At 41.0% G+C, this 144,179-nt stretch overlaps 1 protein-coding gene and 1 pseudogene across 4 annotated transcripts; one reads left to right on the top strand and one right to left on the bottom strand.

Annotated features, from left to right (window-relative positions):
* The first annotated feature begins 38,640 nt into the window (after positions 1-38,640).
* On the top strand, positions 38,641-52,443 carry LOC114900475 (annotated as a pseudogene).
* A 3,962-nt stretch (positions 52,444-56,405) lies between these two features.
* Positions 56,406-119,266, bottom strand: ATL2 (atlastin GTPase 2). Of its 4 annotated transcripts, XM_029232066.1 has the most exons (14): positions 119,125-119,252; positions 89,063-89,307; positions 72,892-73,026; positions 72,494-72,598; positions 69,112-69,162; positions 68,756-68,812; positions 67,193-67,285; positions 64,964-65,102; positions 64,047-64,174; positions 62,709-62,765; positions 61,712-61,783; positions 60,599-61,030; positions 58,998-59,012; positions 56,406-58,900 (listed from the first exon to the last, which is right to left on the bottom strand). In XM_029232066.1, the coding sequence occupies exons 1-14, from the start codon at positions 119,240-119,242 to the stop codon at positions 58,793-58,795; spliced, it is 1,755 nt and encodes a 584-aa protein (XP_029087899.1). In that variant the 5' UTR covers positions 119,243-119,252; the 3' UTR covers positions 56,406-58,792. The 4 variants fall into 4 exon arrangements, with proteins under 4 accessions (XP_029087899.1, XP_029087896.1, XP_029087897.1 ...); XM_029232063.1 differs by lacking the exon at positions 58,998-59,012 and having other exon boundaries at positions 57,178-58,411; positions 119,125-119,266; XM_029232064.1 differs by lacking the exons at positions 58,998-59,012; positions 89,063-89,307 and having other exon boundaries at positions 57,178-58,411; positions 119,125-119,255.
* Between the last annotated feature and the right edge of the window lie 24,913 nt (positions 119,267-144,179).

The raw sequence follows: 144,179 nt of genomic DNA, 5'->3' as shown, positions 1-144,179 counted from the left end.
TCAGTTATTATTGGTCATACATTTTGAACTCTTCACCTCACAACTGCCATACGTTTATACTGTGGACCAATCCAACTGAAACAAACTTACATTTTAAATGTGTCATTTTTCAGAGCAAAGAATAAATCAGCAAGGGGCTCTCAGACCATACTGCTGCATCACCAAGAGTGGTTATTTCAGCAGCAGGCCCTAGGGTCTCTGACATTGCATGTCCTTAATTTATTGGAGGGGCTTTCCCAAATGTTATTTTCGTAAACAGTCAGATTAATATAGGGGCTTTTTCTTGCATTCATTTGGAAAAATCTTATCCTGATGTAAAACATTCAAGCTCCACTGCCTACAAAGAAGCTAAAATCTTTCTTCTGAGTTGTTGCCGCTGAGACTTCAGTCTCATCTTGTCTGAAGCATAAAATGCGGGCTTAATTTTGTTTTGTTTTCCTTAAAATGTAGAAAGCACTTCAGGTCAAAGAACTGGAGAGAATGTGAATGCTGACTCTATATTATGCTTTTAGTTATTTTTGGTTTCCTTCTGTCCCTACTCTACTGTGGACTTTTTCCCCATTCATCCCCTTACCCCCTGGGTATCGTTCTGACCTTGAAGGAACAGCTTCTTAACCTACCTACAGCCATGAGAGGCCCACCAGATTCTCACTACCGTGGAATTCCATCAGGAGTCAAGATTTCCCAGTCACAAGTCCGAGGGGCCTTCCTGGGTAACTTGGGCTCCATGCTGCCTCCTCAGAGGCCCCATGAACCACCCAAGATGGCTGGTTGTCAGTGTCACCCTTTTCCTTTTCCAGACAACTATCTTTGAAAGAAAGGAAAAAAAAAAAAGGCCTCTTTGAACGCACCCATTTCTTTCCCAAATAATTCTGTTTAATGAATTCCCTATTAGGCCAAATCCAATGTGCTGAAATTTCTGCCACACGTGTCATTCTGCACAAAAGGGGTTTGAAAATAGCCAGAAGCTAGTTCGAGGAGAGAACATGTGAAGGGACTCGACGAGGAGTTTCCCATCCACGGTCGGAGGTCCACCACTGCCTCGCTGTGTGCAGATTTGGGCTGAGCTAAGCATCACATTGTTCACGTAAAGAAAAAGCAACTGTTCTCCCCTAGCACCCCTTCCCTGCTCCGAATGGCTGCGATCAACAGCCCCAAGACCCTAATTGCCACAGCCTATTAGAAATAATGAGACTTACATGGCAGAAGCCAAAGGTAAAAGCGACATCTCACAACACAAAAGGTTAATATCAACATATACTGCTAGTGAGTGCAAAGGGCACATCAACTGGTGACTCATTACTGGGGGTTGACCCATGGGGAACGTGTCATTCAGCAGAGAGGCTTTCTCAGGATGTGGCAGCAAAAGTTACAAAAGATAAGGACTTGCCTGTGCAACACGCTCAACTAATGAGAGCTGAAAATTGTTTGAAATATCCCGATGACCTCACAGATGGGGGATGCTGATTAAGGTGGCTACATGAGGCTCCTTTCTTGTCTGACAGCCCATTGAGAAGCTTTGGTGAGATGTGACTAACAGGCCGTGAAGGTGTCTCCATCTTCTCCGACATGGTCCAGGCTTTGGGCAAAACAAACACGAAAAATAAGTCCAAATTGACACACATGTTTGAGTTTAGTTTCCAGAGACGTGTTTTGGGAAAAGAGCACTGGTGGGGCCGCCAGCTAGGATTTCTTTATGGCCAAGGGGTTTTGTGACTCCTTGCGTGACTAATCGCATGACTGCGCTGGGGGTGAGCCAACGGCAAATTTAGGTCTTGAACACTCGACAAAACAACCCCACTGTTATGTGGGTGAAATTCTATGGAGCTTCATGTGTAATTAAATGAAAGTCTCACAAGGGTCTACACCTTAATCATTCTCAATGCTGATATGTGGCACAAAGGAAGGATTTTTTTTGCCACATCAGAACGCTCCCATGGAACAATGGAGAAATGGAATCAGATTTTTGTTTGCTTTGTCCAACATTTTCTGAGACAGAGACATGAAACCCTGAAGTTCTCTGGGTCTTCATTTAGTGCCTGGGACTTTGAAAAGAGACCACTTTTATGGATGCCCTGGCCCTATCTCCTAATAGAGATGAGGATGAGGGCGCATCTCAGACTGTTCATCTCAACTCTTTCTCCAGCAAAACTAGAAGTAATACCTGCTCATTTGCCACCTCATTTAAAATGACAAGAATCACTCATGTCTTGCAAAAATAGTCACATCATCTCATAAAAAGAACTTACCACTGGGTTAAATAAGATTATACAAGGGTTTTTTTGTTTTTTGGGGTTTTTTTTGGCTGTACACGGGCCTCTCACTGTTGTGGCCTCTCCCGTTGTGGAGCACAGGCTCCGGACGCACAGGCTCAGTGGCCATGGCTCACGGGCCCAGCCGCTCCACAGCATGTGGGATCCTCCCAGACTGGGGCACGAACCCGTGTCCCCTGCATCGGCAGGCAGACTCTCAACCACTGCGCCACCAGGGAAGCCCTATACAAGGGTTTTTATAATAACATTTAGGAAAAAATTTCTCAAGCTTTCCTAACTAGTTGTACTAGTTATCAATTGCCTCATAACAAATTATCACAAAGCACAGTGGCTCAAACAACAATTAACTTTTATTATACCACATAGTCTCTGTGGGCAACCTCATGAGGTTGCAGTCAAGATGACGACCAAGGCTGTGATATCATGTGGAGGCTTGTCTGGGGCTGGAGGATTCACTTTCAAGCTGGCTCACTCACATGTCTGGCAAATTAGTGCCTGCTGTATTACAGAGGCCACAGTTCCTTGCCGCTCAGCCTCTCCGTAGAGCTGAGTGAGTGTCTTCAGGACATGGCAGCTGGCTTCCCCCAGAGCAATAATCCAAGAGAGAGAAAGATGGAACTTTCATGTCGTAGCCTCAGAAGTCATGTACCATCATATCCACAATATCCTAGTGATTACACAGGTCAGCCCAATTCGATGTGGGAGGGGACTACCTATGGGTATGACTCTCAGGAGGCAAGAATCTTTGGGTACTATCTTGCCTCGATATTTAAAATATTAAAAGTATACCAGCCTGGGGCCTCCCTGGTGGGGCAGTGGTTGAGAATCTGCCTGCCAATGCAGGGAACAAGGGTTCGAGCCCTGGTCCGGGAAGATCCCACATGCCACGGAGCAACTAAGCCCGTGCACCACAACTACTGAGCCTGAGCTCTAGATCCCGTGAGCCACAACTACTGAGCCTGCGCGCCTAGAGCCCACGCTCCACAACAAGAGAAGCCACCGCAGTGAGAAGCCCGGGCACCGCAACGAAGAGTAGCCCCCGCTCGCCACAACTAGAGAAAGACTGCTCGCAGCAACGAAGACCCAAAACAGCCAAAAATAAATAAATTTATTTTTTAAAAAATGATATGAACTGACTCCTCACCAAAGAGTAGATGTAAATAGCCAATAAATACATGAAAAGATGTTCAACATTGTTAGTCATCAGTTGTGATATATGTATAACAATGCAGATTAAAACCACAATGTGATACCACTACACACCCATTAGTTTGGCTAAGATTAAAAAGATTGAATGTATCACCAAATGAATGAATATGAAATGAGTGAATATGTTAAGGGATTGAAACTCTTATACCCTGATGATAGGAATATAAAATGATATGAGCACTGCCAAAACAATTTGGCATCTTCTTAAAAGTTGAATATACACCTATCATGTGACAAAGCCATTTCACTCCTAGGTATTTAACCAAAAGAAATAAAAACATATATTTACACAAAGATTATGCATGAATGTGCTTAGCAGGTTTATTTGTAAAAGCGAAAAATTGGAAACAATCCAAATATCTATCAACAGGTTAACGGGTTAGTAAATTATAGTCTCTCCATAGAGTGGAGTGCTACTCATCAGTTAAAGGGATGAATTATCAATACATACGACAACATGGCTGCATCTCAAAATCAGTATGCTGAATAAAAGAAACTAGGCAAAAGTAGACAGCTGGGCTCAAGTCCCAACTCCACTTGGCTATGCAGCATTGAGCAAGTGACTTAATACCTACCTGCTTAATTTTCTCACCCATTAAATAGGAATAAGAATAATAATAATTGCTACCACTTACTGAGTTCTTACTATGTTTCAAGGTCTTTACTTTCAATATCTCATTTAATCCTCTAAACTCCATCATATTTGAGATAATGCATGTTTAGTACTTACCATTATATGCAATAAATTGTAGTCATTATTATTACTTTCTTACTAATTTCTTATTAATAATAAATAAATGAATCAATATATGTTGATATATGTTTAACACAATAGATTAGTTTTTTCTGTTTTTGAACGTAAATGGAATCATATTTATGTATTTTGTGACTGCCTTTTTTCATTCATTATGTGAAAGACCCAGTGGAATGCCCTGTAGAGAGATAAGAAGATGAATAAGACAGAGTCCCTATCCTCCAGAATCTTATACTCTAGAATTGGAAACAAAACATACACAGATAACTATAGCACAAGATAGCAATAACTAGAAGCAAATATGGTATTATAAGAGAGGGTCGTGGAAAAATCTCATAGAGAAAATAGTGCTTAAGCTGAGCCTAGAAGGATGGTGGCATCTCACCAGGAAAAGCTGCTGGGGATAAAGAAACTCTGGATATAATAGCACAGAGAAAGAAAGCAGGAGCACTGAGAACAACAGCAAATAGTGCATCATTAGTGGAGCACAGGTTGTGTGAAAGCACGTGTGAGCAAGGAAGGTCAGATCCTGGAAGGTCTTGGATAGCAGGCAAGGAGTTTGGACTTCATTCTGGATACATTAGGGTACTTTGGTGTGTCTTGAGCCAAGGAGTGATATCGTGTTGTGTGTAAGCAGGATTACTATGGCAGCGATATGGCCAAAGGAGAGCTGAGAGGTGGGAAGAATGACTTAGAAGCTTTTGTGATGAGCTAAGTGGGGCCTGAACAGAGATGGTGGCTGAAAGAATGACAGGTCTGTAAGAATTGATTTTAAGGTAGCATCAAATTAATATAGTGACTAATTAAATTGGACCAGAGGAGAGAAACAAATCAAAGGGACTCCAAAATGGCAAACTTGCTTGACTGTAGAAATGGAAAGACCATTATTAGAAATACAGAAGTCAAGAATAAAAGGACATTTGAACAGGATAAAAGGAGTGATAACAAGAAACGGGGAAAATGAATATTTGGATTACATTAAAATTAACAGTTCTGTTCATCCAAAAAACACCATTAAGAGAATGGAAAGCAAACCACAGAGTGGCTGAAGTATCTAACAAAGGAATCATCTCCAGGATATATAAAGGACTGGTACAAATCAATATGAAAAAAACAAACAACCCAATAGAAAAATGGACAGAAAGACATGAATAGGTACTTCACAGGATGCTTTGCAAATGGGCAATAAACATATGAAAAGTTGCTTAACTTCATTAGTCACTGGGGAGATATAAATTAAAGCCTTAATGAGATAACATTGCACACCTACCAGAAATAACTAAAATTAAAAAGAAAAAAAACAGCCAATACCAAATGTTGGCAAAAGTGTGGACCAATTGGATTTTCATACATTGCCGGTAGAAAGGTCAGTTGGTATTGGTATAGCCACTTTGGAAAACTGTTCAGCAATATCTACTAAAAATGAACACGTATCCAGAGACCCAGCAATTCCATTCCTAAGCAGAACAGAAGAGAAAAGCATATGTCCACCAAAAAAACTTACAAGAATGTTTAAAGCAGCATTATTCATATAACAGCCTGAAACTGGAAACTACCCAAATGCCTTTTAACAACAGAATGGATTTTAAGAAATACGGTATATTTGCATAATGGAATATTATTTATTAATGAGAATGTAACATGTAACAACTTGGAATGATATTAAAAAGATGATGCTGAATGAAAAAAGACAGTCACAAAATACATAAATATGATTCCATTTAAGTTCAAAAACAGAAAAAACTAATCTATTGTGTTAAAAATCAGGATAGTGGTTATTTGGGGGTGTTTATTTGGGGTAGTGACTAGAAGGGGGCAGGAGGGGCATATCTGGGGGTGCTGGTAATGTTCTGTTTCCTGATCTTGGTGCTGGTTACAATGGTGTGTTCCCTCTGTGAAAATTCCTTGAATGTGAATAAACTTCTGTTATACATTAATAAAAAATGTATTCCTACAGAAAGCAAGTTTGGGGGTTAGATGATGCAGTCAGAATTAGAAATGATAATTTTTGTGGAAATACAGATATTAAGCAAGGAGGAAATGTGGATCTATGTTAGGAGTTGACAGGATGTTACTGGAGATAAATGCATTTGTCACTCATTACAATAGTCATAGATAATGATAAAGAGGAAGGAGAGAGAAAACTAAAGAAAGAATCTTGGGGAATGTTTACCCATAGGTGTTGGAAAAAGAAAAATAGAGAAGAAAACAGATAGAAAAGGATCAAGAAATGAATGCACATAAGCCAACCCAGAAGAATGCTTCATAGAGAGAAGAGGGGCAGCTGATCAGCAACTGCAGGTGCAGGACAGGGAATTCCCTGGCGGTCCAGGGGTTAGGACTTGGTGCTTTCACTGCTGTGGGCCCAGGTTCGATCCCTGGTCAGGGAACTAAGATCCCACAAGCCACGTGGTACGGCCAAAAAAATTTTTTTAATAAAATAAAATTTTTAAAAAAACGCAGCACAGTGGTTAAGAGCATGGGCTTTGGAGTCAGAGTTTCTGGGTTCGAATCCTCCATTTCCTTGTCTGTAAAATGGGGCTACAAATGGACATTACCTCATTGGGTTAATGCATCTGAACAGTGGCTAATGGCTAGTGATCCGGAGAGCTCCAGGAGAATGAGAAAAGTGTGAGAAAAGGCTGTTTGATTTAGTAGTTAGGACTTAAGATGTTAGCAGAGTAATGGCAGGGGGAGGGCAGAAGCAAGATTCCAAAGTATGGTGAGAAAATAGATTTCAGAAAGAGTGAACCAGTGATGAGCTACCAGTGCCCAAAAGGCCACAAGTGGATCCTCCAGCTTTCTAGCACAACATTACTGTCAACCTCTCCAGTTCCCAAGTGTTCATTCACTCACATTCCAGCCAGGAGGGTGGAGGCCAGAGGTTGGCCAGGTTTCCCATTAGGCAGAGACCTCCAGGCATGTGGCCCAGAGAGAATCATTGGTTTTCTCAGTTGCCTAGAAGTTTGAAAGCAGCCATAACTATCCTACAGAAATGATGCTTGGGAAGAGTTCCTGTTTCTCAGATTAAGAAGCCTCCCCAACAAAACCCACCCAGGAAGGAGAGAAGAGCCCTAGACGATTGTCCACAAAACACCAACTCAACGGTTCCATCTCAAGTTTCTTTTCCAGTGGGCCACTGAGTGGCTGCCCAAGGGATAAAATGCATATGATTTGGCAAAAGACACAAACCCACTTCTGACAAAAAAAACAACCTTAAAAGCAGCCAGAGAAAACTGACATTTTATCTATAGGGAGGAAATAATGAGGATGACAGCACACATTTCTCTCTTCAAAAATCATGGAGGCCAAAAGAAAGTGTTACAATATACTTCAAGTGTAGAAAGAAAAGAATTGTCGACACAGAATCCTATATCCAATGAAGATGTCTTTCAGGAATGAAGGGAAAAATAAGACACTCTCAGATGGAGGAAAACAGAATTTGTTGCTCAAAGACCTATACTAATGGATAGATAAAGGAAGTCTTCTAAACAAAAGGGAAATGGGGAAAAAAAGGAAACTTGGAACATCAGGAAGGCAGGAAGAACTCAGTAAGTAAAAATGTGGGTAAATATAATAGATTTTCCTTCTTTTGAGTTTTCTAAATTGTTTGATATTTGGAGAAAAATTATAACACTGTCTGATGAAGTTCTAGATGTACATACAGAAAATATTTAAGGCAATTATATTATAAGAAGGTAAAGGGACATAAATGGAAGTAAAGTTTCATTACTTCACTCAAACTGGTAAGATGACACTAGTAGCCTGTGATGCGTTATATATACATAATGGAACACCTAGAACAAGCCACTTTAAAAGACAGATACTTTAAAATACTACATATAGGGCTTCCCTGGTGGCGCAGTGGTTGAGGGTCCGCCTGCCGATGCAGGGGACGCGGGTTCGTGCCCCGGTCCGGGAAGATCCCACATGCCGTGGAGCGGCTGGGCCCGTGAGCCACGGCCGCTGAGCCTGCGCGTCCGGAGCCTGTGCTCTGCAACGGGAGAGGCCACAACGGTGAGAGGCCCGCGTACCACAAGAAACAAAAACAAAAACAACAACAACAAAAAAAAAATACTACATATAAATCAATATAGAATTCTTTAGAATATTCAAGCATTTCATAATGCAAGAAAATGAAAACAAAGACATGAAAAACAGAGAATAAGCAGAAAACAAAATGGCACATTTAAGCCCTAAAACATCAATAATCCCATGAAATGTAAATGGTTTAAATACACCGATTAAAAGAGATTGGCAGAGTAGATTAAAAAACATGACCCAACTCTAATCTGTCTACAAGAAACTCACTTCAAACATCCTATAGACGGGTTGAAAGTAAGTCACACATGGGGTGTCACTACACGCCTATCAGAATGGCTAACATAAAAAACAGCAGTGATGCCAAACGCTGGCAAGCACGTGGAGAAACTAGATGACTCAGACACTCGTGGTGGGAACGTAAAATGGTACAGCCACTCTGGAAGACAACTGGACGGTTTCTAAGAAGCTAAACACTTAGTTTTCTTGTAAAACTAATCTATCATAAACCTCAGCAATCGCACTCTTGGGCGTTTATCCCAAAGAAATGAAGGCTTATGTTCACACAAAGGCCTGTATACAAGTGTTTATAGTAGCTTTATTCATAATAGCTCCAAACTGGAAACAACTCAGATATCCTTCAATGGATGACTGCTTTAAAAAACAACAACAACTGTGGTACATCCATATGATGGAATACTACTCAGAAATAAAAAAAAGAATACACTACTGATAGCCACAACAACCTGGACGAATCTCCAGAGAATCATGTTGAGTGGAAAAAGCCAATCCCTAAAAGTTACATACTGTGTGATTCCATTTATATACCATTCTGAAACTACAAAATTATAGAAATGGTGAACAAATTAGTGGTGGCCTGGGACTAAGGAGGGGGTGAGGGTGAGAGGGAAGTGTGTGTGGCTATAAAGGGGCAACATGAGGGATCCTCGTGGTGATGGAAATGTTCTGCATCTTGACTGTATCACTGTCAGTGTCCTGGTAATAGGATTGCATTATAGTTTTCAAGATGTTACCTTTGGGAGAAACTGAGGAAAGGGCACATGGGATCTCTCAGTATAATTTCTTACAAGTGCATGTGAATCAATAATTGTCTTAAAAAGCATGTCTTATGTCACACTCTTTTTTGTAACAAACACTTGATACTAAGAATAACATATCCAAAGCTTCAAGAATCCCCAAATATCAGAAAATGGATGTGCACCTACAGGCCTGCTCCCATATCACACTTCCTCTGGAATCACAGGTCCGCTGGAACATCTTCAGTTCACCTCACTACATTTTCAACTTTTGCTGGAGTTTTACCCTTCTCTTTATGTTTATTTCCACAGAGCCATCCTTATTTCCCAGAGTCGCTGCACGCAAGGACGAATCAAGAGCCATGGATCTGCTTCAGGGGGCAGCAGATGCCAGGTCTTGGGATGCTCAAATCTTGGCAGAAAAATTCCAAATTGCTGCACACATTAGTGAGGACCATAGTGCCAAATCTGGAGATGTCTAGGGCATGCCACGCCACTTCCTTTTTTCTGCATGAAAAAGAGGGGTCGTTAATATCTATTCAGAAGTGCCAAAAACATATATGATGGCAGAGAGCAATTATTCAAAAGTGAAGATAATGAAGGCCTTCTGTTTATGGCATGATTCTCTCAACCTGAAGTTTGAATATTTCAAGGTAGTGCTACATCCTAGACCTTCATCTCACACCATTCAACCTGCAAGTTAAACGTTAATCACACCCCGCTGAAAACATTTATGTAAGGTGTTGTCTTAGTCAGCTCGGGCTGCTGTAGAACAAAAATACCACAGACTTGCCATCTTATCCACAAGAGAAATTTATTTCTCACAGTTCTAGAGACTGGAATTCCAAGATCACGGTGCCAGCATGGTTTGGTTCCAGTGAGAGCCCATTTCCTGGGTTATAAACAGCTGTCTTCTCACTGTAGCTTCACATGGTAGAAGAGGCTAGAGAACTCTCTGGGGTCTCTTTTATAAGGGCACTAATCTCAGCCGCTTTCTAGATATTTATTTTTATACGAGAAAAACCAGGATCTGTGCCTTGCTGCTGTCAGAACCTCACCATAGCATCCAGAGGGGTGATACTTGCTGGTGGCAATAGGGAAAAAATGAATGGTTCTCCCCCCTGACTCACACTGACTGGGGGTGGGGTTCTCAGCAGGAGCAGGCTCAGAAAGACTGCTTAGCGGGCACCCGGGGCAGCTGTTCATGGGGCCCCATGGCTGTTTCTGAAGGCCCTCTGAGCACCTCCCCAGCTGAAGTCCCAGCTGGACGCCAGAGCTGTTTTTTTAACCCTAACAAGATCTGTCATTAAACGTTACCGGAGCCTGACTTTGCCTCTTTCCCTCCGGGCCTTGCTAGTGGAGGTCAAAGATCACATCATCCTTCCACACAGGCTCCTGGGAATCCGGCTTTTGTTTGCCAGACCTCATAGTGATGATGAGCAAGCATCTTGGTCCTTGGAAGACACACAAGAAACCAGCGAACCATGGTCTTTAACGAACGGGGCCCCTCGGAAGCCAGCCGGTAACAACCACTTATGATATTTACAGCTTTCTGTCCGTGCAGATTAAACATAGGGAACGAAAAATGGAACTCTTTTGTCTGGTAAACTTACGTCATTCCTTGTTAAGACAAATTGCGAACAAACCTAGATTTTGTTGGGAAACAACTTTTGCTTCCAAAGGCAGTCTTGGATGATGATGGGAGTGTTTCTGGGGACAAGGACATCCTGTACAATATTATTCTTAAGTGACAGTGTTTTTTGATAATTTCATAAACGCTTTAGCTGTATTGTTTTCTAGCAACAGACTATATTTTGGCCAAGAGCAATATTTCTCACTCGTTCATTGGCAATTATTGTTGAAACAGATACCTTGTGGGTGCATTCCTCAGCAGAGAAACACCACCAAAGCAACAAGAGCTTGGCAGCCTGAGTTATCACTTTTTGTTTGAATTATGGACATTTTTCTAAAGATAAATGAGCACTTTGGGCGCTGAGGTCGAGGAAAGTGTTCGGTTTACTGTCTTTGCAATCTGAGAACCACGGAGTTAAGGGCAATGGATTTTGGCAGAGAAACTTCTTTTTTTTCAAAGAAGGCATATGTGCAAGCCCAATATGTCAATTTAAACCCAGAAGTGCTTTGATTCAAAGCAGGTAGGAGACGAGAGCTCACCTGATCAGCAGCCCTACTCCTCATGTCCACCCTAACCCACTGCCCCCACCAATGGGGTCCCCTAAAGAGGCTCTGTAGAGTATGGCTTGAAAACCACAGGTCTGTCAAATGTGCCTGCACTGGTCGCTTAAAGACCTTGATGCCTAATAGACCTTCTGCAAAGCTGTTGTGAGCTTGGGGAAGCTCCATGGTCTCACTGTGTCTGGCTTTCTCACCTGGTAAATATGGATCCCTTATTCCACCTGCCCAATGGGGCTGGAATGGATTTGGAATAGAGAGGAAAATCTGCCCATAAGCCCATGGCACCCCACCACTGCCCATAAGGGTTGTTTCTTTTTTTTCTTTTTTTGGCCACAGCGCTCGAACCCATGCCCCCTGCAGTGAAAGCACGGAGTCCCAACCACTGGACCGCCAGGGAAGTCCCTTAATGGTTGTTTCTTAAAATAACTTTATATAAGTCACCCGTTGAAAGAATACAACTCAATGGTTTTAATATATTCACAGAGGTTTACAACTATCACCACAGTCAATATTAAAACATTTTCATCTTTGCTGTGCAAAAGCTTTTAAGTTTCATTAGGTCCCATTTGTTTATTTTTGGTTTTATTTCCATTTCTCTAGGAGGTGGGTCAAAAAGGATCTTGCTGTGATTTATGTCATAGAGTGTTCTGCCTGTGTTCTCCCCTAAGAGATTTATAGTGTCTGGCCTTACATTTAGATCTTTAATCCATTTTGAGTTTATTTTTGTGTATGGTGTTAGGGAGTGTTCTAATTTCATTCTTTTACGTGTAGCTGTCCAGTTTTCCCAGCACCACTTATTGAAGAGGCTGTCTTTTCTCCATTGTATATTCTTGCCTCCTTGGAATCTAAAAAAATAAACGGCTCTGAAGAATCTAGGGGCAGGACAGGAATAAAGACGCAGACATAGAGAATGGACTTGAGGACACGGGGAGGGGGAAGGGTAAGCTGGGACGAAGTGAGAGAGTAGCAGTGACATATATACACTGGCAAATGTAAAATAGATAGCTAGTGGGAAGCAGCCGCATAGCACAGGGAGATCAGCTCGGTGCTTTGTGACCACCTAGAGGGGTGGGATAGGGAGGGTGTGAGGGAGACACAAGAGGCAGGGGATATGGGGATATATGTATACGTATAGCTGATTCACTGTGTCATACAGCAGAAACTAACACAACATTGTAAACCAATTATACTCCAATAAAGATGTTTAAAAAAAGAAAATATTTTTAAAGGAAAAACTAAATACATTTAAAAAAATAAAACATTTTCATCGTCCCCAAAAGAAACCCTGTTCTCATTAGCAGCCACTCCCCACTTCTCCCCACCTCACATGCAGCCTCAGGCAACCTCCAATCTAATTTCTGTCTGCACAGACTTACCTGTTCTGGACATTTCATATGAATGGAATCACATAATATAGAATCCTTTGCGACTAGCTTTTTCCACTTAGCATGCTTTCAGGGTTCATCATTAGTTCATTTGTTTTTATTGAAGAACAATATTCCATTGTATAGATACACCATGTTTTGTTTAGCCATTCATCAGTTGAAGGACACTTAGATTGTGCCCATGTTTCAGCTATTTTGAATAATGCTGCTCCGAACATAATTGAACACTAAAAACATGTACAAGTTTTTTGTTTTTTGTTTTTTTTTTGTGGACATGTATTTTCATTTCTTCTGGATATGTACCTGGGAGTAGTTCTATGTTTAACCTATGGTAACTCTATATATAACCTTTTGAGGAGCTGCCAGACTTTTTCAAAACAGCTACACCATTTCACATTCCCACCAGCAGTATATGAAGGTTCCAATCTCTCCACATTTTTACCAACACTTGTTATTATTTGTCTTTTTGATCATAGCAGTCCTAGTGGATACAAAGTAGTACCTCATTGTGATTTTGATTTGCCTTTCCCTGACGGCTAGTAATGTTCAACATCTTTTCATGTGATCACAATGAGTCTTTATTTTTTAAGATAGTGGCAGGAAATTTAATAGTGTAAGATGTCAAGATAGATGAAACTCTGTAAGCATCAATTGTTTTCTATGTCTGTCAAGTGTACTTCTCATTTGAAGACTGAAAATGTTTTTACTTAAGTTATGGGAACTATCTCCCCCAGCGCTCCCCGCAATTCACCTAACTTCATTACTATGCCCTGAACCGAGCCAAACTCTATTGCAAAACACGTATTTCTACAAAACTCTGAAAAACAGATGAACTCCAAAATCGTGCCAATAATTCACTTTCTCAATAAATCCTAGCATGCCAGGTGACTTGAATTTCACAAGGCTGACACTCTGCAAAGCCCTAGAGTGCCATTCACAATGTCAGCTATGTGCCTGGAGCCCCCTGGAGCTGGGCAGTGCCCACTTTGTGAGGCAGCCTTTCCCAACACACCTCTAACAGGAAATGTCCTTGAGAGTTGCTCTTTAGTCAAACACGGGAGTGATTTGCACTGACCTAAGGGGCATCTGCAAAATGGCCAAGTCGGGTGAAAGGCGGAGTGAGATCTGTTTTGTTCATCTAACTGTTGATTTCACAGCCTTGCTTGGAGCAATGGCCACCCCAGCATCCTCAGAAAGCTCTTTCTCAGCCACAGCCAGTTTCTAAAGGCAGCTCTGTACAGAGGTTAGGAGAGAGCACTGGCTCTGGTACCCAACGAGTCTTGATGAAAGCCTCTACCACCACCCGTCAGCTCTGCGATCTTACAACGATTCCTTCATCATTCTGAATCTCAGTTTCTTTATCTGTACGCCTAATAATACATTGCTTAAAGAGCTGTGAGAATTAATAACACAGTGTATATACAGAATTTTGCAGCATGCTTAGGACACAGTAGGTCCACAACAAATGTTGCTATTATTGTTATTTTTATTACCAACAGTCCATTAATGCATAAGGATTTCTCACTTCCAGGTACTTACACTTATGGTTTCTTCTGTCCAATATACTGTCCCATACACTTGGCCCAAGTAATTCGTGTTAATCCTCTGACCTAGGTTTATAGGTACCTTCCCTGTACCACCAAGAGTAGGTGCCCCTTCCATGACCTCACAAGCACCCAATCTTACTCATAGTATGGTCACTATTACCCTGTCTCTAATTGCCTGTGTGCTCGTCTGCATCCTCCACCAGACCCTGGGCTCCTGTACTTGCTGGGAATTTCATAAATATTTGTCCAGTTTCTGCCTGTGCCCGACTCTGAGTTACGGTCTCTTTGCCATCCTCAGTACCTCCATGAAAGGAAAAGAAAATAACAGTGATTGAGTTCACCACGTGCCAGTACTGTCCATATAATCCTAACAGAAGGCTAGGTGAGGCAGGTGTTCCCTCCTCTAAGGATAAGGAACGGTTGGCATGGGAGTTTAATTAACTTGATTCACTCACCTTAACTTGCCTAAGGTCCCACAGGCACTGGGCTGGGGTTGGCATCCAGAGTAGGTGCTTCCTGCCCTATCCCCACAAAGATTCTCCCTGTCTTCTTTAAGATCTAGTTCCCAGTACTCCACAGGGCTCAACTCAGCTACTGCTGGTTTGGTGCTGAGGAACCAGGAACCATGTTGTGGGGTGGGTGGAAGAACACATTTTTTCCCTTTATCCTTTATTACAAAAACACTCAGTTATTTACTAGTATCTGTTCCATTTGTTTAACTGATTTTGAACATTTAGAAGGAGGTGGAGCAAACCCTCTCTGGGGCCCTTTCTCAGGGAGGAGAGATCGGGTAGGTTTAGAAAGGGGGCTGAGGTCCGGAGATCAGGGATGGCTGCCTGGGGGCCAAAGATGGGGTGGACTGGCCAGAGGAAGGCAAAGGTTTGGTAGGAGACTGAAGACAAAAGCTCTGGTTGTGCATCTGACCAAGCCTGCAAACCCCACACCCATTTTCTGAGAGGCTTCGTGGTTTGAGACGATCGCACATCTGTGGGTCTGCATGCCACAGCATCCTGGGACCTTCTCTGTGCTGTCCCAGCCCTGCTCAGCAGACAGGACTGTGCATGCAAAACTGCATGGAATTGTAAAAGCCTGGGGTTCAGGGGCAACCTCCCCTCCTTATCTGGAGACGCTTGTAGAGGTGGCTCGTCCCAGGGAAAAACTGTGGATATAAACAAGGACCCTTTTTTTTTTTTTTTTTTTGGTCAAAATGAAGGACTCCAGAAGCAGCACATCAACGCATCTGTATTGGAAGCACATCTGCTACGAGCCAGCATCTGCTTTGTGCGATGTGGTTGTTAACGAACTGAAAAGGATCCTGCTGCTCTTAGTTCCAGGGCACAGGAAGCAAAGTGAGGAATTTATTCGTTCCTTAGTTATTTTTTCAACAAATCCATATTGAGCACCTCCTCTGTGCAAAGTAGAGAAGAAAACTGGAATTAAGTTATGGTCTGTACTCTCTAGACCACGTGGGAGGAAAGGCCATGTGGTTGAGGAATTATACCGTTGATGTGTCTCATGTATGTTGAGCACTCAGCAGGGGAACTTATATTCTGCAAACTATAAGGCATTGCTGAGAGAATTTATAAGATCTAAATCAATGAGAAAACATCCATGTTTATGGACTGGAAGGCTTAATATGGTTTAGTCCCCAAAGTGATCTACAGATTCAATGCAACCTCTATCAGAAACCCAGCTGAATGCTAAAAATTCACATGCAAACAAAGGAAACCAGAACAGCCAAGACAAACTTAACAGAGAACAAATTTGGAGGACTTACACATCCTGATTTTTAAATTCATGATCAACAGTAATCAATACAGTGTGTTACTGGCAGAAGGACAGCTATATAGACGAATGAAATACAATTGAGAATCCAGAATTAAACCCATGTATCTACACAAAAACTTGTCCATAAATGTTTATAGTGGCATTATTTACAATAGCCAAAAGGTGGAAACAACCCAAATGTCCACCAAGTGATGAATGGATAAACAAAATGAGTTATATCCATACAATGGAATTTTATTTGGCCATACAGAAGAATGAAGTACTGATACATATTATAACATAGATGAACCTTGAAAACAATACGCTAAGTGAAAGGGAGCAGTCACGCATAACAAAACACATATTATAATATTCCATTTATATGAATTGTCCAGAATAAGTAAATATAGAGGGACAAAAGTAAATTAGCTTAGTGTCACATTTAGCTTAGCAAGAGGAATGGAGAAACTGAAGTATGACAGCTAGCGGATATGGAATTTAGTTTTGAGTTGATGAAATGCTCAAAAATTGATTGTGGTGATGCACAACTCTGAATATACTAAAACCATTGAACTGTACACTTTAATCGAGTCTGTGAATTATATCTCAATAAAGCTGTAACAAAAAAAGCCAGAAATGAACATTGCCTTAGAGCGCTTTATGCCCTTTTTAAAAAATGTCTTCAAATCGCATCTAGCTAAATTGTACATTAGGACCCTTACATCCCACAGAAGGACAGAAGCGCACAACTGACTTCTCCTGGCTTCTGTACCTGTAAAAGGGGTGAGAAGAACGTCTGCACTACACTGACTTCACTACCCAGAGTCTTCCTCACGGTTTATCCATCACACACAGTGGACTTCTGAGAGTCCCTGTTGTCTTGGGTGAAAAATGTAACAGGGTATTTTTGTGGCATCACAAGGACTGCTGTTCCCAAAGCACACTGCTTGGTACAGAGCTCTGGGGGAAGGAGATGGGAAATGTTAACGGGCCCAAGATACTTCTAAGGAGGAAACTGACCAAGACTTAACACCTGTTCCCTCGAGAAGATCAATGATATTAGACCTGTGTAACACAATGGGTTTTAACAGAGGTTCTCAGGCAAGAAAGGACACCAAAAAGAATCTCAACAAGAAGAAAAGAGAGTCTAGAACAGAGACTGCCTCAAGAGCAGGCTCTTGGTTAGGGTAGGGGTAGGGGTGCTTGTAGAGCCCATCCAGGTATCCCTCACGGCCCCAAGACAGGAGCAGGCAGAATGATAAAGAACACCCAGGGTCATGGGCCTATAAGGTAGAGGGAGAGTCTGAAATTCCTTGAGAGGGAGAGTCTGGAATTCCTGCCCAGAATACACATAAGTATATTGTACAAAATGGTATAACTGGATTAGGATATGGTATTGCTGGTTTAGGATATTGAGATCTCACACTTAAGGAAAACTCTGTCAGCAGGCAACTCTCCAATGCTGATTTTAATAAGGTGTTACCTGCTAATTATGTAAGGATGATTGTCTTCCATTGAAGACAAATTAGCATTGTGATATTACTGGAAGCAGCATGAAATGGATATCAACTTCATTATTTCTGGGACAGAAATTAGAAATGGAATTAAAAGGGTTTTTTAATGTGGTCATTGCCATGACCACTACAGTTGTCGTTATTGAGCTGCAGCAAGTCAGCACATACACAGACACACACATGGGCCCCCAACATGAATCCGGTTCTGTCTACTTCAGGGCAGGTTCTTTTGCACGTTGCATGATTTGTTCTCAAATTTCTCATGTGCTTATCCAATTCACTCTCCAATTTTTTACTTTCGAATTCCAAAAAAACCTAATTTGAAATCTTCATTTGACCTCATGAGCATAGACACAAGCACTGATGCTGATATCATGTGATCATAATCAACTAAAGATCTTCTAGAGCAAAGGTAGTGAACTCTTTCTGCAAAGTACCAGATGGTAAATATTTTAGGCATCGTGGGCCATACACTTTCTCCACTATTTTCAGCTCCACCATTGTAGCATGAAAACAGCCAGAAACATTACATAAACAAATGAGCATAGCTGTGCTTCAATAAAACTTGCTATACAGGGACTTCCCTGGTGGCGCAGTGGATAAGACTCCGCGCTCCCAATGCAGGGGGCCTGGGTTCGATCCCTGGTCAGGAAACTAGATCCCACATGTGTGCCTCAACTAATAGTTCGCATGCCACAACTAAGAAACCCACATGCCACAACTAAGGAACCCGCCTGCTGCAACTAAGGAGCCCACATGTTGCAACTAAGACCTGGTGCAACCAAATAAGTAAATATTTTTTTAAATAAATAAAAATAAAACTTGTTATACAAATAAACAGGTAGAGGGCCAGATTTAGTCCATAGGCCATAATTTGCCAACCCCTGTTCTAGAATATCCTTAAACTATCCTAAATTTTATGTTATAATTAAAATGGTAACATGAAATTTTAAAGTGTTCTTGGAGAACTGTTGAGCTCTTGAGAATGTAGATCTATGGACTTGTTTGAGAAAAACTTGCCTGAGGAAGCCAGAATATAAACACACAGACCAGGAATGGGGAACCTTGGCCCAGTTTGAGAGACAAAGTATACACCATGAAAATAACCTCAGGGACTTCTCTGGTGGCGCAGTGATTAAGAATCTGTCTGCCAGTGCAGGGGACACAGGTTCGACCCCTGGTCTGGGAAGATCCCACGTGCCGAGGAGCAGCTAAGCCCCTGCACCACAACTACTGAGCCTGCGCTCTAGAGCCCACGAGCCACAACTACTGAAGCCCACGTGCCTAGAGCCCGTGCTCCGCAACAAGAGGAGCCACTGCAATGAGAAGCCCACGCACCGCAACGAAGAGTAGCCCCCGCTCACCGCAACTAGAGAAAGCACACGCGTGGCAATGAAGACCCAATGCAGCCAATAAAATAAAATAATAAATAAATAAATTTATTAAAAAAGAAAGAAAATAACCTCAGATGGTCCCTGAGGCTAGAGGCTCGGACTGGCTATGCCTGTGTCCCACACTAGATTAAGTATAATGTCCTAGCAACAGATAGTGCTCAATAAATGACCATTAAGTGAATCAAGTGAAAATCTAGAGGACCTTCTGGTTCAAACTCTGACATTTAAAGAGCTTGAAAGTCATCAGTCCTGTACTCACAACAAGAAAAAAAAAACTAAGCAAATTGAAAACCAACAACTTTTCTTAGGAACATCAGAGAATTTAAATCACAGGACAAACTACCATCTTGAAATCTGGAGAGACAGGTGCATATGGAAAATGAAAGCTGAGATCAGCTTACCTGAAGCAGAAGCCACTAGAAGCAGTGACCAGTAGGAACACTTTAATGGTAATTTTGAGGAATTAATGGAGGCTGAGTGTGGACAATTTTAGATTTAGAAACCCTGGTGTGGGTTGGGGGCAGATTTTGGGGGAAGGAGGTTAGGCTACCTTTTCATGGTTTTTACCTCAAAGATTCCTACCAGGTTCTCACAGTGAAGATTGGAGGACAATTCCCTCCTGTTTCCAGCAGAGGGAGGAGGGAAGTAACAATTTTTAATTATACCAGGGGAAAAGTAACCCTTGTGACGTAAGTCCAGAGCATTCTCCATAAGTAAGACCTGTACTCTAACAGAAATTGACCTAAGAGGGCTTCCCTCGTGACGCAGTAGTTAAGAATCTGCCTGCCAATGCGGGGGACACGGGTTCAAGCCCTAGTCCGTGAAGATCCCACATGCCGTGGAGCAACTAAGCCCGTGCGCCACAACTACTGAGCCTGCACTCTAGAGCCCGTGAGCCACAACTACTGAGCCCACATGCCACAACTACTGAAGCCCACGTGCCTAGAGCCCTTGCTCCGCAACAAGAGAAGCCACCGCAATGAGAAGCCCACACACTGCAACAAAGAGTAGCCCCAGTCACCACAACTAGAGAAAGCCCACACGCAGTAACGAAGACCCAATGCAGCCAAAAATAAATAAAAATAAATTAATAATAATAAAAAAAGAAATCAACCTAAGAAAAGGGAAATTAGCCACCTCTAACCCCCTCTAGTCTTCTTGTCTCAAATAAGGGGAGGGAGAAGGCTAAGGAACATTTCTGAAGGCCACAGCCCAGGGACTCAGGCCCACTAAAAACCTGACATTTAATCATAAAATTATAAAACACCTCCCCCCACCCACATCCAATCACTACACCAGCAGGGCTCCACTACAATTACAGTGGCATACAACCGAGAGCTGCAAGACACAGATTCTATTTAAGAAGTGCTTAGGGAGACATAAAGACAACACGAGAAGGAAAAACAACAAGGAAACCAGAAGAAAATAGAGCCTCTGGCACCTACAGCGGCAGAAGACATTAAACATAGCACAGCTCATGCTAAAAGCCTAATTATCTCAGTTTCTTTACCCAATATATCATGTCCAGCTTTCAGCAAAAAAAGGAGATGACATTCTAGAAAACAAGGAAAACCACAGTCTGAAGAGACAAAAGAAGCATAAGAGACTCAGGCATAACACAGTTTTTGGAATTATCAGACAGGGAGTTTAAAACAACTATGATTAATATGTTAAGGGCTCTCAAGGAAAATGAGACAACATGCAAGAACAGATGGGTAATGTAAACAGAGCAATGGAAACTCTAAAAGGAATCAGTGAGCTTGAAGATATGTCATCTCTAAAAAGAAAGGCAAAGAGAAAGAATGATTTTTTTAAATGGAACAGAATATCAAGGAACTGTGGAACAAGTACAAAAGGTAGAACAAATGTGAAGTGGAAATACTAGAAGAAGAAGAAAGAGAGAAAGGAACAGAAGATACATTTGAAGTAGTAATGGCTGAAAAAGTCTCAAAATTAATGACAGAGACCAAACCACAGATCCAGAGAAGCTCAGAGAATACCAAGGAGAATAAATAGCCAAAAAAATCTATATCAAACTACAGAAAGCCAAAGAGAAAAAATTTTTTTAAGAAAAAAAGAAACCTGATCTGTAGAAGATCAAAGATAAAAATTACATTGGGGGCTTCCCTGGTGGCGCAGTGGTTGAGAGTCCGCCTGCCGATACAGGGGACACGGGTTCGTGCCCCGGTCCGGGAGGATCCCACATGCGGCGGAGCGGCTGGGCCCGTGAGCCATGGCCGCTGAGCCTGCGCGTCCGGAGCCTGTGCTCCGCAACGGGAGGGGCCACAACAGTGAGAGGCCCACGTACCGCAAAAAAAAAAAAAAAAAAAATTACATTGGACTTCTCTTCAGAATACATGCAGGCAAGAAAAGAATGGAGTGAAATATTTAAAGTATTGAAGGAAAAGCCACCAACCTAGAGTTCTGTATCCAGTGAAATTATCACTGGATATACAAAGAACACATAAAACTCAACAATAAGAAATGAACAACCCGATTAAAAAATAGGCAAAATATCTGAACACACCCCTCACTGAATAAAAATACAGACTTTAAATAATACATGAAAAGATGACGTCATATATCATTAGGGAATTGCAACAGTGAGCTACTAATACACATCTATTAGAGTGGTTCAAAACAAAACAAAACAAAACAAAACTGACAGTACCAAATGTTCCACACTAATGCGAGATGTTAATAATAGGGAAACGGTTTTGGTGGGGAGGGACTGCATATGGGGACTCTCTGTATTATCTGCCCAATTTTTGTGTAAATTGAAAACTGTTCTAAAAACTGAAGTCTCCTAATTTTTAAAAAACCAGTACAGGGTAAATTGAGGATGCATGGAAGATTCACAGAGTAAAAGAATGACAAAGATCAAACGGGTTCAGAGCTAGAAGAGACCTTAGGATTGGTCATTCGTTCATCACATATTTATGGGACGCTTGCAGAGTGTCACTTTCTGTGTGAGGCATGGCAAGTTCAATGAGAAGAAGACGGCCCCATCGCAGTAGAGTACTAAGTGAACAAGGTCAAATTATCCCATTTTGATACGTGTGTGTGTGTGTGTGTGTGTGTGTGTGTGTGTGTGTGTATGTGTCAGGGGTGGAGGAGAGCTTTGAGAGGATGGTCACTAAGACAGTAACAGTAGTTATTTCTGGATGGGCTTTATTTCCTTTTACTGGTTCATCTCATTTCGTAGTGTTTCTATGATATGCATGCTTTGCCGTTGTAATAAGAAAATAAAATAATAAAAGTAATTTTTCTTTTATTCTAAAGATGCCACTTTAGAGAATACTCCCAGGCAAAGGTGAATTTGGAGCCAGGATTGTGAAAACATACGAATTGGAGTGGGGTGAGTGGGTGGGTGGAGAAAGGTCATTTCTTGCAGGGAAAGTACACAGCGAGAGCCCTGGTACTGCACAGAACTGTCTTTGGTGGCCCCAGAGGACAAGCCCAGTGGCTTCTGCAGTGGATTTCACTCAGTGGCAGCAACCCTTGACCACCACTAACCACAGCCAGCTTTGTGATCCTGAGAGTTTTTAACACTTGCTAATTTCCACTGAGTTTCCTCTACCCGTGTTTTCCAAAGGGTGTTTCACAGAAAACTAGTCCCCCAGGTATCAGTAGGTGGATTTCCATGGTTAGAGGCTTTTGATAAATGCTAGATCAAACAAAGAAGAGCACAGTTATTGAGAGCAGAACCTATCAAAGCCCTTTTTATTCTATGATACAATATGTAACTCCAAAACAGAGTATACAGTATTTCCCAAATTTATTTGAGAAAAAAATCACCCTCTCTACTTTGTTTGTTTGGGTGGGGGCAAGAGAATTTTACGGAATGGGCATCATCATTTGTTACACGCTTTGAGAAGTGTTACCCTGCCATACGTCACATCAGTGATTCATGCGCCATGATTTATCTTCTTTGTCTCTATATCCCCTAGTACCTTCAGCACCAAGCACAGCAGCTAGTACACAGAAGACTCTCAAATATTTGTTAAGTAAGTGAATGAATGAACTTCATTAAGAAAAATTGACTTAACAAAACTCTACACCTTCTGTTTCCCTTCCAGATTTTACTTACACTTCCCTACAGAGACCATCCCAACTGGAGCAATCCACATAGGCGTGGAAGAATTAAAAATCTAGACCCTTTCATCAGGACTGTCTTTCCCAAGGGTTTCTGTCCCTGACAAAAGAAATTCTCTTCCCAGCTGAGAGTTACGGACAAATCAAGGAAGATGGGTCTGTCGTTCATCTTACTGCTCCCCCTTCAACAAATTCAACTTGCTTCACAAGAGTCAGCTGGGAATGGCCTCCAAAGAAAACAACCAGTTGGATTATATGAATTCATGACTGTCAGAGCAATAAAGCCTTGCTCTTTCCCCTTCTCCTTCAAAAGTTTAGCAAGGACACGCTTTCCCCACATAGCCTGCATAGCCTCATAACAGCTGTCCCAGAGGATGGATTGCACATGGATTACAACTAATTGGGGTCAAGAAGAGATTGCCTACAGTTTTGCCCAGAGCTCTTCTTGGGCTGAGAAAGTGTGTGCTCCCTCAGATATTTTCCTATCCCCTATGGTACTAGTTCCTACCTTCTATGGATTTCTGTCATTGAACAACTAAGAAGCTATTAATTTTATTTCTTCTAAGGACTGAAGGAGCTCCTTAGTCCCTCAAAATACAACAGAGGAAAAATCTGTTCAGCCAAAATTCAAGCCTAAGTTTAAAATCCAAATATTTGAAGTGATCATGATGTCCACATGCTACAAAATACAACTTTATTTTGAAAAGAAAATCCTGGTGATTGTACTATTTTATGTAGAATGCTGTTCAGTCTAGAGCCATTTCAAACTCTCAAAACTTTATACATGCAAGGAAAGCAAACTGAAAGTGAAAGTCACTCAGTTTACTCTTATTTCTCAGATTAGTTTCAACCTCCCTGGTTTTCAACACTCATGACAGTGTCCAGACTACTAGATGCAGCCACAGCAAGGGATTTCCTCAGTCACAAGAGAACCTGGAATAAATTACTCTGGAGGAATGGGTGCCATTTCTAAGTTTGCGGTCGGCTTCACTGTATTTAAAGTAAAGGTTATTAGACACTAATGCTGCACAGATTTCCTAAATACTTTGTATTGCCAGTGGCAGAGCCAGATGTGAACCATATCAGGAGAGACATGCATGACAGCGTTTTCCTAAATGCCCGTGATGAATTATAATTTGCAAAGGGGAAAATTGCAGCTGTGTGGTGCCAGGGTAATTTCCTCCAAATACCACTCCCATCAGGTCATTTTCTCATCAGGGAGAGCTAGGGCTCTCTTTTGTGTGAAATCTAAAGGCTGGTATTAAAGACCTCAGTCGTCTGCCTGCCCTACCTTGAGACCAACCAAAAGGATCCCTACACCCCAGGACGACCTCTTTATTCTCCTCCTATATACTTTGCTTGGGTGGCTCCCTCTGGAATCCATAGCTCCAACGTCCATCAAAACCTGGCTCAAACCTCATTAATGTCAAGGCGCCTTCCCTATCCAGCCCATCTCCGTGCTGATCCTTCTCCTGTACTTGGCATTCCCTGTAGTTATCTGTAAGTTGTCACTATGACTATTGGTGGGGCCACTGGAAAGCTTAGCATGGAATATGTGCCCCCTTAAGGCAAGCGTGTGGAATGGACTCTCTGGTGTGCATTTTTCTGCACTTCCTCCTTACCACCTTCACTGTAAGCCTCACCCTTGATCTTGCTTTGCTTTTTCATCACTTCTAAGTTGTTACTTTGCTTTCATTTATCTATTTTATGTGGCATCTCCAATCTTTTCTGGATCAAAGCAGAGTGTCAACGTGATTTTTTGGACCTTATTAGCATGTGCTTTTCCCTTAGTACATGTCCTCTTGGAGGGTCTTACCTCCCACTACTTCATATGCTCCTCTGAAGAAAAAATGATCTCAGAAGCAATTTATCATCTTTTGTTCTAGTTTTTTGTTTGCATGTTAAACACGAGGTTTATTTTAAGTACGAGTGCACTATGTGCTATACTGACAGTAGATACAGGGCCAGAATAAGTTTGTAAATATTCATACACGTGTAAAAAAGACTACAACTTACACATACTTTATTTACTTGATTGAAAGCCTTATTGGTACGTAAAATGCTTTCTATAGTTGATCTCAGCTTTGTTCCCACGGAAGTGAGTTGCGTCTGGGTGTTCCGTGCTCAAGGCTGCTCAATTGCTGCTGCTGCCGCTGTTGTTTTCTTTCAGGATCAAGGTGGGTACTTTCATATAAAATCTTGTTTTTAATTCCTTCTCTGGCAAGTCTTTCCTGGATTCTTAGCTTTGCATAATTATACCTACAATGGAACCAGCGTCCTAAAGTCACCAAGATAAATCCTCCTACTCCAATGTCACATGACGTAACTCTACCTTCCCCGTCCGGGGCTCCCCGGGCTCCAGCGCAGCCGCCATGGGGATAGTTGGCGCCTCCGCCCCACCCTGGCACCGCAGCTCTGTTCTAGTTTTTTGAAACTAACATTTTTTTTTTGTTCTTCCTTTGATTAAAATATTATATGTACATGGTCTTCCCTGGTGGCGCAGTGGTTGAGAGTCCACCTGCCGATGCAGGGGACGCGGGTTCGTGCCCCAGTCCGGGAAGATCCCACATGCCGCGGAGCGGCTGGGCCCGTGAGCCATGGCCGCTGAGCCTGCGCGTCCAGAGCCTGTGCTCCGCAACGGGAGAGGCCACAGCAGTGAGAGGCCCGCGTACCGCAAAAAAAAAAAAAAAAAAAAAAAAAATTATATGTACAAGATCCTTTAAATATATTATCTGAACCCAGAATTATCATCTTTTGTTATACCCGAAGAACCACGTAATCAGGAAAATTAAATGGTTGGCCCAAGTCACCCAGCTAATAAAGACCCAAGACTCAAACCCAGGTCTGCCTGACCCCATATCCCTTGGCTCTGCATGCCCTGAAACTGCCTAGCCCCACAATAGGCACTCAGGGCTCTGTACTAATTGATTTTTGACGTACCACCAGGAAAACATGGTCTAGAAGGCAAAGCTATGGAAAGTTGAACTTGTAAAACTGAGTTGTAAAACAAATCGGCTTCATAAAAAGACTGAAGAGACCCTAAGCAGGTCTCTCTGGGAAAGACAAGTCAGACCTATGAAGGTAACCAACACGTAGGCTGTGGGGTGAACATAATACTGAAAGAGATACCATGTGCTGATGTCCAGGTTTGGATACAGAGAAAAGAAGGGATGGGGCATACTCGTTTGGGTTTAAGTCCAGGGCAAACTGATCCCACCGTGCAACCATCACAAAATTTCTAGGGTTTCAATGAGGGTAACCTTGGTGGTTATCTCCTGAGGGGGTCTGACAAAATGGGATAGACAGACTTTTTACATCTGAAGCCAGAATACAGAATCTTTGTTCACTGAGAGCCTTCACATATGTTATCTTCTCTATAACACTTTCCCTAGCTCCTCCTCTGGTTCATGCTTATATAATATTTACCACATGGTATTATACCAATGTGTCTATGTCTGTCTTCCCCACTAGACCATCAGCTATTCAAGGACCATAATATAATCTTTTGGAAACCTCATACATATGCACTTCTCCCCAAACTGCTCTAATGATTGGATACAATGCCTGTAAAAAAATTCAAATAGAATTGTTGAGGAATTTGACCAGTAATTCTCAAATTTATGTGGAGAAGCCAAGATCTAAGCGTAAACAAGGCACTCCTGAAGAGAAATATCGAGACTTATTACAAAGCTGAAGTAATGAAGACAGTGTTTGCTGGCACAGATATAGACAAACTGCTCACTGGAATAGACTAGAGAACCCAGAAACAGTGACAGAAAGAGGAGATGGGGGTGGGTGCTTGAGATATGATGGAGAAGGCACTGCAGATCACTAAGGAAACAACAAATTCTTCAGTAAATGGTACAGGATCCACTGGTTACTATATGGAAAAAAAAAACCTGTAATCAGATCCTGCTTCACACCATACAGAAAAATCAAATCCTGGTGGGTCTTCAGACTCAGATGTAAAAGGCAAAACTCTAAAATATTTGAAGAAAATGTAGGAGAGTATCTTTAGGACCTCACGGTGGCAAAGATTTCTTAAAACATGAAGGTACAAACTACAAAAGAAAAAAAATTATAAATTTGGCCTCTTTCAAGTTAAGAATTTCTGTTTCACAATGGATTCGTGATGAAAGTGATCAGAAAAGCCACAAACCAGGAAAAGATATTTGCAATATGTATGACCAATAAAACATATGTAAAGAGGATTTCTTTTAATCTTCAAAGTCCAATAATTAAATGAATAAATACAAAGCCAACAGCCCAGTAGAAAAATGGGCAAAAGACAGAAACAGGTAGTTCACAGAGTAGTAAACTTGAGTCATCCATAAATACATCAAAGAACACTCAATCTCATTAGTAGTCAGGGAGACAAATTAAGACACCAGTGAGATACCACTTTTCGCCCACTGGGTTGGCAAAAATTAAGAAGTCGGACACTGTCAAAATCTTGGAGAGGGTGTGAGTCAATCGGAATTTTAATACGCTGTTGACAGGAGTCTAAACTAGACCAACTCCTTTGGAAAACATAAATTGAACGTTCACATACTTTATAGCCTAGTAATTCTACCCTAGAGAAACTCTTGCACACGTGCCTAAGGTTCGTTTGATTCTACTTCTTTCTCAGTATAAACTCTGGAGAAGCTTTTGCACAGCATTTATGTATAGGAACATTCACAGCAATATTGTAATAACAACCAGACAACCCTTGTCCAAAGTAGCTGGAGAATGAGAACAATTATTTATTCATACTTGTGCAATAAAATGTTACATACCATAGCGAAAATAATGAACTCCTTGCCACATGGATGAACCTTAGAAACATTAATACTGAGTGAAAAAAAGCAAGTGAAAAGAAGCCTGGGTATGGTATAGTATAATATCATTTTTATAAAGCAAGCAAAATTAAATAGTATATTATTTGATGTTGTATATGTATGGGCTTATTTTTTAAAACCAGGAGTTTATAGAAATAAAATTCAGAATGCTGGTCACTTCTTGGGGTAGGCAGGGCGTGGTACAGGAAAGGAGCCCACAAGCTGAAGCAATGGTATTGGCTGTGATCTCTAAGGCCCACAGATCTTCCTGTTGCTATTCTTGTTCATCATTACCTGTGTGACAGTTACGTTCTTTTGCCAATATCAACTATGACATAATAATTATAAAAGGAAAAATCAGGTGGCCAGGCTTTTCTGAGAACACGGAAACAAGATTCTTCCAGTAGGGCTCCCCTGGTGGTGCAGTGGTTGAAAGTCCGCCTGCCGATGCAGGGGACACGGGTTCGTGCCCCGGTCCGGGAAGATCCCACATGCCGCGGAGCGGCTGGGCCCGTGAGCCATGGCTGCTGAACCGGCGCGTCCGGAGCCTGTGCTCCGCAACGGGAGAGGCCACAACAGTGAGAGGCCCGCGTGCCGCAAAAAAAAAAAAGATTCTTCCAGTAACTGATGATTTTGCCGGTGCCCACAGGCTTGCCAACATATAATGTTAGAGGTGGACAGGGCAGCAAGGTCATCTAGGCCCATCACTAACTTTACAGATGAGGAAACTGAGGCTCAACAACCATAAGTGACTGTTCCGTGATCACCTGGCAGAGGCAGGAGCCACATCCAGCTGTTCTGACACTTCCTGCCTTGCACCAAGTCCCCAGGCCATTCCTTTGGTCTGGTGGATAATAAAAAGAAAAGGAAGCTCTAATCTTCTTTATCTTTGCCTCTCTAAGACCTGAAACAAGGCCTGACAATTTGTTGGCTCTCAAAATATCTGTTCACTGGATATTACGGAATTCTTGATGGATTGTCCACAAGGTGTCTCTCAAGTGGTAAAAGGTAATTCTCTCTCCTGGTTCAAGAGCTTCAAACCAAAAAAAAATTCCTGGAAGCAAAACAGAAGAAACTCTCAGTCCCGTCATTAGCAGGCATTCCCGGAACTCACATGTGTGGGCACACGGGAGGAGGCATCTGAGGGAAGGGAGGCCAGAGATCTCAGCAGTAGCCATGGATGGATTTCCCAGCTGGTCCCAGCAGGCTAGCCTCGCGTGACTGACTTCTGTAGCTTGAGGTGTAGATTTCAGAAGAAAGAAGCCAAGCCCTGTGAATGTGTCTTTGTTGCCTCAGAGGCAAGGAGTTGCCAGGATCTGTGGTTTGGCTGCGGAATGAGCAGTGGAAGCACTTTCTCTTCCATTAGATCTGCAATAACAGCCTGGCTGATCGCAGTCCTGTTAAGTTCCTGGCAAGGCAAGCGTTTTCCATCTTACTTCACTGATGGCTTCCCTGAACCTCGGGTTTCCCCAGTCCCAGAAGTCTGTGTGGTGAAAGTCCCCTCAGGTATCATCATCATTATACTTTTTTTTTGGAAAAGGTTTATTGAATACTCACCTTTTATTCATTCACTTAAAATATTGTTGGAGCCCTACTATGTTCTATATGTTTTAAACGTTCATTTATTAACATGATTACAACCTCAAGTTGATTTTACCCACACATTACAGATGAAAAGGCTGAAACCATGTGAGTTTTGATAAGAAGTCCGCAGTTGCAGAATTGAATCAGTTACTCTTGCTGTGGAATAAACTGCCCCGAAATACAGAGTGTTAAGATAATAGAAACACGTTAAGCTTAAAATTCTGTGCATCAACAACTTAGGATGGTTTCACAGTGTTGGCTAAGTTATGTTGTACATTGGTGGTCAGCTCTGGGTTGGTTAGGCAAGAAGCTGAATGGTTGGCTGGTAACTGGAGTCCCTCGGGTCTCCTCCACAGGATCACCTATCTTCCAGGAGACTGACGTGGCCTTGTTTTCACTGTGGATGCAAGAATCCAAAAGCAAATCAGCCTAATTCAAGTATCATTATTCTTCCTCCCCTGGTTTTCCCAGACCTTTCCTATCACCAGAAGGCTGAGACAGGATCCTCGTTTGTGGGGACTTGGCAGCCTCCTGCTCTAACTCAGCAAAGGCTCTTAAAGGCTCTAACTTCCCGTGAATTTTATTTGGTCACTTACACCTGTTTACATTTCAGCAACTTTTGTCATTGCAGCATATTTCCCCCGATCTTTTGTATCTCTACCTTGGGCTCTCGATTACTCTTGAAATTAATTCCAAAATGTTTTGTCATAATTGTTTAAAATAGACTCTATTTTTTAGAGAAGTTTTAGGTCCACAGCAAAATCGAGTGGAAAGTACAGAGAGTTCCCTTATACCCACTGCGCTCACACATGCGTGGCCTCCCCACTGTCAACATCCACAACCAGAGTGGCACATTTGTTACAGTTGATGAACCCACCCTGACACATCATTATCACTCAACGTCCTTAGTTTACATTAGGGGTCACTGTTGGTGTTGTATATCCTATGTGTTTTGACAGATGAATGATGGCATGTATCCACCATAATAGTATCATACAGAATAGTTCCACCACCCTAGAAATCCACTGTGTTCCATCTATTCATCCCTCCCTCCTCACTAGCCCCTGGCAACCACAGATCTATTTTTTACTCTCACCACAGTTCTGCATTTTCCAGAATGTCATAGTTGGAATCATACAATATGTAGCCTTTTCAGATTGACTTCTTTCACTAAGTAATAATATGCATTTAAGGTTCCTCTAAATCTCTTCATAGCTTAATTGTCCATTTCCTTTTAGCACTGAATAACATTCCATTGTTGGGATGTACCACATCCATTCACCTACTGAAGGATGTCTTCATTGCTCCCAAGTTTTGGCAATTATGAAAAAATCTTCTATAAACATCAGTGTGCAGGTTTTTGTGTAGACATGCGTTTTCAACTCATTTGGGTAAATACCAAGGAGCACAATTGCTGAATCGTGTGAAACTGACAAACTGTCTTCCAAAGTGGCTGTAGCTAACTGAGTCACCTTGCTGTAGAGCAGAAATTAGCACAACATTGTAAATCAACTATACTTCAATTAAAAAAAAAAAAATGGCTGTACCACTTTGCATTCCCATCAGCAATGAATGAGAGTTCCTGTTGCTCCACACCCTGTTCAGCATTCTGTACTGTCAGTGTTTCGAATTTGGGCCATTCTAATGAGTGTGTAATGTTGTTTTAATGTCATGATTTTATCAGCTAGACTGTAACATTTTTCTGGAGCTTGTACTTTCCTTGATATTTGTTTTTCCTGTTCCTTTCTTTCTTTCCTCTTATAATATCTTTGTACATTACAAGATGTTATGGTGGTTCCTTTTTAATTTCTTTTTATAGAAGCAGGTGATATTTTCCTGTATTAGATTTTTGCTTTCTTATGTTACTTGCCTGTGTTAGTCCACCATTTACGCTGAAAATGGTGACGCAGAAGGAAGGGGAGAGATAAGGAACTTCCATAGTTCTTTTCCTTTCAGTCCTTCCTTACTCATCAGGAAGTTGAGAGTGTAGGTAGAATGTGTGCATATCAGAAGTAAAGTGGGGTACTTCCCTGGTGGCGCAATGGTTAAGAATCCACCTGCCAGTGCAGGGGACACGGGTTCGAGCCCTGGTCCGGGAAGATCCCACATGCCACAGAGCAACTAAGCCCGTGTGCCACAACTACTGAGCCTGCGCTCTAGGGCCCGTGAGCCACAACTACTTAAGTCCACGTGCCTAGAGCCCGTGTTCCACAACAAGAGAAGCCACCGCAATGAGAAGCCCGCGCACCGCAACAAAGAGTAGCCCCTGCTCACCACAACTAGAGAATGCCCGCGTGCAGCAACTAAGACCCAATGCAGCCAAAAATAAATAAATAGATAAATAAATTTATTTTAAAAAAAAGAAGAAGTAAAGTGAAAAGAGCTGAGCTCATTGTGTGCAGTGTTTCTACTGTTCTGGTAAAAACCAAATATATCTGCATGTGTGAGCTACAAAATATGAATTGTGTAATTTCAGTGATTGTGCATATAAGTTAAATGCTCTTATATTTAATAACTTAAAAACAGGCATTGCACAATATAAGGATGAATGGTAAAATTCACGCTAATAATCTTAAATTTTAACTTTACTTACAAAAACATTAACTAGTAAATAAAAAAATCATAAGTCGAAAGAGAACACAGGAGAAAGGAAAAGCTTTATATTTTAGGACCTTTAATGGCACTTTTCCCCTCATTTTTGAACAAGGGTCTTGCATTTTCACTGTGCACTTGGCCCAACAAATTAGGTAGCCAGCCCTGCATAGGAGGTTAGTGCTGAAAAGACCCTACAGATTATCTAGCTCAATCCCTTCACTGGACAAGGAAGATGAGGCCCAGAGAAGTGAAGTGACATCTTGCTCAGGAAATGAAAAGAGAAGGGTAGGTTGGGAGGAACTTCATCCATCTTCAGACCTTGAGGAGTGAGCTAGGGGTTTACTGAAACGCGCTAAATCCAGAGGGACCCACATCTCCCGATCTGTCCTTGTCCAGGTTTCCTGGCGCCCACCGGCTCCCACATGATCCGAGGGTTCCCAGAGCCAGCCTTGTCTCCAGGGTTCAAGGGCAGTGGAGCCAAGCTCCCAGCATTCTTTGCAGCTCTGCGTATTTTGGCCACATTCTGACCATCCTTGATTCCCCCGCTAGGCATCACTCCCACACATCTAATGGCCAGACAATATCTTACACCACCAATTATGTCCCGCCAGCCCTGGGCGCCTGGGGACTTTCAACAGACACGTGTTCTGTTCTTGGGAATGTTAGGCTTCTAGTAAGTCCATAAGGCTTTTAAAAGTTTGGGAAATGCTGTATAGCACAAGGAACTCTTCTCGATACTCTGTAATGACCTATGTGGGAAAAGAAGCTTTAAAAAGAGTGGATGTATGTATATGTATAACTGCTTCACTTTGCTGTACAGCAGAAACCAACACAACGTTGTAAATCAACTATATTCCAATAAATATTTTTTAACATCTTTATTGGAGTAAAATTGCTTTACAATAGTGTGTTGGTTTCTGCTGTAGAACAAAGTGAATCAGCTATACATATACATATATCCGCATATCTCCTTGCTCTTGTGTCTCCTTCCCACCCTCCCTATCCCACCCCTCTAGATGGTCACAAAGCACCGAGCTGATCTACCTGTGCTATGTGGCTGCTTCCCACTAGCTATCAATAAATTTAAAACAATAAAATAAAATGGATACTTAAGAAATGAATTGTTCAAGGTGGGGTTTAGGGGAGAACAGGAAGTCCTGATGCAGTGTCCTGAATCCTCCTCCCTTGGACAAATGTCTTCTTTTCTATGAAGAAAAAACGGTAGGGGAATGAAGAGAGTGCTAGGAGGACTGAATTGGGAAAGATGTGAAGTCTTTTCCTGTTTTTCTGGTAAAATCCTTGCTGTGAGGCTCGGAAATGCTGATTTTGAAAGATTTAACAATTACTTTGCTGGCAACTGATTGAATAACACATGTAACAGGAGTCTTTTATCAGATGTCATGTCATATGATATTCCAGCCGGCACCACACACACACACACACACACACACACACACACACATTTTGTTTTCACTTCTACAGGGAATAAGAAGAAAATGGACACTTTCCCTCAAATTACAGTGAGATATTTTTACCCTCCCCTACATCCCTAGAGCCCACGTCATTCCCAAAACACAGCAATGTTTGAAAGGACACCATGTACCATTTCATTCCTTTGGGGGGAAACATGGTTTTGAACTCCACCCGGTCTTCCCTCCACCTTCATTAAAACTCCAGAAGTACATTTTCTTCGAATGATATGTTTTCTGGGCTTTCTTGATGTTGCCTGAAAACTACCTCTTTCAAAACGTTTTGGCCCAGGCCACGGCTAGCATGCAGTGACAAAGCCAGTTGGGACCGGGGTTGCGCAGAAGGGAAAAGGGCCTCCTCAGGGGCCATCACACGCTCTCTCAGCTTTCAGGCTGCTCACACTTTCTTGGGGAACGTCCTTTCCAGCCACCACCAGCCACAGGGTTTACAAACAAGCTCACAGCCTCTGGCTTCCATGCTGAGGGGATAGCTTCAGGCTCCACCCCTGACCCTCTGGCCCTGCCCGGATTGCACCTCTGCCACGCAGCCCTCCCACCAGACCCCTCGCTCTGGTCGGGCTCTTTCTGTCCACCGGCTCCTGTGTGCTGGACTTCAGGATTCTCACTCACTTCCTGAGCTTCCTCACCAGGACTCAGAATTCAGTCCTCCGCCCAGTTCTCCTCATGCTCTTGCAAGAACCAGTTCAAGGGAATTCCCTGGCTGTCCAGTAATTAGGACTCGGCGCTTTCACTGAAGGGGGCCCAGGTTCGATCCTGGTTGGGGAACTAACATCCCGAAAGCTGCCCAGCATGGCCAAAAAAACCCACAAAGGAACCAGTTCAAATGCAATGGCCCCTCCAGGCCTCCCTCATTGCTCCCAGAACCATCCTAGAGCATCTAAGCAAGGCCAGGATTCTAGCAATTATCTTCGCCTCATCTTTGCTTCTCCCACTCAGGCGCAAGGACGTATTTTTCTCTGCCTCCCCGTCCACCCCAATGCCTAGCTCAGAATATGTATGTAGGTGCTCAATAAAGACTAGCTGTACACTACCAAATGTAAAATAGCTAGTGGGAAGCAGCTGCATCGCACGGGGAGATCAGCTTGGTGCTCTGTGACCACCTAGAGGGGTGGGATAGGGAGGGTGGGAGACGCAAGAGGGAAGAGGTATGGGGATATATGTATACGTATAGCTGATTCACTTTGTTATACAGCAGAAAGTAACACACCATTGTAAAGCAATTATACTCCAATAAAGATGTTAAAAAAATATATTAAAAAGATAAAATAAAATTAAAAGATTAGCTGTACAAATTAAAAGTTCTCCACTGCAAGCGCAGAGTTCTTTAACATACCTGCACAAAAACTCAGTAAACATGCGTGGTGGGAACTTCGATTTCAGTTCGATAAATGTCTCTCAGTTGTGTTCTCAAACGCGCCCACCCACTCTCCCCAGCATCACTGCAAAGGCCATCAGGGAGGTTGTCACACCTCTGAGATCTGAAAAGTCACATGGGCCGCTCTGCCCAGCTGTCGGGCGCTCAGGGCTGCTGGTGAGCTTTGAACAAATCCTGGGATTATTTATAATTGAACATCAGTCTCGGCGAGCCTCCAGAGCTCCACCCCACAGGCTTCCCTCTGTCCTCTGGCCTCCCCCTCCGGCCTGACATCCTGCCACACTCACAGCAGGCTCTCTGGCTTGCGGGGGCCTCAGGGCACCTGGGCTGGCCAGCGGCCACCTTCCCACCGGATTGTTCCAGGAGTCCGGAATCGCAGACCAGCCGGGACGCCCACACATACCTTTCCGACTGGGATGGGGCATCCAAGGATGAGAATGGCCAGCTGAGGCGGAAACTCCACAAGACTGACTTACTCCAGGTTTATCTCGGCGGGGCCTGCAGAGTCGGGACAGAAACGGACGCCGCTGGGAGGGCCTGGGTGGGAGCTCGCATCCCCTGGGCCTGGGCCTACCCCGCCCGTGAACATAGCAAGCTCTTAGGCCTGTAACGTGAATCATGCCCAGGCCAGGAGACTAGGAAAGTGAAACCATAAAGAACATTAGCCCTGGAGAGGCAGGTAAAGATCCTCTAAGAGGGTGAACGTAAAACTATTCTAGCTGCAGAGCCCTTTCTTCAAAAGAATCTTACCAGAAAACCCAATGAGCAAAACGGATGAAACCCCAGGAAGAAAAGCCCTCCGCTTTCGCATCTATGGAGCCCAGGTGTTTTGATTTTATCTCCCTTCCATCTTGACCAGCTGGGGCCCCTGACATCTTGGAGCCCACCTACGGTGTGCCCTCAGAGACTCTAAAGCCAGGCCGGCAGGCAGCCTTCTCTTGCCCGTGCAGGAATGGTGTTTATGGAAAGCCGTGGAAGATGGGCACATTGATGAAAGCGTTAGAATGTTCTCTCTTGAGAGTGGTAGAAGCCCAGTACAAACAAGCTTAATTAAGACGCAGCTTCGTTGTAAAGATCCTGGAGCGTCCAGACACATGTCTGGGCTCTCAGGGCCTAGAACTGGGCCTCGACGCCATGAAGACCCCTCTGTCTCCGCCTCCCCTCTCTCCCCGCCTCCCCTCTCTCTCCGCCTCCCCGCTCTCCTTACCTCTACTCAGCTTTATTACTCCAGTGAAGATGGATTTTCTCTACGTGACTGAAAACATAGCCTGGGGGGCTCTAGATTCCCAAACATCCCTCCAACCTCCCTGAGTTAGGATGACTTCACCGCTAGCTCTTAGAACAGGGCCTCCGATTGGCCCAGATTCTGCCATCCCTGAACCAATCACTGTGGCCCAAGGGATGGGTACATGCCTAAGCCCTGGCCAAGAGCGTGGAGTTCTGGGATTGGCAGCCCCTCAGAACCACAGGCAAGGGGGACTGGGAGAAATAGTTCCCCAAAGAAAGTGGGGGCCCCTGTTAGATTAATGATCGTGAACAGCCCAGATTCTCAACATTTGTGGCAAAGACTCTCTTGGAAACAGGGCCCTAACCCCAAGGAATGATCCCCATGAGTTGAACCTCAAGCATTAGAGACCGGGGCAAAGAGAGCCTTGCAGAGCCCCCGGGGCCACCCACAGAGGGAGCCCTCTACCCTCTCTGCCCACACCACCAGAGCTAAACCCAAGCATTAGCTGGGAGCATGTGTGTTACTTTTCCATTTAAACTTAATTCAACTTGAAAGGACTCTCCATCATATCTTGTGCAAGTGAGCAAGGGAGAGTGTTGGTTCAGTGGTGCAGTTAGTAACCTCTCGTTATGAGAAACATGATGCCTCAGTCCCTAAGCCATTTGGTAACCATAATCTGATATTACAGAAGCTTTTCTTGTGAGACCAGAGATATCTGAGCCACTTCCCTTTTCAAACAACTTCAGCTAATGGCTTTCCATGCTATTAGTGGAATGAGTCCAAGCTCTCTTTGATTTGTGGTCACTTGTTTGGATCCTGAAAGGGGAGGCTCAGATCTGCGAGCAGGAATAATTGCCTGGGAACACTGCAGAGTTATACAATTCCTGTGGAGTTGGAGGAACCACTCGTTTGGAGAAACTTGACTCCTCTACAGAGATGAAAATATTTGTCAAGGTTTCTCACTCCCATGCTGGCCCCTTCCTCTCTCTGACAGCTCACTTCAGCCCTCTCTCTCTCCCCAATGCTCCTGATGCTGAGAATGTTTTCTTAGAAAGGAGGGGGCTCTTCTTGGATCCTACTACGCAACGCCAGAAGCCATTTAGAAAGTGATGCAGCGGTACAGCCTGGCTGGCAGGTCCAACCACCGTACCCTTAGGCAAATGTCAGTCCTGGGAGTGCACCTAGAACTCTGCCTCTGAATTTCAAACTCCAGTCACTGTAGGGCAGGTAGAGTGGGAGCACAGCAGTGTGTGTGGCCATTAAACAGTTTCTCTTTCTAGTGGAAAGAGAGACGCCATTTTGTAAAGTTGCCTGACCACCTGCATGCTTCTGGGCTAACTCATTTTAGGAGTCCTTGTTCCCATTTGATCTGAAAGAAAATGATAGGAGAACTTGACACTGTACTAAGTACACTTCACAGGGTGGGAGGGAGAACACCAGTGGGACAGCATTTGTTTTGACATTAGAAACCTGGCTTCATTTTCTGAACCATAACAACCGGAGGTTATCTCAGGCCTGGAAGGGACTTTTTCTTTTTAATAAGCTTTTGATTTTGGAATAAATTTAGATTTACAGAAAAGTTGCAAATGTAGTGCCAACATTTCCCATATACCCTAAGCCCAGTGTCCACTAATGATAAAATCTTTCCTGACCGCGCTGCATTTGTCCAAGTTAAGAAATTAACATTGGTACCCTGACATCAGCTACACTCCAGACATTAGTCAGATTTCACCCATTTCTCCATTAACGTTCCAGAATCCCACATGGCATGCAGTCATCATGTCTTCTTCGTCTCTTCCAATCTGTGACCGTTTTTCTGTGTTTCCTTGTTTATCATGACCTTGACCATTGTGAAAATTACTGGTCAGGTATGTCATACACTGTCCCTCGATTCAGGTTGTCTGATATTGTCTCAGAATAGACTAAAATTATGGGTTTTGAGGAAGAGACCCAGAGGTGAAATACCTGGGAGGAATTCTTTTAAAGAACAGGTAGCTCAGAAGTTACAAACGAACCCGCCTTCAAATCAAATCATGTTTTGCTCGTTCTATCTGTATCTTTGAGAAATGTTCTGCCAATTTTGTGCCGAAGTTTTTCAATTTAGATTTTCAGCTCCTCTTAAAAAAATAGAAAGAGCTGGTGACTGCAGGCTTCCATGACGGTTAGAGGTGGGTGCCAGGAAGCTACGGCCCGCCGTGGGATGCGTCCTCTTCAGGAGCCATCGGTCCCGTGGCCTCCCCAGCTCTGAGCCTCGGCATCAGCTGCCTTTGGTCGTCATGTCCACGGGGTTGATCTTCTTACGGTAAAGAGGAGGCGCCTGTGTTTCCACCACAACAGAAATGAACCCCGATGGCCCCATGCTTCAAGAGAAAGAAGGCAAGGGCAAGAAACGTGGTGAGTCGAATCTCAAAGAAACTGCATGCTTCCTAATGACAGGAAAGGGTGTGAATGCACACCCCGAAAACTGCCTGTGATCCTCTGTGACTATCGTCACAGCCCTCACCACTCGTTTGGCAGCAAAAAGCAAGGGTGTGGGTCAAGAGGGAAGCCAGGGCTTCCCTGGTGGCGCAGTGGTTGAGAGTCCGCCTGCCGATGCAGGGGACACGGGTTCGTGCCCCGGTCCGGGAGGATCCCACATGCCGCGGAGCGGCTGGGCCCGTGAGCCATGGCCGCTGAGCCTGCGCGTCCGGAGCCTGTGCTACGCAACGGGAGAGGCCACAACAGTGAGAGGCCCACGTACCGCAAAAAAAAAAGAGGGAGGCCAGTCAAAAGGGAAGTAGATGTATGAAGGGAAAGGATGCTGCCCTGGGTTCCCTTCCCCAAGGTCAAATTCATGTCACTGCCCAGGGATGGCCCTGTTACCTACTGGACACGGCCATGCAGTAGGGTCTACGCAGCTGGGCCTACCCTGGGCAGGAATTTCCAGCACTGCCAATTCCACCTCAGAAGAGGTCCTGCTAGCAGAGAGAGGATCTTCCACATCTTTTGTACCCTCCCTAAACTATGGGCCTGCTGGAAGCACAGTGAGGGCCTGTCTGGTTATCCTCTACACCCCACCCTGCTGTCTGTGAGTCAGACATCCTCTGGCACATCATCTAGAGTTCTGAGCCCCAGCCTTTCCTGCCCCCTGACAGGTCCCCCAATCCCTCCTGCTTCTCCTCCTCCCCTTTCCTGTCCCACCCCGTCACCCCAGCCTTGAAAGGCTTTAGGATCTGAAGAGTGTGACCACACCAGGTGTTGAGGTGGTGACCAAACCAAGTCTCCAAGCGCTCCACTAATGTGCTGAGTCCTACCTGCTGCATCACCAAAGCAAACCTGGGGGGAGCAGGACCTTGAGTGAAAGGAGTGAGCACTGGACCAGGAGTCAGAGGATCTGGATCCAGTCTTGATTCCAGTGCTGTGCAGTGTTGGGCAAATCACCTAACCCCTCTGAGCCTGAGCTATCAAGTCCAGTGACATTTCTGTGATGTATAAATATGATCCAGGAACTTCCCTGGTAGTCCAGTGGTTAAGACTCTGTGCTCCCAATGCAGGGGGCCCGGGTTCGATCCCTGGCCAGGGACCTAGATCCTGCATGCCACAACTAAGAGCCCTCATGCCACAGCTAAAGATTCCACATGCCACAACTAAAAAAGATCTTGTATGCTGCAACTAAGACCCAGCGCAGCCAAATACATAAATAAACAAATAAATAAAGATGATCGAGCCACAGAGTCAGTTTCATGACTTGTTTCCTTTGCTCTCAAGCCCAAGTTATACCTTTCTCTACATGTCCAGAGCAGCCCAACTTTCTCCACCAGTGCCCCAACCTCACATTCCCTGCACCCCTACTCCTAATAGAACTGCCTGAGGACAACATACTCAGATTGGAACATGGGGCCCAGCTCATACATGAGGACTTGCCTGAGGCAGGGGTAGGTCTGAGGGCTCTTTTGTGGCCCAGGACAGACCCTAAATCCCAGAGTTGACAGTGGGAGTGGTGTCTCCCTAAGCTGACTCAAAGATACTTCTCTCAGATGAGCACAGAAGGCTGAGCCATAGGCTTTAAAAATGTTCCAGAGAAATAAACCTTCATTGTTATCGCTAGAGCTGAGGCCCAATAGTTAGTGGCCAGATCAGGAGGCCTCCCAGGACTCTCCGTGGACATGGGCTGCCTCTGAAGTGCTGGGAACTTACCAAACCAGGAGATGGCCAAGCTCACAATAGGCAAAAGGGCAAACAAATCATATGAGCAAAGTGACAAAACCAAGAGAGGGAGACAAAGCCCACTTTGGGACTGGCCAGTGGGATCCTGGTAAGAAAAGATTCCTCATCCAGGAACTCGGATGGTGTTTGTCATAAGATTATGAAACACTGTGGAACTTGTTGTTCCTGTAATTTGTCTGCTTCAGAGGAGCTAATGTTTATTGATTTTCTTCTGTAAGAGGCAGAATCATCAATTTGGGTTGCCACTGTTGAAAGTTCTCAGGTTTCTGGAAGAAGCTTGAACAAAAAGAATTAGGCATCTCTATACTGGTTTTATTCTTAATCACAGAGGTTGCTATCGTGACAGGCTTCGCAGACATCCAAATCCTTATTCTTTTTCAAATTCTCAGAGGTTGAAAGTGTCAGAAGGAATGAACATTTGTGGAACACCGAACATGTGTCAGGCACTGAGCTGGGCCCTTTAACAATACCGCAGGAGGACTTCCCTGGTGGTCCAGTGGGTAAGAATCCGCACTCCCAATGCAGGGGGCCTGGGTTCGATCCCTGGTCAGGGGCCTAGATCCTGAGTGCCGCAACTAAGACTGGCACAGCCTAAATAAATAAATATTTAGGCACTCGGGATCTTCGCTGAGACATGTTTAGTTGCGGCATGCGGACTCTTAGATGCAGCATGCATGTGGGATCTAGTTCCCCAAACAGGGATCGAACCCAGGCCCCCTGCATTGGGAGTGCAGAGTCTTACCCACTGGACCACCAGGGAAGTCCCAGTAAATAAATATTTTTAAAAAAGCAAGACAGCAGGGAATTTAATCCGTGCAGGATCTCCAAAAATTATTATTATGCCTATTTCACTGAAGAGAAAATTGAACTGTAAAAAATTAAATAGCTTGCCCAAAGTTCCACAGATAAAATGGAGCCAAAGTGAGATTCTGATCCACGTCTGTGCGTCTCAAGTTCCTATCTTTCCTTGGCTCATACCGCCTCTTTGTGACTGGTTTTTCTCTGACGTTTTACATATTTTATTGTCCTACTGCATTATTTGAAACTTCCAAAACAATACTAAATAACGATACAAGTGGTCAATGCTATTTGTTCCAGATTTTAAAATGGCTTCTCTATTTCATAGTTTGATACAGTCATCAGCATGTCTAAAAAGTTGTATTCTATCCCTAACTTACATGGAATTTTTATTAGTAATTGTTGCTAGATTTTATCAAATGCTTTTACTTTCTACTGCTATAATAATACAGGTTTCTTCTCTTTCAATCTAACACAGTAAATTTTTTTGATGAATTTCCAAATTTCAAACTATCTTTATAAACCTGAAATAAACATGGGCTTAATTTCCTTTCATTCTTTTTGTAACTTTCACTGGATTGTGCCTACTAATTTTTGTTTAGTATCTTAGCTTCTACATTCATACGTGAAATTTTCTAGTTTTCTTTTTCTATCCTCATCAAGTTTTAATATTGATATTACTTGGGAGCCATTTCCACCTGTTTCTCTGGCCTATGATGGTTTAAATAGTGACCTACAACAGTTTCATGGATGCTGGCACGAAACTCCTGGATCAGAGACAAAAGGCATCTTGTTACTCACAGCAATAGCAGTAGTGACAGATCAGCATTTTGGTGCCAATTTCCTAAGGGCAATGTGAAGAGGACCAGATGACACCTGCACATGCAGTGGTTGGACTACAGGAGAGAAGAACCCTGGGTTTAAGGAACCTGATAATTTCACAATGGGTACTAAGCATACCTGCCATTTGCTCCATTGCGAGACACACTCTGTCTTCCAAGGTCATAAGTAACCTGCCCTTTATTCTGAAGGGAGCCACCATCTCTACCTTCCACAGTCGTTCACCATCCAAACACCCTGGAAAAGATGGCCCAGTAGTTCACTCGCAAATGCACAAAAAGGTGAGAGACCCATGGAGAACTATATCCCAACAGTGGACAGCTGAGACCAAAAGGACAAAACATTAGTACTTGTTTATTCTTAGACAGTGGGCATGTGAAAGTCATTACATTCTTTTCTATATTTTTTAAACACCCCTTGCCAAAAAAAAAAATAAATAAGGAAAGAAAGAAAGAAAGAAAAAGAAAAAGGAAGAAGAGCTTTCTCGTAATGGAATCACTACTTCAAGATTTGGTGAGTGTTCCAGCAGAATAAGGTGACTTCCCTTTAGGGACATTGCAGAGTTCCTGAACTGGATGGGTGGGGCAGGGTAAGGCCCTTCTAATTCAAGGAACCTACAATATTAGGTCAACTTCGAAGGCATTTCAGAACTCCTTAGCTATTCTTACTCAGTACCTCTGCATTTCATCATACTCACAGGTGAACAGGGACAGGTGATTGGAAATCTCACACACACACAATTTCCAAATAACTCATGGCTGGGATTATCCACGCTTCTTAATCTCTTTAGTCTTTTCTTAATGAGGTCAGTGGGAGGGCTGTTATTTTTGCTCCTAAGGCACTGGTGTATGAAAAATGTCATGGTCACAGGAAAGTCAGTGGTGAACAAGATAAACATGACCCTGTTCCACAGAACTTACTATGTACAGGAGAAGAGAAATAATTCAACAGAATAATAAGATTTGACTGGCTCTCAGATTCACTAGAAATTGATTTAGCCCTCTCCCCTCCCACCTCTACCCACCCACTGGCTCTCTAAGGAGCCTTTGCCAGAGGGAGTTGGTGTAGTTTTCCTGTGTTTGTCCCGTAGAAAGTAATAGAACAGGAGGCCCAGGGAAACCATAGATTAATAAAAGATCCAGTAAGGTGCTGGTTGATTAAAGGTATCTGCTCAGGTAACTCTCTTCTCTTTAGCTCAGATTTTCCTTTTCATAGGAAATTCCAATGTCTAGCTCCACAGCTCAGTTGAATACTTATTGCTTTAAAGGACCCAGCAAACCTAACATACCATTAAAAAGTCCAAAATTAGGATATTCTCTCGACATCTTTGCCCAAAATGCAACACCCCACATCCTTGGTCCTCTCCTTTCTTCTGCCCCTCTGATGCCATTCTTGTGGCCATAACAGTATGTCAAACACACACACACACGCGCGCGCGCGTGTGCATCTGCTTTCTCTACATTTCTAACATTTCCTCTTAATTCACTCCAAAAGGATGTAGGAGTGGCTACTATTTCTGAAATAGGAATAAGATTAGCTAATGAGTATGGTCTTTTTACCCATCCTCTCAGCAAAAATCAAAACACAGCTACAGTTCAACTTAAGCAAATACTTAAATGAAAATTCAGATTTATAGAAAATATTAAATTGAATTAATGTTAAATCCATTGAATAGTCTTTATTTTTGAAAGCATTCAGAGTAGAATTCCTTTACTTAGCAAGCGTCCCTCACAGCTATTTCCCAAAAATATTTACTCTGAAAGAGAAAATGTACCTGCAGTTTGGCTTTTTCCCAGATTTGATACCAGAGATACCGAAAGTCGGATAAGCAATGAGCAAAATGCAAAACCAGATTCTAGTTTCCTTCAAAAACTGAAGTGACAATTCTAATGGGCTGCCATCTAAAATGCTGGGCTGCCGCAAATGATTTTGAAAGATGGACTTTATCTGCCCCCTGCTGTATTCTGGGTAAATGACAGGACATCCTAATTTAGCAGCAGGAGACAGAGCCAGACATGGTGTGTACTAGCACCCCTTACTAGAATAGAAAGGCTATGGCAAAAAGACCGTGCCTGGGCTTCACCACTGTGTCTCCAGAACGGAGTGTAGCTGGAATGTAGCAGGCATGACATTAATATGTGCCAAATGCCTGCACATACAAGAAAGGAAGCTGTGCTTACATACTCTGTTTGCATAAGCATAATACCAAGCGCGTATAGGCCCAAGGGGAAAAAAAGATATTTTGCAATTCTCTGTTCATAAGTGTTTGAAATAAACTGGTGGCAACTGGGCATGACTGACGTCCTCTAATAATTCCACTGGGCTAAACAAAATAATAAATTGGAATATTCAGACTTAACAACAAAGATAGATTTTCTAAATGTTGCTTACTGCCAAGAAATAAGTCTTTGAGAGCTTAGGATCTAAAAGCCACAAGGTTAAAAGACCATATTATTGGGCTTCCCTGGTGGCTCAGTGGTTGAGAGTCCGCCTGCCGATGCAGGTGACACAGGTTCGTGCCCTGGTCCGGGAATATCCCACGTGCCGCGGAGCAGCTAGGCCCGTGAGCCATGGCCGCTGAGCCTGCGCGTCCGGAGCCTGTGCTCCGCAATGGGAGAGGCCACAACAGTGAGAGGCCCGCGTACCACACACACACAAAAAAAAAGACCATATGATTATTTCCAAGATGGAGGACTGGTTGAGATATCATAAAATTCTCTGTGTTATCTCTTTCATCCCTTTCTCCAGAGACGCCTGCTGCTACCAGCCCTCTAGTCATTATCCGTATATCTCTCAAACACTAGTGAAGGCAAGGACAAAAATAATAGGCATCTTCCTTAGTTGGGGGTGGATTTATTGAATACGAAAGAAGTCACGTTAGGGCTAAGATTTAGACATTTGATATACCTCCATACCTACCCTGAAGGTTAGGCTTCTCTGATGACTCAAAAAATCAGTGTATGCAGAACAGTTCTAAAGGGAAGATAATTAAGTGTCAATGGATGTGATATAGAAAATGTCGAAAGAGAAATGTTTCCACCAGGGGAATCTTACTACCAGTTGAGACTGGCACTTGGCCATTTCAGGTTCCTTGCACCACACCACTAAACCAGCAAATAAGATGGGGTGCAGTGGGGAGTGCCGACCATTTCAGCTGAGGCCGTTGATCTTGGGTGTTAGGGAAAATAGGAGTGCTTCCTTAGACAGGACGGAGCAATGTTCACAAACTGAGGGGTCCTCCTTGTACCTCCCCACAGAATGCTGCAAGTTAGCAGGACTAGAGCAACCTTAGAGAAGTAGAGGGCCACCAAGAACTCAGATGCTCAGGAATAAAGGTTAGGGTCACTCCGCCAGGTAAAGGCAGACCAAGTTGTGGCTGAGGGCAAAGGTAACATGGAGTGGGTAAATATCAACCCTAGCCTTATATTTCCCCTTGCAGGTGAGTTACGTTATATAAGAATATATGTTAAATTTTTCCCCTCTCCCTTCCCCAGATATATAGTGTATATAGCCTCTGTGGATTTATTCTACAATTTATCCATGGCTAACAGGGCATTAAGAAAAGAGTGTGTTTAAATTAGAAGAATGAACATCAAAATTCTGAATATGGAGCTGAATGCAATCAACTGAAATTTGGGGCTTCCCCTTTTGAGGAAAGAGTAGCATATTTTGTATAAGGGATTGTTGCATTGTGTTCTGTAGGCTAGAGATTTAAGGATGGAGGGAGGGTGTACATTGATGTTGGGCCTCCAGAGGGTGACTGCGGTGGACATCTGTCCCTACCCCGAATCTTTCAAACAGCTTCTTCTCGCTTGGATAATTCTCCAAGTATAAATCCTACCTCCCTCATCTGGAATAACTTTAAAAATACATTGAAATTTTGAAATTAACACAACAGGTGTGTTAGAGTCTACCAATCAGATATACATGTGTAAGACTTTGTTTTGAAAGTGAATTTTCTGAGAAAACAGAGAAGGTCCAGGCCAGCAAAGGCAGCCAGTTCTGAAGTCAAGTGGTGACGGGACTGTCTCCAGCGTCCACAGCAGAGTCCATGTGTTTTGGCTGGGCTCCGTTACATGGTCAAATCTGAGGTGTGGTTCTGAGAGTTGCTCTGAGAAGCTCAACCTAGCTTCTCCAGAAATTCCACAAATTTCTAATAGCCTTTGTGAATCCCTTCCCACGTAGACTAGCTAGAGAGGATTCTATCTTAGAACTAAGACGTCTGATATAGAATAGAAAAAAGTTAGTAGCTATGTGCCCAAGGCAGTTTGCTTTGCCTCTCTCAGCCTCAGCTTTGTCATCCTTGAAAACTTTCAAGCACTGTTGTAAAGACCAGAAATAATACAAAATGTCTTATATGTAAAAAAACTCTATGGAGAACAGTATGGAGGTTCCTTAAAAAACTAAAAATAGAACTACCATGTGACCCAGCAATCCCACTCCCGTGCTTAATTCAAAAAGACACATGCACTCCAAAGTTCCTTGCAGCAGTATTTACAATAGCCAGGACATGGAAGCAACCTAAATGCCCATGAACAGAGGAATGGATAAAGAAGATGTGGCACATATATACAATGGAATATTACTCAGCCATAAAAAGAAATGGAGTTATTTGTAGTGAGGTGGATGGACCTAGAGTCTGTCACACAGAGTGAAGTAAGTCAGAAAGAGAAAAACGAATACCGTATGCTAACACATATATATGGAATCTAAAAAAAAAAAAAAAGTTCTGAAGAACGTAGGGGCAGGACAGGAATAAAGACGCAGACGTAGAGAATGGACTTGAGGACACGGGGAGGGGGAAGAGTAAGCTGGGATGAAGTGAGAGAGTAGCAGCTGCATAGCACAGGGAGATAAGCTTGGTGCTCTGTGACCACCTAGAGGGGTGGGATACGGAGGGTGGGAGGGAGAGGCAAGAGGGAGGGGATATGGGGATATATGTATACGTATAGCTGACTCACTGTGTTATACAGCAGAAACTAACACAACATTGTAAAGCAATTATACTGCAATAAAGATGTTAAAAAAAGAGAAAAAGAAAATGGGGTTAGACTAGGTAGCGGTTCTCAGTCCTAAGTGCACAATAGAATCACCTGGGGAACTTTTAGAAAATGAATAACCGGGCTTCCCTGGTGGCGCAGTGGTTGAGAGTCCGCCTGCCGATGCAGGGGACACGGGTTCGTGCCCCGGTCCTGGAAGATCCCACATGCCGCGGAGCGGCTGGGCCCGTGAGCCATGGCCGCTGGGCCTGCGCGTCCGGAGCCTGTGCTCTGCAACGGGAGAGGCCACAACAGTGAGAGGCCTGCGTACAAAAACAAACAAACAAACAAACAAAAAAAAAAAAAAGAAAATGAATAACCAACAAGGACCTACTGTATAGCACAGGGAACTCTTCTCAATGTTATGTGGCAGCCTGGATGGGAGGGGAGTTTGGGGGTGAACGGATACATGTGTATGTATGGCTGAGTCCCTTTGCTGTGCACCTGAAACTATCACAACGTTGTTAATTGGCGATACTCCAATATAAAATAAAAAGTTAAAAAAAGGAAGAAGGTATCAGTGTTTATCTCCAAGAAGTTCAAAGTATTCAAGATAATTGGTTTTTATATCTTCTAAATTTCTTGCATTTTATAATGAAAGGAAAAAAAGATGTTTTTATTTAGGGGGATTGTTTAAAGAAATGAGTTTACAATATAGTCCCAATTCCCACTGTTTACAAGTGGAATTTGGTCTGTCTGACCCAGTCTGTTTCTGGTGACAGGAGCATGACATAGGCCTTGAAGTATTAAGAAAAATCATCCAAAACTTGGAAATAACCAAAAGACAGTTACAGCATGTCCTTTCAAGGTCATACTGGTGCTTTGTTTAACATGCCTGCCAGGGTATTTCTTAATCCAGGGCAGTGGTTCTCAAAGTGTAATCTAAGGACTGCTGAGGGTTCCCAAGACACTTTAGGGATTTTGTAAGGTCCTCCCTTTCCAACTACATAACTCTGTGAGGCCAAATTTTCCTCATATACTTCAACCAAAAACAACATATTGCAACATATGAACGCAGAAATTGATATAAGGATTCAGCTGTCTTCTGATAAGCCAATTAAGTGTTCTATTTGCAAAAGTGTAAAACAATGCCTTTTTTCTCAAAATATATCTGAAGTTATTTTTCATTAAAAAATGTTAGCATATAATGGGCTTGTTATTTTTATTTTTAAAATACAGTTGACCCTTGAACACACGGGTTTGAACTGCGCAGGTCAACTTATAAACGGGTATTTTCCCTTAGATACCAACTGCTGTGCTACATGATCCATGGTTGGTTGGACCCAGAGATGTAGAACCCAAGACAAAGGGTGGACTGTAAAGCTATTCCTGGATTTTTGACTGTGGGAAGGATGGGTAACCCTAACCCTCACCTTGTTCAAGGGTCCACTATAACTAATACTTAAACATTTGTGTTTTAGTTTCTAATAAGGTTAATATTGATAGATCATTGGGATCCTCAGCTTTTAAGAGTATTAAGGGATACTGAGAACAAAACTTTGAGTCTCGCTGAGCTACATGCTTGACTTTGCTATTCACTTTGGAGGGCTCAGATCACTCAGCACACTCATTTCAAAACACCCTTCCTGGTAGACCGCACAATTCCTGTTCCTCCGATTCTGCTTCAAACCAGCTTTGCCATCTTATCAGTTTCCTCATTAAGGAGGTGAATAAATTTGACTAATACTCATTATGTATGTATAACAGTCAAGTTTGATCTTTTGAAGATTATACTTCGATAGGAGGTGTAATCTCTGCTGATTCATAAAGACATTTACGATTTAGCCCTGGGGTTCTTTTCTTTGCATTCAAAGGTGGATGAAGCAAGGAACACTATGAAAATCTTACTCTTAAACATTTCCCTAATGAAATGAAATAAGACAACTGTGATGATCAGCTGTGCCTAAAACTACTTTGTTCCTCGAGGAAAGTGTTGAAGAGAGAACCAGTCCAAAGCTTGGGAAGCAGAGCAGCAGGGTTTTTTTGTTTTTGTTTTTAATTTTATTTATTTATTTATGGCTGTGTTGGGTCTTCGTCTCTGTGCGAGGGCTTTCTCTAGTTGCGGCAAGTTGGGGCCACTCTTCATCGCGGTGCGCGGGCCTCTCACTGTCGCGGCCTCTCTTGTTGCAGAGCACGGGCTCCAGACGCGCAGGCTCAGTAGTTGTGGCTCACGGGCCCAGTTGCTCCGCGGCATGTGGGATCCTCCCAGACCAGGGCTCGAACCTGTGTCCCCTGCATTGGCAGGCAGATTCTCAACCACTGCGCCACCAGGGAAGTCCAGAGCAGCAGTTTTAAAAGAATGTCTAAAGTTAAAAATGGGTCTGTAATTTGGGAGAGACAATATTCACTTTAATATGGAAGAATATACTTTTTTAAAAATTTATTTTATTTTTGGCTGTGTTGGGTCTTTGTTGCTGCGTGTGGGCTTTCTCTAGTCGTGGTGAGCGGGGGCTACTCTTCATTGCTGTGCATGGACTTCTCATTGCGGTGGCTTCTCTTGTTGTGGAGCACAGGCTCTTGGTGCGCGGGCTTCAGTAGTTGTGGCTCATGGGCTCTAGAGCGCAGGCTCCATAGTTGTGGCGCACGGGCTTAGTTGCTCCGCGGCATGTGGGATCTTCGCGGACCAGGGCTCGAACCCGTGTCCCCTGCATTGGCAGGCAGATTCTTAACCACTGCGCCACCAGGGAAGCCCTGGAAGAATATACTTTTAATCTACTGTTAATAGCTGTCCTTTCCAACACAGGCTCCACCTCCCTCTTAGGTAAACAACATAAGAACATAATTTCAGCTGTCTGCAGAACTTTCCTAGTCAGTATAAAATCAGCAGAAATTGATCACCCTACTACCCATTAGGAAACACTTCTCAAATCCTTCAGCTCCAGTGTGCGTCAGGATGATCTGAGAGGCCTATTAGACATACAGATTTGAGTTCATCGTACAGTGCGGGGCGGGGCAATACTGTGCATTTAAAACAAGCACGCCGGGTGATTGATTTAAAAATACATAAAACCACACTTTGAGAAATTATCTAGACAATTAAAACCTGCTGAACTTCCATTTTTCTAAGAATCACCGTGTATGCTTAACATCTACATGCCAAGTCCGTCTACAGGGTCCGTAAGGCACTTCACAATCTGACTGGTGTCTCACAACTTCCTCTCCCACCACCCCATCCATCTCTGCCCTACAACCCCCTCCCATCCTGGAGCCCAACTGGCCCACTGCTGCAGTCCTCCTTGCTGTTGACCTCTTTCCCTCTCCCTTCCCCTGCCTGTGCAGGACTGTTTATTTTTCACAGCAGTGCAATAGCGTGGACAGTTCCTGGCTATTTGGACTCTGAAGCCAGTAGACTTGGCTTCCAATCCCAGAACCCTTTGGTAAAAGTGGCCGACCCTGGGGGCGCCTGCCCCTACATAGCCATCGAGTCCCTGTACAGGAAGCACTGTCTTGAACAGGGGAAGCAGCAGCTGGAGCCGCAGGAGGCAGACCTGGCTGAGGAGTTCCTGCTCACTGACAGCAGCGCCATGTGGCAGACGGTGGGAGAAATGGGCCGCTTAGAAGTGGAGGCCGAGGCCAGGATGGAGAACTTGCGAGTGGCAGTTCCAGGTCAGTCCCTAGCTCTGACTGCTGCTGGTGGCCCAAAAGCCAGCCAGCCAGCTTATCACCATGACAACGGACCCTACAATGATGTGGATATCCCTGGCTGCTGGTTCTTCAAGCTGCCTCACAAGGATGGTAACAGCTGCAATGCTGGCAGCCCCTTTGCCAAAGACTTCCTGCCCAAGATGGCGGACGGCACCCTGCAGGCTGGCCCAGGAGGTGCCAGTGGGCCCCGTGCCTTGGAAATCAACAAAATGATTTCTTTTTGTAGGAATGCCCATAAATGTATCAGGTCCCAGATGGTGGTGTGGCTGCCCAGGTCAGCTCTGACCCGTGCTGTGACCAGGCACCCAAATTATGATGAGGAAGGCCGCTATGGGGCCATCCTGCCCCAGGGGGTGACCGCTGGCACCATCACCATCTACAGCCCATCACGTGGTCTGTAGAGCCCACCTGGCTCATTGCCAGCAACGCCCGAACTGACCGAGTAGGCAGTGAGTTGAAGGCCATGGTGCAGGCCCCACCCGGCTACGCCCTCGTGGGTGCTGACGTGGGCTCACAGGCGCTGTGGATTGCAGCTGTGCTTGGAGACGCCCACTTTGCTGGCGTGCATGGCTGCACGGCCTTTGGGTGGATGACACTGCAGGGCAGGAAGAGCAGGGGCACCAATCTACACAGCAAGAGAGCTGCCACAGTGGGCAACACCCATGAGCACACCAAGGTCTTCAACTATGGCTGCATCTATGGGGGGGGCAGCCCTTCGCTGAGCGCCTCCTAATGCAGTTCAACCACTGGCTCACGCGGCAGGAGGCAGCTGAGAAGGCCCGACAGATGTATGCAGTCACCAAGGGCCACAGCAGGTATCGGCTGTTAGATGAGGGCGAGTGGCTGGTGAGGGAGTTGGACCTCCCTGTGGACAGGATGGAGGACGGCTTGGTTTCCCTGCTGGATCTACGCAAGATCCAGAGAAGCTTCTAGGAAATCACAATGGAAGAAGTGGGAGGAGGTTGCTGAATAAGCCTGGATGGGGGACACAGAGTCAGAAATGTTCAATAAGCTGGAGAGCATTGCGATGTCTGACACACCAGTACCCCGGTGCTGGGCCGCTGCAGCAGCCGAGCCCTGGAGCCCTCTGCTGTCCAGGGGGAGTTTATGACCAGCTGTGTGAATCGAGCGGTGCAAAGCTCCGCTGCGGACTACTTACACCTCGTGCTTGTGGCCATGAAGTGGCTGTTTGAGGTGTTTGCCATCGACGGGTGCTTCTGCATCAGCATCCATGATGAGGTTCGCTACCTGGTGTGGGAGGAGGACCGCTACTGTGCTGCCCTCGCCCTGCAGATCGCCAGCCTCTTGACCAGGTGCACGTTCGCCTACAAGCTGGGTCTGAATGACTTGCCCCCAGTCAGTCGCCTTCTTCAGTACAGCCGATATTGACCAGTGCCTCAGGAAGGAAGTGACCATGGATTGTAAAACCCCTTCCAACCCAACTGGGGTGGAAAGCAGATACGGGATTCCCGAGGGGGAAGCACTGGATATTTACCAGATAATTGAACTCACCAAAGGCTCCCTGGAAAAATGAAGCCAGCCTGGATGGTAGCTCTGCCTGGAGGCTCTGTATTTGCTCCCGTGGAGTTTCATCGGGGCGGTGCAGGCTCCTAAACTCAGGCTTTCAGCCGTGCTTTTTACAAAAGGGCTTGCCTAAGGCCAGCCATTTTTCAGTAGCAGGACCTGCCAAGAATGATTGCCTCTAATTGACGGTGCAATTGAGTTCAGAACCAAGATGCCAACGTTGGTGCAGGCTGTAGGACAAGGGGGCATTGTTGCTTGTTGGGTAAAAAGAAAGCAGAAGCCCCAAAGTTCACATTAACTCAGGCATTTCACTTCTTTTTCCTTTTCTTCTTGGCTGGTTCTTTGTTCTGTCCCTCATGCTCTGATGCAGTGCCCTAGAAGGGGAGAGAAGTAATGCTCTAAATGGAATAAGCCTGCTCGGAGGCAGTGGAAATAAAAACAAAGATCCTTTATCTTCTCACCAAAAAAAAAAAAAAAAAAAAAAAAAAAAAGTGGCTAACCTCTGTGAGCCTCAGATGACTCCTCTATCAAAACGGAGATTAAAATACCCACCCCAAGGTTATTATTACACCAGCATTGGCGGTATTTCGTTTAGATGCTAAATGTGTTAGTTTGGGGGTTTTGCCTCCTGTGAAACCTTCAATCCTCCCTGGAAGAACTGCTCTCTCCTCTGTTCTAAGCAGTGCTAGCATTTCTAGAGATACTCGATGTATATAAAAACCCTTATCTCCTTACTGCACAGGTCTATAAACCCAATTCTGTTAAGGACTTAAGAGCAGATACTTAAGCTGTATTAGATCAAATCAGTATACTAAAGTTCTAAAGATAATCCAAATCCTTAAGGGTAACCTAACCTCACTCTACCCCGAAGTTATTATACCAGATACTTTTTACTTAATGATCATGTTCCTTCGCATCTTGAGGCCAAGGGGAAATAATGCAAAACATTGACACTTTCGGGCCCATAGCTGCCACGTAACCACCTCGCTCATGTATAGCGGACGGTATATGTTTAAATACAGAAGGTGTGTGAAGGGGATGAAGTTGAACAGTCCAGCCCATGTTAAAATACTCTGAGGGCTTCCCTTGTGGTGCAGTGGTTGGGAATCTGCCTGCCAACGCAGGGGACACGGGTTCGAGCCCTGGTCAGGGAAGATCCCACGTGCCATGGAGCAACTGGGCCCGTGAGCCACAACTACTGAGCCTGCGCATCTGGAGCTTGTGTTCCGCAACGGGAGAGGCCGCGACAGTGAGAGGCCCAGGCACCGCGATGAAGAGTGGTCCCCGCTCACCACAGCTAGAGAAAGCCCCTGCACAGAAACTAAGACCCAACACAGCCATAAAGAAAGAAAGAAGCTTTCATTAAAAAAAAAAAAAAAAAAATACTGAGCATTTACCATATACAAAAATACTAGATAATATGAAAGATTAAAAGATGCATGAAGTATGGTTTCTTCTTTCCAAGGAGCTTAATCCAGTTGAGGAAAAAAGAACTTACTGATACTGCTTTTCTCCATAGACAAAATAACAATGACCACCACCCTCCAAGATTCATCATGTTTTTTTCTCTTCAAGAAGCAAAGGGTGTAAAATTAAGTACGTATGGTTTGGAAGGATAGATGCACGTTTCACAAATATCATCCCCATAAAAGGGATTCAGAAGAATGTCTACCAGGATTTTGATATATGTTTTCATCTCATCCTCCTCACAACCCTGAAAGGTAGGTATTATCTCCATTTTATAGATGAAGAAGGTGAGGCTCAGCTGTTACCTAAGTGTTTGCCCAAGTTCACAAAGCTTGGAAGTGGTGGTGCTGGGAACAAAGTTCCGTTTTAACTCCAAGGTCCATCTCCTTTTCCTGGAGTTGAAATTCAAGTATTCTTCCAGTTCTAGGTTACATAAGTGTTTACGGAGCCTTCACGTTTTGTGTTTGGGAAATCTAAACTATGCCATTTTAGATGACCTTTCTTGCTTGCTCTGTCAGTAGCTATAGACCCATTTTCCTCCACAATGACCGTGTTGTTTGCCATATAAGCGTATTTGTCAGAAAGCTTAAAAATAACTGTTATTTAAATAACAGCCCAAATTACTCCCATGCCCCACCAAAAAAAAAAAAAAAAAATCGTTACGGACAAGCTTCAGGAAGTAGTTATCAGACAGACTATTGGCCAAATAGAGCCAGCAGATGGAGACTTAAGACAAGCAAAACTGAGTACAAATTTTCTATGCTACCTGCTTTTCATATTCGATTCTCTCACCAATCCTGTGAGAGGGCAGGAATTGTCATAAAAAGTAAGGAAACTGTTAGCAGAGATCCAAGGTCTAGTGCTCTCTCCTCAAAACCCCTCTTACCCTCAGAAGGGTCAAAGCAACCATGTGAGCATTAAAGAATTACTTAATGGCCTAGAATGTCAGTTATATGAAAAAAATATATCACGTACAGGGTAATTCTATTTTTGTGTAAAATAAAAATTGAGTATGTTTTATGCAGTATAGTGACGTGTCAATAAGCACAGGGAAAGATTTCCACAGCACACACACCAAATATACGGTTACCTCTGGGGTGTATCAAAAGGACCGGAAGATTTTCACTTCTTGCCTCATGTGACTTGTGTTTTTAATGTAGTATTATGGGTAATTTTCACCTTGTTTCAGTATTAACAGAATCTTTTTTCTCCACATTTAGTACTTTTCAGAATGCAGCTAAGACACAGCTTTGAGTTAGGAATGTTACTCATCTGTGTCTGAAACCTTCCACTGACTCAAACCCTTGGAGGTGTGGAGTTGCAGAATCCTGGTTTGCAAGCCTGAGATACCCGAGACACCTTTTTCGATAAAGTGGTTTCCTACCACACGACTGTTGTACAAAAAGTGCTAATGTATATTTAAGTGCTTGATTGAGCTATGCAAAGGCTATGATCCCCTCTTCTCCTAAGCTTTTTTACAATCTTTAGGCACTTCTGACCTGGTCAACTGCTAGCTTTGGCACTGAAGAATCGAAAACGTCACAAACCTAAAGAGAACATAATAGGAGCTGTATCACACTCAAGTATGTCAAGGGTAGATCAATTCTTCAGCCTAAATTCCAGCAAACTGCAAATCTGGAGAGAAAAATTCCTAGGATCTGATAGAAGACTTAGGTAGAGAAGGTGGCATTTCTCTGTCCTGCTTGGGAAAGCTCTGATGTAGCTTTGTTTGCCCAAAAGCCAAGTGGAAGGATTCTCTCTGACAGAGGCTCCAGACTGAATCCAAGTAAGACAGTCATTTGATTAGTAAACTCTGGCCAAGTAAGATGGCTGCCTGGAACAGCTGCCAGCTCTCCAAGCTGGTTCTCACCATCACCCCACAACCAGGACACAAATGGAAAAACATTTAGGTGCACAGATCAATTATGGTCAAAGTACGGGAAAATTCAAGCCAGGAATGGAGCTGCTGAAACCTAAAAGTGTGTGCAGCAGACCCAAGCAACCCCCACTAGCAGAGAAGCAGCTCATCAGAAAGCTTTCCATAAGGCCGTTTGACCTCAGTGGACCACTAACAGCAACGTCAGTGTTTTCTGAAATTTCATGGTATATTTTAATAGGTTCTTAACCAAGTTAAGACCAAAAAACAATTTTTTAAATCCCACAAAAATGAAACAATGTAACTAACACCAGCAGCACTCACGCCTACGGCAAGGTCAAGTCCCTAGTAGCTAGCCCAATTGTGGGAGTAAAATAACTAAAGGAAGTCCTGCTCAAAGTTCACCGAAAATATAAACCCTCAAAAATTAAATACTGCTCTTCAGCTTCACAAGTAGAATATGTTCAGTGAAGCAAGGATGACTAGCTATCTTCATGAGAGACATACAAGGCATACTCAATAGTAGGGTCACAAATGACTGTCCCTTCCACAAAAGTAAATTATTTATGTCTTAATTAGGAAGATAGACTGTTTGTTATTGGGTTTCTTTTTTAAAAACCTACCTTATAATATAAATTACTAAAAAATTATACCACAGAAAATATACTAACACAAAACTTATTTCAGCAAACAGTTTTGAGTTTGTCTTTATTCCCTTTTATTGCTTCTTGTGTAGCAATATTCAGAGTCTTCCAGCTGAAACCAAAGTACTTTCTTAGAATCCTTTATAGAATTGTATCTTTGGGGAAAACACTCCTTCCAACAAGAAATACTAAGAAATCCAATGGTTTAGATTTCACAGCACTTTTGCTTAAAAATAAATAAATAAATAACCAACCTGTCTTTAATTTCAGAAGAATTGCTATTATACAACAAACTTTTTATTTTTTCCATTCATAAAACAGGGTGGTAAAAGAAATAAAAAGAGACACATTTCAGGTGGATTCTGTTTAAGAACAGATGAGTTGGTAGCAGTTTAATACAGATGGAAACAAATACAATCCATATAAAAACAGGATTTGAAGCAGGAGGCAGATATATCAACCAAAGTAAATTTAGAGCTTTCGGCCATGCAACTCAACATCTGAGTTCTCTTCACTTAAAAACCAAACTAGACGCTTTAATAGGTGTTCATAGAGAAGGCTACAAAAGTATTACAGAATGTTAGCCTTACGTACACCACAAAAAAGAGAGAAACAAAATTAATAAATCCCCTAGGCTAATCACAACAAGTTTTCCCTAACAGAGACAGACACAGAAAAATAACTTTTTACAAGCTTAGATTCGAGGTATGAGGTACGATACCTTACAGCTCTCACTTGGGTGTTTCCCACTCATGCTCTTTTCAGTATAAACAAATAGGTTTATGTAATGGAATACATATTTGAAGAATTCCTTAAAAAAAAAAATCACAAGTTCCATTTTATATATACAAATTTTTAATTATGTACTGAAAATAAATTACAGGAAGGAACTTTAAAATGCAACAGAGGACAAAGTCACGATAAACATTCCCATTGAATTCCCCTGGGGGGAGGGGGTGGGGGGAGGGTGGTGAGACTGCAGTGCTCAAGAAGATAAATATCACAAATATATCAAAAACTTCAAATTGTCTATGCATTCACACACTGACATGAGCCACAAACATTCCTTCACAGGGACTGTGCTCCTTAGCCTACCACAGAACCAGGTTTTGTCATAAACTACAAAACTTTTAATACAAAATCGTATTTATATATTTATAATCCATATACATGCCCTACCTGTGATTTTAGAAAATAAAAGCTACACACTGTATAGACACTCTTAACTCATAGCTGTAGGCAACATTTTTGGATGGAATTTCTCCCCCAATAAATTAACGGCATGTTTTATGTACATGAAGGCTAAACTGCATAAAGACAGTTCAGTTTCCCAGATATGCATCTCCTTTTAGGGCAGGTTTATAAATTTAAAAAGGCAAGACAAATGTACACCTCAGAATCACTTTCTTAGCTACAAGAGTTGTCATGTAATTTCTGTGAAGTTTCTGATACATGCATTTATGTAATACTGGTATTGAAGGCAGTAAAGCAATATATACTTTTAATGTCGTGGCTCAATAAAGGCTTCTTTGTCATTCCAATCTGATTCTTGATACAGTGATTCAAAACTTCTCTAAAAATTAAAATTTCAATGGGACACTGTGTTAAAGAGACTCTAAATAGATTTCTTAAAATATTTCCCTGAAATATCCTTTACATAAGACAAATTTCACTAACATTAGATTATGTAAAAAGGGGGAAAAAAGAATTAAACATGGTACAAGTGTGCATGAAAACTAATGCTCCTCAGCCAGTCTTCATACCTTAGGAGCCATGAACAGAATGCTTAAAACCAACAAACAATTTCACACTCTGTGGCAGCCATCTGTGAAGCCAGTTATCTAAACTACTTCTACAGTTGATTGTAAACTTTGGTTTATTTTTATTTGAGTTCTCATTGTACAGCAAGCATGAAAAAAAGAAAGAGTGGAGTCCATGAGCAGATGAACTGTCAGTCTGTCTTTAATCTGGCATGATGAGACACCTGGTCAGTCAGGCCTGCTTTGATAGAGTTTGTTACAGACTGCCTTATGTTTTCCTCCATCAAATTATCACCCAGGGGCTTCAATACCTGTGGTATGAGAAATGTGCAAAACAAATAAAAACATGAGGTAAAAAAAGAGTTACATATAAAAATAGATATAAAAATTCAATTCAAAGCAATGAAGAAAATAACCAGGAATGTGGGAAATAAAAAGGTGCTTCTCCCAAAAAAAGTTATGATGCTACAAATAATGCAGTTAGACATTTTATAATGCAACAAAAATTACTTTCCTCCTATTCAAACCATTTACAATTCCTATGAGATGGATGTGCAATTCCATACCCTATATGCAGCATCAAATCTGGTATGTATACAGCATTTATGCAGACCGGCCCAGACGGTCCTGCTTATTGTCCTACATGTGTAAGTGTGAACACTTCGGATAGAGAAAAAAGTTAAAAATACTGTCTAATTTTTCTTCTTGTTATTGTTGGATGACAGTCTCTGTCGCTGTGCTGATGAAAGAGCACGATGAACCATTCGACGTCTAGTAACTTCAAACAGTTTGGAAAACACCTAAAACATGGAGTGATTCGTTAGGAGAATGACTCAGAGTGCCTTGAAGTTAAAGAACTTAAGACTACAAGAATTTGAGACTTTGTAGGTTTCTCACCTTCCTGGGACTCCTCTGAAGCAAAAGAAAAGAGAAATGCAAAAAAATTTAGACAAGTGTTGACACAGCACAGATCTTCTGACTAGTGATCATCTTACCTCAACTATACTGAAAATAATTTTACACACTTTAGATTCTTCCATTTACTTGTTTTGTAATAATGGCACTTCTAAACTCCTAAAATCAATGCTGCATGGGAGATGAGTGGTTTTCAAAAGAAGACAATGTACAACTATCGAAATTCATGCTGCACAAAATTAGTAATGGTCCAACATTTTTAAAGTAGGTAATATTTTAAGTGACATTGTGATAGCTTTTTTTTTTTGAGGTTGTGATAGCTTTTAATCCATCTTCGGTCAGAAGATATCAAAGGAATATATGAATATTGAAATATATGAAATATATGAAAATATATTTATGTGAATATAAAGAATGAGATTATTTTTGATATAAAAATTTAAATTTTACAAATATCCAGACACAAGCTTCCAAATCAGATCTGAATAAATAGAACATTTCTATAAAGAAGAAATATAAAATCCAAATTAATATAGTGGGTCACTGTATAAAATAATAACATTATTAATAGAAAAGTCAACATCCAATCAACTTCAGTCTTTGAATTTAAAGCCAAACCAACATGGACCTGCATATCTTAGATCTTCAAATAAGCCCAATACACTTCATCAGCCCAGAAATGGTATCTGAAAACACCTTTTGTAACTGTCCATCGGTAATAACTGTAGTTTTCATTCTGGTCCTTGACATGATGCTCAAGTATTTCACGATGATCATTTTAATGACAACATCCTTAAATGAAATTTTCTGAACACAGGCAATTCCAGACAACAGTTGGCTGATATACAACAAGGCTTTCCTTAGTAGATACTTGTCAGGCCCAACTTTGAATTCTGGTTTGAGGTAAAAAATCATGATTTGAATTCTGGTTGAGGTAACGGATTATGATTAAGAAAAGCTGGTTCTCTGTTTGTGGTGCTTTGCTTTGTTCATTAGTATTTCCACAGTATAGAGGTCAAACAAAGTTTCTTTGATGTAAGAATTCCCTATAAGATTGTTCCTTGTAGTACATCAGTAAATCACTACTAACTTCATGGAAGGCAATGAAGACACAATATTTTTCCTGGAATATAAGCATGCCTTGGTTCTTGCCAATATTAGTAAGAAACTTCTTTTGCTTTCCTAAAGCAAAAGAATTACACTTCCAAACTTCTTTCCTGACCTTCATAACTCTTGCACTAATTATATTTTCTTTTCTTAAAAAAAAAATCCTTAAAGACTCTGGCCCTGCCCACTTGTCTGGTATAATCAGGCCTATGACTAAGAATCTATCCAAAGGATATTACAGATGTAAGCCAACCAAAGCACACTATAATTACAACTTTAAAGGGGAGAAAAAACAGTTCATACTTTATATTCAAATTATGCATCTAAACAAAAAGGAAAATATCCTTTTACCATTCTCCAGATAAAGGAAAAGTAGGTGTGCAAATACTGGGGGTGGGGAATGGGGGACTGGAAGGAGGGGTGGGGAGTCACAGGGATAAGATTAGTCACTGAAAAACCAAAAGACAGATACCAACCTGTTCCCATAGTGTTTCAGCAATCTGATCAATCATTGTTCCAATTTCTCTGAACTCCCCAGAGTATTTAACATATGCCCAAGTACAAAGAGACGTCAGTGCTAACCCCATGACAAGGTTACACAAGACGGCTATAGAGTTTAGGCCAACGAAGCCAGTCAGTCCTGAGATTATATACATAGCAAACATGACTGCAAATAGTGTGGCAGGGGTACGAGCAGCATAGAAGATATTTTTGCCATCATTGTGCTTTATAAAATTTGCATAGGTTTCTTCTATTTCAGCCTCAAGCTGGTCCTGATAACGACGGCAGAATTCATCTCCACCCATTTTTTTTACTGAACGAAACTGTTTAATCGCCACTTCCTTGAGATCCAGGTGTCTTCGCTCCAGATCTGAAGGTGCAATGTAAGGCTTGTCCCCACCACATACCTGTACAGGCAGGGTTACATTAGGACAGATTACATGCTGGAAATAATTCACACTTGAAAGAAATTCCCTGTGCATAATTTTTAATCTCAAAAAGTCAAACCACCTACATGGTTTAGTTTTACATCTGTTCATAATACGTCACACATTATCATAACCTACTTATTTCTTATATGTTTAACTGACTCAAGCAAAATAAACTTTCCAAAATTAATTATATTGGTATTAATTATATACCAATAAAGACAAAAAGAATTACACTGCAGTCTGTACCTGACTTCACCTGACCCAGCAATACACCAAAAGAGTACAAAAGATTGCTGGCAAGAAAGTGGGTAAAAGATAACATAAAAAAGGTACTTCAATGTTTGAGTTAGCAAGCTTAGCAAAGAAGCTGCTATTGCCCTTAAGCTGATGCTGCTCGCATCAGAAGCTACTAATAACAGCACTCTGAGTCATGTGTCAGAGAAGATCTCAGTGTGGTCTAAGTAATAACTTACTACCCATACCTGCACTCTAACCATGGGAATTATACTCTTAGTTTATTTCCAGCAGAGATGATAAAGGGAAATTTGGGAATGATGTAACATGACAATGTAAGAGGAGCACAAATTGGTTCAATTATTTTAAATATAAAAATCTTCTATCTTACTCTAGTGTCAAATTTAAATTTTAGTTACAAACCTGCTCCATACTTTTGCAATAGATCTCTCTTGCCCCTGCTACTGCAGCAAGATTATTAGCTTCAGCTGTTGCCTAAGAAATAAAATAAAATGTGCCAATTTTATGTGAAATACCTGATAACTATAAATTCTGATTAAGACAATAAATTATGTACAATGGCCAAGTCTGAAAATGAATCAGAGAAAATATTATCAACTTCCAGTTTCCCTTTCTAATTGAAGGAAACACCAGTATAAAGGACATAATAATTGCTTCTAATAGGACTACCTGCTTAATCTTGTTTTGCTTAGGTTTGTTAAAGTGGGTTTGTAGAAAATACCACATATGCCCAGGAAATTATAGAAAATTAAACATATACAACCCTAAAATGTGTCAAGTCCCCAGGTGCAAAGAATCAAGAATTACTCATATGGTCCTCTCTCTCATAATCAGTATTAAACACAAGATACATTTTTAAATCCACAAAACTGCTTATTGTATGGGTTTTATGAAAAAACAGTTTAATCTACTATAAAACTGAGAAATGCCCAAAGTAGCAAATTTAAAAAAAAATGAATTAGGTTAAAATAACATTGTCCCTAAAGAACACCTTTTTAAAAAAAATAAAAACAAAATCTATATTCACTAGAACCAGACGTGAATCATTAATATCAAGAGAAAATAAGCCTTATTTCAAACAACATTCGTTGTCAAAGACTCAGAAAGCAGAAGCAAGGCTCTTGGTTTGGCAAGGCCCATATGAAGCTATCTTCTGAAGCAGAAATTCTCCTACACTTTTTGAGCAACTGAAGAGAAGGCACCGAGGACCCTCATTTCTGGTGTGCAAGGTGTGCAACCTATAGTTACAAAAACTCATTAAAACTTCAGGACCCATACCTTAGGTATCTAAAATGTATTTGCATGGAAAGAAACACTACCCCATTTCCAGCATTTATCTCTAAAGCAAAGATTTTTTTTTCTCCTTCGTAAATAAATGTATGTACAACACACACACTACCTGAAGCATGGACTTTGGATGTGGAAGTTCCTCTCCTTGATAAATTTTAATGTAAGCCTAAAAATACAGAAGACTCATTATATTCATAGGTTATGCAAGTTGGCTCCACATCCCCAAAGAAAGAAAAATCATTAAATAGAAAAATGATTCACACTATTATAAGGAAAGTCTAGGCTTTAAAAATCATATACTCTCATTCCAACAGAGTTAACCCTATTCTCAACATTATTAAGTGTGTATGTTGCTAAATAATATCCTAGAGAAATGTCTCTAAATGTAACTCCAACTTGGCATAAAAATTATGTCTCATATTTAAAAGTTATATATAAAATGTCATCTACTTTATGAAAAGAAATCCATAATTCTCCCCTAATGCCAACATTTCAAATAAATATGTAAGAAAATATTTTAACTCAGTATTTTACTTTGACCAGCTTAAAATACACTTCAGTTCAAGGGAAAAAAAATTACTCAATTTGTGGTTTAAGAGAAAGAAAGATGAACGTTTTTAAGTAAGTTCTATATAGGAATCTTTCACCTCAACTTTCTACTGACTCTAAATTAATTCATAACTGAACAAAGATAGTATGAAAGTGATCAAGTGTCCATTAAATAATACAAAAATACACTCTTAGTTAACTGTATTTCCCTTCTGTCTATTTACAACTACAATGAATAAATACAAACCTCTACAATAGTCTTGCTCTGGCAAGCAAGCTATAAAGACTAGAGAACAGGGCTTCCCTGGTGGCGCAGTGGTTGAGAGTCCGCCTGCCGATGCAGGGGACACGGGTTTGTGCCCCAGTCCGGGAAGATCCCACATGCCACGGAGCGGCTGGGCCCGTGAACCACGGCCACTGAGCCTGCGCATCCGGAGACTGTGCCCCGCAGCAGGAGAGGCCACAACGGTGAGAGGCCCGCACTCGAGCTCAAACCCAGTCTGGATACTTTCAGCTGCTCTTATCAAGTCCCAGACTCTGAGAGAAGGCTTTTGTGAGAACTCAGGATACAGAATTATGCTCCCAATACCTATTATCATTCTCAAATGATAGAGTGGTATTGTAATACTATGGTGAATGGTTCTTCTTTCCATATCAGAGCTGGAGAAAAAGTAGGATAACTCTACAAAGAATAAAATCACTGTCTAGAAGATACATGTTGTCTGCTACAATGTTAAATATTCTTAAACACTGATACATCCAATTCAAGGCAAAAAAATATAAATTTTACTTTTTTGCTTTAAAATAAAGGTAAGAAATTTCTTGTACATACAAATGAGTTTTAAGTCAGCTATATTTCTAACTTAGACAAAGCCATTTAATGTAAGAATTTTCCTACCTTAAAGTATTCTACAAGATCTCTACAAGTGACTTTAGATCCACTTATCTCTTTTTCTACCAAATTTTCTGGGGCAAGCAGCAATGGAACCAGATTTCGAAGCTCTCGTTTAAACTCTTCATCAATATCTAGTGGACATGAAATTAGTCAATATGTCAGTAAAAAAAAAAAAAAAAAAAAAAAAAAAAAAGTAAAGTCCCCATTGGTAAGAGTTAATAAAATTCTATTTCATAAAATAAAAATATGCTACTTAAGTGTAGATTCATTTCAAAAAACTCATCCAAACACGTCACACTGTCACATCTCCTAGGAAAAAATATAACCACCCCTCCACTCTACTACCCCACTTCCTTCATCTCCCAATAATTCTTTCAGCCCAAATAACAAATAAAACTGTGGCCTACCAGAACAAATTCCACATCAAGTATTTTAACTAAACTATCCTTTCCAAATGGCAAGCAATTCATGAAATTGTATTACATTTTAATACTAAATTTTGTTTCTCCAGCCATACTGTTAAAAGTTTCGTCAATCCTCAAGCCTTTTGCCATCATGCTCAAAATAATCCTAAAACATACACAAAAAATTACACCATCACCCCCAAACAGACTTAAATCTAATTACATCAATATAATATATTGGTGATGCTTTTTAGCAGAGTGCAATCAGATGAAATACTGAAATGTTCTCAGGCTTCAGTATTTTTAGGACATCAGTGCTGAGCAACAGACCACCTTATAAAATGTTAATCAATATGCCAGGTGTTTGCAAGAAACCAATACATTACAATCACACCATTAATAATGCATCAAAACGTCCTCCAGTATAAAAGAAAAAATTTAAGGAACCATGTATTTTTTTTAACTTTCAGCCTCTAAAACTTAAGTTCTGATTTTAGCAAGAATGGGAATTCCCACCTTTCAATCTCCCATCAAAACTAGGATTAGTTGCAACTTTAAGACCAGGATGTGGCAAAAGGAAGCAACCAAGATTTGAGAAACAATTGTGAATGTGCTTCCTTACATTCTGTAGCTCTTCATGTTGATTTTGTTTTACCTGGGGACAGAAGGAGACAAGGTGAAGGTGCAAACAAGAGAAAAACACATTTTTTTAGGAAAACACACATACGTACTCACATGCACACACATTAACTCAGATGCTAGTCTAGGTGTGTGTTTCTTGACAATAAAATTTTACTAAAGGCCCATTTCTAACCATTTGATAAGACCCCACTCTGTCTTAAACCAAAAAAGACTTTTTTTCCCATGTTAGCTGCCAAGGATATAAATAAATACAAATAATAATTAATCATAATATCTAACACCAGAACAACAGGTGTGGTTGTGATTTATAAACCAGTAAGTAAATTAAGAATTTGCCTTTAAAGTACTTATAATGGCAAAGAGAAAAACAAAGTACTAATTTGCCTACAAATAAAAAGGTCAGCCCCTGAGCAAAACAACAGATAAGGCGAAAAGCGCCAATGCAGTCCAAAGAGCCTTAAAAATTTATTAGGATTTCGGCACTCACTCCAAATGATTATTTATGATTTATGCTAGTTTATCAGTGTTTTGCAGAAGAGAGACTGCTATGTATTTTCTGGAAGGAAATCCTAATGTTAGATTTTTAATAACTCCTTATCCCAATATAACTCACGTATTCTCCCAAACTCGTCTCAAAAACCATTCTAAAAAACATGCACCATTCGTAATCAACAAAATCTGGAAACTACCTAAATCTCCATCAAGAGTAGAATGGAAAACCTGTTGCCTGTTCATACAATGGAAGACTGTATAGCAATGAGAATAAGTGAACTAAACTACATGCAACAATGTGGATTAATCTCAGAAATGTAATACTGGGCAAAAGAAGCTGGACACAAAAGAATACATACTGTATATGATTCCTTTCATAAAAAGTCCAAAAACCAAGCCTGTTGGAGGTCAAAAGAGTAATGAAGGGTTGGAGGGGGGCAGGAGTTAGTGGATACAGGCAGTTGCTTCTGGGTGGTTACATGGCTATGTTCAATTTGTACAAACTCCTCAAGCTGCACACTTATGATCTGAGTACTTTTCTGTATGGCTTCAATAATATATTTTAAAACCTCCTTATCTTTGAAGTACATAATTCTGAATTTAGTTAATATGCCTGATGTGCTGTGGGTTAATTTCTTCTGAACAAACCAGAGAAAACGCTGATGAATGAAATTATCTCTGACAAGTCTAGAAATGCCTTTCAAATAATCCAAGAAATGAGCAGTTGGTTTTGATCTTATTTTAGGATTAAGAAAAATTACATTATACCCTAAGTCTTTGAATGTGCCTGCGAAATTAAATGCATTTTTTCATAGGAAACAAACCAAATTTTATTACCCCAAAGAGCTAAACCTCCTACTTATGAATAAAGGTATTTTTATGTATCTTTTGTGGACGTCAGTAGGTAGGTAGTATCTGACCTGAGGGTTTCCCAAAGTACTTCCATGTTATTTTCCAGGAATGACTTGGTGTGGCATTTGCACAGGCCAGGCCAGGAGCTTGGACATTTGGGTCCTACTCCCAGTTATCTATAATTAGTTAAGTGACCAAAGGCAAGTCACTTTTCTGGGTCCCAGTTTTGTGTGTGTGTGTGTGTGTGTGTGTGTGTGTGTGTGTAAAGGCTATACTAGATAATGTTTAAGATCCCTTTTTTCTCTATATGCTGCCACTCTACAAGATAGTATCCTTGGAAAGAGAGTCTCACATCATCTGTGTTCAATGCATCCACACTAGATTATCCAGCCTGTCCCAAATGCTCAGAAGCTCAGCTGGGCCAGAAAGAGAAATGCATGCAACCTGAGCAGATCAAAAAGTTAGTCTACTTCAAACTTTTATCCTTTGAATATTGATTTATTGAAGGGGCAGTTGGCTCTGGAGAGAAATATCCATTCCTTAACTTCTACTTGAGGGCATTTCTATTGTCCTCTTTCACAGGAGTGCTATACCAATTTACTTCTCATCAATTATGTATGCAGTTATCTGGGTTAACCTGGGATACTCAATGTGTTCCAATGACACTCAGAGGCTGGTAGTCTAAGCAGCAGTCCACAGTCCACACCTTCACCTGGGGCTTGGTGCTTATGCTCTCCTCTCTAAGAAATGGGGGCTTACCTGCAATCTCTTTTCAAGGAATTGTTTTCCACCTTCCAAACCATATGAATGTTCATAAGGATAACTCCAGTCTCGAATCAAAAACATTAGTGTCTACAGAAAGAAGGGGAAAAAACTGAAATCATTTCTTATAAAACTTTACCAAAAATTACTACTTTAATAACTGAAGCACCCCTTACTCCCCAAAAACAATCCTTATCAAAAGTTATAGTAACCAAATGGCTTAATACTACTCATAGTTATAACAAGAGCCTACATAAGCCAACAATACTCCCAGCTCCTATACCAAGAAACTACCTCCATCTGAGAACCTCACTGTGTATAAGAGTCACCACAAGCAATAATACAGGATATTTTAAAAAGAAACAAAAGACATATCAGGGTATACAGATCATAATTTTAAGTCAAGATTGTATAACTAGAAGACCAACTAACCTAATTCTAGACCAATTAGTTCTTTTCATAGAATTTTTAATTCCTATATGCTTAAGTTCCTCAACTCAGCACTACTGACACTTCGGGTCAGATAATTCTTAGCTGTGCACGGCTGTCCTACATTTTGTAGGATGTTGAACAGCATGTCTGGCCTCTATAAACTAGATGCCAATGGCATGAACTTCCTCCCCAAAATTGTGACAACCAAAAATGTCTCCAGTCACTGGTAAATGCCCTCTGGGTGGCAAAATTACCCCAGTTCAGAAAAACTGATAGAGGCCAAATAGAGTATATTTCATCATATACACAAAATAACACCATAACCTGCCCAAATATTTCATAAAAGTGATCACCTGAGCCAGACAAGACTGAGGCAGAATCAATGTAACCCACTAACAGAATCACCAGTGATGCTATCACACAGGAAGGACTTCACACACTGATGAGCAAACAGGGTGGAGTCATTCTCACCTACTATAACACAACTAACCAAATAGTACAATGTCTACTTACAAATTACACTTGTTTCAAAAAAGAATCTATCTGAAATTAGCTCTGCTTTTTTAAAAATCTCTAATGATAAGACTCCACAGAAGCAAGCAGAGCATATGCTTCTCAAATCAAGGTTAATTTCTGACTTAATATTCTGTACCTAGCATTTAAAAGTAATGAAAAAACACATGGGGGAGAGATATAATAAATTCTGAAACTTTTCTATTTGAAACAAAAATAAAGAATAATAGGTCTAACCTCAACTTGTAATATACCACACACACACACACACACACACACACACACACGTACAACCAATAACATTTTCTAGTAGTTTATCACATATAAAAGAAATTTACATGACTATCTCAAGTTTTGGAAGTAATATCCAGTTAAAAGAAATGTTATTAACCTTTTAAGTAAAAGTATTAAGAACCAGCCTATATTCATTTGTTCTATTTCCTATCCTGTAAGCTGCTACTGATAAGATGGTGACGACATTACCATAAATTAGTTTCAATTCCACTAGATCTTTTGCTAAAAATGAGTTTCGCATAATGTCCTCATATCTCCAGAGATACGAGATGATAGCTTTTCATAGATAAAATTTTTTTTAATGATAAAATATTTATTTACCTGAAATGGCTTCTGGTAGATTTCTTCCATTGCAAGTCTGCCGTATTCTGTAAATAACTATTAAATCAAATTATTTAAAATAATGCCCCCGAAGAGGTTGAAAGAAGACCTCTGTAAAGCTATTCTATATCAGACGACTAGATGTCAGAGCCTTTAAAATCATTTGAAAGCCAAGCATTTAATTTTTTAAGACTGCATATACTTTAAAATTTCTTCTAGTTAAGAAGTCGTACATCTGTTTAAAACCATATAATAGTCAATCTTCTTACAATATTACAGGTTCTTGATGTAAAGTCACAACAAAGTGGGAATTAAATTTTCAATACTTTGGCATACATTCTTTGAGACATACATACTTGCAAGTGTTGAAGATCATCTTCTTGAATATTTTGAGACAAATTATACACCTGTTAAAACAAATTTTTGTTTTTATTAGTGTTTTACTTTGAATACCCAGCTGTGTATAACTTTACTTGTGGAAACGAAGGCTATTTTACACCTGAGCACAAATGAATGACTCAGTCACTATCTTAACCAGTGGTCCATGAAAAGAATTTTCTTTTTTCCTAACAGTTAGGATAAAACATTAAGGGGGAAGCAGTGGTGGTAAACTGTGTAAAAATCATGAATATACACATATGGGGCCAAGAAGGCAGCAGACATTAAAAAAAAAAAGTATATTACATAGTAAGTTTCTTTAATGTTATGACATGATTTTTTTTTTTAAGTGAAGAGTTCCCCCAACTACCCAACTGTTTTTCTAAGTCAATGAATGTGAAGGGCATAGTACTATTGGTTTGGCCAAAAAGTTCGTTCGGGTTTTTCTCTGTAAGATGTTACAGAAAACCCAAACAAACTTTTTGGCCAACCCAATACAAAGATAAATTCCTCCCTGGAGCATTCATAGTATATAGTTTATGGTTTGTTCAGTGGGTGCCTCAACTAACTTGACTGTAATATTATGGTTATCGTTTTACTTAAGCAAAGTCAGTCTAAATAACTTAACATGAACATTTTACCACACACACACACACACACACACACACACACACACACACACACACACACACACACACACACAGAGTAGGTAGCACTCTTCCACTTTCCAAGGCCCAAAGACCAGAGCTGGTAACGCAAACTTCACTACTCTCAAGAAACAGTAATTGGAGAAAAGATTCGCTAGGTCCAATCCTTCTGAGTCAGGTCTTTAAAAGATGACCTGGACCACCAAAGGACAAAAGTGGATGTCCATAGTTGTCACCTCTGCTAGGAAATAACTTATATCTAAGAAAATAGGGTTACTCCAAATATAGAACAATTTGTTCTAACAGCAAATAAGTGATAATCTAACTTAATCACTTGGAGGTCAAGAATATAAACAGCCAATATAGCCTGGCAAACCTAAAATGATATTCTCAGTTGACTAATTCCAAACAGGTTCTTAAAAAGTAATTAATGATGAGGTGATTAAACTCTAGATTTAAACTTAAAAACTGAAAGAATAACCAACCTATTCTCACTCATATGGGCCTTAGCTTTTAGAATATAGGACCAGATCCCTACATTGTCAGGGCCAGGTTTTAAATAGCAAACAGAAAAGATTTGTTTATTGTAGATCATTAGTACTTAGCATATTGTGTTGTACTTAATATATGCTCAGTAATTATTTTTTGAAAGAATAAATGACAAAGGGATCAATTTGTTATTGATCTATCAGCCAGATAACTTATGTAAGGAAGGAGAGAAATCTAGCCTCAAGAATCAGGAAAGAAGCAATAATAAAAACTAATATTAGGGACTTCCCTGGTGGTCCCTGTGGTTAAGACCCTGCATTCCTGGGACTTCCCTGGTGGCGCAGTTGTTAAGAATCCGCCTGCCAACGCAGGAGACACAGGTTTGAGCCCTGGTCCGGGAAGATCCCACATGCCACGGAGCAACTAAGCCCGTGTGCCACAACTACTGAGCCTGTGCTCTAGAGCCCGTGCTCTGCAACGAGAAGCCAGAGAAAGAGAAGCCCGCGCACCACAACGAAGAATAGCCCCCACTCGCTGCAACTAGAGAAAAGCCCACGCACAGCAACACAGCCATAAATAAATAAATAAATAAATTTTAAAAAAGACTCCACACTTCCAATGCATGCAGGCATGGGTTCAATCCCTGGCTGGGAAACTAAGATCCCATATGCCGCACGGTTCGGCCTTAAAAAAGAAAAAAAAATTAATCTTCTTGATTATTTAGTTTACAAACCGCTTTCTTATGCATTATCTCATTTGTATCTCATTTCTGACTGCACACAAAACCACATGTGAGATAGGCAAGATGGGCAAAATCTTTGTTTTACGATAAGAAGGTGGCTGAATGGCTTTACGTGGTTGTCCAAAACCAGTTCTCTTGCTATCATAAAGTTGAATAAACAAGAGAACACCATGGTATAAGTTTTAGGACAGAGAACTTATAATTTAATGCAAGCCACAGAGCCAGCTAATCTGAAGGGCTATAATGCGATAATATAAATACAAAGATGTGGCTTCTGCTCGCCTCAAGAAAATGGCAGTTGTGCTGCCCTGCAAGATCAGAGAAGAGGAGGTAGGACAAACTGAAAACAAGAGACTCTGAGAGTCCCCAATAACATCACTTAGTTTGTAGTGACAGATATTCCCATCCCTATAATAAAAAGAAGCCACTTCTCTTTTATCTCATAATAATTCCAAAACTTGTTTCCACTCTGACAGCTAGATACTTCAAATTGAGGAAGAAAAGAAATGGGAAGTTTAATAGAAACTGGTCATACATTCCAGATATTAATGGAAAGCACAAAAATTCCAATACACTGTGACGGTATCACCTATAATCTACCATCCATAAGAAATATTTATCTCAGGAGAAGCACATACTTTTTAAAATATTTGCAAATATACATCTTGATACATCACCAGCTGGATCTAACCACCATACTTCAATAATTCATTTTTCAGCCAGAGAAGTATCAACCACAGATGAGCTCGGGAAACAGAAAGTAAAGAAATAAAAAATGACCTGTGGTGGTTTAATTCAGTGCAATTAGTCTAAATTATACAGAAAAGAGATGGCCTAGCTTGAAGAGACTAGAACTTGATAGAACACCAAACATAACTCTAGGGTACAGCATAAGCGAAAACACAGAAAGGATTTTACCCCTTTCTAAATGAAATAGGTGCTTTAAGTCCTTAGTTTATTATATAAACATCATTAAGGTTTCCTAAATAAGAATTATTATGCCTCTACCTCCATTAGTTCAAATAATCATGTACTAGTTGTCATACATATTGAGTAGAAAACTAAATTACTTGGTTTTGTTGTTTGTTTGGTTGGTTTAGCCAAAAAATAAAGAAACACCCTATACTTTACTGTATATGACTGAATTCAATTGAATTCAATATCAACTGAATATCCTTGAATTCAATTAAGGATAACATGCAATAATACATACTCCTTTTAAAAAAAAAAGCATAGATACTATGATGAAATACCAAAGGGATTGGCTATTGGTTCACTGTTTCCCTGGTAAGCACTAAAAGTATGAAATTTCACATAGTAAGCCAGAACAGCAAGCATAGAAATGTAAGTGACCAATACTAAATGTAAATAGTTTCTCTGATTTTAATCCTTTTTTTCCCTTCAATAAAAAGGCATTTTGAGGAAGAGCAAAGGTATTAGGATTGTCTGACCTGATCATACCGCGGCATCTCTGTATCTCACCTGGACAGAGCTAGTCATAGTGCTCAGAGCAAACACTGTTGCACAATCTTTGATAGTTGACTGGCTATCAAAGGCACCCTGGGTATCCATTAGCAGCACAGCCACCTAGGAATTTAAAAGTTTAAAATACTAAGTAAAAAATTCACCAATAGTGACTATAAAAGTCAAATATAAAATGGTTAATATCAAAATCAGTAATTAAGTCAAGAAAAGTCCTCTAACTTAAGTATCTCACACATTTTGACATAATAATCCCCATATGTTAAAGTTATCAGATATTAATAGTTCTGTGTTGTTTTGCTCGACAGAATATGGAAGAAAAAAACTAGTTTTTTTAGTAAAAAACTATATATATATATTTTACTATATATAGTAAAAAACTATAAAGAGAATCTCACTTTTGTTCCATTAGGTCTGTCGATCACAAACACTTCATTCCAGACTTGTATGCCTGTAGTTTCTCTTTCGCAACCACCTCTCCATGTAAAGCCAGTCAATGGTTCATTGTTTCCACCAATCCAACTTTGAGAATCCTGTTAAAGTTAAGAATAAACAGAAAATAAAACACACAAAAATAAGAACTCAAAAGGAATATAAGAAATCACCCACTCTTCACAACATTGTAAATCAACTACACTTGAATAAAAATTAAAAAAAAACAAAAACTCAGCCACTCATTTTACAGATGAGGAAGGTACATCCAGGGAGATAAAATATACTGTAACATTACACAAGTAGTTACAAAAACAGTCCCAAATCCCATCTAGGGTGTTTTGACTAAGAGAGGTGTGGTCTTCCCCCAAACCTGAACCTCCTTGAATAGCTCACATTTTCATACTCTAGGCTTCTAGATAAGTGGGGTCACACCCACTTCCCCCATTTTGGAAAGATTTCCTATGTTTAAAAATCATAAAAAATAGATACTAGCTATTTCGATACCTCCTTGTACAAAACTAAGTTCCAGACAGAATGGCTGTCAAAACAGCATTGCTCTCTTAGAATAGCTTATACTAAAATGTTTTCACACTGCCTTAATTTTCTCTTTAAAAAATATCAACTTTAAAAATAACCACAAGACTTGTTTGAAACCTGATTCAAACAATCCAGCTATAAAACTCTTTTTCGAAACCAAAAGGGAAATCTGAATCCAGACTGGGTATTATATTAGATGGTGTTAAGTTGGGGTAAAGATGATTGCTTGGTGTGATAATGGTTTTGTGGTTGTATTAATAATAATAATAAAGTCCTTAACTGTTATATATTCGAGTATTTATGGTGAAAGAATATGCTTAGCATTTGCTTTAAAATATTTCAGCAAAAAAAAAAAAAAAGAGTAAAAGGGCAGAGAGAAAAACAGATGAAACAAGACCAGCAAAATGTTGACAGGTATACTGGGGTTCATTATACTCTAGTATTTTGGGGTATATTTAAATTTTTCCATAATCAAATGTTTTAACGTACCTCACAGGGCTAGACTGTTATAATTAAATATCATAAAATTTTATTAAAGTTACTATACCATAAGGTAATTTATCTAGAAAATTAAATCTGGAATATAATAAATGAGTTAACTTTGACATATATTAAGAGCCCTAGGGACTTCCCTGGTGGCACAGTGCTTAAGGTGCAGAGCAACTAAGCCCATGTGCCACAACTACTGAGCCTGTGCTCTAAAGCCAGCGAGCCGCAACTTCTGAAGGCTGCACGCCTAGAGCCCGTGCTCCACAACAAGAGAAGCCACCGCAACGAGAAGCCCGTGCACCACAACGAAGAGTAGCCCCCGCTCGCCAAAACTAGAGAAAGCCCGCGTGCAGCAACCAAGACCCAACACAGCCAAAAATAAATAAATAAAATAAATAATTTTTTTAAAAGAGCCCTATACTTTAAATATACTTAAAGCCCATATACCCTTTTCTCAAAGTACCTCCCCCCACAGGAAAAATTTCTTTGTTTCAGAAATACTTCTAATAAGCTTTACTATATAGTCCAAAACAGATATCAAAGCTCAAATTAGGGGTGGAAAAAAGATGGGTATGGTAGGCTCAATGAGGGATGAAGCAATTTATGAAAACGAGATACAAGGTGGGGGAAAAAAGTGTTGTCCAGACCATCACTACCTAATGTGAAGATCCGTCTTAAACTTCAAACCATCTATAATTATTATTATCCCACAAAACTCCCATCCCCAGTAGGTTACCAATCCTATTAACCACAAAATTCTCTTGGATTCTCTTCTTCACTTTCAGTATCTTCAACTTTTGACCCTCATCCTTCTGTTGGTCACAAGGCTGCCTGCCACATGGCACAATTCTATTCACATTATATACTATGGACTTGTGCTTCAGGAGGCACCCTTACAGGGATTATGGTCTTGCCCCTAGGCTATACTTTAGATGCCCCAAATAGCCTGGAACCTCCCTGTCGTACTCTCCAACCCATCCTTCCCATAGTCACTTAATTTTCTCAACAAGAAATGTAATCTTGCCACTGTCCTACTAAAAAGTCATCTGTGGCTCCCCATTATTTACAGGACCATCTAGAGACCTGCTGCATACAATCCACCTTTAATTTACTTTTTCTATCTCTGCTTCTGATACTACTCATAAGTTCCCCCAACACACACACGCGCGCACACACACACACACACACACACACACACACACACACACCCCTCTTCCAGTTTCTACCACTCCAAAAAGGTCACTATTCCCAAATATGTATGTTGTTTAGCATCTCTATACTTTTGTTCCACCCGCTGCCTGCCTAGACTGAGCCAGCTGTCAAGAAACTCCGACTTTTGTGGACTCTTAAAGCATATTACCGACACTGCAGGTGGTTATCTTTAAATAGCTTTGCACTGCAGTTCTTGTGTGAATGCTGAGAGCACGGACTGTAAACTCCATTTTTGTTTACAAAACTGTTCCTACCAAAGTGCCTTGCCCTATTCTAGGCTCTCACATGTGGCATCTCATTCCCCAACAATGTCAAAGTGGTATTTAATGAACTGATTATTTTTAAAAGGTCCAACCTACAAAAGTAACTTAAAAAAATCTACCCTATTAGAGAAATCTGTTTTTATTCTACATCTTGTTTCCCTATCTCTCCTATGAGAATGTAAGTTCCATGAAGAAAGAAAGTTTTGTCTTTTTTTTCTCTCAAAACATAGAATAGTACTCCCAGAAGAGAGAATGGTGCCTGGCTTGCAGTAGGCACTCAAAATATTTGCTCAATAAATAAATACATTAAAATTTTTAATTATTAAGCTTCACTGTGTTCCCTTTTGAGCATGTGTAAGAGATACCTAAGAAATATGATCCTTTTAGGGACTTCCCTGGTGGCACAGTGCTTGGGAGTCTGCCTGCCAATGCAGGGGACACAGGTTCAAGCCCTGGTCCGGGAAGACCCCACATGCCTCAGAGCAACTAAGCCCGTGCACCACAACTAGCCCGTGTGCAGCAACAAAGACCCAATGCAGCCATACATACATACATAAATACGTTTACTAAAAAAAAAAAACAAATATGATCCTTTTAATTATTCCTAGAAACAATTACATGAACAAGAGAGTAAAAATAAATTTTAAAAAGTATAGATGACTGATATCATAGGCTAAGATGTTTGTTAACCTTACCCTCTCCAAAGAAACTTTAAAAAGAACTGGTGTCTCATTTAAAAAATCTATTGACTATATATCATCTCTTCTTAGTTTACCCTGTAATGGAAATGTCTACTAAACTGATTAGTCAATAAAAGGATGAAAGAAAAAGTAAGTCAGAGAACCTAGCTAATTAAAACCACTAAGTTTTGATATTTCAAAACATGAAATTAAGAAGTCTTGCTATTTCTCTAACATATTGAATACTGATAAATTTAATATATTCATATATACTCATTCAACAAATATTTATTGAACCCCTACCATGTGCCTGCCACTGTTTTAGGTTCTAGGGATACAGCAGTGAAAAAGAACAAACATTCCTGCCCTCAAGGAGCATTCTAATGAATTCTAGAAGCAGCCTTGCTGATAACAGATACTATTTGCTGCCATAAGTTAGTAAAAGCAAACTTAAGAACTTGAAAAACAGTAATCTGATACCATTTACTACTGTAGGGACAAAACAGGCCTTAAAACTCGAAACTTCTAAAATGATTTTAATCCTCCAGTAAAATAAAAAAATCTTATTGAATAAATCTCAGTTGCAAAAGGCAATATGAAAACACCTGAACTTTAAATGTAGTCAAATATTATAGTGAATAAACATAAACTCTTGCCAAGAAGACTTACCAGTGTAATATAATTATCAACAATAAAGAATCCGGGCTTCCCTGGTAGCACAGCGGTTAAGAAACCACCTGCCAATGCAGGGGACACAGGTTCGAGCCCTGGTCCAGGAAGATCCCACATGCCGCAGAGCAACTAAGCCCATGAGCCACAACTACTAAACCCGCATGCTGCAACTACTGAAGCCTGCGCGCCTAGAGCCCATGCTCTGCAACAAGGGAAGCCACTGCAATGAGAAGCCTGCACACTGCAACGAAGAGTAGTCCCCCTCGCTACAACTAGAGAAAGCCCACGTGCATCAACGAAGACAACGAAGACCCAACACAGCCAAAAATAAAATAAACAAATAAATTTTTAAAAAATTAAAAAAAAACAATAAAGAACCCCTACCTACTCTGAATAATAAGAAACAAATTCTTATTTCACCATAGGAAAGATAACATTCTCTAGCAACAAAGTGAAACAACAGCTGGTAAACTTGAAACACAGACTTGGTGGTCCAACCAGGTCTACATGTATCAGACCATACACCCTGTTCCCAGTCTTACTGACTCCAACAATGGGCAGGCCAGAAGAATAAAGGCCCATTCAAAAGCCATAGTAACTCATCACAGTGAGGAGGAAAAGGGACAAAAAGGATGAAATTAAAGACCCAAGTAACTGTACAATGAAAGAGCAGATCCTTCCTAGTTATGAAACATTCCCCATAAAAACATAACAGATGGGACTTCCCTGGTGGCACAATGGTTAAGAATCTGCCTGCCAACGCAGGGGACACAGGTTCGAGTCCTGGTCTGGGAAGATCCCACATGCCGCGGAGCAACTAAGCCCGTGTGCCACACCTACTGAGCCTGCACTCTAGAGCCCATGAGCCATAACTATGGAAGGCTGTGTGCCTAGAGCCCGTGCTCCGCGACAAGGGAAGCCACCGCAATGAGAAGTCCGTGCACCGCAACGAAGAGTAGCCCCCGCTCAACGCAACTAGAGAAAGCCTGCACACAGCAACAAAGACCCAACACAGCCAAAAATAAAATAAATTAAAAAAACATAACAGGGCTTCCCTGGTGGCGCAGTGGTTGAGAGTCCGCCCGCCAATGCAGGGGACACGGGTTCATGCCCCGGTCCGGGAGGATCCCACATGCCGCGGAGCGGCTGGGCCCATGAGCCATGGCCGCTGGGCCTGCGCGTCCAGAGCCTGTGCTCCGCAACGGGAGAGGCCACAACAGTGAGAGGCCCGCGTACCGCAAAAAAATAAAATAAAATAACAGGTGAAAATCTTAATCTGTATAAAACTAGTACCTAATTCTGGAGATAGGTTATTAACATTAAACACACAAATCAGTGGATAGAATGAGTTAATATAAACATTCTGACCACCAAACATAATTTACAGTTTTCATTTGAATATGTAAGAATACTCTACAGGTCCTGGAACAAATTAAGCAACATTAGACTCTTAAAACAGTTTTAAAACTGTCTAACATCTTAACCACCCCCATGTCCAACTCCTCCCTTTTGGGGCTGGACAAACTGATAACATTATGACTGACCCAAGGCACTAGCTCAAACAAGGACAACTATATCAACTTAGGTACACACCAAAGAAATGTAAATAACCTTTTTTTTAAGTCTCTGGTTAAAAGGTGACCTTGACCTGGAAGACATTATGCTAAGTAAAATAAGCCAGATATAAAATAACAAAATTGTATGATTCTACTTATATGAGGTACCTACAGTAGTCAAACTCATACAGAAAGTAGAAAAGTGGTTATCAGGGGCCGGAGGAAGGGGAGGAATGAGGAGTTTAATGTGTACAGAGTTTCAGTTTGGGAAGGAAAAAGTTCTGGAGATGCACTGGTGATGATGATTGTACAATAATATGAATATACTTAATGCCACTAAACTGTACACTTAAAGATGATTAAAATGGTAAACTTTGTTATGCATTTTTTAACCACAGTTTTTTTAAGTGTACTTGAGTGCTACTAGAACAGAAAGGCAAAACACCTCTAGTTATTAAATTAAGGTTTGGCATGGAGATTTGACTTCACAGTCTTCCACTGGACTTTCAGCCTCAGTGCTCCCATATATAAAGCTAATGTAAAAAGCACAGTGGCCTCACAACAAGAAAAAAGCTCAATACGAAAATCAACAAACTTTCTTTCTTAGATCAGAGAATTGAGGTCACAGGGCAAATTGCACACCAAAATCTGAGAGACAGGCAAATACAAAGAATCACAAGCTGAGGTCAGTTACCAAGGAGCAGAAGCTGCTGGAGCAACTGGAAGAAACACTTAAATGGTAATTTGGACAAACTGCTGGAAGCTAAGAGTAGACTAGCTTGAGACCTAAGACCTCTCATGGAGGTTCAGGCTTCATAGGCCCCCACTTTCTTGGGTTTTACCTCAAGGAGCTCCCTGAGGTTTTCTTTTTTTTTTTTGGCCATGGCACACAGCTTGCAGGATCTTAGTTCCCTGAGCAGGGACTGAACTTGGGCCACAGCAGTGATAGCACTGAGTCCTAACCACTGGACTGCCAGGGAATTCCCTGCAACCATTTTCAAATACACTCAGGAAAGTAAGCACTGATAGCAGTCCCCATTAACAAAGACCTGCCCTCCAAGACAAACTACCTTATCAGAGCTTTATCTAAGCCTGGAAAGGGCAATTCATCAACTCCAGCCCCCTCTATCCTTCCTGTCTCAAGTAAGGGGAGAAAAAAAATTGTTAAGGCTAAGAAACACTTCTGAAGGTCACAGCCCAGGGACTCAGGCCCACTTACAAAACTGAGATTTAATCATAAAATGATATAGCTTTCCTCTCCCACACCTTACCACCACATCAACCAGGCTCCACTACGATGACAGTGGATTACAAATGAGAGAGCTGCAAGACACATTCTATTTAAGGAGTTCTTAGAGAAACCCAAGGATAATGGGGGAGGGGGAGAAAACTGAAGTCTCTGGGACCTAAAGCAGCAGAAAACATTGAACACATCTCTGAGCTAAAGCTAGATTAACATAACACCTCACACTAAAAACTTAACTGTCAGTTCCTATTTTCTGATATTTCATGCCTAACTTTCAACAAAAAAATTACAAGCCATACCAAAAGGTAAGGAAAAACAGACTGATGAGACAAAGCAACCATCAGAACCAAACTCAGATATGATGCAGATTTTGAAATATGAGGTAGTAAATTTAAAATAACTAGGATTAATATCTTATGGGCTCTAATGAGAAAAGTAGAAAATGTGCAAAAACAAGTAATGTAAGCAGAGAGATGGAAACTCAAAGAATTAAAAGAAAATGGTAGATATAAAAAACACTGTAATAGAAGTAAAGAATGCCTTTAATATACTTATCCACAGACTGGACACAGCCAAGGAAAGAATCAGTGAACATGAATATATATCAATAGAAACTTCCCAAACTGAAATGCATAGACAAAAAAGGATAAGAATAACAGAACAGACCACTCAAGGACTGTGGGACAACCGCAAAAGGTGTAATCTAGGTGTAATGGAAATACCAGAAGGAGAAGGGAGAAAAGCGTAAAAGAAACATCAGAAGTAATAATGGCTGAGAATTTTCTAAAATTAATGACAGATACTAAAGAACAGATCCAATAAAGTCAGAGAACACCAAATAGGATAAATACCAAAAGATCTATACCAGGCATATCACAGTCTAACTGCAAAATAACAAAGACAAAAAGGAAATCCTGAAAGAAAACAGAGACAAAAAACACTTTACCTGTAGAGGAACAAGGAAGGATAAGAATCACTTTGGACTTCTCACACACAAACAGGAAGAGAATAGAGTGAAATATTTCAAGTGCTGAAAGAAAAAAGCCACCAACCTAGAATTCTGTATCCAGCAAAGTTATCCTACAAAAGTGAAGGAGAAATAGTCTTCCTTAGACAAAAACTGAGGGAGATTGTTACTAGTACACCTGCCTTGAAAGAAGTGTTCAAAGTTCTTCCAAGGGAAAGAAAATAATATAGGTCAGAAACTCAGACATATATATAAAAGAATGTCAAAGAAAGACAAGAAAGTAAATCTTTTATTCTTCTTTCTCTTAATTCATCTAATAGACAACTATGTGTATGAAGTGCTAATAGCAACAATGTATTGGGTGATTGCGTACATAACACAGAGGAAATTAACAACATCATAAGGCACAGGAGGGAGGAATTGGGAATACTCTGTCATAATGTACCTGCTCTACCGATGAAGCAGTATAGTAATATTCTAAAGCAGACTTAGACTAGTTTTAAATGTATATTGCAAACTCCAGGCAACCAGTTTTTTTTTTTAATGTTCAGAGAAGTATAATAGATATACTAAGGAAGAACAGAATGTAGAATCATATAAAATAGTCAATTAAAGCTAGAGAAGGCAGAAAAAAATAAAAAAGAACAAACAAGTACAACAAATAGAAAATTACAAACATAAGAAATAACAATCCAATCCTATCAAAAATCACTTTAGATGTGCATGATTGAAATAAACCAATTAAATGACAGAAACTGTCACTGTGGATTAAAAAAAAAGACCCAAATATTTGTTGTCCACAAAAAACCCAGTTTAAACATAAAGAAAAGGAATGGAGGAAGACATACCATACTGACACTAATCAAACAAAAGCTAGAGTAGCTATACTAATTTCCGACCAAGCTGACTTAAGGACAAGGAAATTATCAGGATAAAGAGTGGTATTACATAATAATAAAGGGGTCAATTCTCCAGAAAAACTTAACAGTTATCTTTAATGTGTATGCACTTAACAACAAAGCATCAAAATACGTGAGGCAAGAACTGAACTGTAAGAAGAAACAAGACAAGTCCACTATTACACTTGGAGACTTCAACACCCCTCCATCAGTAATTGACAGACCCAGAAGACAGAATATCAGTAAGGATGTAGCTGAACTGAACAGCACCAACAATCAGGTGGATCTAATTGACATTATATTGGGTTGGCCAAAAGCTTCATTTGGTTTTTTCCATAAGATGGCTCTAGTAGTGCTTAGTTGTCTTTAACTTCATTCGAAACAATTTTGTTAGACTGTATTGTGACAGCTGTCATACCAGCATGCCTTTAAAAAAAAATTTATCAAAGTTGGTGAATTTTTGTGTAGCCATTTTAATACTGAAGATGGAAGAAAAAAAGCCACATTTTTGGCATGTTATGCTTTATTATTTCAAGAAACGTAAGAATGCAACTGAAACACAAAAAAAGATTTGTGCAGTGTATGGAGAAGGTGCTGTGACTGATCCGACGTGTCAAAAGTGGTTTGCGAAGTTTCATGCTGGAGATTTCTCTCTGGATGATGCTCCACGTTCAGGTAGACCAGCTGAAGTTGACAGTGATCGAATTGAGACATTAACTGAGAACCATCAACGTTATACCACGCGGGAGATAGCTGACATACTCAAAATATCCAAATCAAGCAATGAAAATCATTTGCACCACCCTAGTTATGTTCATCTCTTTGATGTTTACGTTCCACATAAGAAGCAAAAAAAACCTTCTTGACCATATTTCTGACGTGATTCTCTACTTAAACATAAGGAAAATGTTCCATTTTTAAAACAAATTGTGACAGGTGATGAAAAGTGGATACTGTACAATAATGTGGAACAGAAGACATTGTGGGGCAAGCGAAATGAACCACCACCAACCACACCAAACACCATTCTTCATCCAAAGAAGGTGATGTTGTGTATATGGTGGGATTGGAAGAGAGTCCTCTATTATGAGCTCCTTCCGGAAAACCAAACGAAAATTCCAAAAAGTACTGCTCCCAATTAGACCAAATGAAAGCAGCACTCGACAAAAAGCATCTGGAATTAGTCAACAGAAAATGCATGCTTTTCCATCAGGATAACCAAGACCGCATGTTTCTTTGACGACCAGGCAAAAACTGTTACAGCTTGGCTGGGAGGTTCTGATTCATCCGCCATATTCACCAGACATTGCACCTTCAAATTTCCATTTATTTTGGTCTTTACAAAATTCTCTTAATGGAAAAAATTTCAATTCCCTGGAAGACTGTAAAAGGCACCTGGAACAGTTCTTTGCTCAAAAAGATAAAACGTTTTGGGTGGATGGAATTGTGAAGTTGCCTGAAAAATGGCAGAAGGTAGTGGAACAAAACGGGGAATACGCTGTTCAATAAAGTTCCTGGTGAAAACGAAAAATGTGGTCTTTTATTTTTACTTAAAAACCGAAGGAACTTTTTGGCCAACCCAATAGAATCCTTCATCCAACAACAGAATACACATTCCTCTCAAACTCATACAGAACATTCCCCAAAATAGGACATACACTGGGCCTTAAAACACACCTTAAAATAAATTTTAAAGAACAGATCACACAAAGTATGCTCTCAGACCACAACTGAATTAAACTAGAAACCAGTAATAGAAACACAGCTGGAAAATCCCATAATACTTGGAGTTTACACAACACACTTCTAAATAACACACGGGTCAAAAAAGTCTCAACAGAAATTTTAAAATATTTTGAACTAAATGAAAATGAAAATACAACCCATGAAAATATGTAAAATGCAGTGAAAGCAATATTTACGAGGAGAATTTATAGCACTGGGTGCATATATTAGGAAAAAAGATCTAAAATCAATCATCTAAACTTCTACCTTAGGAAACTAGATATAACCTAAAGAAGCAGAATAAAAATACAGCAGACACCAATAAAGCTGAACACAAGAAAACAGGATAACAACACAACAGGGGAAAAAAATTAATGGAACGAAAGCTGGTCCTTTGAAAAGATCAATAAAATTGATTTGACAGAGAAAAGACAGTAATATCAGAAATCAAAGAAGAGTCAAAACTACTAATTTCATGGACATTAGAAAGATAGTAAAAGAATATTAAGAACAATTCTATGCCCACAATTTTGATAACTTAGTTGAAATGGACCAATTATTTGAAAGACACAACCTACCAAACCCACACGAGAAAAAAATGGGTCATCTGAATAGACCTGTATCTACTAAAGAAATTTAATCAATAATTAATAACCTTCAAAAGAGAATGAACCAAATTCAGACAGTTTCACTGGTAAGTTCTACCAAACATTTAAGAAAGAAATGATGCCAGTTCTCTCTAAGCTCTTCCAGGAAATAGAAGCAGAGGGAACACTTCCTAACTCATTCTATGAGGCCAGTGTTATCTTAATACCAAAACCAAATAGAGACATAACAAGAAAGGAAAACTAAAGATCAATATATCTCATGAACATAGATATAAAAACACTCAAAATATTAGCAAATTAAATCCAACATTGTATAAAAAGAATTATATACACCACAACTAACTATTCCAGGGACACAAGGCTAACTCAACATTCAAAAAATTAATAATGTGATCCATCACATCACCAGGCTAAATAAAAATCATATGATCACATCAACAGATGCAGAAAAAGCATCTGAAAAAATCCAACATCCACTCATGATTAAGAAAACAAAATCCCTCTCAGCATGCTAGAAACAGAGAACTTCCTGAACTTGATTGAAAAACATATACAGAACTATTCTACAGCTAACAACATACATAGTGTGAAAACCTAGATGCTTCTCCCTAAAGATTAGGAAAGAGATAAGGATATTTGCTCTTATCACTTTGTACTCAACACTGTACTGCAGACTCTAGCCAGGAAAATTAGCTAAGAAAGAGAGAGATAAGAGGTACTCAGATTGGAAAGGAAAAAGGAAAACTGTATTTACAGGTGACATGATCTTATATATAGAAAACATTAAAAAGTCCACTAAAAAACTATCGGAACGGGAACTTCCTTGGGGTGCAGTGGTTAAGAATCCGCCTGCCAATGCAGGGACACAGGTTTGAGCCCTGGTCGAGGAAGACCCCACATGCCTCGGAGCAACTAAGCCCACGCGCCTAGAGCCCTTGCTCTGCAACAAGAGAAGCCACCGCAATGAGAAACCTGCGCAACAAAGAGTAGCCCCTGCTTGAGGCAACTAGAGAAAGCCCGTGCACAGCAACGAAGACAAAACGCAGCCAAAAATAAATAAATAAATAAATTTAAATAAATAAATAAAAATTGTTCACTTAAAATGATTTAAAAAAAAACTATTGGAATGAATAAATGAGTTGAACAAGGTTGCAGGATACAAGACCAATATAAAACAATCAATTGTATTTCTGTAAACTTGCAACAAACAATCTGAAAATGAAATTAAGAAAACAATTCTGGGGGGCTTCCCTGGTGGCGCAGTGGTTGAGAGTCCACCTGCCGATGCAGGGGACGCGGGTTCGTGTCCTGGTCCAGGAAGATCCCACATGCTGTGGAGCGGCTGGGCCCGTGAGCCATGGTTGCTGAGCCTGCGCGTCCGGAGCCTGTGCTCCGCAACAGGAGAGGCCACAACAGTGAGAGGCCCGCGTATCGCAAAAAAAAGAAAGAAAACAATTCTGTTTATAACATCAACAAAAAATGAATAAATTTAACAAAAGAAGTGTAAAACATACTCTGCAAACTACAAAACATTTTTGGAAGAAATTAAAGAAGATCCACATAAGTGGGAAAACATTCCATGTTCAAAGATTGAAATGCTTAATATTAAGATGGCAACACTACCCAAACTGACCTTTTAGATTCAATCCAATCACCAACAGAATCCCAGCTAACCTCCCATAGAAGCTGATAGACTAAGTCCAAAAATCATATGGAATTGCAAGAGACTTAGAACAGACAATCTTGAAAAAACAACAAAATAAGAGAACTCACTTCCTGTTTTGAAAACTTACTACAAAGCAAAGGTAATCAAGACAGTCTAGTACTGGCATGAGAACAGACATACAGACCAATGCAACAGAACTGAGGGTTCAGAAATAAAGCCACATGTCTATGGCCAACTAGCTGTCAACAAGGGTGCCAAGATCATTCAATGGGGAAAGAATAGCCTTTCTAACAAACGGTGCTGGGACAACTGGATAGGCATATACAAAAAAAATGAAGCTGAACCCTTACCTCATACCATTATCATTCATTATTATATATTAATGTATTATATATAATTAGTGAATATATGTTATATTAACATATTCATAGAATTATAGCATTATTCATAAGCCAAAAGGTGGAAACAACCCAAATGCCCACTAACGATGAGGGGATAAATAAAATGTGATATATGTATACAATAGAATATTATTCAGTCTTGGGCTTCCTGGTGGCACAGTGGTTAAGAATCCGCCTGCCAATGCAGGGGACACGGGTTCGAGCCCTGGTCCGGGAAGATCCCACATGCCACAGAGCAACTAAACCCGTGCACCACAACTACTGAGCCCATGTGCCACAACTACTGAAGCCCACATGCCTAGAGCCCGTGCCCCACAACAAGAGGAGCCACTGCAATGAGAAGCCCATGCACCACAACAAAGAGTAGTCCCCACTCGCCACAACTAGAGAAAGCCCACACACAGCAACGAAGAGCCAATGCTGCCAAAAATAAATAAATAAAATAAATTTATCTTAAAAATAAATAACCAATTAATTCGAACATGACATGAAGGAATTTTATGCTAGAAAAACTTTTAATTCACTTCTCAAGTTTACAAAAGACTGATTTCTTTCCTTCTATATTTCAAGCAAAAACAACCTATTTTCATAATACAAGTAGCAGCTTAAGGAAAAAAAAAAACTGTGTAGGAAGCTATTTACTTTGCAAGAAAATGAGACCTAAAAATCAGAATTTCCCCTGTAATCTGGAAATGTTTGGTAACAATCTCAGAAAATTCTTGGTTTTAAGAACTTAGCTACTGAAGTTTTTGTTTTTATCCAACAGAACAGAGCTCACATTCAGCTTTGTTATGATTCCTTTACTAACTAATCAAAATGAAAACACATATCTATTTCTAAATCATGAAGTAAAATATTTACATTTGGCTCCTTTAGTGAACTGCTTTACATAAACTGACTCAAGTCAATACCGAAGACATACGAAATCAGTACAGTAGGTCCTCCCGATGTGAAACCCACAGATACAGTGGGCTGACTGTACTACGCCATTTTACATAAGGAACCTGGACATCCAGGGATTTTGGCATCCACTGGAGGTCTTGGAATCAATAGCCCCCCCAATCCTGCCCCCACTCTGGGATACCTAGGGACGACTGTATAAAGCCACTGTTATCTCCTACCTTCAACTACCATCCCATCTTTGCAGGCATATAGGTTAATGAAATATTCCAAAACCATCCCACTGTTTTTTCTCCTTTACTTTCATCTCCTAGGAAAAGCATGACCCACCACTAAGTCAGTATAAGTAGAATCCTGTTATTCCTCCAAATCAAACACTGTTTAATGTGATTTTCAATTGACAGAATAAGATTATTTACATCAGGAATCCTATATGGAAACTTTATGAATGAAAATTAATAAAGACATTTAGCTTAGAAACCACTAACTAGTTGTGTAGCCTGAGGTCCTCCTTACCATTCTGTGCCTTCAGTATCTTTACCCACAAAGGAGGAAATTCTATTAGTTCAGAGATTACAAATATACGACACATGTGGGCTGCTACTCGCCCTCTGAACAGCCACTACTAATTGATAAGAGATCAAATAAGAAATGGCACCTAAGGTGAAACGTGCTAGACAAGTGATCTAAGCTTCCTTCCCCTTCTAACATTCTGTCTGTGACCTACTTGGAATCAAATACATTTGCAGTGAACAGCTCAGACACAGATAGAAACAATATACACAAGCTAACTTAAGGAGTCAGAGCCTCAAAATACAGAAATTCTTTATCATCTTTAAACGTACAGACTTTTTTTTTTAAAGAATAAGTCACAAAAAAAAAAAAGAATAAGTCACTATTTATACATTTCTCTATTTCAGATGTATATTTCTGGAAAATAATCAAGTCTAAGTGGAAAAACCTTAAAATACTATATCTTTCTCAATTTCCAACTTGTGTAAAATAGTGTTCTTTATCATGAACTACATTTTTGATACTCAGGCATGCTTGAACATGCCTGAAGAGATCCCTATGGAAAGAATATTGAAAAGCTTCCTGAAAATCAACTAGGAATGTTTGCCTTATTACTTATCTCAAGTAGGATGCATATCCAGTTACAGATTTACACAGAACACGTAAAGGTGAACACCCTGACAGATGTTTAGACAATTATGTAATTCTGTCAAAGTGTTATTTCTAGCACCGTCATGTGGCCTTCTGAATGTCTAAAGCCTACTCCTATAAAGCCCTTCCCCTTAAGTGCTCTGCTACAAATTTCCAATTCCTCCTTCTTGGTTCCTATCAAACTCTCATTCCCTCAGCGCAACTTTCAACTGTTAGAAAACTACTCTGACTCAAGCGGGAAAAAAAAATTTTTTTTCTTGCTTTTGTTCAGGGGAGAAAGTCAAAGTCAGGGAGGGGGAGGGAAATAATTGTCTGGTACCACCAAAAAGTGAAAATGTGTAGAGAAAGGGTGATTCATCAGTCAAAATAGAAAATAAGTTCTTACTATGGGCCAATTATCGTGCCAGGCATGGGAGATATGGTAACCAAGATAAAGCCCACTCCTGACAGTAAACTAGCCAGGAAAAATAAGTAACTAAAGTAGTATCAATGAAACATAGGACCTGTGCCATATGGTCATAACACAGCCTTAGAAACCAAGGAAGGCTTCCTATGAAAAAAAGATTAGCCAACAGTACAGCAACATTTGAGAGATAACATGACATACTCGAGGAACTGCAAAAACTATAGTATACCTGACATACAGAGACAAGGGATGAGGCTCAGTGATCATGGAAGACCATGGAAGTCACTTTAAGGAACTGAACCTTATCTCAAAAAGTAAGTCTCTGAAGGAGACTTATTTGAGGAGCATAAGTATGCCTTTACAGAAGTCTCTATCAGCCTACTTCACCCACTGTTGTAAAGGCGACTGAGAAGGGGAAGGAAATAACAAAAAGCGAGAGACTGAACAGTGCTTCAGAGACTTTAGAGTCTACTCAGACATCTTAGGTTAGAGCTACGATGCTTGGAACACAGGTGCTCAATCATATGCCTCAATATGTACTACATGCAAAAAGGAATTATGGAGATGAAGAAGAATCAAGAGCTCAAACTTACATTACTGTCTTAACTGAGAAGTCTTATCAAGAACTGTATTTTCGTAAAATTAAAGATACAGCTCTTACTGTTTTTTGTCTATTATTTTTAAACAATATTGGTTGGTAATTTTTGTTTTTAACTCAGTTCAATTTAAAAGACACTATTCACCTTGTTATACATATATCTAAGCATGAAGTCCAGTAGAAATGATTTCCCTTTACGAAAAGCTCCTGCCACGGATACCACTACTATGTTAAGATCTCGTATGTGCTCCTGTAGCAATATCTGCTCCAAAGCTTCTTCATCAAGCTCAAAGTTATGGTCATCTTCATGTGCAAGAACAATCTGTACTGGACATGGTTTCTTCATAACCTCATCAGAGTTTACTAGGTCATCATCTTCATAATTCTCACCTAGAGTTAAAAAAGAGAGAAACAGGTTACCTTAATTCCTGCATTCTAAACTTTTCCTAAAGGATCACAACTAAAGCAAAATTTCAAATAACTTCTCCTCCATTATAGGTCATTTGGAAATAGTTACAAAAAGTGATGCTCAAACACACACTGGATTTCTCACTCCCTCTATAATAGGACCAAGAATACCAGTCCGTTTCTTACTATATATAGAGATAAGCAGGAATACTAAGTAAGGCCTCTATCTCAATCAGGTCTTAACAGCTAAACGTGCACAGCAGCTGTTCTTGAACACTGTATGATTCTATAAACAACTTTTGCTACTGTATGCACACACAAACCAGATGTAGTGAGTGGAAAATCAATTTCACCTAATAATTCAGATTCCAATTTCCCTATAGGCATCACCTGAAAATTACTCCAAGTTACAAAGATTAAAATATACATATAAATTGTAAACATTATTTTTCATTCTGAAACTTCAAGGGTTAAGGTCCTAAGAAATTTCCAAAAATGACACGTGATAAAGCTAATGGTTCCCTAATTTAATAAGAGTTACCCAGAAGTATAGCATTCCTTATTAAAACAAAGCCCAGGATTAATGTTTTAGTGGAAGACATAAGAAGAACAGTCAACGAGATGCAGAGATTCATCTGTCTCTAGGGCCCTTTTTCACCAAACACCACAGACACCCCTTCAAAATTATATAGCTCCTAAAAAACAGCTATATAAACTCTTTTGTTCACCCAGCACACCAAAAGAAGTTAACCTTTGCAGAAGAACTTTACTGAATAGTGATGAAGAAATAACTACAGAATATGTAATAGGTGAGAGAGTTTTTTAAAGTTTAGGTTTGTGTTTTGTTTTCTGTTTTTTGTTTGTTTGTTTGCAGTACACGGGCCTCTCACTGTTGTGGCCTCTCCTGTTGCGGAGCACAGGCTCCGGACGCGATGGCTCACGGGCCCAGCCACTCCGCAGCATGTGGGATCCTCCCGGACCGGGGCACGAACCCGTGTCCCCTGCATCGGCAGGCAGACTCTCAACCACTGCACCACCAGGGAAGCCCTGTTTGTTTGTTTTTAAACCCACTTAATAGCTAGTTTCAGAGACTATGTACCTTGTCTGCCTTTCTTCCCTATCAACTGCTTGATCCCACTAGCAACACTCCTGGGGATCTTATCCTCTCCCACATCAACATTTTTAAGACTCTCCCCTTGAGATTGTCTACTAAGTGCCAGTTTCCAATCTAAGGAGACATACAGTATCTACTGTGTTCAGTGCAATGACAGCCCCTCCTCACCGAGGAGACAGCCAGTCCACTGAGGAGTGGCACATTATTAGTGCACCAATACCTTATCCACACAAACACTATTCTCAGCCTGAAGATTATATACTTACATTAATGAATTTTTAATTTCTTTACAGAAAGAAACATCTAGCTTATTTGATTTGCAAAGACTATTAGAGTCTTTACCTTCACATCACAAGGCACATTTAACTGTACAAAGCAAAATCAACACTATTTCAAAAGCTGTTGCAAACAGTAACAATATAATGTAATATAAAGAGCAGTCAGTTTCAAAGGAGAATTTTTTAAAGTAAAAGCAAACAGTATTTAATTAAAAAGGATATTATCACTGCTTGTTTCAATGCTATACAGATATAGCCAGGTATGCTACTTGAATGCACAAAAAGTAAACCTTCCAGGAAAAGTACAACATAGTTAAATTCCAATTTAATATATTACCAAACAGTATGCAAATTGTGTGATTAAAACCTTCCAAACCTATTAGTGGTTAAGAATGAACCAGGAGGGGCTTCCCTGGTGGTGCAGCGGTTGAGAATCCGCCTGCCAGTGCAGGGGACATGGGTTCGATTCCCAGTCCGGGAAAATCCCGCATGCCGCAGAGCAGCTAAGCCTGTGTGCCACAACTACTAAGCCTGTGCTCTAGAGCCCACAAGCCACAACTACTGAGCCCACGTGCCACAACTACTGAAGCCCGCAGGCCTAGAGCCCGTGCTCCGCAACAAGAGAAGCCACCGCAATGAGAAGCCCGCACGCTGCAACGAAGAGTAGCCCTCGCTCACCGCAACCAGAGAAAAGCCCGCATGTAGCAATGAAGACCCAACGCTGCCAGAAGCAATAAATAAATAAAATAATAAAATAAATAAATTTTTTAAAAAAAGAATGAACCAAGAAGCAAAACTGCCTAGATGCGTGTCATTTAACTTCTCTATGCCTGCTTCCTCATCTGTAACGTGGGGATAATAATAGCACCTACCACATTAAGTTGTCATCAGGATTAAATGATTTGAAATATGCTTGATACATCGTAAGCATTACAGGTGCTTGTCATTAAGGTGACAGTAATTTTAAAATAATCAATCCTACAGAAAAGCTTTTATTTACACCTTAAAATGCTAAAACTCTACAGTGACCTTCAATTGACCTGTGTAGCTGTGTAACAACATCACCATCTACCCATTTGCAGGCACAAACCTGAGGGCTGTCCATGATACATCCCTCCTTTTCCTTACCCCTAAATCTAACCAATAACGAAGGTCTTAAATTTGTCTTCATTCAAAATCTTCTGATGCCATCCCTATTCTCATCATCACCACCATCTTATCTCACTTAAGGTGGTATCAAACTGGTCTCCCTTCTTGCCCCCTCCTCCAAACCAATCCTCACAGAGTAGAAACTGAATAATACGGTTAAATGTAAATGTGATTAAGTTACTCTCCTTAAAATCACTGCTACAGAGCATTAACAACTAAACTCCTACACGTGCCTCATAAAATCCTGTACTCACTGCCAAATCTCTCCTGCCCCATTTGGTGCTATTTTCCCCTGTGTAAACTACCAATAGACAAGCTAACCTTTTTTCAGATCCTTATGCTATTAAGCTCTTTCTAGACCCTTATTTCACCCATGATATTTCTCTGCCCGGAATACTCTTTCCCATGTTGTTCCCCTAATTAATTCCTTAAATCTCAGTTTAAACGTCATGTTCTCAGGAATATCTTCCCCCAAGGTTCCTAACCAAATTCAGTCCTCCTACACTCCCCCAATTTTAATCCACCCATCATTTGAATATTTATGTAAGTACTTATTTATTACATGTCTCCCCTCCTAGACTGCCAATCCTCTGCTTAAAACCCTCAATTAGTTCCCCACCATAACCAGAAAATAGAGGGAAAAAAAAAATCTTCTAAATCCCTTACCATAGTCTCCCCAGTTCTGTGTGATCTGGCCCCTGCAATCTGCCCTTCTTGCTGTTCCTTGAACAGGCCAAACCTGTTTTCCACCCCAGAATCTTTGTCCTGTGTTCTCCCCTGTCTGGAACGCTCTGTCCCTAGAAATTTACGTGGCTTGCTTCTCCATCATCTAGGTCTCAGTGCGAATGTTATCTCCTCCATGTGGCTTTCCTCAACCACTCAGTCTAAGTTACAGACCCCTCTCCCATCACTTTAACAAAACAGGGTTTTTTCCCACAGCCCTTTCCAGTATTTAAAATAACTTTTTTCATTTGTTTACATGTGTGCCTTATATCTCCCCCTCCATAGAAAGTATGTGCCACAAAAATAAGGATCCCAGTCACCCTACTGACCACTCTCTTAGAACACGCTTGGCACCTAGCAGGTGCTTAATAAATATTTCTTGAATGAATGAAATTTACATATTTTACTCAGGAGTTTTACACATGTCCCTACCTGTTTTATAAGCAAATTTGACATTCACATAATTAGTTTGGGGAAATACTTCTAGCAACTCAGGAGTAGTATATTTATCACAAAATTAAAAGTATGAAGTTCTACCAAGTAACACATTTTAATTAAAAAGAACTCAAAATTAGTAAGTGCTAAAGTATCATAATGACCAAATTTGGAGATTGCTGATTTTGTTAAAACCAACAAGTAGTCTTATGCTTAATGTAAAGAAAGCATTAGTTGGTTTCTTAAAAATAAAAATAAACCATTTGGCAGGAAATCTTTGCTACCTTAAAATTTCACCTAAATTAATTGACTACAGTGGCCAGTTTTCTTTTATTAGCACGAATAAAGATAGATACTGCAGATATACAGGCAGCATATTTGTCACTATTTCTAGTCAACAGACCTCTAAAGGGAAGTGTAGCGAATATGTTTCACAGGTATCATGGAGTACAATGACATGATTCAGCTAAATTTACTCCCCCATCATAATTTCCCTACTAAATTTGGATGAACTACAGATAAAGTACTCCATTCATCAAACACTGATATAGGCCACCATATAAGAGAATTACATGCAAATTTCTTTAGAATACCTATAAATATTAATACTCTGTGATCACCTACAATTGGAAGTCTTTTTAAATTTAGCACTAAGATCTTAAACTGAAGTTAAATTCTATGTAGAGAATAGTGATTTTATTTCCACTCTTTAATGCCAAGAGATTGCTGGAAAAAGAGATTTCAGCCCTCCAATAGATTTTCCTAATTCACTGTTCCAAGTCAGTTCTCCCCGACGTGGATCTTTCAGGGTCAAAGCTGAAAGACACATACAGACAATCAACTCAAATATTTCTCCATACCTTAACACTAAGTATACTTAACCTATTTACCACAAGGCCTACAAAAAGACACTGTCTTGGTAAAAAAGTGGGGAAAGAGAGATGACTAGGTGGAACACAAGAGGATTTTTAGGGCCATGAAACTATTCTCTATGATGCTAATGGTAGAGCTGTATCATCACACATTTGTCAAAACCCATAGAATATACAACCCCCAAAGTGAACCCTAATGTAAACTACAGACTTTGGGTGATAATCAGGTGTCAATGAAAGTTCACTGATTGTGACAAGTGTACCACTCTGGTGTGGGATGCTGACAGGGCGAGAGGCTGCAGGTGTGTGAGGACCGGGGGTGGGGGGTCAGGGGTTGGGGGGTGCGCATGCGTGCGGCCAGACTTTACTTTGTGCTCAATTTTGCTGTGAACTTAAAACGGCTCTAAAAAATAAGTATTAAAAAAAAGAAAAAGACATCTGTCTTTTTTTATTGCTATTTAATCATACTTTATCTTAATTCATACATTCAACACACATTCCAACAGGAAAATTTACACTTCAGGACCAACCTAGGTATATTTGCAAATTTCAATCTTAATCATAAACTATGACAATAAAAAGGTGCTACAAATCTGCATTACAATGTTACTAACATTAGATTACATCAACCCAAAACTAAACTTGTAGAAAGAGAAACAAAAGTATTTCACTTTTATTATTCACATTCCAAATAAAAACTTGTAACAAATTTTTATGGATAGTAGCCTGGACTCAGTGCACTCAGTCTATCTATAAAAATTAGCTATTCAGTGCTTCCCTGGTGGCGCAGTAGTTGAGAGTCCGCCTGCCGATGCAGGGGACACGGGTTCGTGCCCTGGTCCGGGAAGATCCCACATGCCGCGGAGCGGCTGGGCCCATGGGCCATGGCCGCTGAGCCTGCGCGTCCGGAGCCTGTGCTCTGCAATGGGAGAGGCCACGGCAGTGAGAGGCCCGCGTACCGCAAAAAAAAAAAAAAAATTAGCTATTCAACAAAAGCAAAGTGATATTTTGATTTCTGGTACTTGGACCTCAACATTTATACTCCATAACAAAATGAAAATAGTATCTAAGTATTCAAAAGTTTAATCCAGCACATATTTTAAAAAGCCTTAAAAAGGTTATACCATGGTAAACCTATTTGTAGATATTTATTATAAGAAACAAAGATGCTAACACAGATATATAAGTTGGTTTATCAGTGTTATTTATGGTAGTGGAAATTAATGTTAAATGTCTTTTTTAATATTTATTCATTTATTTATTTGCCTGTGCCGGGTCTCAGTTGTGGCATGTGGGATCTTCACTGCAGCATACGCGATCTTTTGTTTTTTTTTTTAGTTGTAGCATGTGGGATCTAGTTCCCTGACCAGGGATAGAACCCAGGCCCCCTGCATTGGGAGTGCGGAGTCTTAACCACTGGACCACCAGGGAAGTCCCTAATGTTAAACTTCTTAAAACTGGAAATTGGCCTAATATATTTTTTTTAAATAAATTTATTTATTTTTGGCTGCATTGGGTCTTCGCTGATGAGCACGGGCTTTCTCTAGTTGCAGTGAGCAGGGGCTACTCTTCATTGCGGTGTGTGGGCTTCTCATTGCGTTAGCTTCTCTTGTTGCAGAGCATAGGCTCTAGGTGTGTGGGATTCAGTAGCTGTGGCCCACGGGCTCTAGAGCGCAGGCTCAGTAGTTGTGGCGCACGGGCTTACTTGCTCCGCGGCATGAGGGATCTTGCTGGAGCAGGGCTCAAACCCATGTCCCCTGCATTGGCAGGCGGATTCTTAACCACTGCAACACCAGGGAAGTCCCGGCCTAATATCTTAACTACATGTTGACATACTATGCAGCTTTAAACCACATACACACATTTAAAAAATCAAAGACAGTCTTCAACTCAGTATAAAATAAGTGGGGAAAAGGCAAATCACAAAGTAGTACAAATCTTCCCCAATTCTGTTTTGCCTTGTTTTTAAAAACACAGATACACTTGGGAGTTGGAGGGGGAGAGAGAAACAACATTTGAGGCTTGTTCTTCCAGTCATTAGAGTAACTGCTACCAGACTGGTCCTGTGCCACAAACTATAAATCTAAACAAAATATACGAGGCACCTTTTTTCAAGCACTGGACAACAGGCAGAAGAGAGTAATCCTTGAGAAAAGGTCACACACACACACGCCTCCCATCCACTGCCACACTCTGCTAAGAACAATTTCCTAAACAGCGTGGGGAACCAAAGCACAAGCAAAGATCTGAGTTCAGGACTACTAAAAGCAGTTGGAAGCTGTGCAGCAGGACGGAGAAAAAGGAACTATGCAGAGGTAGAGCCCAGAAGTCCTTGGCCAAGGGCGATAAGCTTCACAGGTGCAGAGGAACACACTATGCAAGGCTTACCAAAAAGCAGCAACTACAGGGTTGTAAGAGGAACAGAGATACCAGAAGTCAAACAGTACTGGGACACTGTGGCATTTTGGCCCAGCCATGATGAATAGATGAACACTTCAGGCATCAAGCTGAAACACCAGAAAGGCCACATCTACAAATCAAAGACGATGTTCTAGAGTAAGGCCTACTGAAGATCCACCCAAACAAAGCCTAATACTAAGACTTGAAAAGAGGGGAGACAGTTTGGAGATTTAGTCCCCCCCAAGTTAGGAGGATTGCCTCTAAGCTTCCCACAGATCCACACTAAAAAGTGTAAAGCCAAGCCTCCAAAAGCTCAAGAGCAATTAGTAACTGAACTGCAAGTAACAACAAAAACTAGATAACAAAATCCAGAATCTCCACACTGTGTAACATGAAGTATATGAACAGAAATTATTAGAAATGCAAAGAAAGAAGAAAATGTGGCCCACAGTAAAGAAAAAAAAGCAGTTGATAGGGCTTCCCTGGTGGCGCAGTGGTTGAGAGTCCGCCTGCCGATGCAGAGGACACAGGTTCATGCCCAGGTCCGGGAGGATCCCACATGCCGCGGAGCAGCTGGGCCCGTGAGCCATGGCTGCTGAGCCTGCGCATCCGGAGCCTGTGCTCCGCAAGGGGAGAGGCCACAACAGTGAGAGGCCCATATACCACACACACAAAAAAAAGCAGTTGATAGAAAGCAATCCTGGGACTTCCCTGGTGGTGAAGTCGTTAAGAATCCGCCTGCCAACGCAGGGTACAAGGGTTCAATCCCTGATCTGGGAAGATCCCACATTCTGCGGAGCAACTAAGCCCACGCACCACAACTACTGAGCCTGAGCTCTAGAGCCCGCAAGCCACAACTACTGAGCCTGCGTGCCACAACTACTGAAGTCTGCGTGCCTAGAGCTTGTGTTCCACAACATGAGAAGCCACTGCAATGAGAAGCTCGCGCACCACAACAAAGAGTTGCCCCCACTCACCACAACTACAGAAAGCCTGCACACAGCAACGAAGACACACACAGCCATAAATAAATATATAGATAGATAAATAAATAAATGCAATCCTGCAATGGCCCAGATGTTCAACTTAGCAGATAAAAGCTTTTAAGACATTATAAATATGTTCAAGGATTTAAAGGAAAATAAGTTCTTAATAAGTGAATACTTAGGAAGCCTCAGCCAATAAACCGACTACTAAAAAACAAGTGAATATTCTAGAACTGAAAAGTACAATAATTAAAATGAAATATTCACTGGATAGACTTAACAGCAGATTGTAAACAGCAGAACAAAGGGTCAGTGAACTTGAAATCAGACCAAAGTTCTCTAATTCAAAGAAGAAAAAGAAAAAAGAATGAAGAAAAACTAACAGAGTCTCAGGGACCTGTAGAGCTACATCCAATATGCAGTTAGAGTCCCAGAAGGAGAACAAAGAGAAAAAATACTGAAAAAATATTTGAAGATATAATAGTCAAAATGTTACTAAATTTGATGACAGAGACTTACAGATCCAAGAAGCTCAGCAAACCTCAAGTAGGGTAAACACAAAGAAAACCACATCAGTCAGACTGCTAAAAACCAAAGGTAAAGGGAAAATTTTTAAAGTGGTGTGGTGGGGACTTCCCTGGTGGCACAGTGGTTAAGAATCCACCTGCCAATGCAGGAGACATGGGTTCGAGCCCTGGTCTGGGAAGATCCCACATGCCACGAAGCAACTAAGTCCATGCACCACAACTACTGAGGCTGCGCTCTAGAGCCTGCGCTCTAGAGCCTGCGAGCCACAACTACTGAGCCTGCATGCTGCAACTACTGAAGCCCGCGTACCTAGAGCCCGTGCTCCGCAACAAGAGAAGCCACTGCAATGAGAAGCCCGTGCACCACAGCAAAGAGTAGCCCCCACTCGCTGCAACTAGAGAAAGCTCAGGCACAGCAACGAAGACCCAATGCAGCCAAAAATAAATAAATAAATTTATATTTTTTTTAAAAAGTGGTGTGGTGGAGGGAATAATTCAAATGACTGCTTCTCATCAGAAGCAATGGAAGCCAGAAGACAATAAAATGATATCCTTAGAGTTCTTAAAGAAAAAAAAGAATGTCAACTCAGACTTGTATATTCAGTGAAAGTATTATTGAAAAATGAAAGCAAAATAAAGACAATGAGCAAAAGAGCTAAGCAAATTTGTCACCAGCAGATGTGTACTACATGAGATGCTAAATGATGTTCTTCATTCTTCAGGCTGAAAAGAAATGATACCAAATGGAAAGCCTCTTCATTCCCTCCTATAGTATGCAAAGTAGTAAATAAATGGGTACAAAAATAAAAGACTGGTTGTTTCCCCCAAGTAATTTCCTTAAAAGATAACTGATCATTTAGAAGAAAAATAATAGATTGTAAGGTGGGGTTTTTAAAAATTAAGACAAATGTTGTGGGGACAAGTAATTAAATTCATTCTAAGGTTATTATGATTTTGAAGTGGAAAGCGGTAATAACACTGATTCTAAATGGACTTTGATACATTAAAGATACATACTGTTAGCTCTAGAGCAATAACTAAAAAAATAAAGAGGTATAGCTAAATAAGCCAATGAGGAACCAAAATGAAATATTAAAAAATATCCAATTAACCCAAAGAAAAAACAAGACAAAAGGAACAAATGGAAAAAAAATAGGAAGATGGCAAACTTAAACCCAACTAAATCAATGATTACATTAAATGTAAATACACTAAACATTCAAAAAAGACAGAGATTGTCAGACTGGATAACAGAAGCAAAACTATATACTGGGGCTTCCCTGGTGGCACAGTGGTTGAGAGTCCGCCTGCCGATGCAGGGAACGCGGGTTCGTGCCCCGGTCCGGGAGGATCCCACATGCCGCGGAGTGGCTGGGCCCGTGAGCCGTGGCCGCTGGGCCTGCGCTCCGCTGCGGGAGAGGCCACAGCGGTGAGAGGCCCGCGTACCGCAAAAAAAAAAAACAAACAAAAAAAACCCTACATACTGTGTATAGTAGGGGTACTTTTTTTTTTTTTGCGGTACGCGGGCCTCGCACCGTTGTGGCCTCTCCCGTTGCGGAGCACAGGCTCCGGACGCGCAGGCTCAGCGGCCACGGCTCACGGGCCCAGCCACTCCGCGGCATGTGGGATCCTCCCGGACCGGGGCACGAACCCACGTACCCTGCATCGGCAGGCGGACTCTCAACCACTGCGCCACCAGGGAAGCCCGAGCAGGGGCACTTTTAATATAAAGACAGAGATAGGTTGAAAGTAAAAGGTAGGAAAAAAGATACATATGCAAATAACCATAGGAAAAATGGTGCTGCTATATGAATGTCAAAGTAGATTTCAAGAGTAAAAGTATTTCTAGATATAAAATGGGTCAACATCAGAAAAACATAATAACCCTAAATAAGAGATTTAAAATACATGAAGCAAAAATTTAGACAATTAAAGAGAAAAATAGACATGCATAATCATACTTGGAGATATTAACAACCCTCTCTCAGTAACTGCTATAAGGAGACAAAAAATTACCACTAAGACTATAGAACAGATAGCCCTGTCCACATGATAGATGAGCCACGTGTAACTTTGTTTTCCTTAGTCACTAAAAAGTAAAAGAAGAAAACAATTTTAATATTAGTTTATTTATTAACCCAATATATCCAACATACTCTCATTTGGACTCAAAATCAATATTTTAAAATTAAGATATTTACATTCTTCTTTCATACTGTCTTTGAAATCTACTGTGTATTTACACTTACAGCACCTTTCAATTCAGACACTAAGTGCTTATCAAAAACACATGATCACTTAGATTTCATAAAATTTACAACTGAAGAGGTAGATTCACATACACAAGTTGTTCCAAACATACTTAAGTTTTCCAATAATTGAATCAAACACCTAAAAATCATTTTCCATTGATATGTGCATCCATACTGACAAAATTACTTCTGTTTTTTAAATATAAACTAAAATTAAATTTAAAATTCATTTAATTAATTTATTTTTGGCTGCATCGGGTCTTCGTTGCTGCGCACGGGCTTGTTGTGGCGAGCGGGGGCCACTCTTCATTGCGGTGCGCGGGCTTCTCACTGCGGTGGCTTCTCTTGCTGCGGAGTGCAGGCTCTAGGCACGCCGACTTCAGTAGTTGTGGCGCATGGGCTTAGCTGCTCCGTGGCATGTGGGATCTTCCTGGACCAGGGATCGAACCTGTGTCCCCTGCATTGGCAGATGGATTCTCAACCACTGCGCCACCAGGGAAGGCCCCATTTTGCTTTAACATGCATATAATTGACCGAGGCTGACCATTTTCCCATGTATAATGTTTGTTTCCTCTTGTATGAACTGTCTATTCATAATCTAGGCAGCTTTAAGAAAACAAAGAGTGTAGTCCCTTTAGTCCCAGAAGACCCTTTAATTCTATAGTAGCAAATTATTAAATGCTTAAACAGTGAATTTTGCAGATAGTTTTCAAAAAAAAATGATGTGCTGCTTGCATATTTTAGAGTACAGTGGGGTACCTTGTATACAATACATAATTTAATGCTGGAAACTAATCAAAAAGGTTTATAGTTCCTATATATTTGCTTACATAATGTATCTATGATATACTTCTTAGAGAATGCTCAGTCAGGAACGTTTTGTTTAACATTATAAAGCAAATTGTGTTTTTCCTATAGGAATAATGTGGTTCTCTCAACCGAATGGGGGTAAAAAAGCTGGAACTGCCTATAAACACACAACAGATAGCAAAACTGGTTAAAGCCCCATTGCTGCCTCTCTTATAAGCACAAACAGGCAAAGCCTCAAATTGAAATGGCTTTACTTTCAATAACCCTACCCTGCTTTCATGACCTTTATTACAATTAAGATTCCCACAATAAAGGTCAAAATTCAAATTTATAACTATAAACACTATGACCAACTCGAAATTAAGGATCATTGGCTAATGAGCTGACATTAATAATCGAGCAAAAAAATCTGGAGTCAGTGCTTAGCACAAAAAAATGTATTCTGCTCTCTACTTTTTTTATATTTTCTTCAAATTTTGGAATTTTCCTTTAACTATGATCTCAAAAAAAAGTATATCATCAAAAGTCAAAAAAAATTTTAAGTAAAAAAATTATCACTCTAGAAATAAAGCATGGCATTTTAAATCTAGAGAAGTGAGGAATAAAAGAGTACGGGTTATATTCCAGGTTCAATCTATCATGTTCAACGAAGTACAGTTGTGAAAGACAAGAAAATATAACTGAAAGAAGCATAGATCTCTAGGTCAATACAATTATCCGTCATTTTTGTTAAAAGGGACAGATTGATTAACAATGTGGGAAAACTCTGATAGAATGTATGTATCAGCAAATCCATAAAACTCTGAACCAAAGAGAACATTTTCTTAAAGGCACTATGTACAGTCTTCAAAATGCTTAAAAACTGGGTAAGTGAGCTATCAAAGGAATAGGTTTTTAGCTTCAAAGATGATTTGAGAGGTTTAGAAAGAAAACTGATCAGCACTGAAAATTCAGTGGGAACTGTTAAATGCCATTACAGATGGACTGAAAAATTTTCCAGTAGTGTTACCTGGAAGTTAAGGAGGAATTCACTATTTGAAATCACTATCAACAAAACAAAGTTTTTCGGGAAGTGAATGCATAAGTAAAGCCAAGAAAGAGACAGCAATGCATAGTTTCAAGGCAAACTTGACCTAATTGTTAGAATCTCACTCAAAATAGTTCAGCAACAAGGCACTTTCAAAGTGGAAAAAGCAAGGAATCACTTTAGACAGCATTTGCTATTCAAAGTTTTAAAGTATCACCAAGCAAAATATGAACCAGATGATAATAACTTTGGATATAAGGTCTTTGGAATATTGTAGACCTCTTAAACTTGCTAAAGCAAATTCTACCAGGGAAAGAGGGTCTCCTGACTTGCATTTTTATCTTGCTCTTAAGAAGAGGCTCTAGGGAATTCCCTGGTGGTTCAGTGGTTAGGACTCCGAGCTTCCACTGCAGGGGGCACAGGTTCAACCTAGTTAGGCAACCAAGATCCCACAAGCCCTGTGGCATGGCCAAAAAAAAAAAAAAAAAAAAAAGTCAATCAATTAATTCAGCCAATCTAGTTCAAGAAAAAAAAAAGTCCTTAAAAGGTTGTGTTAGTATTAAGTATATAATCATTACTAATATATTTATATTTATGCTAGATATCTAATTTATGATCAATAAATGCCTGAAATTATCTTGTCCAATTTTCTCTTCATTTATTTTCAAGATCAAGCATGATATAGAATGAAATAGATCCCCTAAAACAAAACTCAATTAGAAACAATGCAAACTTACAGGAACTAATGATCTGACTTAACACTGTTTACCCAGGAACCAATTAAGTAGTAAGGTCTAAGGTCATGCATAAAGAGAATCCAGGTGGTCTTCACTCCCTAGAAATGGGGACTTCAAAAAGGCAGCAATGCACAATGACTACTAAGACTACTGAGCGAAAAGCTGATGGGACAGATTATAATGGCTAGATTAACGCCTAACCTCCTGAATCAGTCTTAACATTACAAAGAGACAACCAAAAGTTTTGTGGCTCCTGATGTGATGCATCAGGAAGCACAAGACACCATCAAAGATGTATGTCTGAGGAAAAATTTTTATAAACATGAAACTGGTCAAGCCTCTAGATCTAACTATGGGAAAGGAAAGATAAGAGACACGTTCACCACCACCACCACCACCACAGAGATGGAGTCAGAAAACTCTAGAACATAGGAAATTCCACTGGACAAACAAACCCGGACAGATAAATTGCAAGAGCAAAGGGGGGAAAGCAGGTAAAAAAGGGGGGAAAGAGACTCAAGAGCCGTATCAACCAAATGCAGTGTGTGAGCCTTGTTCAAGAAAATCAACTATTAACAAATTTGAAACAATCAGGGAAATATGAAGTCCGGATATTTGGTATTAAGGAATTATTTTTCTAGCATGATAACAGTACCACGGCTATGTTTTTTAAAAATCTTTAATCTTTTAAAGACACAAAACATTCATACAATCTGTTATTTGCTTCAAAATAGTCTGGTAGGGAGGCTGGCTATGGAAAATAGATAAAACAAAGTGGCCATTATATTCATAATTGTTTAATTTGGGAGATGTATATACACAGGTTCTTTATGTTGTTCTCTTTACTTCTGTACATATTTGAAAATTCCATAAGAGTAAGTGTGTTTTTTTTTTTTAAGTGGTGAAGCTAACAAAGGCTTTATTAGGAAATGTAGATCTAAGTTCGAAAGATAGAGATACAGGCTACAGCTATTAGAAGTGAGAAAGTCTCTCAAATATTCTAGAACACTGCTTCTCAATCTTCCTTCTGCTTCCACAGCATTTTAGTGATTGGGAGGGGCAGGAGGGTGCTGTGAAGGAGCAAAACAAAATGTTTTCAAAATATACAAGGTCAAGTGACTATAAAATTCTGAACCCACCCCATCACTCCCCTCACCCCACTTCTCCAGAAATACAGTTCTAAACACATATCAATTCTTGCCTCCTAAAAGCTGGAAGAAAAAACCCTATTCTAAGAAATGTATTACTAGTTGGCTAACTAAAAGAATATACTCAGTCTTTAGAAAGGAGAACTGAAAAGAATCAGGTTTAAAATCAAATGCATTAAACCCCTAAAAAGAAAACTTTAGGCCCAGATGGCTTCACTGGAAATTTGGTGAACTACCAACCATTTAAGAATGAAATTATACAAATTCTACACAGACTTTTACAGGAAAAAAAAGGAAAGGAACATTTTCCAACTCATTTTATGAAGCCAATATAATTATCCCAATATCAAAACCAGACAAAGACATTACAAGAAAACAAAACTACCGACCAACATCCCTCATGAACAGACATAAAAACCCTTAATCAAAATCCAGTATTCAGAATACATAAAGAACTCTTACAACTCAATAAGAACAATTTTTAAATGGGCAAGAGATGCTCCAAAGAAGATACATGAATGATCAATAAGCACACAAAAATATACTCACACCATTAGATGCTAAGGAAATACAAGTTAATACCACAATGATATACCACTACATACTCACTGAAATAGCTAAAATTTACAAGACTGACAGAAACAGAATTGGTGGGAAACAACTAGCACTCACATATATTTCTGGTGAGAGTATAAAACGATACAATCAGTTGAAAAAACTTTCTGGCAATACATTATATAAAGTTAAACACATACCATACAACCAGCAATCATGCTCCTAGGTACTTAAAAGAGAAGTTAAACATATGACAACAAATAACTCAAACACATATGTCTGTATATTGGAGAAGGGGACATTTTTTAACTCCTACAAGAGTTTTAAGTTTTAAGCATCAAGAGACTATGCATACACTCCTTAGAATGTCAAGAAATTTTAGGACATTCAAGTTCTAGTACAGATGCTTGAAAATTAGCCTCAATAGAGCTGGAAGAACTGAGGCCTGGATATTGCCCCACACCACCAAGGTGACCCAGCAGATCTGTGACAATGTGCATGCTGTGAGCCACAATAGTGCTTGAGTCTCAGCCAGTCTTCCCAGCGTAAACATGGCTGCTGCTTCCCTTTCCACCTTCTAAATCTCGAATACCTTTCTCTTTCAGCCAATTCCAACTCAAATCATTCAAGGAAACATGTTTCTGGCTCAGCTGATCTCACACAACCCCAAGTCACCATAGTAAGTAGCAGACGTTACAAAATCCTATAATCCATACAGTCATAAATGTATATTTCTTTGAAGCTCATTGATTCCAGATAAACCTGGGTACTAATTTAGACTTTACCTCCAAACAGCATGTCAACTTTAGGAAGTCACTTAAACACCTTGACTTTAAGATATTGCACTGGCTAATTAAGGACATTTCAATGATATCTCTAAATTGCTTTCCAACTCCATTATGTCCTGACTCTAAGATCTACCTTCTTATTTTTTAATTTAAAAGAACTGAGTAAAGAAAATTCAACCAATAAACATGACCTTTGATCGTTGTGCATACCTGTATGTTAGTTCTAAATGTATGAAGTTTTACAATACTTATTTTTTAGAGCTACATACTGAACTCTTTGTGGAGGAAGACATGATGTGTGGGATTTGCTTCAAAATAATAAGGGAAGGAAGGAAGTGCCAGGGAAGAAAGGGAGGAAACATGAAACACAATAGGCCATAGGGACTTCCCTGGTGGTCCAGTGGTTAAGACTCCACACTTGCACTGCACGGGGAGCAGGTTTGATCCCTGATCGGGAACTAAGATCCTACATGCCACACGGTGCGACCAAAATAAACAACAACCAAAAAAAGGCAAAACAATATAAAAGGTGAATTCTAAAGGGCTTCCCTGGTGGTGCAGTGGTTAAGAATCCACCTGCCAACGCAGGGGACGTGGGTTCGAGCCCTGATCCGGGAAGTTCCCACATGCCATGGAGCAACTAAGCCCATGCACCACAACTATTGAGCCTGCACTCTAGAGCCTGTGAGCCACAACTACTGAGCACACATGCCACAACTACTGAAGCCCGCGAGCCTAGAGCCCGTGCTCCGCAAGAAGAGAAGCCACCGCAGTGAGAAGCCGTGCACCACAACGAAGAGTAGCCCCTGCTCACCACAACTAGAGAATGCCTGCGCACAGCAACAAAGACCCAACACAGCCAAAAATAAATTTTAAAAAAATCAATAGGCCATAAATTAATAATTGCTGAAGTTCATAATTGTTGAATGTGGGTAATGGGTTCATTACACTATTCTCTCTACTTCTGTGTTTGAAATTCTCCATAGTAAAGTGTTTATAAAAAAAAATTAGCCTCAATACTTAAAATTAAATCTAATATATCACTCACAGGGTCTTCAGAGATTATGCAGCCAAATTCACTCTTTTTAAAGATAAGGAAAACACAAGACTAGACCACTGTTTGGAGGGAGAACTGGGCGTGGTCTTATTAATTTAATGTTATTTCCTCTACATTAGTGCTTCTCAAACTTTTAAAATGCGTATGAATCACCTGGGGATCTTGTTAAAACGAATATTCTGATTCAGGAAATGTGGGATGGAGCCTGAAACTGCATTTCTAAATAACTTCATGGTGATGCCAATGTCCTCTGTCCTCTGAACAGAGTACCAAGGATCATGATATTTTACAGGTATTTAGTACATAAAGATCGTTCAGTTTATTTTACTTCATGTAGTTTCTAGTGATGCTACTGTTTTCACTGAAGGAAAAAAAAGTTTTCAAGCTAAACTATAATCCTCCATTTTTCCTAGGAGACTGCTAATACTCTGACAAAACTAACCACTCCAGTCGAAGTACTGTGGATTCTATATAAAGTGAAAAGAGGCAGTGTACATAGACATCCCTACTTTAAGAATATAAACGTACAAATTTGGTCTGGAGTCATCATCGGTCACCTGGGTGAGCTTTTAATAGCAGCCTTCCCTCTCCCTGCCCAAAAAGATGCCACCTGGAATAAGAATACTGACAAAGACACAAACTTGGACTTCAAAAAAATTTAAGGAGAGAAGCAGCTACTACAAGAAAGGGTTTAGCTATTTGCTCCTATAAAAAAATGTTATTAATAACTTATAAAGTTAAATTTCTCTCATATAAAACTGGAACTATGATGCAAACTGCAAAAATAAAAACTATAAAGACTCCAGAAGACCTACTAATAACGTCAGATATCAGATACTTTCCCCCATCAGCTTTGCCCACTTGACCAACAAGACCATCCTGAATAACCAAGCTTTAAAAATACGTTTAAAGAGCATATAATGTAGTTCATATTTCCTTCCTCCATTACTATCAAATCAGGAGATAAACAAAAAGTTGTTTTCCTATAAGATTCAAACATTTTTCACTTGAAATCTACTCTGTTTCCACAGTAACCAGCACTGATGTCACAGAATCTTTGCTGTTCCCATTTAAAAAATACTGAAGATAAAAATGCTTTTATGCATTTATCTAAACAGATTAAGAAAATTGTAAAATAGATTACAAAATATTTTTCCCAAAGTTTATCAAGTATTAACCAGCTCTTAAAGCATACATTGAAATAAGAAGTAAGTATACTCCATAGAATAAATAATGGCTCAGGAGACTCTAAGCAACAAGACAGAAATTCAGAAAAATTATATTTAGGTTCTGCAACTTAGAGTCCTCAGTAAGGTTCTTCTCTATTTTCTTCTAAAGGAAAGTCTTGCAGAAAATCTCACCCAAGTCACCCAAAGGGTCCGACATCTTTTGTACCTTTTTTCAAAGGGTGGGGAGACACACTCTTGTTCTGTGGTCCAGATTTTTAAAGAATTAGAGTACACAATACTGAAACTTTTTAAATTTAATTTTTAGACAAGTTATTTATATGCTAGAGGAATTCCTACACAAATGCACAGAAGAGACAAGGTTCCTTGTTCACTGAAGTATTGTTTGTAACTGCAAAAAAAAAAAAATTGGAACCTAAATATCCACAGATAAATAAACCATGAAATAGAGAATTAAAATTAATGAATACGATTAAATGTGTACACATAGATAAAACTCAAAACCAATGTTGAATGAAAAAACAAATCAAGCCACAAATACATAGTTTGAGTCACTTTCTAAAAATTTTAAAATATAGCACTATACCATATATTGTTTATGAAAAAAATAAATATATATATTATAGGACTATTAAAAAATCAGGAAACATACATACTAACTTCAAGATAGGTGTATATCTAAGGAGGGAGGGAAGAGGAAAAAAGAAAGATGTCAGGAGAACACTAACTGTATAGTAACATTTTATTTCTTTTAAAAAAAAGGATTCAAAACAAATATAGCAAATATTATGTACTAGATCTATGCAATGGGCACTTGGGCATCTATTATATTTTCCTCTGTCATTTTTGTAAGTTTGAAATACATTACAATTGTTTCTAATGAAGTATTTTAAGTTGCTTAAGAATTTACTTCCATAGGAAAGGAACTTATTTATTGAGTGACTCTGTAACTTTATGCTGGGCACTGTGAAAGGAATCCTCTCAACAACACTGTGACTTAGCAATTATCCCCATTTCAGAGAAGAAATTCAAAGTTTAAAAAAAAAAATTCTTCCAAGATTCTACAGCTAAAAAGTAGTAAAGGAATCAAGATTTCTATTTAAGTCTTTTTATTAAGCCCATGCTGTTTCCTCTATACCAAACTGCCTTTCAACGTTACAGGATAATTCTTATAAAGATCAATCTTTGTTCCCCAGTGGTATAGCCATAGAAAGAAGATGCAAATCAGTCCATATTTTTAAATGATGCTTATCACTTAAAGTAAATCCCTGATATTAGCTCATCTATTCTTATGAGTAAAAAATAACAAGTACAGATTATGTATGGGTTTAAAGGGCTTGGTTTTGTTTGGGAAAGGTGGACTGATAAGCATCCCGTATTTGAGATTTTAAGGTCTGGATTAAACTGTATTTCTGGACAAAAACTAGAGTAACCAAAATAATCAAAACTACAAAAATACATAACTATTCCTTGACATAGCAACAGGAAAAAAAATGTTTGCTACAGAATAGTCGATTCATCTGAAATTTAATTATACATGGGTCTGAAACCAAGTTATACTGTCAATATTTAATAAGCCCCAGCCACACCGTAAAACAGTGAGTCCCATGCACTAAAGCTTAGAAGAACCACCTGGGTGGCTTGTTTGGAATACAGACTCTTGATTCTCATCTCCAAAGTTGATTCAGCTCAGATATGGGGTCCAGGAATCTACATCTGTAACAAGCACCCCACTAACAACCACCAAGGCAATTCTGATGCAGGGGTGAAAGGACTAGAGGTGGGGATGCATAAGCCTTTATTCCTTCAATATTCACTGAACACCTATAACATGGTTCTAAGAACTGCAGATTCGGTATCAAACAAAATAAACAACAAAGAAAATCCTTCCCTTAGGAATTTATTACATCCAAAAGGTGAGGAGATAGAAAACAAATATATGACATCAGCTGGTGTTAAGTGCTACAGAGAAAAATAAAACAGGTTAAGGGAAATGAAAGCCGGGGTTGCCATTTTACAAAAGAACATTCAGGCAAGCCTTCTCTAATAAGGAGACATTTGAACAGAGAACTGAAAGAAGTGGCTATCTGGGAGAAGAGGTGAAAACATTATTAGGAACTTTCTCATTCCTTGAAATAATTTAAGGTGTTGTTCCTTTTACTATAGAAGAGAGAAAAACACTTAAGAGTGCTTACTCTATACTAATGACTATATAATCCTCAAAATCACTTTGTGGGATTAGCTAAGAGTTTCCTTATTTGTATAAAGAAGGACACTGAGGTTTAGATTAAGCAGTCTGCTTAAACAAAATTTAACATTTTGTAAGTAATCAGATCACGACGTACACCCAGGTCTTTGTAATTGTCAGATTCATCATTTTCCAACTATGCACGTTCGTTAAACAAACTCAGAAGTGAATTCTTATGTGCTCAAGATTTTTAGAAAGCTTAAAAAAGTTAACAAAAATACAGTTTGTTTAAAAGCAGAGAAGTTTATTTCACATCTTTATAACCAATCTTGGCAACAGCTATTTTTCTCTTTATTTTTTCCAAAAATCTCCTTGTCAAAACTTAATGATTTATAGTCAGCAAATCATTTATACAGTCCCCCAATATTTGGGAAACCATTTTTTCTTCATAAGCTATGTAGAAGGGCAGGTTTTAAAACTGCAGACTTTTAAAACATAAGATGCAATAAAATTATACTTTCCCATATTTAGTAAGATATGCATATATATGTAAATAAATGTGCAACTCATTGTTTCATATTCACTGATTCCAACAAGGCTCAGTACACCTATACAATGTGTCATGAATTGAGGAAGGTTCCCCACCGTACCTACTTCAAACTAGTAATCAGAGAGCAAGGCACTATGCTAGATACTAAAGTAGTACAATTTGCTACTAATAGTCCTTACTCTCAAAGTTCTGACACAAACAAGTATAAAAGGACAGTACAAAGAAAAAGAGCTATACTGGATTATTTAAACTAGGATTATCAGTGAAGACACCCTGGAGAAGGCTGTATCCATGAGACTCAGATTAAGCTAACCTTAAAAGTTTAGGCTAAGAATGCTAGGCATTATCCTGAGGAGAGCCATGGAAAATTCTGAAGCAGAGTGATAGGATCAAAGCTGTGCTGCAGAGATAAACTGAAAGTGATGAGTGAGTAAGAAGTATAATGAGAGTCTAAAAACAGGGAAATCAGATATAAGGCAAATGGAAGAGCCTGAATGTAAGGTGAAAAGCCCAAAGTCAAGATGTGACAGTAAAAATAGAAAGCGATGCATGCAAGAGCTAGCTAGTTCTTCAACATCCTTCTTTGGAGTAGGCAACAGATAACACTAAATTATTCCGTATACATTCTATTTTCTATAGGCCTTTATAAAGCGACAATGTACTAAATTTCCACTTCCAAAAGTATTGTTGGTACTGACTCCAAGGTTTTGTAACACAGCAATCGGGAATCCAACAAAACCAGAGTACATACGTTGCCTCGATTTAGGCAAATAGTTTAACCATTCTCTTTGTGGCCCCCAAATTAACTCTGTAGTAAGTTAAAAGATATTAAACTCATAGAAGAGCTATTGAAATTTGGGATAACCAGTTAACAAAGGAGTTATTTTTTTAAAAAATACATACAAGTTTAAATTTAGAATAGCATTTTCATGACAAATCTCAAATAGGTATCTGCCAAGACTCTGGAAATAAGACACTAAGTTCCACTTTACTCCAGTTCTCAACCTCAAATGACTTGTTACAGCTACAGTTTAAAAAAAAGGAAAGAAAAGTAGAGCATATACTCAAATCCCAACCTTGGCTCAATACAGGCAAAATTCTACTAAGAGAGCAGTTGTAAAAAAGAAATAGTGCCAAAAAGAGACAAATAAACATCCTTCCAGCTAGATAAAATGTGACTAATTTGAAAAAAACAAATGGGATAAGAGAGTCAGAGGTTCTCACTATACTCTCCTTTTGTCCTTTCCTAAGTTTGGCAATTTTAGAGTACGTGTCAGGATTCCTTGTGGCGGAGAAATACACATGCTCAAAAATAGGGGCAGGGAACACACATCTTTACCGTTTTTAGTCACATTTGGGGGACTATTCAGTTTTTCTAGGAATTATTCAGTTATTTAAATCAATTCTTTGCTCTACTTGGCTACAGGAAAACTCATATTCCTTTTTTTAGTAAACATGCTCTAACACATTTGATTTTTCAATTGTTTCATCTAATTGCTTTCAAATACTTTTTAAGCATCCCTTTTAGAAATATTCTTAGAAAGCAGGAACAAGGGCTTTAACTAAAGCTTCCCAACATACTGCCTATCTTTCTATCTTCAAACAAGTGGTATATCCTACAACTCTGCTAAGACCCACCCATTCTTCAAGGATTGATAAGCCCAACCTCCCCCATGAAGTCTTGCTCAACAATATTAACACACATTACTTTCTACTTCTGAAATTATAAACTTAATGATAAACTTTACTCACAAATATGCATAAGGTCTATCTGATCTCCCATCTACATAAAAGCTTAGAAACAGGGATCTGTTCTACACTTTTCTATGTAGGTATTAATTACAAGCAACAGAGAAGCCCTTTTACAAGGTAGGTGCTCAATACAGCAACATAACATCAAGGGGACAAAAAAGGTAGTTCTTTGTCCAAGTATGGTCCTCCATCTGCCTGTCCTACTCCATCTCTTTACTCCCAAAAGAAAACTAATCTCAGCCCCTTCACGTTCTCCTTTACCCTTGAGAAGGAATAACTTCCTTTGTACGCTCAATACACGTCAGGTGTTTTAAGACATTATCTTTTAACCTTAAATTTCTAAAGTAGATTTTTTTGTTAAGGAAGCCAAAGCTTGGTGGTGGTGGTGATTTGAACCCAGCTCCTCAGCTTGGAAACTTCTACCACGCTACTGGGCACTGAAGCAGATGCCCATACTCTGGCATTATAAAGAGACAGGAATAAATATTCAACATCTCACAAAGAATTTAAAACAATAAAAACAGAAAAAGAGAAAAGAAACTCCCAACAGCATACCTAAATACTCAAAAGAGACTAGCACTAAGTTAATAAGTTGAGAGTTGCCAATTTATTTAAGAAAAACACCCATATGGAACCATTTTAAATATTTTTTAAAACAAACTATTCTATTTTTTATATACTAGTATACTATTTTTAAAATAATAATATACAAATAATAAATATAATAATAAATATACCATTTTTAAAACATACTATTCATATGTTTGTTAAAAAACAGACATAAAAAAAAATTTCTTGTATACAAGAGTTTTCACAAAGATAAAAGAAACACTGAGAGCTGGTCAAAGAATACAAAAATGCAATTTAAAAAAGAATTCACGTTCAATTACCATATTAAAATTTCAACATCAACTGTAATTGAAGAAATGCAAATGAAACAAACAGTGAGATCCCCATTTTTCCTATGTGTTGGCATTTATTTTTAATTAACACCCACTTGTGAACAAGCACAAATCTAACCTTAATGGAGACAGAATAAATGGATACAACCTTTTTGAATGGATTTGCTGATGCGTGTCTTCAATTTTGAAAATGTACAGGCCATCTGACCCAGAAATCTACTTTTAAGGCCTTACCCTATAGGTCAAGGTTTATCTATAAAGATGCTTAGCTAGCATTATTCACGAGAAACAATTCCATAACCAAAAGGAAGATTAGTTAAGTAGTAGAATAATGCCATTTAAAAAATCATGTTGTAGAGATTTAATCATATAGAGAAATACAATATGAAATGAAAAAGTAAATTACAAAATTACAGTAAGATCCTAATCTAGGAAAAATTAAACTATGCATTTTAAAAAGGATGTATACTAAAATGTTAGCAGTGGTTACCACTAGTTGGTATGATTTCTACTCTCTTCTTTTTTCCTTTATTTGTATTTTCCAAAGTGTCTACAAAGATTTACTGCTTTTCGAATTAAATTTTAAACTTTTATAACAAAGCATAAATTACCGTATTACTCAATTAGGTTAAGAGCTGTGATCACAAGTCCTGTTAAATCACAAGTTTAGCTGTAACTTAAAAGGCAGTAAATTTCTGTCTTAATATCCAGTTGTAAGACATTTGTTATCTGGTACATTGCTCAACCTTCACAAGAACTTTTAGCCTACTTCAGAATTTTTTGAGAAACAATATCCAAGTGTATGCAATAAAAAGCTTCTTGACTCTAAACAAAAATTCCACATAGCCTGCTCACATTGTCAAATCTATCTTAAAATTAAAGGGCTATAAAACAGCATTTTCTGATGATTAATAACTGTTTTTGTCAAAAAAACTAAGAAGAGGGGTGATTTTCGTGTCAAAATTTCTCTCCAACTTATCATTCAAAATTCAACTTCCCCCCCCCACCATTTCAATAAAAGTGAACTTAATCCAGCTTTTAATATCTCATAAACCCATTCATTCAAATACAAAAAGAGCAGCTCGCTGAATGTGCCAATTTCACCCCCTTTACAGAGTTTCTTTGTAGAAGGCTTTAAAGTTTCTAAAGTGCCTTCATAGATTATTATCTATTTAATAACCCAAAAAAAGACCTACAAGCTTGCTAGGGTAGATATTAACCATCAGGAAGGAAAAAATGTTATTCCATTCTGAAGGCCATAGGAAGTTTACAGTACTCAAAATTAAGTCTTTAGTTAAAATAAGTACGTTCTTATCACTACCCATGACTCTTCTATAAATGACTATTACATGAAGGGGAAAAAAAGCTTTTTATGGGATTCACGATTAGTGTGGTTTCAAGTCAATCACTTTTTTAGGCATTCTTGTGCATAAGAGACGTAAATTAGATTTTGTACCTTTACTGTTTGAAAACCCAATGTGCTCTACTGGAAAACTGCCATGACCTTAACTAAGAAATTAATTCACATTGAATCCTGTAACTGAAAGACTATTTTGCCACATGATTAAATGATTCTCTAAAATGAAAGTTTATTAAAATAAAGATAGCTGACAAGCATGAATGCTTGTTTTTATCGTATAAAAACTGAAAAAAACGGGCTTCCCTGGTGGCGCAGTGGTTGAGAATCTGCCTGCTAATGCAGGGGACACGGGTTCGAGCCCTGGTCTGGGAGGATCCCACATGCCGCGGAGCAGCTAGGCCTGTGAGCCACAACTACTGAGCCTGCACGTCTGGAGCCTGTGCTCCGCAACAAGAGAGGCCGCGATAGTGAGAGGTCCCCGCACCGCGATGAAGAGTGGCCCCCACTTGCCACAACTAGAGAAAGCCCTCGCACAGAAACTAAGACCCAACACAGCAAAAAATAATTAATTAATAAACTCCTACCCCCAACATCTTCTTAAAAAAAAAAAAAAAAAAAAACTGAACAGAGACCTTTTAAATCACTTATTTTAAAAATTAAATGTTTAGTTCAAAATCTCTTAAATAACCACATATTATAGTAATAAGTACCATCAAATAGAATGTTTGCCATTGGGTTAAGCATTTTAATCACATTTAATACAATAACTCTAATCATGAACACGTTATCAGCATTTTACAGATAAAGTTAAAAATTTACCCACCATCCTCACCCACATTAAACCTTTGTCCACATTATAGGGAAAAAAAATTAGAAGAGACTTTCTGATTGCAAATATACACATATATAATAGAACAAGTAGTCAAACTGGCACTTCTTACATACATATTACTGTGTCTTACAATTTACAAAACACTTGTACCCTATCACCTCATTTGTTCCCCCTACAGCCCTTATGGGATTATCATCACTACTGTATGTGAGGGGCTTCAAGCTCAAAGAGTTTAAACCAAGTCACTCAGCTTTTGATTCCTCATTCTTTTTCCACTACACGATCTTGATTCCCTGTGATTAAAGAAACACTACCCCCACAATCAGAGTATTACACAATAAGCAGGTAAAATGTGCTACAGAGCCTAGATAAATAACGTCAGTTACACATTTCCCCAAGTTATTAGTTACTGCTTATTTTGATGCCAATCACAGAAATACAAGTTATACAAAGAATTTTATTAAACTGGTACCTTAGCAAGGGAATCCCCTAGATTCTACTTGTATTGCCCAGATTAACCCCAAAGCCTCCTTTATTAATTCTTCTACTTCTTTCTACAGTATCCATCTTTTGCCTTCCTACTTTAAAATTTCCCACTCCACTTAGTGACCTGCCCTATCTTTACTTTTTAACTGTCCCATCTTCTCATTAGTATGATTTCAGACTTCATTCAACAAAGTTTTACCCAGTCATCTCTAATGATATGTAATAATTTGCAATGAAGAAAGGCCCCTACCCTCCTCCAAGTCTGGTGAGGAGCAGTAAGAGTACCTCTGAGTAGTTTCTGTGACTGTAGACCAGTCACAATCACTCCCTTCAATGGGAATAACTTAATTCCCTCACAGGAAGGTTTTAAGAATAAAATCAAAGCAAGGTGTTTAAAGTGCTTTATAAAGTATCAAGTATTATCCTACTGACATATTTTCAGGTTGGTCTTTTTTTCTGGATATCCACTTTTAAAGCTATGAAGAAAACCCTCAATAGTTCTTCTGTATTATGGGTGGTGAAAAAGAGTAAAGGATAGGAAGAAACTTACATGAGTAATGAATTAATTGGGGGATCAAGTTTAGTTATTCTATATTCACATCTCTCTTCCTTAAGTTAAATAATACCCAAAAGAGTAAACAATACAGCCATAAAATGGCTAGACAATCAGAGTATGTTTACACTTAAAAAAAAAAAAAGAAAAAAAGAAAAACTGTTTCCCTGCACCCACTCCGGAAAAAACTCCTTCTGTAAAGCTATAAATCACTATTACAAAAAAGTTTAACTTCTATTCCCATCCCTTACATTTCTGGCTCTTTGACAGCCTGCCAAACAGTTTTGCTTACAATCCTGTGTGTCAAAAAGGTCTTCCAATTGAGCATAAACAACGTTTTAAAATGTATCTTACTACTAGGTCTCACAATTTTAAATATGTCTTGAACTCCAGCATCAAACTACATGACAGTCCTCCAGGTATACTCTTAGCAGCTGCTTAATAGCAGATGAATGGAAAAGACACAATTTTGGAAACAGTCTAACAATTTCAAGAAAGTTACTTTCACTTGTGAATACTCAAAAACTTTATCCTAAAGTTAAAACACAGAGGTAAACTAAAAATGAATCCGAAAATAGGTGCCTTGGACTTAAGGCCAGAATCTCATTTTAACTCATGGTTTATTTGCCCTATAATAAGTACCGCTTTACTGTAAGGAACCTCTTTCTTCCCCAAATAAAGAATTTCAAAGGATTTCAAAACACTTTACTAAATACTTAATCACATCCACAGATTCTTAGCATCCGACAAAGTCATTAGAACAGAAGAGTTCATAAGTGCTTTATAAAGGTCTTACAATGTAACCCTAGAAAGCGTAAGCACTTCTCTTTAAGAGACACAAAGCATCTTCCTAAGACTAAACTACTAGAGTGGCACCTGACTCACCCCAACTCAACTCTTATGACTTTATCCAGAAAGCAGAGGGAGACAAAGAGTTTCTACAGCCAAAATCAGATGAGTCCCTACTCATTCACAGCCTGTTTGCTCTTACTTTAAACACAAATCTCAAAAAGTTCACTTGGTTTTTAATGTATTAATGGGTGACTCAGAGCAAATGAGCAGGGAGAGGGACTATTTTAGGCAGTCGTTTGATAGGAATGGCTATCAAGTGAAGGACTAACTCCACACACACACACAAAGACAAAAACCTGTGAGTAGCAGACGAAGCATTTAATAAATGATGACCCCTATTTATCAAGTCTTAAGAATAGCATCTCGGGGCTTCCCCGGTGGCTCAGTAGTTAAGAATCTGCTTGCCAATGCAGGGGACATGGGTTTGAGTCCTGGTCCGGGACGATCCCACATGCCGCAGACCAACTAAGCCTGTGCGCCACAACTACTGAGGCTGCGCTCTAGAGCTCGTGCTCCACAACGAGAGAAGCCACCGCAATGAGAAGTCCACCACCACAATGAAGAGTAGCCCCCCTCGCCGCAACTAGAGAAAGCCCACACGCAGCAACAAAGACCCAACTCGGCCAATAAATTAATTAATTAAAAAAAAAAAAGAATAGCATCTCTTCTCACTGTGCCACAGCCTAAAAACGATGTTCATAACCCTGAGTCATAAAGCAATGCTTTTCCTAATAAGGCAAACACGTAAAACGCTTTGAAACTACATCTAAAACGGCATAAGTAGATAAGTAAATAAATACGCACAACCCTCCCTCTCCAGGGTCCAAAAGAGCTAAATTAACCAATCCATCAGCATTCCAGAACAACTTATTACTTGAGAATTCCAACCAGAATAGGTCTAAGGCAAACCTCTCTCCTCTGGCAGCATTTTCTTCTGTGTAAACAGTTCTGTCAAGTGCTTTGGTTGGCAAGCAATAATAAAATCAGCTTTATTTCCTGTTCTTTTTCCCTTAGCAAAACTTACAGTTTGTCATCACCTCTGACATACGTTCCACACGTCCAAGGTCTACCATGAATGACGAAGTACATTTCACATAAACTTTTCTTTTAAAGTGAGTCTTTTATCAAAATGTTTTACATTTTACCTCACAAAACCTTTATCAGATTGTGGAGAGAAATTTGAAAAACACAGTTCACACTTAGTATAGTTAATAAACTCTTATCTATGCCATGGCCATACTTACCTAACCGTAGGCTTTTACTATTTATAAGCCTTGGAAAAACTTTATGTCTTTAAGTAACATCAAAATTCTCAATCAGGATTTCAGGCGTTCAATTCACACCACAGTGAAGGATCAAATGCTAAACTCCTAAAAATAGGGCGTTGTGAGTGAGAGGGACACACAACACTCCGCCGCCAAGGCAAATGCGTCTTCCAGGGGGCAGGGGCGCTCCTTGTACACGTACAGTAGGAGCTCACATTCAGCAAAACCGGGGAGCGAAGGATCAGGTGACTTCACACCACCGACACTTTCAGTCCGATCGGGCCTTACTGTGATCTCAATATTAGTAAACAGCTCATAACCCCAGTTTTGACAATTAAATCTGAACTTGCATCCTAAACACGCGCTATCCGCATGAATGGGTTCGGCAACCGAGGGTCCCCGGAATCCGAGCCCCCGGACACAACCCTGGCCTGCGGACCGCGGTTCCCTCCTGGAAGGGTGTCTGGAGAACCTTCCAACCTGGCAGCGAGGTGTCTCCTCCCCCCGCGAGCTGCGCGTCCTCCTCCTCTGCTGGGCCCATCACGACCTGGTTAACCCTTCCTCCCTTTCCGCGCGAAGGACAGAGAACAGCGAGTGCCGGCCGGGTGACAGGTCGCCCGGAGCTCCCTAGGACCTCCCCGCGCCGCCGCCAACCTCCCCGCGCCCCGGGTCTGCGACCCCTGCTCCAGGCCGCCCCCTCTGGGGGGGAGGACGCCGCTACAGCCACGCGGCGGGCGGGAAGGCAGGGGGCCGGGCCGGGCGCAGACGCGCGCGCCGCCCGTGCACCCGACAGCTGCGGGAGCCGCGGCCGGAGGACCGCCCTTTCAGGCCGCGCGCCGCGGGAGCTCGGGGGCGCGGCGGGGGCTAGGCGCGGCGGCCAGACGCGGCGGCTGGAGGAGAGCCGACCCAGCGGCGGACGACGACCCCACAGCCTGCGGCCGGTGCCAGCGAGCCCGAGCGGCCCGCGCCCTCTCCCCACCCGGGCCCTGCAGCCTACACCTCGCCGGCCCGTACCTAGGAGGGTTGTGGACGAGACGTGGTTAACCCCGGTGTTTGGGTCGCTGGTTCGCCTCCGGCGCCGCAGCCCCTCGTGCGACTGCTGCCTCCGCGCTGCCTCGTCCCCCTCCGCCATCTTGTACCGATTTAAAATTAACTCCCCACTGACGTCAAACGCCGCCGCCGCTTTATCAACCTCCCGGGAGCCGGCGGGGCGCCGGCGGGTCCTAGTGCCGCCTGCACCAGGGCCTCCTTTTCCTCCCCACGCCCTCCCTCGTCCCGCCCCTCGGCGCCCTCGCTCCGCCTCCGCCCTGCTTGCCTTGCAGCCTGCCGCTCGGTTTTCCCAGGCTTCCACCTTGGGGAGAAATTGGGCGGCGCCTCCACCGCAATCGTCTCACACTCCTACCGCCGTAAGCCCAGGACCACACCCCCTTAGCGCTGAGCGGGTCTGTGTAAAAGCCGAAGGGCTCTCCAGAGAACCAAGTCCCTCCTTCCCAATCGAGTAACCCAATTCTCTTTGCAGCTCTTCTCCATAATCGTTGACTCGTGCACTGCACGTGAGGTTGCTTTCATGCTCCTTTCCTTCTCTCCTTTTTACCTCCTCCTCTGCTATTCTCCCCCCTGCCTCCTTCGCTCCCCCCCGCCCCGCACTCCCAAGCTATTGCTGGTGCCCTGCTTTTCCTTTTGATCTTTCTTTGCACAGGTCTCTAATATTGTTTCCCATCTAGAGACCATCCTATGCTTTGTTTGGCATAGCTTCCTTCTACTTATGAGGCCCTCCTCCTGTCTTCTTACTGTGCATACCCTTCCTCTGCTGCTCCTAGCCCCTTACAGGTTCAAACCAGAAAGCACTCTAATCAGAAAATGAATTGTAGCTGGTCCTTTCCTAACTGTGATGAACCTTCTTGTGGGGATCCAGTGACATCCTATAGAAAGTTCAGGTCACTTTTAAAAATAAATATCTGCCTGTGGAAGCTTCTGTGAAACATGGCCCCTATTCTTTTGGATTTTTTCCATTATCACCAGCTGCACTAGAAATTCCTTCTCTCTGGTAAAGGCATGTGTCCAGGTGTCCAAATCGCTGCCTTGTGCAGGTCTTCTCACAGACTTTCATCCAGCATGACCTCTGGAAAAGCACTGTGTGTCACCAAAGCTTGCAAGGTGCCATTCTAGAGGGGTTTGGGGGGCTGTTTATTCATCTGTTTTCTGTATTCATGGAAAGGGATTTGGAGCTCCTCCCGGACTTCCTAAGTCCCTGCATCCTGGTTTGATGCCCCGGGACAACCTAAGCCCCAAGCCATAAGCCCTGCTTGATGATGGATTTCCTTTCATAATCTCCCTATGAGGCATCTATTTAATATTGCCACAGTCTGCTTTATGCAGGGTATCATCTAAGGTGTGAGACAAGATGCAAAGATGAGTATTTTTGCCATCAAAGAATAAACTTCCAGTTACAAGTTAGCAGTTAACTTCGCCCTGAGCACACCCCATTAGGGACCCCCAGAGGGTTAAGGCTGCACTACTAGTCAAGTGACCTCCTAACCCGCGTCCGTTCCACTCTCAGACGGTTCATCCCATATGCTACTACAGTGCCCTGACAGGTCCAAATCTCCTGACTCCAAGGAGTGTAAAGAAGCCAAACGCAAATACAGTCAAGAGATTGAGCGTTGTCCCATGGTCACCTCAAATCCCTATGTTTAAAAGGCCTTCCTCCATTTTCCCCCGTCAGCCATCCCTCTTCAATTTCTTATCACAGTGAAACCTCAGTGTTACTGCAGACTTCTCCCTCCCTCTACACCCATCAAGTCCCAGTGAAGTCAATTCTGACTTCTAAATTTCCCTCCAGCTCACCTCCTCTCCATTCCCTCAGCTTCCCTCTTGATTCAGACCCCATTATCTCCCACTGGACTTATTACAACAACCTCCCTGCTGTTCCCCCTTCTCCTGTGGGTCCTCCACACAGACTGGCTTGAGTTTTCTTAGATGCAAATCTATTCATATGATTTCTCTGCTCAGGATAAAGTCCAAGCTCTTCAAAATAGTTGACAAGACCTTTCATGATTTGGGCCCTACCTATGCATCAAGCCTCATTTTTCACTACTCTGTCATTTATTCCTTTACTCTTTCATTTAACAAATGAATTTTGACACTGTTGTGTGTGCTGAACAGACAAGGACAAACAAGACAGACAAAATTGGTTTCCTTGGTTTTTGTTTCTTTCCACACCCACACAGGCCGCCCCACCACAAAAAAGTGAGCATCCAAGAGCTCAAATATCTGTCTTGTTCAGGCTATATCTCCAGCACCTAAGCCAGTGCCTATACATAACAGGGTCGCAAAAAATAGTTGTGGAATAAATGAATGAATAAACGAATGAATGAATGGGTTACAACCTGATTCTACCACTGATTCACCTAATGTTTCTAAATTTCCAGGTCCTCATTTTTATAACTAACTATATAACAGGATTCTTATGGGATCAAATCAACATATTGAGAGCATTTTCTTGGCTCTAAAATAGCCAACATTTATGGAATGTTTACTGCTTAAAGTACTTTACATATGGTAAGTCATTTAATCCTAACAGTAATCCTAAACGGTAAATGCTAATGCTATTCTCATCCTACAGATAGAGAAACTGAGGCACCAAGTGGCGAAAAACTTGCCTAAGTGGCAGGACTGGCATTTGAAGGCAGGCAATCTGGGTCCAGATATTATGCTCATATCCACCCTAATAGTGTTCAGCTTATAGACTGTGGTTTTTTGTCTTTGTTCATTTTTTTCGGTACGCGGGCCTCTCACTGTTGTAGCCTCTCCCGTTGTGGAGCACAGGCTCCGGACGCGCAGGCTCAGCGGCCATGGCTCACGGGCCTAGCCGCTCCGCGGCATGTGGGATCTTCCCAGACCGGGACACGAACCCACGTCCCCTGCATCAGCAGGCAGACTCTCAACCACTGCACCACCAGGGAAGCCCAGCTTATAGACTGTGAATTCCTGGAGGGCAGAATCCATAGCTTATCCAAAGCCAGGTCTTTAGGATTCTGCTTTCAGTTAATGTAAATTGTATTAAAAGCTATTTCTACCAAATAAACAACTTAAAAATTTTTTAAATCCTATTAATAATTGGGCAAAGACATCCACAGGCAATTCACCAAAAAGAATTATCAAAGTGGACCTTAAACATAAAAAAAGGTTCAGTTTTACTCATAATAAGAGAAATGCAAATTAAAACAACACTGAGACACCATTTCTCACCCGTCAGGTTGGCAAAAATTCAAAAGCTTACGATTGCACTCTGTTGGCAAGGATATGGGGGAATGCAGTCACTCTCCTACATTGCATTCTCGCTGGGAATGCAAAATGGTATAACCCCTATGGAGAAGAACTTGGCAACATCCAACAAATTTCATTCCCATTTACACTTCGACATGCCAATCTCACTTCTGGGCATTAACCCTGAAGATACAACTCCAATAATCAAAAAAAATTTTTTTTGCATAAGGTTATTCACTGCAGCATTATTTGCAGTTGCAAAATATTGGAAACTATCTAAATATCCAAGTGTAGGTGATTGGTTAAATAAACTATGATAATTTCTCATGATGAGCACTTTTTAACTGTAAAGAAAGAAGAGGAAGATCTCTATGAACTGATATACAGTGATTTCCAAGAGACATTCCTAAGTGAAAAAGCCAAACTGCAAAAGAGCCTATGTAGAGCCTACCTTTTGTGTGAGAGGAATAAGGAAACATACAATATCTACTTGCCTATCCAAAAAGAAACTCGGCGAGGTTAAATAGTAAAGTTCGTGGCCTCCAAGGAGTTGGGAGTGGGGGGAATAAGATAGAAGTAACACAGAACACAGTACACCTTTTTATGTCGTGTTGACTTTTGGAAACATGTTCTACATGATAAAAAAATAAAATTAAATCAACAAGAAAGGGAAGGGGGTACTAAAACTGAAAGCAAACCAAATAAATGTTAACAGTATTTAAATGAATAACAGAACCAAACTGAAGAGGGAAGAAAAGAAAGCCAACTAATCCAAGTAACCTACAAACATAGTATTGAACTACAAATATTTCTTGGTCCTGGTCAGGGTGGAGGGAGAACAGCAAACAAGTCCTGAACTCTTTTTAGTAGGCTTGTTTTTGTAGAGGTATGGGCAAAGCAATTCTGAACCTATTTTCAACGTTTTATAGAAGTAAACAAATGAGTAAGTGTGTTTTATTGTTGAGAGCCAGCGTTCTTGATGGGAAAGAAGGGACATACAAATAACAAAAGGGGGAGGTAAGATAAACTATATGGGATGGACTAAATTGGAGGTATTGATACTGACCAAAGGTTTCTAAAATATGTATGAATATGTGTGTGTATGCAAGTGTAAACATTCACGTATATGTGTTGCATATGTACAGATGTGTATATACATGCATATATTTCCTAGCTCTGTCCACAGAAAAGGCCTAAGCAAAGACACCCGGGTAGTAATGATCATACCTAGTGCCCACTCTTGATCTCTAATACTATTCCCTTCTAAAAAGAAGTGGAGTCATTGGAGAAACGGCTAGTTCCAGAGCTGGGGTAGGGTGGGTACAAGGCAAACCATGAGCATCATCTTTGTGGCAGAAATTAAGGAGGTAGTCCAAAATATGATGGAGCCTACCTCAGAGAGACTTTCTTTCTGAGTCTTCTAGGGAAGGAAAGCACAGGGTACTGGGGATATGAGATGTGACTGGAACAAACCCTAGGATCTTTTTCACCTTCATGGAAATGGTGTAATATAGAAGGAATCTTCTCCCCTGTAAGAGCTAGAGATTTGAGTATCTATTAATGGAAACTATTACCTTGATTTAGGGGCATCAGATGGATAGGGCAGGGTGAGAGTAGGGGAACAGGTAAACAAATATAAAACAGTGACCACCATAGAAAAGACGTTGAATATTGCTGTGGCTAAAAGATAAAATGCTCTCTGAGGATGAAAAAGGTTGTGTTAGGGGCAAACTGCATCTTTGTAGACCTTAAGCTTTCAGTGATGTGTTTACTGGAAGTATAATTTAAGGTAACCACCATGTTTGCATACCATTGCTCCTTTGTGTGAAGAGATGTGCTTTTTTGTCCAAGAATGGTTGACAGAAGATGAATGAGCCATTTCCAGAAGGCTATGTGAGACCAGATCTGGGCACAGGCAGGACTGCTTCAGGGGCCAGTAGACAAAAAGAAGAACAAAGCTGGGAAATTCCCTGGCAGCATTGGGAGCACTAGTGAGCTTAATCCAATCATAGGCATCTCTTGGTGGACTTTGCAGGCTCCTTTCATTGACCTCGGGGGCAGTGGCCACTGATTGATCCCAGAAGTTGTACAGTGACTGTGGCTAACAAACCGATTTGCCACATTGGCTTTGGCTTTCTTTGGGATTACCATTTTGAGGGAGGGGCCAAAGAGGAAATTTTTTTGCAAGGAAGGAGGGAAATCAAAGTTCTTGCTGGATTAGCTGTGAACAAGAAGAGGGACTCTGGGGCTTCCCGGGTGGCGCAGTGGTTGAGAGTCCGCCTGCCAATGCAGGGGACACGGGTTCGTGCCCCGGTCCGGGAGGATCCCACATGCCGCAAAGCGACTGGGCCCGTGAGCCATGGCAGCTGAGCCTGCTCGTCCGGAGCCTGTGCTGCGCAACGGGGGAGGCCACAACGGTGAGAGGCCCGCGTACCGCAAAAAAAAAAAAAAGAAGAGGGACTCTGAATTATTGATTGGCAGGGAAATTTTATTTATATACAAAGCTGATATGCCAGGGTCATTGAATTACATCTTATAAAGGAGATCAAATCATGAACATCAAGGGTTCCTTGAGGCTAATACTAGTAGCACCCCGGACGTGGGTGCACGCCTCTCTGACACAGCCGTGCTGAACTCATGTTGAAAATTGTGGACATCTTGAAAGGCACTTGCTCCATATGGAACACTGTGGGCAGATGGGTTTCCATCCAGCTTGCTGCTTAATATTAGGTGTCCATTGTTCTCTGAAGCAAGGGACAGCTGTCCCTCATGAATGTGAGAGGGAAATAATGACCCTTCCAATCCATATTCATCCTCAGATGTAATTATCTGAACTGGGTACATGAGCATCAGTGTCACTTAGTGAAAAGAACACCAACTCTGGAGTTCAAACCCCAGCTATGCCACTTGGTTTTATGACCCTGAGAAAGTTAAGTAACCTCTTCGATCCTCAGTTTCCTCTGCTGTAAAGTAAAGGTCTCTTCCTAGCATTTTTTCATGATTACAGATAATATAGATAAAGTATTTAGCCCAGGGGCTGGCACATGGCAATAAATGATAACCATCATGATTATTACTCCAATCAAGTCTAAGAAGAAACTGAAGAACGAGAGCATAATTAAAAATGATAATACCTGTTCATAATTTCATTTAATCTATAAAATACCTCTATGAGGCAAGCATTATTGGTACCATCAGCCTTTTACAGAACAAGAAACTGGGGCTTTAAAAGGTGGCATAATTTGTTCAAGCCCACATGATTAGTAAATTGAGGAGTTGAGATCTAAATGCAGCTCTGTCTGCCTCCAGAGTCTATTTTCTTAACTGTCTAGCTCCGGATAACACATGGTCTAGGGACTAGATGCTGGAAACGTTATAATCATAAGAACCATTTATGCTGACCACTAAGTAGCTAGAAACAGCTTCTGGATATCCAGGAAGCTGTTTCAGGTAGCTGGAGTGGAGGTAAACATCACTCAAAGTCCAACCCAAGAGACTTCCCTGGTGGTGCAGTGGTTAAGAATCCGCCTGCCAATGCAGGGGACACGGGTTCAAGCCCTGGTCTGGGAAGATCCCACATGCCACGGAGCAACTAAGCCCGTGCACCACAACTACTGAGCCTGCACTCTAGAGCCCACGAGCCACAACTACTGAAGCCCATGCGCCTAGAGCCCGTGCTCCACAACAAGAGAAGCCACTGCAATGAGAAGCCCGTGCACCACAACGAAGAGTAGCCCCTGCTCACCGCAACTAGAGAAAGCCCACGCGCAGCAATGAAGACCCAACACAGCCAAAAATATACATAAATACGTAAATAAATAAATTTATTTTAAGAAAAGTCCTGCACAAGTGTACCCATGAGCACCATGACAAGCACTCTCCTTGATGCAATGGAAACATTACTTGCTGACCGACTTCTATGGAATCCAAGGGTGTCTTGTGGTCACTAAAATAGTCTAGTAGTGGGAGTAACAAAAATCCCAATTCATGAACTGAACTTGCTTGAGAACATTTTGAGAAGTAGATAGTGATTGGTTTTTAAATTAAGATCAGCATACAAAAGAACACTGGCGAGGGCTTCTCTGGTGGCGCAGTGGTTGAGAGTCCGCCTGCCGATGCAGGGGACACGGGTTCGTGCCCCGGTCCGGGAAGATCCCACATGCCGCGGAGCGGCTGGGCCGTGAACCATGGCCACTGAGCCTGCCCGTCCGGAGCCTGTGCTCTGCAACGGGAGAGGCCACAGCAGTGAGAGGCCTGCGTACTGCAATGAACACTGGCGAGAACTCTTAAGGAACTATACTATATTCAATAACACCTTTTCAAAAATAACGATGAGGGAGTGAATGTAGCCACTAGGATACCGAAAGTGTGCTAGAAGCTTGAAGCAAACACTGCCATGTGCTTTCAACTCCTCTGAGAACAGGGCAGTGAATGATATCCACCCCAGACAGCCCATCCAGACACACCTAACAGCCCCCTGCATTACAGCCCCCCGCATTACTCCCGCCCTCAGGAATGCCTTTGAAGTCAGTGGGAAAACCATGTTTCACAGAAGGAACTACACATCTTAGCCTCTTTTAAGATTAAGACAATATCCACTTTGGCCTTGTTAAAATCAACATATTGTATTTGTAACTGGAGAGCAGCGAAATCTTTCTTTCTATCTCACACCCAAGCTTAATTCCAAACTCCCCAAAACTAGTTGGCTAGTTGGCAGGCAAAATACTCCACCTTGATGATACCCTTAGAATTAATTGTCCCTGTTGTAACCTACTTAATCCTTGGATTCACTGCCACCAGTGTAGTTTCATCGTCGTATTTTGACTGTTAAAGCTGCACCTCACCTCAAACACTTCCCCCCAGCCCAGTGCCATTTCTCCACACCCCCAATCTTCTTGAGGTCTGTCTTCAGGTCTAAACACTCAGAAAGTGAGTTCCTTCTTTCTTTTCCCATGACAGTTCCTTGCTCAAGCTGATATATCTGCAGGTGAAACCACTGCCACCTGGTCTGACTGGTGAATATTTATCTTTCAAGCTTGTCCTGATCACCCTCTAAGAAGGTGAGCTATTATAAGACATAATGAAATGATTGTTATTTTAACATTCAGTTTTGGGGTAATTTGTTATAAAGCAATAGATAACCAGACAACATGCCCAGAGTGTACTACCGATGTGTGAACATGAACATATATACATAGAAAGGTATAAACTAATATCAATACATAACAATAATAAACATTGAATTCAGGACAGTGGTTACCACTCTGGTATAGTTACTTGTTTGCTTTTGCTGTCTTGAGCAGTGGGTTTGTTTTTTAATAGATCTTTATTGGAGTATAATTGCTTCACAATACTGTGTTAGTTTCTGTTGTACAACAAAGTGAATCAGCCATATGCATACATATGTCCCCATATCCCCTCCCTCTTGAGCCTCCCTCCCACCCTCCCTATCCCACCCCTCTAGGGCATCGCAAAGCACGGAGCTGATCTCCCTGTGCTATGTGGCTGCTTCCCACTAGGTAACTGTTTTACATTAGGTAGTGTATATATGCCGATGCTACTCTCACTTCGCCCCAGCTTCCTCCCCCTCCACGGTGTCCTCAAGTCCATCCTCTATGTCTGTGTCTTTATTCCTGTCCTGCCACTAGGTTCATCAGTACCATTTATTTTTTTTTTTAGATTCCATATATATGTGTTCGCATACGGTATTTGTTTTTCTCTTTCTGACTTACTTCACTCTGCATTACAGACTCTAAGTCCATACACCTCACTACAAATAACTCAATTTTGTTTCTTTTTATGGCTGAGTAATATTCCATTGTATATATGTGCCACACCTTCTTTATCCATTCATCCATCGATGGACTTTTAAGTTAGAGCAGTGGTTCTTAATTTGTTGTTGTTGTTTTGTTTTATTTGACAGTGATACAGATAACAAGTGGCATTCATTTACAGGTCGTGTTCCCGTAGGCATGCACAAATATCCCCTGTTGGCCACTGTCAATTAGACTACTGGCTGTGCAACTCCCAACAGGAGCAGATCCAGGATCTGTGGGGTCTAAAGCATCTACAAATTTGGGGAACTTCTTTAAGAAAACAAATTATGAATCAAAAGTAGATTTGAAAGTAAATATTTAGAATAAGAAAAGAAATCCCAAGAAATCACAAATTTTATAAAGTTAACATTCCACAAATGTACAGAAAATTTATATTTTTATTGATTAAGCTCATGGCATACATCTCATACTTTTTTTCTGACTTTTTTGGCTACACGGTCTTTGATTGGCTTTTCATATTATGTGAATTGGGATATCATTTTCTGAAGAGAAAATAAAGACAATTTAGTTTTTCCTCCAACATAGTTAATAAAATTTTCATTTATTGATAGCTTAGAAAAGTCTCTTTTAGCTTCATAACATTTTATTATTGATATGTAAATTTTTAGGATTATTGTCAAATTTGGGAAAATATCAGGTCTCTTTCATGTAGGAGCTTCAGATTTCAGGGCATATCAAGTTTTCTTTTCAGTGACTAATCTCACATGCTCTTTTTTTTTTTTTTTTTTTTTTGCTGTACGCGGGCCTCTCACTGCTGTGGCCTCTCCCGTTGTGGAGCACAGGCTCCGGATGCGCAGGCTCAGTGGCCATGGCTCACGGGCCCAGCCGCTCCGTGGCATGTGGGATCTTCCTGGACCGGGGCACGAACCCGCGTCCCCTGCATCGGCAGGCGGACTCTCAACCACTGCGCTACCAGGGAAGCCCTCACATACTCTTTGAATTGAAAATGCATGGGGCGTTTATAATTGTATGTGCTGCATTTCGCAGTAGAGGCTTAACAGGAGATAAATTCCATATTTCATCATCACTGATGAGTACAAAATCCTCTTTTTACATTTTTACCCATCTAGTGGTTGGAAGAATTTTCCAGAGGCTAGTTTCTGGCTACATACTTTTCAAACATTATTTTCCCTCCACTCCCCACATATACACTGTCGACACTTTTACTCCTGACCTTGCACACGTTCCTATCTCCTCTGAGTCTGAGAGCAGGAAGAGAGACAAAGGGGACATGTGATCTGGTCTGCCCCGCTAGGGCTTATATCAGGAAGTCGATGTTAAACAGAAAGCAGAAAGAGTTTGTGCCCTCTCCCCCATTTAGTACTCAGGGAGCAAACTGCTCCACTAAGTGTCCTTGCGCCTTCAAGAAATGGTCATAGCAGATTAAAAACGATGGTGCGGGACTTCCCTGGGGGTCCAGTGGTTAAGACTCCACGCTTCCATTGCAGGGGGCTCAGGTTTGATCCCTGGTCAGAGAAGAAGATCCTGCAGGCTGAGTGGTACAGCCAAAAAAATAAAAACGATGGTGCACGGAGGTTAAGTGGAAACAGGCCTTATTTATCCCTTCTGAGCTTCCCTTGGCTGGGGCCTAGAGGCCACCACACACACCATGGAGGACTAGGAAGGTAGCTGATTTGGGAACCAGAGGTCATCGTTGTGAGTACAGAGTGTTCACCCTAAGCTAGGAGTAAGATGGAGGTTGTAGGCGAGATTCATACAGGTATGCCACTCCAAGGTGCCCTGAACCAGCAAAAAAGAGCACTGGGTCCTGGACACACCAAAGAACAAAGCACAGGCAGGTCAGCTCCAGCTCTGCAGATGAGCGCAAGGTGCCTAGGGACCAGACTAGCCAAGCCACCTCACAGCAGAGTCCAGCAAGGCCCCGAACAAGACCACTGGGATCCAGATGTGTATCTGGGACCCTCCCCTTGCCAAGTGGTCAACCGAATAAGCTCTCCACTCTGTCTGCAACCCTCTGTGTTCCTTTAGCTAGTGCTTTAGGAGCAAGTAGAAACAATGGAACCTAACATACTAGAATTGGATTTTCAAGTCACGGGGGAAGATTCCTGGAATCCTCTACTAAGACTTATAAGAGCACAAGGAAAAAAAATTTTTTCTATTTCTTTAATTCTGTATCTATATGAGATGATAGATGTTCACTAAACTTATTGTGACAATTATTTCATGATGTCTGTAAGTCAAATCATTACGCTGTACATCTTAAACTTATACAGTGATGTATGTCAATTATATCTCAATAAAATTGGAAGAAAAAAAATAAAGTGCATTTCTTGTACACAGCACCAAAAAAAGTAACATTTATCAGGTACTTGTATGTGTCTGGTAATTCATGTTACCATAATAAGTATATTTATATTATATTACTTTTTATTTTTAGTTAAGTTTCACAATAACTCCAAAGCAGAGGTACTATTACTATTTCCATTTTATACCAAGAAGCCTGAAGCCAAGAGAAATTAAATAATTTGCCCAAGGTTACCCAGCTTATAAAATAGTGGAGCTAGGCTTTGAACCCACTGGTAGAACTCAGGAGTTCACACTTGGAACTACTAAATTCTGTTCTCCTGTAGCAACTTGAGGAATTCCAGGTGTATGATACCACTAGCTCCTTGGGGTTGGCCTGACTATCCCCCACTACATGTCACCACGTGACATCAATGGCGGATCTCAGAATATAAGATTGCTGCTCCAATGTATCAGGTGTAGTCTGCTTCTCAAATCCAGAGCCCAGACTGCTTTGGAGGAGGGTCCCCTGTTGCTGGAGAAGAACTACATATCAGCTGTCACCACCCTGTGGATACCACACTGGGGCATGCTGGCAGTGGCTGACCACGCCTTCCATTCCAGAAGCCTATGGTGCCTTTTAAAGACACGCTCACTTCCAGCACAACCATGTTTTAATCCATGGAAATTCATCCTTAAAAATAACCACACTTGCTAAGGATAACCCAGAAAATGGAGCAGCAAGGGGTCTAGATTGCAATTCTGACTCCGTGATAAGAACCCTTGAAAACATATTTAACCTTTATGGACTTTCATTTCCACCAAACTGAAGGGGGTGCAACATACTACTATCATTTACAGGCTGGTTGATTTGTTTTTTCTTGAGCAAGTATTCGTGTTCAGGGTTCTTCTCTGCCCAGCCTTGCCACCTCCTCCAACACCCGTCAGCACCTGCTTTCTTCAGAGCTCTTGAGGACAAAGCCATATCCTTGCTGGCAGAGAGAGCTAGGATCTGTGCCAGGCCTGCAGACTACTGATGCTCCTAGAGCCTCTGGTCTACTGGGTACCATGGCTGAAAGATTCCATACAGACACAGCGAGATCAGCCTCCAACCAGCCCTGCTATGCTTTGCTCTAAGCAGTTCTGCGTGTGCCTAAAGATTCCCAAAGTCTTTCCTGAAGGGAGACTTTGCAGTTTTTTCCTCCCACCTCTTGCTGCCTCAAAGTGCCATGAAGCCATTTCCTCAGTTTCTGGTCTCACCCCTCTAACCAAGGTCTCCAGCAGCTTCCAAGAAGACAGGCAGGGAGCATATGCTGTGCCTCTCCTCTACCTCCAGCCCCTCAGGCCCTACTCTCAACTAATCCGACCTGTCCTCCCATCAAGGGCACCGGATATTTGACCAACCCAGCACAAAACGATGCACATTAGTGATGACAATGGGTGCAAAGCTGAAAAGGATTTGAAGGAGAAATACTGTCCTCACTAACTGTATTTTGGCTCCAGCTCTGTACGGCAAAATTGTCCTGTAACAGACGTTAAAAATAAACATACTTAGGAATTTCAGCATGGATTAGATACTTTCCTCCTGTTCTTGTTTTACTGATACAGAACCAAAAAAGGGTATGTCCATCTGGGAAACATCATTTAAAAATTTTAGATCATGGACGTATTTAAATCTGGAGGTCATGACCAACAGCACCCTGGATCCCATGCTGGGACTCTCTCCTCGAATACATTCATGTTTTCTTTTATTCCATCCTTCACTGATGATGACTGATAGGATTTATCAAATTCAGGTCAATGGAAAAAACCATGGGAAGCTCACCATGACTGGAGGTAGGGTACTCGTTCTTTACAAGATAAGCAGGTTATTTCCCACAATAAAACTTGTGGTTGTAGAAGAGAACACAAAGCCTCTCAGTGTAATACTTTAACAAGGAAAATGATTACAGAGTGGTTTTAATATCTTTCATGATGCTTACTTGAGGCCTGAGGAGCTGGTAGTCATTCTGGGGGGAGGTTAAGTAGTATGTGCAGAAGACTAATACACGGCTATTTTCCAAATTAAGTCAGGAGAAATTCCACATGCACACACAGATGCTTTGGGGAGAGTGGAAGGAAAATAACGGGCCTCTGGTGAAGAGAAAGGAAAAGGGATATTAGGGGATAAAAGAGCTAGTTGTAAGCAGTCAAGAATGGGAAAGTGAGGCTAAGAGGAAGTTAGACTTATAAAGGTGAGAAAAAGCCCATTGTGGGTCAAGAGTGAAGAAGGAGAAATTAGGCAACAAAAATTCAGGAACCAGAAAAGAAAAGAGAGAGTATAAGTGGGATATACTGGAGTCCCATGTGAGTCTGGTCGATCTGCACCTGCTCACTAAATGATGGTGCTCCCAAGCCCCACAAGCAAGGAAATGAAGAATAAGAAGATCTTGGTTTCTAGTCTATCCTCTCCAACGCCCACGAAAGTCTCCAACATCCACCAAAGCAATCTGGCCAGCTATTCTCTCTTGGGTGGCAGGGGAAAGGAGAAGGATGCAGACCGCAAAGGTGGGAAGGAAATATAAAGGACAACAGGCAGCAAATATCTTAATAAGAGAGACTTGGGAGGTGCTGCTGGGGAAACACGGAGAGACGAGTGCAGGATCTACAGTGAGCTAGGATCTGGGAGACAGCCTCAGGGCGGCTTGCACTGGGCTTGCAAATGGAGACCGCAGCCAAAAGGCAACTTCCTAGGCTCATCGATCCTTTGATTATTTATAGATCATTTGCAGTTCAATGAGTAAGGGGGATTTAAATCTAGGACAAAAATTTCCCTTAGGCTTTCTCTCAATCTCAATGCTCAGAATTGCTACCCATGCTGATTTCTAAAACTAATCTCTGACAAGGAAAATGGACTTACCATGACTGGTTTGAGGTAATTAAGATCCACCCTGCTTTGGGCTGGGAGCAGATTTCTCTGAAGCCCATAAATTGCCGGATACCTGAACAAAGTTGGGATATTGTTAGCAAGGATGAAAGGAGGCGTGGTCAATGGAGAAGCAGCTCTGTCTGTCATAGATCAGAACATGGGGCATGACTTCCAAATACACCCTGAGCAGCAGCTCCTCCTCCTCTGCTCCAACAATCCACTTGCCACAAGGAAAATAAACTTAGCCCCACACCCCCCAAATTTGGGCATAACTGAAGTAATGAAGCTAGGAGCAGCCTGGAAGCCCTGAGACTCACTCAAGAAGTCTACAATTACCAGAGAAATTAATGTAGTCATAGGCAGCTTATATTGAAACGTGCCACCAATTGAGAAGCGTAAGTTACACCACTGATGGTGACAAAGAACCATCCAATTCTCAGTAAGTACCAGTTATGTGCTGTTCCTATTCAGCCCTTGACCTGGCATGTTTATAGAGTTCTTGGCTTTCTACGAGACCCTGCCGTGTGGTTGAAAATCCTGTTTATCTTATTGTCACACGTATCCTTACAATACAGATCTTCTTCCACTCACGATGGAATAAATCCACGATAAACCCATAAACCTATCTTAATTTGAAAGTATCATTAAATTGTAAAGGCATTTAATACACCTAACCTACAGGACATCACCGCTTAGCCTAGCCTCCCTTAAACGTGCTCAGAATCCTTATATCAGCCTACAGTCAGGCAGGATCATCTAACGCAAAGCCTATTTTATAAGAAAGTGTTGAATATTCATATAATTTATTAAATACTGGAAGTGAAAAATAGAATGGTTGCCTGGGAACAGAACAGTTGTAAGTGTATCGGTTGTTTACCATCATGATGGTGTGGCTGCTTGGGAATTGCAGCTCACTGCCACTACCCAGCATCACTGAGAGAGGACGGTACTGCACATCACTAGCCCAGGAAAAGATCAAAATTCAAAGTACGGTTTCTACTGAATGCATACCACTTTCGCACCATCATAAAGTCGAAAAATCATTAAGTCGAAACATCACACGTCAGGGATCATCTATATAGTCCTCTATAACTTGAAGTGACTTGAATAAGTTGGGTTTTTCCCACCAGAAAATCAGTTTAACCTGGAGGCTGAGGCTTGGGAACTGGATAAGACCTGCAGATTTGTTTTGTTTGTTACACAGTTGGCCTGCAAAATGATTTTTTTAAATTTTGAATTAATTATAAACATTGGAAAAATCAGCAAATTACACACTTTTTTTTAAAAAATCTGGATTTCAGGCTTTTCTTGAAAAATCAGAAGATCTGGCCCCCTGGGCCAGCCTACCTACATAGTTACCATCGTCTGATGCTGATGCTGACTAGTGTATCCCCCTTTGGAAGAGAAATAGATTCTCCAGCTCGCTACAAACCCCACTTCATATTCATGCTGCCTGCTTGATCTACCCCAAGCATTTGAACTATGGCACCTGGCTACCTAACAAATATACCCATGGAGTAACCTAATGGACCTGAATTTAATAAACCCAAGAGTCAGAGCCAGTTCAATCTGAGATTGAAAAGCAAATACATACACGAAGGGAGAAACATATATGTATGTGACATGTGATCTCCTGTCAGGAGATTTGAGACATGAGGCCCATCCCCAGAGGAAAAACATTCTGAAACTCATAGCCCCCCTCCCTCTCCCCACAAATCTTGGGAAGCTGCCCAGCCCGGATAAGAGAGAGTCAAACAGCCCATTGTTTTTGAGTCTAGTCTACAACAATCGCTGTGTCGTGGGAGGCCCCAGAGCACTAGATCTGATTACCTGCTGATCATGATTGCAGATTGCAGAACAGGCCTGTTCCCATTAGTGACTGTATACAATTACAATCTGATATGCTTTAGGGATCTTACCACAATATTCTTTTCAGGGATTTCTCATTTCTGCCACCATCCCCCAGACACAAGCACACACACTCTCTACCTTGATATGCCTGACAGCAGGGGGCCCAGATGGAGTCTGGAAAACTGGCTTAGTTTGATCAGCACGCTATATATGTTTCTCAAGATCCATCTTTTCTTCCTTCTTTCATCCCCCCTTCATGACCACGCCCTTTAAAACCCATCTTCCCAATGAGAGAGTCCAAAACTGAAAGAAAGGGGGTGGAGGGTGGATATTTCCACCAATTGTTTTCAATAAGTGCCTAATTCCAAACTCAATCAGAACAGTTAAAATGTACTAACGTGACATCTCAGGATCTCAGTCAGAAAGAGCCAATATTCAGTATGAACAAAAATGTGCATAATGTGACACACTGCTGCGTGTTGAAACAGAAAACCGAGTACGGATCCTTCAGCTGATGAGATGACAGAAACAGTTCTTAACAATTAGGACAGATTTTTTTTTAAATCAGCAAAAAAAGGAACTAAGTATCCTAGAGGTTAGTGTGGCCTTTGGAGAAATTTCTTTCAAACTGGATGCAGCCATAGGGAAATCAGGTTAGTGTAATAAGATCAGACATTTTGAGTCCAAAGCACCCCTTCAAGCATGGAAGGGCACAAACAATGCTCTCTCCTGACAACCCCGGGTAAGACAGTCTTCTGTCTGTTCCGCTTTCTAGTGGACTTAGGTACGTGCCGCAGGAAAATCCTGTTGAAAATAGAGGGGCTCATTCTACCTAAAAAGTTTTAGCGCTTGGAATGCAGGCTCTAGAGGAACATGAAGGAATTGGACATTTTCTAGAATTCCTCTCTCTTGGTCCTTTTATCACCCTAGGAAAGTGGAGTGACTAGGCAGGGAACCATGAACAGAGAGACATTGGTGGGTCTGCCTCCATCACTTACTTCAGCTCAATTCAATCAGAATTCATTGGGCGCCTACTCTGTACCCAGCACTGTGCTAAGGCTATAACAACTATGAAAGGAGCCTATGACAAAGCCCTTGACCTCCAGAACTTGTCATCTTTTGGGTGGGCTGAACCTATACACATGAAGGAATTAGGGAACAACACAAGAATATAACTAAGCATTAAAATTGATCTAAAGTAGTAAATCAACTATACCCCAATTAAAAAAAATTTTTTTGATCTAATGTCTACCTAATCTCAGGTTCCTTATCTACCATTTCACAAATGTATTTACAAAATTATAACAAATTAAATTAATTATAATTTAAATATATTAAAATCCATCATAGGTCACATTCTAGCAGAGCTAAAACAAGAAGATAGATAACGCCAACTGTTAAGAAGAACATGGGGACTTCCCTGGTGGCGCAGTGGCTAAGGCTCCGCGCTCCCAATGCCGGGGGCCCGGGTTCGATCCCTGGCCAGATCCCATATGCATGCTGCAACTAACAGTTCACATGCCACAATTAAGGAGCCCACATGCAGCAACTAAGACCTGGCACAACCAAATAAATAAATAAATATTAAAGAAAAAAAAGAAGAACGTGGATCATTTGGACATCTCATACTTCAACGATGGGAGAATAAGTTGGTAAAACCACTTTGGAAAACTCTTTGCCTATATCTACGAATATATCTTATGATCCAGCAATTCTACTTCTGGATTTATGTGCAGATGAAATCCATATATATTTTCACCAAAAGACATGTATAAGAGTGGTCACAGCAGCACTGTTTATAATAGCCCCAAACTGGAAACAACTCAAATGACCATCAGTAGCAGAATATATGTGCAGCACAGTCAGGCAAGCAACTATTATAGAGCAGTGAGAAAAAACAAACTACAACCGTATGCAATAATATGGATGAGTCTTACCAACATGATGTGGGACAAAAGAAGCCAGACAGAAAAAGATGACTACATACTATATGATTCCATTTGTTTAAAGTTCAAAAGCAAGTAAAACTAATCTATCGTGGTGGAACTCAGGACAGCGGTTACCCTTCTTCCGGGAGAGTAGTTATTGAGATGAAAGCCAGGAGGAGGATGCTGGGGTACTGGTAATGATCTATATCTTGATCTGGGAGCTGATTACATGAGTGTGTTCACTTTGTACAAATTCATTGCGCTCTATATGATTTGCACATTTTTGTATGTAATTTGTCAATTAAAAACTCCATACAAGGGTCTCATCAAGTATCACAAATGCATTGACATTTTCCTAAAGATTTCTATCAGTGGAGAAGTAAAGCCCAAAAGAGTTGTAGAAATTGACTTTCAATAGTCTCTGACAAGGACCAGGAATTTCAGGATTCTGAGCTCCCTGTTCTGTCACTGATTCTCCAGACAGTTTTAGGAAAACATTACTTCCAATGCCTCTGTTTTAAAAAAACAGCAAGGTTGGCTTTCATTCTTCATTCACCATCTAATAGATTTACCTTTATGGGTGAGATATGTGAAATTGCCCAGCAGTCAGTACTTTTGACAATAAATCAAAATGAAAATTCAAGTCCCTCATCATTTTCATGATAGGTAACAAAATTCTACTGCACCTAAGGGATGTATTGTTATTGTCCAAACTTAATCATTACCACTACATAATAATTGTCCTGATTCTCTACTGAACCCACAGGTGAAGACTGGGCTGTCTGCCATGAACCTTTATGTGGAAGCCAAATCCTTTGCTCCTTCCCTCTCGGAGGAGTGGGGAGAGGTGCTCTCTCATTCCATACATGGATAGATTCTTTGGTTCTGAGGGGCCAGGAGAAGTAACAAGTCTTAGGAATATAAGCCAGCATGGAAAGAGAGTTGGTTTTGATGGAAAAAGACCTTGTGCTATCACTTAATAGCTAGAAAATTTTAGACAAGTTGTCTCACTTCTCTAAATTTCAATTTACTCCTCTTTAATTTGGGGCCGTATCAATCCCTCTCCTACTTACCTCCTTGAGTTGTTTTGAGGTGGAAGTGAGATCATGTATTTAAATTTTTTTTGGAAACGAGAAAGTGAAATACAAAGTATTATAATTATGGGAAAATGCTCGCAGTAAAGTCTGTTGGGTTCTTTTTAAAATGAGTGTCTATGTGAACCACTGCAGGATATAGCACAGTGAACAAGACAAACAAGGTCCCCGCTATCAAGCAGCTCATGTGGGGGGAGAGGACAGACAGGAAAACGGCAAACAAAAAGATAAGACGACTTTGATTAGTAAAAAAAAAAACAAAATGCTATGAAGAAAATAAAACAAAGCCGTGTAATAGAGAGTGACTAGGAGGTTTCTTATTTGTTGATCAGGGAAGGCTTCTCTGAGATGGTGGCATTTAAGCTGTGTCCTGAATGTGACAATGAAGTTCTGGGGAGTGTTCCAGGCAGAGGGAACAGTAGATGCGAAGTTGCTGAGATGGGAGGGAGCTTGACAGTCTGAGGACCAGACCGAGAACCAGTGTGGCTGGAGCTGGAAGAGAGGCTCGAGATGGTCAGAGGGCGGGCAGGGGCTTGACCACAGAAGACGTGGTGAGGGCGCGTCCCCTAGGGAAAGGGTGTAGGTAGAAAAGAGGGCACAGGACCAAGCGCTGTTTATAGCAGAGGAAGAACTGGCAGCAAAAGACTTTCCTCCCAGGGAAATAGCTGTGAAATCATAAAATCAGGCCTTCCTTCTGCCTTGCACAATTTAGGACAAACACCACGCAGGTTCCAGAGGTGGCGTCACTAAGAAGCTGATGAGTATAAGCTTCAGGGCGCCTCACTTGTACCAGGCTCTTCCAAAGCCCTGGGAGGCACCCTGGCGTATTTGCCGTCAAATTTTATACTCTTTTTCTTTAAAAGATCTCCCCAAATCTTCCCCTACCACTGAATGCATCCAAATGCCATGGCAAACTTCTAGAATCAGAGCTGCAGCAACAAGTCAGGACCCTGAGGGTTGGAACTCTGTCTCCCTTCGGTTGCCTCAGGGTCCTCCGTCCAGTCCCGGAAGTCTGAGATGCTATTTCGCCTCTCTTTTCCTTACGAGGCCCTGGAGCCAGCCTTTCCAGAGTCTGGCCTCACTTAGCCTTTCTAGCCCGGTTCCCTGTGGCTTCTCCCAGCCGCCTCCTTCCTCCATCTCCACAGCCTTCCCCGAGCCTGTGCGAAGCTCTACCAACTTATCCCTCTTCCAGCCTCACGCGGGTCCTCTCCTGGCTCCGTCTCTTTGCACGTGCTCTTCCTCGTGCCTTGAAGGCTCTTTCCTCTCTCCTCCTGTCACACTCTTGCTGAACGCTCATGCTCTGTAAAGCATCACGGTTCAGCTTTAAAGCTGTAAAGCACGAGGGTTCAGTCACGTCTTGTCCCCCTCCTCTGACTGCTGCTCCCAGGACACCGTGTGTATCACTCGATGAAGGAAGGCACCGATCTCACATACTTGGGCTCTCATGTTCCTGCAAGAGGAACAAAGCTTTCTTTTCCAGAGCAGTCACTGGCCATTGGTCAGGCCGCTGGATTGCCGAGCTGGCCTCAGTGTTTACTAAACAAACCAATGTGATTATCCTGTCAAGATCTGAAAGAGAAAGACAAAAAAACTTAAATACAAGGCCACCTATTCAATTAAAGCTGCAAACCAGGGCAGCGAAAAGGCTGAATATAAAACAGTCAGGGAGAGTTTTAATAAGAGTGAGTTACATAACTTGAGACTTGCTTGAGACTCGAACAAAGGCGTTCCTATCTCAAGGTTAAAGAAAGGGATTAAGACTAGGGGCAGCTTCCAAGCACTTTTCCTATATACTTTCTGCCAACAATGAAGCTCAGCGCTGGGAACTAGGGGTGACAGAGGCTACATGGCTGGCCATTCCCGGGGGTTAATCAGGGCATCTTCTGGGCAAGTCATGGTTCCCCCGTGGTGGTAGAAGTATGGGATTTCAAAATCTTTACCATTCCACAGTTACTACAGGACTGGACCCGCTGACGTCCAGGCTGTGGCCACTTCCCCTCCATCACACTACCTGCACCTTCTGACACCTCCATGGGCCCGTGGTCGGCAGTCGATGGCTGAGGTGACAACTGGGTGTGCCCCCTGCCCCCAACAAACGACACTAGCCCCCAACCTGCCCACCTGAAGCCTTCTCCCTCCTCCCTTTCCTTTCTCTTCTCCTTCTCTCTTCTTTCTCCTCCTTCCCTTGCCCTGGATATGTCCTCAACCCGCTGGTGGCATAGAGGCACCTTAGCCATTGCTTTCTCGTCTTCTTTTTTTTTTTTTTTGCGGTACGTGGGCCTCTCACTGTTGCGGCCTCTCCCGCTGCGGAGCACAGGCTCTGGACGCGCAGGCTCAGTGGCCATGGCTCACGGGCCCAGCCGCTCCGTGGCATGTGGGATCTTCCCGGACTGGGGCACGAACCCGTGTCCCCTGCATCGGCAGGCGGACTCTCAACCACTGCGCCACCAGGGAACCCCTGCTTTCTCTTCTTGGCGGCGCTGGAAGGCAGTGTAGTCCGGAAAAAAAATGTTTCTTTCTCTTTCAGCCTCCTCTTCTCTCTCTCTTCCGGTCCAAGCCTTGCCCCACCTAGTGGCCCTTCCTCTGCCCCCCGGCCTTCCCCCCCCCCACCTCCTCAATAATCAGTACAGTACTAGAAAACCAGTCAGGTTTAAGACAGAACCCTCCCCAAGATAAATGCATTTCAATAGGGCACTCTTTAACACCCAACAGCTTTCAACAAGAAACAGAGTCGTGACAGTGGACACATTTAACAGATAAAAATACTCGGACACTGGGCTGTCCTGACCTCCCTTAGATGATAGCTTAGAGGCAGTCCAGTCTCCGTCCCACTGCTCGAAGGGCAATCAGAGCTACCCAATGCCCCGTACCGTCTCCTTCAGAGACCAGTAATCCCATCCTGGGGTCCATCACCGCCCTGGCCAGACTCTTCCTTTAGTGGAACCTATATTTGCCATGCTGTAATCCGAGGTCATGCCTTCTGGTGTTATTCTCCTTGGGGACATACAACACTGGTCAGCTCAGAAATCCTGACTTACACAAAGAGAAAAGGGCTACTTCGGAGCCACCTGTGCCAGTAGGTGGGTGGCTTAGCGTTTTAAATCCAGCAGAATGGTCCAAGCTGGTTCTATGGACAATGAAGTGCTTCTTTGTCTCAGGGACCTGCCGGCCCAGGTTACAGTAGGAGGCAGGCTCTGGCAGGACTGGTAGTTTCCCAGGGGTGTTGGGAATTACACAATCTCTTGCTGGATGGACAGGCCGAACTGGCAGGCTCCCTGGAATGGAATGAGGCCTTGGGAAAGAGGTTTTTCCCTGCAACTCTGCCAGCATCCCTAATCATTCTGGCTCTAGATTTGGGGGCTTTAAACGACAAAATGATAGGTCTGAAATTTACTTTGCCACTCCAGAGAAAATTGTAAGACTCCCTGTAGGCTTCAGAATTTTAGAAGAGTTAGTTTTGAATAACTGGCTTTTCCAAAATCCTGCCACATCAGCGAAGCGCACCGGAGAGAATGACAACTTGCATTTCTGAGGGACCAGGTCCCGCGCTGCCCTTTTCCTCTTTACTGAGCAGTGGCCGTCTTAGATTTGCATCAAAACAAAGGATACAAGCCTCAAACTGGGTGGCTGTTGCTGGGTTGTTTTGCATTTTTCCATCATCTGATGTAGAAAGCACTAAGACCTTTCTCGTTCCTTTTGGCTCTCTCCAAGTGGAATGGTCTTTTAGGTCCAGCATATTTTGAAATAAGTAATGGGGTCAGAGACAGCGTGTGTTTAAATTTCTAGTGCTGCTTTTAGACCAATCAGAGAATGAAATCTTCCCAGGGTGCCCAGTGTTCCCAGAGGGCAAACCCATACTATGAGTCAGCCAGGAAGAAGGGATGGTTAAAATAGGGAGAGGGCTGCTTCTCCAGCAACATCTGAGCGTGGCGCCTGATGGCTTCTGATGGAACTTCTGAAAACTGCCATCCACCTCTACTGAGTGTAGCCATAGGAAAGCGCCACAGAATATCTCCATGGTGTCTCTTGCATGAATGTCATTGAAGACATGGTGTATTCATCGTGCAAGACCCTCTTTTTGAGGATCCTCAGGACAAATTTCATTCTGGTCCTAATACTGAGGATAGACATACATCTCTTGAACCATAATGCTACCTTATGGGATTTCTTGCAAACAGTCTTCAGAACCCAGGTATATACCCTGCGTGGATCCTGCATCTGTGGTTTATCAGAGCTGCTCTGGGGAGAAACTGCCTGTCCAGACTCTCAAATCGCAGAGGACACCTCCCATGGACAGCCAACCCAGACCCAGGGCTTCAAGAAGCCTGACCTTGGCCCAAACATATCCCTGGATCTGAGTTTTTGTGGATATATCATTCATTAAATAACAAATAGTTACTTGACAAATATCTATAGAGTACCTACTATGTGTCAAAGGATATGGCCATGAACATGACAGGCAAAATTCCTTATTCTCATAGAGTTTGCAATTTGGTAGATTTATCCAGCTGGATCCACTTGAATTTATAGATACACCAATGAAATTAACAGGCAACTAAGGTGGAAACCTCAGAAAAAGACCAGAGGAGCAAAATAACAACAACAGAAAGCTGATCTGAGCCAGAGTGAATAAGAAAGACACTTAGAGGAAGTGAAAGAATTATATTTCTACTTGCTGTGTAATCTCAAGCAAGTGACTTAAACTTTCCGAGTCTCAGTTTCTGCATCTAAAAAATGATGACGCCGCAAAGGCTTATCATGAGAAATAAGTGAGATAATATTGATTAAGCTCTTAACACATATTGATAAAGCTCGTGAATGTGCTCCATAAACACTGGCTCCCCCCACCTCTAATATTATCCAAGGAGTGCTGAGAGGAAAGGGACCCTTTGCATGGTATTTTGGCCACATGGCCGATTTCAGTCCTACCAGTGGTAGAAATGGAAAGGTGGGGAGGAGTGAGGTGGCCATTCTATAGGGACCACGCCCGTGATGTCACCCAAAGCCCTATTATTTCCAGTACACTCACATTTCAAGTATTTCTAATCACAATCCCTCTTTTTAGGTAAGAAGGTAACTTCCAGTGTCCTTTCCATTTACTGATGAGAGCAGTTTCCATCTTACTGATCTTGGCCAATGTTAGAGGATTTTAGCACAGACAGAAAGTCCAGACCTTCTAACTTGCATCCCCTGTTTGTGTGTTATTTCTTTCAAAGGAAGGAAAAAAATCAATTTGCGTTACCTTTGTGCTTTTTAGGCAGTAGCAAGCAGTGTCACATGCCATGGACAAAAGTCTGAACAGTGCACATTCTAATTTTGGAGTTCTTTGCAACTGGCTTTCGTTATTACTTCTATAAAGTTCCTAGTCAAAATGCCGCATTAAATGTAACATCTAAGGGACTGTTGGTTGCAGCCCTGGGACGCACAAAAAGGAAAGTTAGGAAGATTCCAAAAAGATATGGTTCCCTCTTTGGCTCCCACCTCAGCCTCAGTGAATAGCCCACTTCTTTAAATATTTATTTATTTTTTATTTTATTTATTTGGCTGCAGCGAGTCTTAGTTGCGGCACTTGGGATCTTCGCTGTGGCATGCTGGCTTCTTAGTCACAGCATGCAGGATGCGGGATCTAGTTCCCCAGCCAGGGATCGAACCCGGGCCCCCTGTCTTGGGAGCGCAAAGTCTTAGCCACTGGACCAGCAGGAAAGTCCCAGAATGGCCCACTTCTATTTCAAGGGGTTGATCTTCAATATACAATCTGGGCAATGAAAATCACATTTTGAATCCACAAGATACTAAAATCCCAGGATCTTGAAAACCCAGTCTCCTCAACTTCTGTGCTTCATCATACCCACTAACCCCCACCCACACTCATTTCTCCATCCCTCCCACACCTTAGTGGTCCTGAAGAACCTTCTCCAAGGCCAAGCAGAGAGGAGCT

This window comes from Monodon monoceros, unplaced genomic scaffold (genome assembly GCF_005190385.1).
Source record: "Monodon monoceros isolate NGI ecotype Baffin Bay Population unplaced genomic scaffold, NGI_Narwhal_1 Super_Scaffold_19, whole genome shotgun sequence".
Lineage (NCBI taxonomy): Eukaryota > Metazoa > Chordata > Mammalia > Artiodactyla > Monodontidae > Monodon > Monodon monoceros.
The sequence above is the reverse complement of the archived record's forward strand: the minus strand, read 5'-3'. Positions and strand labels throughout refer to the sequence as shown.

Coding starts and splice junctions, on each gene's coding strand:
- ATL2 (XM_029232066.1), bottom strand. CDS start 119,242: ATGGCGGAGGGGGACGAGGCAGCGCGGAGGCAGCAGTCGCACGAGGGG. Junction 65,103..67,192: donor TCCTTGAAAAGAGATTGCAG/GTAAGCCCCCAT, acceptor TTCTGTCCCCAG/GTAAAACAAAATCAACATGA. Junction 61,784..62,708: donor ATCCAAAGTCCATGCTTCAG/GTAGTGTGTGTG, acceptor TTTATTTCTTAG/GCAACAGCTGAAGCTAATAA.